The sequence below is a fragment of the Carcharodon carcharias genome (genome assembly GCF_017639515.1).
Source record: "Carcharodon carcharias isolate sCarCar2 chromosome 24 unlocalized genomic scaffold, sCarCar2.pri SUPER_24_unloc_1, whole genome shotgun sequence".
NCBI classification, from domain to species: Eukaryota; Metazoa; Chordata; class Chondrichthyes; order Lamniformes; family Lamnidae; genus Carcharodon; species Carcharodon carcharias.
The window spans coordinates 4,639,888-4,784,066 of record NW_024470584.1 but is presented as its reverse complement, the minus strand read 5'-3'; the positions used below and the strand labels follow the sequence as shown (position 1 = coordinate 4,784,066).

The following is a 144,179-nucleotide window of genomic DNA, read 5'->3' as shown; positions in this document are numbered from 1 at the left end:
AAGATAGAGGGAGACGTGACAGAGAGACAGACAGAGAGAGAGAGGGAGACATGACAGGGAGACAGAGATAGAGAGCGAGGGAGACATTACAGAGAGACAGATATAGAGAGAGAGAGAGACATGACAGAGAGAGATAGAGAGAGAGAGGGAGACGTGACAGAGAGACAGAGATAGAGAGAGAGAGAGACGTGACAGAGAGACAGAGATAGAGAAGGAGACGTGACAGAGAGAAAGAGATAGAGAGAGAGGTGTTCGTGTCAGACAGACAGTGAGAGAGAGAGAGGGAGACCTGACAATGATACAGAGATAGAGAGAGAGGGAGAGGGGACAGGGAAACAGCGAGAGAGAGAGAGGCAGACGTGACAGAGAGACAGAGATAGAGATAGAGGGAGAGGTGACAGAGAGACAGACATAGAGAGGGAGGGAGATTTGACAGAGAGACAGATAGAGAGAGAGGGAGACGTTATAGAGAGACAGAGATAGAGAGAGAGGGAGACATGATAAAGAGACAGAGATAGAGAGAGATTGAGCCGTGACAGACAGACAGCGATAGAGAGAGGGAGAGGTGACAGAGGGACAGAGATAGATAGAGAGGGAGACATGACAGAGAGACAGAGATAGAGAGAGAGAGACAGAGATAGAGAGAGATGGAGACATGTCAGAGAGACATAGATAGAGAGAGAGGGAGACATGACAGAGAGACAGAGATAGAGAGAGAGGGAGACGTGACAGAGAGACAGAGAGGGAGATGTAACAGGGAAACAGGGATAGAGAGAGAGGGAGTTGTGACAGAGACAGAGATAGAGAGAGAGTGAGATGTGACACAGAGACACATAAAGAGAGAGAGAGGGAGAGGTGACAGAGAGACTGATAAAGATAGAGGGAGACGTGACAGAGAGACAGACAGAGAGAGAGAGGGAGACATGACAGGGAGACAGAGATAGAGAGAGAGGGGGATGTGACAGAGAGAGAGAGATAGAGAGAGAGGGAGACGTGACAGAGAGACAGAGATAGAGAGAGAGGGAGACATTACAGAGAGACAGAGATAGAGAGAGAGGGAGACATGACAGAGAGACAGAGATAGAGAGAGAGGGAGACATTACAGAGAGACAGATATTGAGAGAGAGGGAGACGTGACAGAGAGACAGAGATAGAGAGAGAGGGAGATGTGACAGAGAGACACAAAGATAGAGAGAGGGGATCGTGTCAGAGAGACAGTGAGAGAGAGAGAGGGAGACGTGACGATGAGACAGAGATAGAGAGAGAGGGAGAGGTGACAGGGAAACAGGGATAGAGAGAGATGGAGACGTGACAGAGAGACAGAGAGAGAGAAGGAGACGTGATAAAGAGGCAGAGATAGAGAGAGAGGGAGACATGACAGAGAGACAGAGATAAAGAGTGGGGGAGACGTGACACAGGGACAGTGATAGAGAGAGAGGGAGATTTGACAGAGATAGAGAGAGAGGGAGACATGACAGTGAGACAGAGATAGAGAGAGAGGGAGACATTACAGTGAGACAGATATTGAGAGAGAAGGAGACGTTATAGAGAGACAGAGATAGAGAGAGGGGGTGACGTGACATAGGGACAGAGATAGAGAGAGAGGGAGACGTGATAGAGAGACAGAGGGAGAGAGGGAGGGAGACGTGACAGAGAGACAGATAGATAGAGAGAGGGGATCATGTCAGAGAGACAGTGAGAGAGAGAGAGTGGCAGATGTGACAATGAGACAGAGATAGAGAGCAAGGGAGAGGGGACAGGGAAACAGCGATAGAGAGAGAGGGAGACGTGACAGAGAGACAGAGATAGAGATAGAGGGAGACATGACAGAGAGACAGACATAGAGAGAGAGGGAGATTTGACAGAGAGACAGAGATAGAGAGAGAGGGAGACGTGTCAGAGAGAAAGAGACAGAGAAGGAGACGTGACAGAGAGACAGACATAGAGAGAAAAGGAGACGTTATAGAGAGACAGAGATAGAGAGAGAGGGAGATGTGACAGAGAGGCAGAGATAGAGAGAGATTGAGCCGTGACAGACAGAGCGATAGAGAGAGGGAGACGTGACAGAGGGACAGAGATAGAGAGAGAGGGAGACATGACAGAGAGACAGAGATAGAGAGAGAGAGAGAGAGAGATAGAGAGAGATGGAGACATGACAGAGAGACAGAGATAGAGAGAGAGAGAGACATGACAGAGACAGATAGAGAGAGGGAGACATGATAGAGACACAGAGATAGAGAGAGAAGGAGACGTGACAGAGAGACAGAGATAGAGAAGGAGTCGTGACAGAGGGACAGCGATAGAGAGAGAGGGAGACGTGAGAGACAGACAGAGATAGAGAGAGTGGGGATCGTGTCAGAGAGACAGAGAGAGAGAGAGGGAGACGTGTCAATGAGACAGAGATAGAGAGAGAGGAAGACGTGACAGGGAAACAGTGATAGAGAGAGAGGGAGACGTGACAGGGAAACAGGGATAGAGAGAGAGGGAGTTGTGATAGATAGACATAGATAAAAATAGAGGGAGATGTGACAGAGAGACAGACAGAGAGAGAGAGGGAGACATGACAGGGAGACAGAGATAGAGAGCGAGGGAGACATTACAGAGAGACAGATATTGAGAGAGAGGGAGACGTGACAGAGAGAGAGATAGAGAGAGAGAGGGAGACGTGACAGAGAGACAGAGATAGAGAGAGAGGGAGACGTTACAGAGAGACATAGATAGAGAGAGAGGGGGACGTGACAGAGAGACAGAGATAGAGAGGGAGACGTGACAAAGAGACAGAGATAGAGAGAGAGGGAGACGTGACAGAGAGACAGAGATAGAGAGAGCGGGAGACATTACAGAGAGACAGAGATAGAGAGAGAGGGAGACGTGACAGAGAGAGAGATAGAGAGAGAGAGGGAGACGTGACAGAGAGACAGAGATAGAGAGAGAGGGAGACGTTACAGAGAGACATAGATAGAGAGAGAGGGGGACGTGACAGAGAGACAGAGATAGAGAGGGAGACGTGACAGAGAGACAGAGATAGAGAGAGAGGGAGACGTGACAGAGAGACAGAGAGGGAGATGTAACAGGGAAACAGGGATAGAGAGAGAGGGAGTTGTGACAGAGACAGAGATAGAGAGAGAGTGAGATGTGACACAGAGACAGATAAAGAGAGAGAGGGAGAGGTGACAGAGAGAATGATAAAGATAGAGGGAGACGTGACAGAGAGACAGACAGAGAGAGAGAGGGAGACATGACAGGGAGACAGATATAGATAGAGAGGGGGATGTGACAGAGAGACAGAGATAGAGAGAGAGGGAGATATTACAGAGAGACAGAGATAGAGAGAGAGGGAGACATGACAGAGAGACAGAGATAGAGAGAGAGGGAGTCATTACAGAGAGCCAGATATTGAGAGAGAGGGAGACGTTATAGAGAGACAGAGGTAGAGAGAGAGGGAGACGTGACAGAGAGACAGAGATAGAGAGGGAGGGAGAAGTGACAGAGAGATACATAGATAGAGAGAGGGGATCGTGTCAGAGAGACAGTGAGAGAGAGAGAGGGAGACGTGACAATGAGACAGAGATAGAGAGAGAGGGAGAGGTGACAGGGAAACAGGGATACAGAGAGATGGAGACGTGACAGAGAGTCAGAGATAGAGATAGAGGGAGACATGACAGACAGACAGACATAGAGAGAGAGGTAGATTTGACAGAGAGACAGAGATAGAGAGAGAGAGAGAGAGAGACGTGACAGAGAGAGATAGAGAGAGAGAGGGAGACGTGATAGAGAGAAAGAGATAGAGAGAGAGAGACGTGACAGAGAGACAGAGATAGAGAAGGAGACGTGACAGAGAGACAGAGATAGAGAGAGAGGGGTTCGTGTCAGACAGACAGTGAGAGAGAGAGAGGGAGACGTGACAATGAGACAGAGACAGAGAGAGAGGGAGAGGTGACAGGGAAACAGCGAGAGAGAGAGAGGCAGACGTGACAGAGAGACAGAGATAGAGATAGAGGGAGAGCTGACAGAGAGACAGACATAGAGAGAGAGGGAGATTTGACAAGAGACAGATAGAGAGAGAGGGAGACGTTATAGAGAGACAGAGATAGAGAGAGAGGGAGACATGACAAAGAGACAGAGATAGAGAGAGATTGAGCCGTGACAGACAGACAGCGATAGAGAGAGTGAGACGTGACAGAGGGACAGAGATAGATAGAGAGGGAGACATGACAGAGAGACAGAGATAGAGAGAGATAGCCAGAGATAGAGAGAGATGGAGACATGTCAGAGAGACAGAGATAGAGAGAGAGAGAGACATGACAGAGAGAGAAAGAGAGAGAGAGGGAGACGTGACAGAGAGACAGAGATAGAGAGAGAGGGAGACATGACAGAGAGACAGAGATAGAGAGGGAGACGTGACAGAGAGACAGAGAGGGAGATTTAACAGGGAAACAGGGATAGAGAGAGAGGGAGTTGTGACAGAGACAGAGATAGAGAGAGAGTGAGATTGACACAGAGACAGATAAAGAGAGAGAGGGAGAGGTGACAGAGAGACTGATAAAGATAGAGGGAGACGTGACAGAGAGACAGACAGAGAGAGAGAGGGAGACATGACAGGGAGACAGATATAGATAGAGAGGGGGATGTGACAGAGAGAGAGAGATAGAGAGAGAGGGAGACGTGACAGAGAGACAGAGATAGATAGTGAGTGAGACATGACAGGGTGACAGAGATAGAGAGAGAGGGAGACATTACAGAGAGACAGATATTGAGAGAGAGGGAGACGTTATAGAGAGACAGAGATAGAGAGAGAGGGGGCCGTGATAGAGAGACACATAGATAGAGAGAGGGGATCGTGTCAGAGAGACAGTGAGAGAGAGAGGGAGACGTGACGATGAGACAGAGATAGAGAGAGAGGGAGAGGTGACAGGGAAACAGGGATAGAGAGAGATGGAGACGTGACAGAGAGACAGAGATAGAGATAGAGGGAGACATGACAGAGAGACAGACATAGAGAGAGAGGGAGATTTGACAGAGAGACAGAGATAGAGAGACAGAGAGAGAGACGTGACAGAGAGAGATAGAGAGAGAGAGGGAGACGTGACAGAGAGACAGAGATAGAGAGAGAGAGGCAGACGTGACAGAGAGACAGAGATAGAGAAGGAGACGTGACAGAGAGACAGAGACAGAGAGAGAGGGGTTCGTGTCAGACAGACAGTGAGAGAAAGAGTGGGAGACGTGACAATGAGACAGTGATAGAGAGAGAGGGAGAGGGGACAGGGAAACAGCGAGAGAGAGAGAGGCAGACGTGACAGAGACAGAGATAGAGATAGAGGGAGAGGTGACAGAGAGACAGACATAGAGAGAGAGGGAGATTTGACAGAGAGACAGATAGAGAGAGAGGGAGACGTTATAGAGAGACAGAGGTAGAGAGAGAGGGAGACATGATAAAGAGACAGAGATAGAGAGAGAGGGAGACATGATAAAGAGACAGAGATAGAGAGAGATTGAGCCGTGACAGACAGCGATAGAGAGAGGGAGACGTGACAGAGGGACAGAGATAGATAGAGAGGGAGACATGACAGAGAGACAGAGATAGAGAGAGAGAGACAGAGATAGAGAGAGATGGAGACATGTCAGAGAGACATAGATAGAGAGAGAGGGAGACATGACAGAGAGACAGTGATAGAGAGACAGGGAGACGTGACAGAGAGACAGAGAGGGAGATGTAACAGGGAAACAGGGATAGAGAGAGAGGGAGTTGTGACAGAGACAGAGATAGAGAGAGACTGAGATGTGACACAGAGACACATAAAGAGAGAGAGGGAGAGGTGACAGAGAGACTGATAAAGATAGAGGGAGACGTGACAGAGAGACAGACAGAGAGAGAGAGGGAGACATGACAGGGTGACAGAGATAGAGAGAGAGGGGGATGTGACAGAGAGAGAGAGATAGAGAGAGAGGGAGACGTTATAGAGAGACAGAGGTAGAGAGAGAGGGAGACGTGACAGAGAGACAGAGGTAGAGAGAGAGGGAGACGTGACAGAGAGACACATAGATAGAGAGAGGGGATCGTGTCAGAGAGACAGTGAGAGAGAGAGAGGGAGACGTGACGATGAGACAGAGATAGAGAGAGAGGGAGAGGTGACAGGGAAACAGGGATAGAGAGAGATGGAGACGTGACAGAGAAACAGAGATAGAGATAGAGGGAGACATGACAGACAGACAGACATAGAGAGAGAGGGAGATTTGACAGAGAGACGGAGATAGAGAGAGAGAGATAGAGACGTGACAGAGATAGATAGAGAGAGAGGGAGACGTGACAGAGAGACAGAGATAGAGAGAGAGAGAGACGTGACAGAGAGACAGAGATAGAGAATTAGACTTGACAGAGAGACAGAGATAGAGAGAGAGGGGTTCGTGTCAGACAGACAGAGAGAGAGAGAGGGAGACCTGACAATGAGACAGTGATAGAGAGAGAGAGAGAGGGGACAGGGAAACAGCGAGAGAAAGAGAGGCAGACGTGACAGAGAGACAGAGATAGTGCTAGAGGGAGAGGTGACAGAGAGACAGACATAGAGAGAGAGGGAGATTTGACAGAGAGACAGATAGAGAGAGAGGGAGACGTTATAGAGAGACAGAGATAGAGAGAGAGGGAGACGTGTCAGAGAGACAGAGATAGAGAGAGAGGGAGACATGATAAAGAGACAGAGATAGAGAGAGATTGAGCCGTGACAGACAGACAGCGATAGAGAGAGGGAGACGTGACAGAGGGACAGAGATAAAAAGAGAGTGAGACATGACAGAGAGACAGAGATAGAGAGAGAGAGACAGAGATAGAGAGAGATGGAGACATGTCAGAGAGACAGAGATAGAGAGAGAGAGAGACATGACAGAGAGAGATAGAGAGAGAGAGGGAGACGTGACAGAGAGACAGAGATAGAGAGAGAGGGAGACGTGACAGAGAGACAGAGATAGAGAAGGAGACGTGATAAAGAGACAGAGATAGAGAGAGAGGGAGACGTGACAGAGAGACAGAGATAAAGAGTGGGGGAGACGTGACACAGGGACAGTGATAGAGAGAGAGGGGGATATGACAGAGATAGAGAGAGAGGGAGAGGTGACAGAGAGACAGATATAGAGAGAGATGGGGATGTGACAGAGAGACAGATATAGATAGAGAGGGGGACGTGACAGAGAGAGAGAGATAGAGAGCGAGGGAGACGTGATAGAGAGACAGAGGTGGAGAGAGAGGGAGACAGGACAGGGAGTCAGAGATAGAGAGAGATAGAGAGGTGACAGAGAGACAGAGGTAGAGAGAGAGGGAGACAGGACAGGGAGACAGAGATAGAGAGAGAGGGAGAGGTGACAGAGAGACAGAGGTAGAGAGAGAGGGCGACATGACAGACAGACAGAGATAGATAGGGAGGGAAACGTGACAGAGAGACAGAGATAGATAGGGAGGGAAACGTGACAGAGGGAGAGAGAGATCGAGAGGGAGATGTGACAGAGAGAGGGAGAGAGAGAGGGAGACGTGACAGAGAGAGAGATATAGAGAGAGAGGGAGACATGACAGGGAGACAGAGATAGAGAGAGAGGGAGACATTACAGAGAGACAGTGATAGAGAGGGAGACGTGACAGAGAGACAGAGATAGAGATAGAAGGAGAGGTGACAGAGAGACAGACATAGAGAGAGAGGGAGATTTGACAGAGAGACAGATAGAGAGAGAGGGAGACGTTATAGAGAGACAGAGATAGAGAGAGAGGGAGACATGATAAAGAGACAGAGATAGAGAGAGATTGAGCCGTGACAGACAGACAGCGATAGAGAGAGAGAGACAGAGATAGAGAGAGATGGAGACATGTCAGAGAGACAGAGATAGAGAGAGAGAGAGACATGACAGAGAGAGATAGAGAGAGAGAGGGAGACGTGACAGAGAGACAGAGATAGAGAGAGAGGGAGAGACGTGACAGAGAGACAGAGATAGAGAGAGAGGGAGACGTGACAGAGAGACAGAGATAGAGAAGGAGACGTGATAAAGAGACAGAGATAGAGAGAGAGGGAGACGTGACAGAGAGACAGAGATAGAGAGAGAGGGAGAGACGTGACAGAGAGACAGAGATAGAGAGAGAGGGAGACGTGACAGAGAGACAGAGATAGAGAAGGAGACGTGATAAAGAGACAGAGATAGAGAGAGAGGGAGACGTGACAGAGAGACAGAGATAAAGAGTGGGGGAGACGTGACACAGGGACAGTGATAGAGAGAGAGGGAGATTTGACAGAGATATAGAGAGAGGGAGACATGACAGGGAGACAGAGATAGAGAGAGAGGGAGACATTACTGAGAGACAGAGATAGAGAGAGAGGGAGACGTGACAGAGAGACAGAGATAGAGAAGGAGACGTGACAGAGAGACAGAGATAGAGAGAGAGGGGTTCGTGTCAGACAGACAGTGAGAGAGAGAGAGGGAGACCTGACAATGATACAGAGATAGAGAGAGAGGGAGAGGGGACAGGGAAACAGCGAGAGAGAGAGAGGCAGATGTGACAGAGAGACAGAGATAGAGAAGGAGACGTGACAGAGAGACAGAGATAGAGAGAGAGGGGTTCGTGTCAGACAGACAGTGAGAGAGAGAGAGGGGGACCTGACAATGATACAGAGATAGAGAGAGAGGGAGAGGGGACAGGGAAACAGCGAGAGAGAGAGAGGCAGACGTGACAGAGAGACAGAGATAGAGATAGAGGGAGAGGTGACAGAGAGACAGACATAGAGAGGGAGGGAGTTTTGACAGAGAGACAGATAGAGAGAGAGGGAGACGTTATAGAGAGACAGAGATAGAGAGAGAGGGAGACATGACAGAGAGACAGAGATAGAGAGAGATTGAGCCGTGAAAGACAGACAGCGATAGAGAGAGGGAGAAGTGACAGAGGGACAGAGATAGATAGAGAGGGAGACATGACAGAGAGACAGAGATAGAGAGAGAGAGACAGAGATAGAGAGAGATGGAGACATGACAGAGAGAGATAGAGAGAGAGAGGGAGACGTGAAAGAGAGACAGAGATGGAGAGAGAGGGAGACGTGACAGAGAGACAGAGATAGAGAAGGAGACGTGATAAAGAGACAGAGATAGAGAGAGAGGGAGACGTGACAGAGAGACAGAGATAAAGAGTTTGAGAGACGTGACACAGGGACAGTGATAGAGAGAGAGGGAGATTTCACAGAGATAGAGAGAGAGGGAGAGGTGACAGAGAGACAGATATAGAGAGAGATGGGGATGTGACAGAGAGACAGATATAGACAGAGAGGGGGACGTGACAGAGAGAGAGAGATAGAGAGAGAGGGAGACGTGATAGAGAGACAGAGGTGGAGAGAGAGGGAGACAGGACAGGGAGACAGAGATAGAGAGAGAGGGCGACATGACAGAGAGACAGAGATAGATAGGGAGGGAAACGTGATACAGGGAGAGAGAGATCGAGAGGGAGATGTGACAGAGAGAGGGAGAGAGAGAGGGTTACGTGACAGAGAGAGAGATATAGAGAGAGAGGGAGACATGACAGGGAGACAGAGATAGAGAGAGAGGGAGACATTACAGAGAAGCAGATATTGAGAGAGGGGGAGGCGTGACATAGGGACAGAGATAGAGAGAGAGGGATACGTGATAGAGAGACAGAGGTAGAGAGAGAGGGAGACATGACAGAGAGACAGAGATAGGGAGAGAGGGAGACGTGACAGAGAGAGATAGAGAGAGAGGGAGACATGACATAGAGACAGAGATAGAAATAGAGGGAGACGTGACAGAGAGACAGAGATAGCGAGGGAGACTTGACAGAGAGACAGAGATAGAAAGAGAGGGAGACGTGACACAGAGACAAATAAAGAGAGAGAGGGTGAGGTGACAGAGAGACAGAGATAAAGATAGAGGGAGACGTGACAGAGAGAGAGATAGAGAGAGAGAGGGAGACGTGACAGAGAGACAGAGATAGAGAGAGAGGGAGACGTTACAGAGAGACATAGATAGAGAGAGAGGGGGACGTGACAGAGAGACAGAGATAGAGAGGAAGACGTGACAGAGAGACAGAGATAGAGAGAGAGGGAGACGTGACAGAGAGACAGAGAGGGAGATGTAACAGGGAAACAGGGATAGAGAGAGAGGGAGTTGTGACAGAGACAGAGATAGAGAGAGAGTCAGATGTGACACAGAGACAGATAAAGAGAGAGAGGGAGAGGTGATAGAGAGACTGAGATAAAGATAGAGGGAGACGTGACAGAGAGACAGACAGAGAGAGAGAGGGAGACATGACAGGGAGACAGATATAGATAGAGAGGGAGACGTGACAGAGAGACAGAGATAGAGAGAGAGGGAGACATTACAGAGAGACAGAGATAGAGAGAGAGGGAGACATGACAGGGAGACAGAGATAGAGAGAGAGGGAGACATTACAGAGAGACAGATATTGAGAGAGAGGGAGACGTTATAGAGAGACAGAGGTAGAGAGAGAGGGAGACGTGACAGAGAGACAGAGATAGAGAGGGAGGGAGACGTGACAGAGAGACACATAGGTAGAGAGAGGGGATCGTGTCAGAGAGACAGTGAGAGAGAGAGAGGGAGACGTGACAGTGAGACAGAGATAGAGAGAGAGGGAGAGGTGACAGGGAAACAGGGATAGAGAGAGATGGAGACGTGACAGAGAGACAGAGATAGAGATAGAGGGAGACGTGACAGAGAGACAGAGATAGAGATAGAGGGAGACATGACAGACAGACAGACATAGAGAGAGAGGGAGATTTGACAGAGAGACAGAGATAGAGAGAGAGAGAGACGTGACAGAGAGAGATAGAGAGAGAGAGGGAGACGTGACAGAGAGAAAGAGATAGAGAGAGAGAGAGACGTGACAGAGAGACAGAGATAGAGAAGGAGACGTGACAGAGAGACAGAGATAGAGAGAGAGGGGTTCGTGTCAGACAGACAGTGAGAGACAGAGAGGGAGACGTGACAATGAGACAGAGATAGAGAGAGAGGGAGAGGGGACAGGGAAACAGCGAGAGAGAGAGAGGCAGACTTGATAGAGAGACAGAGATAGAGATAGAGGGAGAGGTGACAGAGAGACAGACAAAGAGAGAGAGGGAGATTTGACAGAGAGACAGATAGAGAGAGAGGGAGATGTGACAAAGAGACAGAGATAGAGAGAGATTGAGCCGTGACAGACAGACAGCGATCGAGAGAGGGAGACGTGACAGAGGGACAGAGATAGATAGAGAGGGAGAAATGACAGAGAGACAGAGATAGAGAGAGATGGAGACATGACATAGAGAGAGAGATAGAGAGAGAGAGGGAGACGTGACAGAGAGACAGAGATAGCGAGGGAGACTTGACAGAGAGACAGAGATAGAAAGAGAGGGAGACGTGACACAGAGACAGAGATAGAGAGAGAGGGAGACGTGACAGAGAGACAGAGATAAAGAGTTTGAGAGACGTGACAGAGAGAGAGATAGAGAGAGAGAGGGAGATTTCACAGAGATAGAGAGAGAGGGAGAGGTGACAGAGAGACATAGATAGAGAGAGATGGGGATGTGACAGAGAGACAGAGATAGAGAGGAAGACGTGACAGAGAGACAGAGATAGAGGGAGAGGGAGACGTGACAGAGAGACAGAGAGGGAGATGTAACAGGGAAACAGGGATAGAGAGAGAGGGAGTTGTGACAGAGACAGAGATAGAGAGAGAGTGAGATGTGACACAGAGACAGATAAAGAGAGAGAGGGAGAGGTGATAGAGAGACTGAGATAAAGATAGAGGGAGACGTGACAGAGAGACAGACAGAGAGAGAGAGGGAGACATGACAGGGAGACAGATATAGATAGAGAGGGAGACGTGACAGAGAGACAGAGATAGAGAGAGAGGGAGACATGACAGGGAGACAGAGATAGAGAGAGAGGGAGACATTACAGAGAGACAGATATTGAGAGAGAGGGAGACGTTATAGAGAGACAGAGGTAGAGAGAGAGGGAGACGTGACAGAGAGAAAGAGATAGAGAGGGAGGGAGACGTGACAGAGAGACACATAGGTAGAGAGAGGGGATCGTGTCAGAGAGACAGTGAGAGAGAGAGAGGGAGACGTGACAGTGAGACAGAGATAGAGAGAGAGGGAGAGGTGACAGGGAAACAGGGATAGATAGAGATGGAGACGTGACAGAGAGACAGAGATAGAGATAGAGGGAGACGTGACAGAGAGACAGAGATAGAGATAGAGGGAGACATGACAGACAGACAGACATAGAGAGAGAGGGAGATTTGACAGAGAGACAGAAATAGAGAGAGAGAGAGACGTGACAGAGAGAGATAGAGAGAGAGAGGGAGACGTGACAGGGAGAAAGAGATAGAGAGAGAGAGAGACGTGACAGAGAGACAGAGATAGAGAAGGAGACGTGACAGAGAGACAGAGATAGAGAGAGAGGGGTTCGTGTCAGACAGACAGTGAGAGACAGAGAGGGAGACGTGACAATGAGACAGAGATAGAGAGAGAGGGAGAGGGGACAGGGAAACAGCGAGAGAGAGAGAGGCAGACGTGACAGAGAGACAGAGATAGAGATAGAGGGAGAGGTGACAGAGAGACAGACAAAGAGAGAGAGGGAGATTTGACAGAGAGACAGATAGAGAGAGAGGGAGATGTGACAAAGAGACAGAGATAGAGAGAGATTGAGCCGTGACAGACAGACAGCGATCGAGAGAGGGAGACGTGACAGAGGGACAGAGATAGATAGAGAGGGAGACATGACAGAGAGACAGAGATAGAGAGAGAGAGACAGAGATAGAGAGAGATGGAGACATGTCAGAGAGACAGAGATAGAGAGAGAGAGAGACATGACAGAGAGAGATAGAGAGAGAGAGGGAGACGTGACAGAGAGACAGAGATAGAGAGAGAGGGAGACGTGACAGAGAGACAGAGATAGAGAGAGAGAGAGACATGACAGAGAAAGATAGAGAGAGAGAGGGAGACGTGACAGAGAGACAGAGATAGAGAGAGAGGGAGACGTGACAGAGAGACAGAGATAGAGAAGGAGACGTGATAAAGAGACAGAGATAGAGAGAGAGGGAGACGTGACAGAGAGACAGAGATAAAGAGTGGGGGAGACGTGACACAGGGACAGTGATAGAGAGAGAGGGAGATTTGACAGAGATAGAGAGAGAGGGAGAGGTGACAGAGAGACAGATATAGAGAGAGATGGGGATGTGACAGAGAGACAGATATAGATAGAGAGGGGGACGTGACAAAGAGAGAGAGATAGAGAGAGAGGGAGACGTGATAGAGAGACAGAGGTGGAGATAGAGGGAGACAGGACAGGGAGACAGAGATAGAGAGAGAGGGAGAGGTGTCAGAGAGGCAGAGGTAGAGAGAGAGGGCGACATGACAGACAGACAGAGATAGATAGGGAGGGAAACGTGACAGAGGGAGAGAGAGATCGAGAGGGAGATGTGACAGAGAGAGGGAGAGAGAGAGGGAGACGTGACAGAGAGAGAGATATAGAGAGAGAGGGAGACATGACAGGGAGACAGAGATAGAGAGAGAGGGAGACATTACAGAGAGACAGAGATAGAGAGGGAGACGTGACAGAGAGAGAGATATAGAGAGAGAAGGAGACGTGACAGAGAGACAGAGATAGAGAGAGAAGGAGACGTGACAGAGATAGAGAAGGAGTCATGAGAGAGAGACAGCGATAGGGAGAGAGGGAGACGTGAGAGACAGACAGAGATAGAGAGAGTGGGGATCGTGTCAGAGAGACAGAGAGAGAGAGAGGGAGATGTGACAATGAGACAGAGATAGAGAGAGAGGGAGACGTGACAGGGAAACAGGGATAGAGAGAGAGGGACACGTGACAGGGAAACAGGGATAGACAGAGAGGGAGTTGTGACAGAGAGACAGAGATAAAGATAGAGGGAGACGTGACAGAGAGACAGACAGAGAGAGAGAGGGAGACATGACAGGGAGACAGAGATAGAGAGCGAGGGAGACATTACAGAGAGACAGATATTGAGAGAGAGGGAGACGTGACAGAGAGATAGAGAGAGAGAGGGAGACGTGACAGAGAGACAGAAATAGAGAGAGAGGGAGACGTTACAGAGAGACATAGATAGAGAGAGAGGGGGACGTGACAGAGAGACAGAGATAGAGAGAGAGGGAGACGTGACAGAGAGACAGATATAGATAGAAAGCGAGACGAGACAGAGAGACAGAGATAGAGAGAGAGGGAGACATTACAGAGAGACAGAGATAGAGAGAGATTGAGCCGTGACAGACAGACAGCGATAGAGAGAGGGAGACGTGACAGAGGGACAGAGTTAGATAGAGAGGGAGACATGACAGAGAGAGATAGAGAGAGAGAGGGAGACGTGACAGAGAGACAGAGATAGAGAAGGAGACGTGATAAAGAGACAGAGATAGAGAGAGAGGGAGACGTGACAGAGAGACAGAGATAAATACTGGGGGAGACATGACAGAGAGGCAGAGATAGAGAGGGAGACGTGACAGAGAGACAGAGATAGAGAGAGAGGGAGACGTGACAGAGAGACAGAGATAAAGAGTGGGGGAGACGTGACACAGGGACAGTGATAAAGAGAGAGGGAGATTTGACCGAGAGACAGAGATAGAGAGAGAGGGAGAGGTGACAGAGAGCCAGATATAGAGAGAGATGGGGATGTGACAGAGAGACAGATATAGATAGAGAGGGGTCGTGACAGAGAGAGAGAGATAGAGAGAGAGGGAGACGTGATAGAGAGACAGAGGTGGAGAGAGAGGGAGACAGGACAGGGAGACAGAGATACAGAGAGAGGGCGAGGTGACAGAGAGACAGAGGTAGAGAGAGAGGGCGACATGACAGAGAGACAGAGATAGATAGGGAGGGAAACGTGACAGAGGGAGAGAGAGATCGACAGGGAGATGTGACAGAGAGAGGGAGAGAGAGAGGGAGACGTGACAGAGAGAGAGATATAGAGAGAGAGGGAGACATGACAGGGAGACAGAGATAGAGAGGGGGACGTGACAGAGAGACAGAGATAGAGAGGGAGACGTGACAGAGAGACAGAGATAGAGAGAGATGGAGACGTGACAGAGAGACAGAGATAGAGAGAGAGGGAGACATTACAGAGAGACAGAGATAGAGAGGGAGACGTGACAGAGAGAGAGATATAGAGAGAGAAGGAGACGTGACAGAGAGACAGAGATAGAGAGAGAAGGAGACGTGACAGAGATAGAGAAGGAGTCATGAGAGAGAGACAGCGATAGAGAGAGAGGGAGACGTGAGAGACAGACAGAGATAGAGAGAGTGGGGATCGTGTCAGAGAGACAGAGAGAGAGAGAGGGAGATGTGACAATGAGACAGAGATAGAGAGAGAGGGAGACGTGACAGGGAAACAGGGATAGAGAGAGAGGGACACGTGACAGGGAAACAGGGATAGACAGAGAGGGAGTTGTGACAGAGAGACAGAGATAAAGATAGAGGGAGACGTGACAGAGAGACAGACAGAGAGAGAGAGGGAGACATGACAGGGAGACAGAGATAGAGAGCGAGGGAGACATTACAGAGAGACAGATATTGAGAGAGAGGGAGACGTGACAGAGAGATAGAGAGAGAGAGGGAGACGTGACAGAGAGACAGAAATAGAGAGAGAGGGAGACGTTACAGAGAGACATAGATAGAGAGAGAGGGGGACGTGACAGAGAGACAGAGATAGAGAGAGAGGGAGACGTGACAGAGAGATAGATATAGATAGAAAGCGAGACGAGACAGAGAGACAGAGATAGAGAGAGAGGGAGACATTACAGAGAGACAGAGATAGAGAGAGATTGAGCCGTGACAGACAGACAGCGATAGAGAGAGGGAGACGTGACAGAGGGACAGAGTTAGATAGAGAGGGAGACATGACAGAGAGAGATAGAGAGAGAGAGGGAGACGTGACAGAGAGACAGAGATAGAGAAGGAGACGTGATAAAGAGACAGAGATAGAGAGAGAGGGAGACGTGACAGAGAGACAGAGATAAATACTGGGGGAGACATGACAGAGAGGCAGAGATAGAGAGGGAGACGTGACAGAGAGACAGAGATAGAGAGAGAGGGAGACGTGACAGAGAGACAGAGATAAAGAGTGGGGGAGACTTGACACAGGGACAGTGATAAAGAGAGAGGGAGATTTGACCGAGAGACAGAGATAGAGAGAGAGGGAGAGGTGACAGAGAGCCAGATATAGAGAGAGATGGGGATGTGACAGAGAGACAGATATAGATAGAGAGGGGTCGTGACAGAGAGAGAGAGATAGAGAGAGAGGGAGACGTGATAGAGAGACAGAGGTGGAGAGAGAGGGAGACAGGACAGGGAGACAGAGATACAGAGAGAGGGCGAGGTGACAGAGAGACAGAGGTAGAGAGAGAGGGCGACATGACAGAGAGACAGAGATAGATAGGGAGGGAAACGTGACAGAGGGAGAGAGAGATCGACAGGGAGATGTGACAGAGAGAGGGAGAGAGAGAGGGAGACGTGACAGAGAGAGAGATATAGAGAGAGAGGGAGACATGACAGGGAGACAGAGATAGAGAGGGGGACGTGACAGAGAGACAGAGATAGAGAGGGAGACGTGACAGAGAGACAGAGATAGAGAGAGATGGAGACGTGACAGAGAGACAGAGATAGAGAGAGAGGGAGACATTACAGAGAGACAGAGATAGAGAGGGAGACGTGACAGAGAGAGAGATATAGAGAGAGAAGGAGACGTGACAGAGAGACAGAGATAGAGAGAGAAGGAGACGTGACAGAGATAGAGAAGGAGTCATGAGAGAGAGACAGCGATAGAGAGAGAGGGAGACGTGAGAGACAGACAGAGATAGAGAGAGTGGGGATCGTGTCAGAGAGACAGAGAGAGAGAGAGGGAGATGTGACAATGAGACAGAGATAGAGAGAGAGGGAGACGTGACAGGGAAACAGGGATAGAGAGAGAGGGACACGTGACAGGGAAACAGGGATAGACAGAGAGGGAGTTGTGACAGAGAGACAGAGATAAAGATAGAGGGAGACGTGACAGAGAGACAGACAGAGAGAGAGAGGGAGACATGACAGGGAGACAGAGATAGAGAGCGAGGGAGACATTACAGAGAGACAGATATTGAGAGAGAGGGAGACGTGACAGAGAGATAGAGAGAGAGAGGGAGACGTGACAGAGAGACAGAAATAGAGAGAGAGGGAGACGTTACAGAGAGACATAGATAGAGAGAGAGGGGGACGTGACAGAGAGACAGAGATAGAGAGAGAGGGAGACGTGACAGAGAGACAGATATAGATAGAAAGCGAGACGAGACAGAGAGACAGAGATAGAGAGAGAGGGAGACATTACAGAGAGACAGAGATAGAGAGAGATTGAGCCATGACAGACAGACAGCGATAGAGAGAGGGAGACGTGACAGAGGGACAGAGTTAGATAGAGAGGGAGACATGACAGAGAGAGATAGAGAGAGAGAGGGAGACGTGACAGAGAGACAGAGATAGAGAAGGAGACGTGATAAAGAGACAGAGATAGAGAGAGAGGGAGACGTGACAGAGAGACAGAGATAAATACTGGGGGAGACATGACAGAGAGGCAGAGATAGAGAGGGAGACGTGACAGAGAGACAGAGATAGAGAGAGAGGGAGACATGACAGAGAGACAGAGATAAAGAGTGGGGGAGACGTGACACAGGGACAGTGATAAAGAGAGAGGGAGATTTGACCGAGAGACAGAGATAGAGAGAGAGGGAGAGGTGACAGAGAGCCAGATATAGAGAGAGATGGGGATGTGACAGAGAGACAGATATAGATAGAGAGGGGTCGTGACAGAGAGAGAGAGATAGAGAGAGAGGGAGACGTGATAGAGAGACAGAGGTGGAGAGAGAGGGAGACAGGACAGGGAGACAGAGATACAGAGAGAGGGCGAGGTGACAGAGAGACAGAGGTAGAGAGAGAGGGCGACATGACAGAGAGACAGAGATAGATAGGGAGGGAAACGTGACAGAGGGAGAGAGAGATCGACAGGGAGATGTGACAGAGAGAGGGAGAGAGAGAGGGAGACGTGACAGAGAGAGAGATATAGAGAGAGAGGGAGACATGACAGGGAGACAGAGATAGAGAGGGGGACGTGACAGAGAGACAGAGATAGAGAGGGAGACGTGACAGAGAGACAGAGATAGAGAGAGATGGAGACGTGACAGAGAGACAGAGATAGAGAGAGAGGGAGATTTGACAGAGAGACAGAGATAGAGAGAGAGGGAGACATGACAAAGAGACAGAGATAGAGAGAGATTGAGCCATGACAGACAGACAGCGATAGAGAGAGGGAGAAGTGACAGAGGGACAGAGATAGAGAAGGAGACGTGATAAAGAAACAGAGATAGAGAGAGAGGGGGACGTGACAGAGAGACAGAGATAAAGAGGGAGACGTGACAGAGAGACAGAGAGGGAGATTTAACAGGGAAACAGGGATAGAGAGAGAGGGAGTTGTGACAGAGACAGAGATAGAGAGAGAGTGAGATGTGACACAGAGACACATAAAGAGAGAGAGGGAGAGGTGACAGGGAGACTGATAAAGATAGAGGGAGACGTGACAGAGAGACAGACAGAGACAGAGAGGGAGACATGACAGGGAGACAGACATAGATAGAGAGTGGGATGTGACAGAGAGAGATAGAGAGAGAGGGAGACATGACAAAGAGACAGAGATAGAGAGAGATTGAGCCATGACAGACAGACAGCGATAGAGAGAGGGAGACGTGACAGAGGGACAGAGATAGATAGAGAGGGAGACATGACAGAGAGACAGAGATAGAGAGAGAGAGACAGAGATAGAGAGAGATGGAGACAGGTCAGAGAGACAGAGATAGAGAGAGAGAGAGACATGACAGAGAGAGATAGAGAGAGGGAGACGTGACAGAGAGACAGAGATAGAGAGAGAGGGAGACGTGACAGAGAGACAGAGATAGAGAAGGGGACGTGATAAAGAAACAGAGATAGAGAGAGAGGGGGACGTGACAGAGAGACAGAGATAAAGAGGGAGACGTGACAGAGAGACAGAGAGGGAGATTTAACAGGGAAACAGGGATAGAGAGAGAGGGAGTTGTGACAGAGACAGAGATAGAGAGAGAGTGAGATGTGACACAGAGACAGATAAAGAGAGAGAGGGAGAGGTGACAGAGAGACAGAGAGAGAGAGAGAGGGAGACATGACAAGGAGACAGATATAGATAGAGAGGGGGATGTGACAGAGAGAGATAGAGAGAGAGGGAGACGTGACAGAGAGACAGAGATAGAGAGAGAGGGAGACATTACAGAGAGACAGATATTGAGAGAGAGGGAGACGTTATAGAGAGACAGAGGCAGAGAGAGAGGGAGACGTGACAGAGAGACAGAGATAGAGAGGGAGGGAGACGTGACAGAGAGACACATAGATAGAGAGAGGGGATCATGTCAGAGAGACAGTGAGAGAGAGAGAGGGAGACGTGACGATGAGACAGAGATAGAGAGAGAGGGAGAGGTGACAGGGAAACAGGGATAGAGAGAGATGGAGACGTGACAGAGAGACAGAGGTAGAGATAGAGGGAGACATGACCGACAGACAGACATAGAGAGAGAGGGAGATTTGACAGAGAGACAGAGATAGAGAGAGAGGGAGACATTACAGAGAGACAGATATTGAGAGAGAGGGAGACGTTATAGAGAGACAGAGGCAGAGAGAGAGGGAGACGTGACAGAGAGACAGAGATAGAGAGGGAGGGAGACGTGACAGAGAGACACATAGATAGAGAGAGGGGATCATGTCAGAGAGACAGTGAGAGAGAGAGAGGGAGACGTGACGATGAGACAGAGATAGAGAGAGAGGGAGAGGTGACACGGAAACAGCGAGAGAGAGAGAGGCAGACGTGACAGAGAGACAGAGATACAGATAGAGGGAGAGGTGACAGAGAGACAGACAGAGAGATAGAGGGAGACATGACAATGAGACAGAGATAGAGTGAGAGGGAGAGGTGACAGGGAAACAGCGAGAGAGAGAGAGGCAGACGTGACAGAGAGACAGAGATAGAGATAGAGGGAGAGGTGACAGAGAGACAGACATAGAGAGGGAGGGAGATTTGACAGAGAGACAGATAGAGAGAGAGGGAGACGTTATAGAGAGACAGAGATAGAGAGAGAGGGAGACATGACAAATAGACAGAGATAGAGAGAGATTGAGCCGTGACAGACAGACAGCGATAGAGAGAGGGAGACGTGACAGAGGGACAGAGATAGATAGAGAGGGAGACATGACAGAGAGACAGAGATAGAGAGAGAGAGACAGAGATAGAGAGAGATGGAGACATGTCAGAGAGACAGAGATAGAGAGAGAGAGAGACATGACAGAGAGAGATAGAGAGAGAGAGGGAGACGTGACAGAGAGACAGAGATAGAGAGAAAGGGAGACGTGACAGAGAAACAGAGATAGAGAAGGAGACGTGATAAAGAGACAGAGATAGAGAGAGAGTGAGACGTGACAGAGAGACAGAGATAGAGAGGGAGACGTGACAGAGAGACAGAGAGGGAGATTTAACAGGGAAACAGGGATAGAGAGAGAGGGAGTTGTGACAGAGACAGAGATAGAGAGAGAGTGAGATGTGACACAGAGACAGATAAAGAGAGAGAGGGAGAGGTGACAGAGAGACTGATAAAGATAGAGGGAGACGTGACAGAGAGACAGACAGAGAGAGAGACGGAGACATGACAAGGAGACAGATATAGATAGAGAGGGGGATGTGACAGAGAGAGATAGAGAGAGAGGGAGACATTACAGAGAGACAGAGATAGAGAGAGAGGGAGACATGACAGAGAGACAGAGATAGAGAGAGAGGGAGACATTACAGAGAGACAGATATTGAGAGAGAGGGAGACGTTATAGAGAGACAGAGGTAGAGAGAGAGGGAGATGTGACAGAGAGACAGAGATAGAGAGGGAGGGAGACGTGACAGAGAGACACATAGATAGAGAGAGGGGATCGTGTCAGAGAGACAGTGAGAGAGATAGAGGGAGACGTGACGATGAGACAGAGATAGAGAGAGAGGGAGAGGCGACCGGGAAACAGGGATAGAGAGAGATGGAGACGTGAAAGAGAGACAGAGATAGAGATAGAGGGAGACATGACAGAGAGACAGACATAGAGAGAGAGGGAGATTTGACAGAGAGACAGAGATAGAGAGAGAGAGAGACGTGACAGAGAGAGATAGAGAGAGAGAGGGAGACGTGACAGAGAGAAAGAGATAGAGAGAGAGAGACGTGACAGAGAGACAGAGATAGAGAAGGAGACGTGACAGAGAGACAGAGATAGAGAGAGAGGGGTTCGTGTCAGACAGACAGTGAGAGAGAGAGAGGGAGACATGACAATGAGACAGAGATAGAGAGAGAGGGAGAGGTGACAGGGAAACAGCGAGAGAGAGAGAGGCAGACGTGACAGAGAGACAGAGATAGAGATAGAGGGAGAGGTGACAGAGAGACAGACATAGAGAGGGAGGGAGATTTGACAGAGACAGATAGAGAGAGAGGGAGACGTTATAGAGAGACAGAGATAGAGAGAGAGGGAGACATGACAAAGAGACAGAGATAGAGATAGATTGATCCGTGACAGACAGACAGCGATAGAGAGAGGGAGACGTGAGAGAGGGACAGAGATAGATAGAGAGGGAGACATGACAGAGAGACAGAGATAGAGAGAGAGAGACAGAGATAGAGAGAGATGGAGACATGTCAGAGAGACAGAGATAGAGAGAGAGAGAGACATGACAGAGAGAGATAGAGAGAGAGAGGGAGACGTGACAGAGAGACAGAGATAGAGAGAGAGAGAAAGAGATAGAGATGGAGACATGTCAGAGAGACAGAGATAGAGAGAGAGAGAGACATGACAGAGAGAGATAGAGAGAGAGAGGGAGACGTGACAGAGAGACAGAGATAGAGAGAGAGGGAGACGTGACAGAGAGACAGAGATAGAGAGAGAGGGAGACGTGACAGAGAGACAGAGATAAAGAGTGGGGGAGACGTGACACAGGGACAGTGATAGAGAGAGAGGGAGATTTGACAGAGATAGAGAGAGAGGGAGAGGTGACAGAGAGACAGATATAGAGAGAGATGGGGATGTGACAGAGAGACAGATATAGATAGAGAGGGGGACGTGACAGAGAGAGAGAGATATAGAGAGAGGGAGACGTGATAGAGAGACAGAGGTGGAGAGAGAGGGAGACAGGACAGGGAGACAGAGATAGAGAGAGAGGGCGAGGTGACAGAGAGACAGAGGTAGAGAGAGAGGGCGACATGACAGACAGACAGAGATAGATAGGGAGGGAAACGTGACAGAGGGAGAGAGAGATAGAGAGGGAGATGTGACAGAGAGAGGGAGAGAGAGAGGGAGACGTGACAGAGAGAGAGATATAGAGAGAGAGGGAGACATGACAGAGAGAGAGATATAGAGAGAGAGGGAGACATGACAGGGAGACAGAGATAGAGAGAGAGGGGGACGTGACAGAGAGACAGAGATAGAAAGAGAGGGGGACGTGACAGAGAGACAGAGATTGAGAGAGGGGGAGACGTGACATAGGGACAGAGATAGAGAGAGAGGGAGACATGATAGAGAGACAGAGGTAGAGAGAGAGGGAGACATGACTGAGAGACAGAGATTGATAGGGAAGGAGACGTGACAGAGAGAGACGTAGATAGAGAGAGAGGGAGACGTGACAGAGAGACAGCGATAGAGAGAGGGAGACATGACAGAGAGACAGAGATAGGGAGAGAGGGAGACGTGACAGAGAGAGAGAGATAGAGAGGGAGGGAGACATGACATAGAGACAGAGATAGAGATAGAGGGAGACGTGACAGAGAGACAGAGATAGAGAGAGAGAGAGACGTGACAGAGAGACAGAGATAGAGAGAGAGGGAGACATGACAGAGAGACAGAGATAGCGAGGGAGACTTGACAGAGAGACAGAGATAGAGAGAGAGGGAGATGTAACAGAGGAACAGGGATAGAGAGAGAGTGTGTTGTGACAGAGGCAGAGATAGAGAGAGAGGGAGACGTGACACAGAGACAAATAAAGAGAGAGAGGGTGAGGTGACAGAAAGACAGAGATAAAGATAGAGGGAGACGTGACAGAGAGACAGACAGAGAGAGAGAGAGGGAGACATGACAGAGAGACAGAGATAGAGAGAGAGGGAGACGTGACAGAGAAAGATCGAGAGGGAGAGGTGACAGAGAGACAGAGATAGAGAGGGAGGGGACGAGACTGAGAGAGAGAGATAGAGAGAGAGAGAGAAGTGACAGAGAGATAGAGAGAGAGGGAGACGTTATAGAGAGACAGAGATAGAGAGAGGGAGAGACGTGACAGAGAGACAGAGATAGAGAGATACGGAGACGTGTCACGGAGACAGACTTTGAGAGAGAGGGAGATGTGACAGTGAGACAGAGATAGAGAGTGAGGGAGACATGACAGAGAGACAGAAATAGAGATAGAGGGAGACGTGATAGAGAGACAGAGGTAGAGAGAGAGGGAGACGTGACAGAGAAAGATCGAGAGGGAGACGTGACAGAGAGACAGAGATTGAGAGAGAGGGGACGAGACAGAGAGAGAGAGATAGAGAGAGTGGGAGAAGTGACAGAGAGATAGAGAGAGAGGGAGACGTTATAGAGAGACAGAGATAGAGAGATGCAGAGACGTGACAGAGAGACAGAGATAGAGAGAGAGGGAGACGTGACAGGGAGACAGAGATAGAGGGAGAAGTGACAGAGAGAGAGATAAAGATAGAGGGAGATGTGACAGAGATACAGAGATAGAGAGAGAGGGAGACGTGACAGAGAGACAGAGATAGAGAGATAGGGAGACGTGACAGAGAGACAGAGATAGAGAGAGAGATGGAGACATGACAGAGAGACAGAGATAGAGAGAGAGTGGGATGTGACAGAGAGAGAGAGAGAGGGAGACATGACAGAGAGACAGAGATAGAGAGAGAGGGAGACGTGACAGAGAGACAGAGATAGAGAGAGAGGGGGATGTGACAGAGAGAGAGAGAGAGGGAGACATGACAGAGAGACAGAGATAGATAGGGAGGGAAACGTATCAGAGAAAGATCGAGAGGGAGACGTGATAGAGAGACAGAGGTAGAGAGAGAGGGAGTCATGACAGAGAGATAGAGATAGAGAGGGAGGGAGACGTGACAGAGAAAGATCGAGAGGGAGACGTGACAGAGAGACAGAGATTGAGAGAGAGGGGACGAGACAGAGAGAGAGAGATAGAGAGAGTGGGAGAAGTGACAGAGAGATAGAGAGAGAGGGAGACGTTATAGAGAGACAGAGATAGAGAGAGGGAGAGGTGACAGAGAGACAGAGAAAAGGAGAGAGGGGGACGTGACAGCGAGAGAGAGAGAGAGGGAGACATGACAGAGAGACAGAGATTGAGAGAGAGGGAGACATGACAGAGAGACAGAGATAGAGAGAGAGGGGGACGTGACAGCGAGAGAGAGAGAGAGGGAGACATTACAGAGAGACAGAGATAGATAGGGAGGGAGACGTATCAGAGAAAGATCGAGAGGGAGACGTGACAGAGAGACAGAGATTGAGAGAGAGGGAGAGGTGACAGATAGAGATAGAGAGAGAGGGGACGAGACAGAGATAGAGAGATAGAGAGAGAGGGAGAAGTGACAGAGAGACAGAGAGAGAGGGAGACGTGACAGAGAGACAGAGATATAGAGAGGGAGAGACGTGACAGAGAGACAGAGATAGAGAGAGGGTGACGTGACAGAGAGACAAAGATAGAGAGAGGGAGACATGACAGAGAGACAGAGATAGAGAGAGAGGGGACGAGACAGAGAGAGAGAGATAGAGAGAGAGGGAGACGTGACAGAGAGACAGAGATAGAGAGAGGGAGAGACGTGACAGAGAGACAGAGATAGAGAGAGGGAGAGACGTGACAGAGAGACAGAGATAGAGACGGAGATGTGTCAGGGACACAGACATTGAGAAAGAGTGAGACGTGACAGGGAGACAGAGATAAAGAGAGAGGGGGACGTGACAGCGAGAGTGAGAGAGTGGGAGACTTGACAGAGAGAGAGATAGAGAGAGATGGAGACGTGACAGGGAGACAGAGATAGAGGGAGAAGTGACAGAGAGACAGAGATAGAGAGAGAGGGAGACGTTACAGGGAGACAGAGATAGAGGGAGAAGTGACAGAGAGAGAGAGATAGAGATAGAGGGAGATGTGACAGAGATACAGAGAGAGGGAGACGTGACAGAGAGACAGAGATAGAGAGAGAGGGGGACGAGACAGAGAGAGAGAGATAAAGAGAGAGGTAGACATGACAGAGAGACAGAGATAGAGAGAGAGGGAGACGTGATAGAGAGACAGAGGTAGAGAGAGAGGGAGACATGACAGAGAGATAGAGAGAGAGGGAGACGTTATAGAGAGACAGAGATAGAGAGATGGAGAGACGTGACAGAGAGACAGAGATAGAGAGAGAGGGTGACGTGACAGTGAGACAGAGATAGAGAGATGGAGAGACGTGACAGAGAGACAGAGATAGAGAGAGAGGGTGACGTCACAGTGAGACAGAGATACAGAGAGAGGGAGACATGACAGAGAGACAGAGATAGAGAGAGAGGGAGACGTGACAGGGAGACAGAGATAGAGGGAGAAGTGACAGAGAGAGAGAGATAAAGATAGAGGGAGATGTGACAGAGATACAGAGAGAGGGAGACGTGACAGAGAGACAGAGATAGAGAGAGGGAGATGTGACAGATATACAGAGAGAGGGAGACGTGACAGAGACAGAGATAGAGAGAAAGGGAGACGTGACAGAGAGACAGAGAGAGGGAGACCTGACAGAGAGACAGAGATAGAGAGAGTGTGAGACTTGACAGAGAGAGAGATAGATTGTGAGACGTGACAGAGAGACAGAGATAGAGAGAGTGGGAGACTTGACAGAGAGACAGAGATAGAGAGAGATGGAGACGTGACAGGGAGACAGAGATAGAGGGAGAAGTGACAGAGAGACAGAGATAGAGAGAGAGGGAGACGTGACAGAGAGACAGAAATAGAGAGAGTGTGAGACGTGACAGAGAGACAGAGATAGAGAGAGAGGGAGACGTGACAGAGAGACAGAGATAGAGAGAGTGTGAGACGTGACAGAGAGACAGAGATAGAGAGAGTGTGAGACGTGACAGAGAGACAGAGATAGAGAGAGATGGAGACGTGACAGGGAGACAGAGATAGAGGGAGAAGTGACAGAGAGACAGAGATAGAGAGAGAGGGAGACGTGACAGAGAGACAGAGATAGAGAGAGAGGGAGACGTGACAGAGAGACAGAGATAGAGAGAGTGGGAGACTTGACAGAGAGACAGAGATAGAGAGAGATGGAGACGTGACAGGGAGACAGAGATAGAGGGAGAAGTGACAGAGAGACAGAGATAGAGAGAGAGGGAGACGTGACAGAGAGACAGAAATAGAGAGAGTGTGAGACGTGACAGAGAGACAGAGATAGAGAGAGAGGGAGACGTGACAGAGAGACAGAGATAGAGAGAGTGTGAGACGTGACAGAGAGACAGAGATAGAGAGAGTGTGAGACGTGACAGAGAGACAGAGATAGAGAGAGATGGAGACGTGACAGGGAGACAGAGATAGAGGGAGAAGTGACAGAGAGACAGAGATAGAGAGAGAGGGAGACGTGACAGAGAGACAGAGATAGAGAGAGAGGGAGACGTGACAGAGAGACAGAGATAGAGAGAGTGTGAGACGTGACAGAGAGACAGAGATAGAGAGAGTGTGAGACGTGACAGAGAGACAGAGATAGAGAGAGGGGGAGAAGTGACAGAGAGAGAAGGAGATCAGGGGTCCAGCACTGTCTCAGGACTGGGGTCACTGACCTCCCTCCTTCTCTCTTCTCTCAGGCACGGATTTGGGGGGCAAAAGAGCACGAGGACAAATTCGAGAAGGTAGGTGATTCCTTCACTTATCACCCTCCCCCTCCCCACTTCCCTCTTACACCCCCTCCTCTTCCCCATCTCATCCCACCTCCTGTCCTGTTCCCTCCTGCATCGACCCTCCAGTCTCCATCTCCCTCTCGCCTTCCCTTCCCGTATTCCCCGCTTCCTCCCCTCTCATCTCCTTCACTCCCCTCTCTTCTCCCCATTCCCTCCTCCTCCTCCCATTCCCTTCTTCCCATCTCCTTCTCCTCACCTCACCCTCACCTCTGCTCTCCCTTCCCTCAACTCTCCCCTCCTCTGCCCTCCCCTTCCCTCCCCTATCTCTGTTCCCTCTTCTCCGATTTCCCTTTCACTCATTCCCTTAATCCCTCTCCTCACCTCCCCTCTCTTTCCTCCCCTCTCACCTCCTCTCCCTCCTCCTCTCACCCCTCCCTCCTCTCTCCCCCCCCTCACTTTCCCCTCGCCCTCCCTCCGGACACTCCCTCAGCGTCACACACCCAGAAAGGAGGGTCTGGAGCTCCTGATACCAATCGTTGTGACTCCTGTCTCCTTCACAGAGTTGCGAGGAGGTCACTCAGGCGCTGCCGGAGGAGGGACACAGGGACCTGTCTCCGAGGTGGATGGATGAGGAGTAGGAGGAATCGGGGAGATGAGGGAGTGGGCGATGAGGAAGAGGAGAAGAATTTTCCGACAGCCTTGGGAACAACCTCAAAGAGTCGCAGCCGCCCATGGGCTATTTCCAGAGAGCCACCCACCATCATTACATCAGGAAAATCACAGGTCACCCAACCGTGCACAGCAAGATCCCAGCAGCAGCCAACGAGGGGGGCGTTCACTGCCAGTCTGTCCAGTGCCAAGATGGAGAATGAAAGGAATTTGGAGCAGGAAGTGGGATCCAGTATTCCGAGTGGGAATGTCCCACGTTCAGGATGAGAGCTCTCGGAATTTCCTGGAGGGATTCTCACCGGGATCTCCTCACAGACTGAATTTCACGGCTCTGAGTGACGTGGGGTTTAAGAGGGGTCTGTGCCCACCTGGGCCTTTCATTCAAATACAGGGGCTTCCCCAGGTTCTGGGGTGATTCAGCGGCTGAAACTCCAACCCCGCGGTCACTGTTACTGCCAGGATTAAACATTCTAGCACTTTCTCAGCTGGTGTCCCATCTTCCACCTTCGATAAACTCCAGCTCATCCAGAACTCTGCTGTCCCTGTGTCCCTAACTCACACTGAGTCCCATTCACTCATCACCCCCTCTGCTCCCTGATCGACATTGGCTCCTGATCCTATTATACAGGTCACTCATCTCCTGTCCAAATCCCCACTATGACCTCGTCCCCATCACTGTAACCTCCTCCAGCCCCGACAACCCTCCCTATCTCTGTAACCTCCTCCAGCCCATACAACCCTCCTTATCTCTGTAACCTCCTCCAGCCCATACAACCCTCCCTATCTCTGTAACCTCCTCCAGCCCCTACACCCCTCCCTATCTCTGTAACCTCCTCCAGCCCCTACAACCCTCCCTACCTCTGTAATCTCCTCCAACCCATACAACCCTCCCTATCTCTGTAACCTCCTCCAGCCCCTACAACCCTCCCTATCTCTGTAACGCCCTCCAGCCCTTACAACCCTCCCTATCTCTGTAACCTCCTCCAGCCCCACAACCCTCCCTATCTCTGTAACCTCCTCCAGCCCCTACAACCCTCCCTATCTCTGTAACCTCCTCCAGCCCATACAACCCTCCCTATCTCTGTAATCTCTTCCAGCCCCTACAACCCTCCCTATCTCTGTAACCTCCTCCAGCCCCACAACCCTCCCTATCTCTGTAACCTCCTCTGTCCCCTACAACCCTCCCTATCTCTGTAACCTCCTCCAGCCCTTACAACCCTCCCTATCTCTGTAACCTCCTCCAGCCCCTACACCCCTCCCTATCTCTGTAACCTCCTCCAGCCCCTACAACCCACCCTATCTCTGTAACCTCCTCCAGCCCCTACTAGCCTCCCTAACTCTGTAACCTCTTCCAGCCCCTACAACCCTCCCTATCTCCGTAACCTCCTCCAGCCCCTACAACCCTCCTTATCTCTGTAACCTCCCTCCCGCCCCTACAAGCCTCCCTATCTCTGTAACCTCCTCCAGCCCTACAACCCTCCCTATCTCTGTAACCTCCTCCCGCCACTACAACCCTCCCTATCTCTGTAAACTCCTCCATTCCCTACAACACTCCGAGATCTCTGCGCTCCTCCAATTCTGGCCTCTTGACCATTCCCCGATTCCCATCGCTCCACCATTGGCGGCTGTGCCTTCAGCTGCCTGGGGTCCTGAGTTCTGGAATTCCCTCATTAACCTTCTCCCCCTCTCGCTCTCTCTATCACTCTCCTCCTTGAAGATGCTCCTTAAAATCTATTCCTTGAGCCAAGCTTTGAATCACCTGTCCCTTGACATATCTTCTGTAGTTTGGTGTGAAATGCTGTTTAATAATTCAGCTGTGAATCATCTTTACTACATTAACAGTGTTGTATCATTGCTTCCTCTGTATGAGACAGGGACTGGATGGAGATGCTTTACTGATCAGGAGTTTCCATATTACCTCCAGCGTGTTCTGGGTTCACACCAATCTCTATATCCCTTTTTCTCTTTTTCACTCTGTCTCTCTCTCGCATTGACTCTGTCTCTCACTTTCTCCCTGTCTCTCTCTCTGTTTCTCTCTCCCATTGACCCTTTCTCTCTTTGACTGTCTCCGTCTCTGTATCTTTAAACTCTCTCTGTTAAGCCCCTGATCCACTCTATTAAGATCACTCTGTAATCTCTAGCTTGGAGCTAGAGGAAGAAATCTACAGTAACCCTCAAAGTGAAAGGCAGTTAGTCTTGTGGTACAAAGCAGTCAGCTCGAACAGTTAGCTGCGAAAGAGTTGTGAAGGAGCTGTGGGTGCAGACTGGGGTAAAAGCAGTCTCACCACCCAAAGTCAGGGCTAGAAGACAGTGGTCTCCTCACAGAGAGATAAGCCTCTGGAAGCCCAAGTGCCAAAGTTGAAAACGGAGAAGAAATCAAAGTGAATTCTGAAGAGCTGTGGCATACATTTGAGCTGTTCCCAGAATAAGTGAATCAATATTCAGGATTTTGTGAGATATCTTATTGGGAACTAAATACTGGATTCACCAAATGCGTGATTATAAAAGGCATCGTGTTATGTGTGTAGTACGTGCTTTCTTTAAGTTCATTTTAACACAATAAAATTTGTTTGGTTTTAAAAAGTGAAACCATGTGGTGCAGTTTCTTTCAGTTCATTACTGGGTGTTGAGGTTTCTCTTTAAACACTGTCAGTCCTTCCTGGGATTGTAGCAATGTGCAATGTTTAACAGATATTACAGACAGATTTCCTGTGCCATTGCTCCTGGTTACTGTGCTGTTGGACATTAGATAAGACTAGGCACCTCACACTATGCACGGTGTTATGGGTATTACTGACAGATTTGCTCTGGCATTGCTCCTGGTTACTGTGATGTTGGACATTAGATCAGATTAGGAATCTTACACTGTGCAATAGGCTCTGGGTATTACTGACAGATGTCCTGTGGCATTGCTCCTGGTTGATGTGAAAAGGAGCTGTTCAGGAGATACTTTACTGATACTGAATTAAACATTTATCTGCCCAATATCACAGCTTATGATAGTGAAATCCACGATTACAATTGAGAATCCAATACTCTGTTTGTTATATAATGAAATGGTCTATCTTGTTCCCCGGTGATTTTCTAATCTCCCATTGGAAGTTGCTCAAGTCTCTGGCTTGGAATCAGTGAGGAGTTGGATATTTTTAGAGAGATAAATGAGAGAATAGTGCACAATTTAACAAATTGTTTTTTTAAATATTTCTTGTGCTAATTGCTGTAGGAATAAATAAGGATTAAATTTGCTTTTGTTAGGGTTATTCCCATCCTTCAAATAACAGAGAAGTGACAGTGATACATTTGGTATTAACCACATTTGTTAATATTTTAATAAAATGACATAAAATCATAATAATTAAGAACAATCAGCTTGAAAATACATCCAAAGCAGTTTGTGTAGTCATTGTGTATAAACAATTCTCCGGGGGATCAGGAGTGATTGGCTCTCTCGGTTGTTAATGAAGGGAAGTTGATCCTTACTTGGTAACCCAGTTGGACAGTGTGTTAGAAACAAGCACACATTGTCCTGTCCATACAGAGTTGGGTGTTCCTGTCCATCAGAGAGCTGGACATACACAGCTATTGGGGTCTATCCTGATCATTGTCCTATTCCATTGTCTAAACTTTCATCCCACTCCAATATTCCCTGCATTTCACCCTCATTAAAAGGAGAGGGTTTTCCAGCACACGGTTTCAACCTACACTGATCCAATCACGTGGGTTCACCTGATTTTATTACTCATTCATGAGCTCTGGGCATCGCTGGCTGGGCCAGAATTTGTTCCCATCCCTAATTGCCCCTTGGGAATGTGGTGGTGAGCTGCCTTCTTGAGCCGCTGCAGTCCATGTGGTGTAGGTACATCCACAGCGCTGTTAGGGAGGGAGTTCCAGGATTTTGTCCGTGTGGTGTAGGTACATCCACAGTGCTGTTAGGGAGGGAGTTCCAGGATTTTGTCCATGTGGTGTAGGTACACCCACAGCGCTGTTAGGGAGGGAGTTCCAGGATTTTGTCCGTGTGGTGTAGGTACACCCACAGTGCTGTTAGGGAGGGAGTTCCAGGATTTGGACCCAGCGACAATGAAGGAATGGTGATAGATTTCCAAGTCAGGATGGTGAGAGACTTGGAGGGGAACTTCCAGGAGGTGGTGTTCCCATCTATCTATTGCCCCTGTCCTTCTAGATGGTAGTGGTCGTGGGTTTGGAAGGTGCTGCCTAAGGAGCCTTGGTGAATTCCTGCAGTGCATCTTGTAGATGGTACACACACTGCTGCTACTGTGCGTCGGTGGTGGAGGGATTGAATGTTGAAGGTGGTGAATGTGGTGTCAGTCAAGCAATTCGCTTTGTCCTGGAAGATGTTGAGCTTCTTCAGTACTGTTGGAGCTGTACTGATCCAGGCAAGAGTCAAACTCCTGACTTGTGCCTTATAGATGGTGGACTGGCTTTGGGGAGTCAGGAGGTGAGTTACTCTCCACAGGATTCCCAGCCTCTGACCTGCTCTTGTAGCCACAGTATTTATATGGCTGGTTCAGTTCAGTTTCTGGTCAATGGTAACCCCCAGGATGTTGATAGTGGGGGATTCAGTGATGGTGATGCCATTGGAAATCAAGGGGTGATGGTTGGATTTTCTCCTGTTGGAGATGGTCATTGCCTGACACTGTGTGGCACAAACGTTACTTGCATCTTGTCAGCCCAAGCCTGGATATTGTCCAGGTCTTGCTGCATTTGGACATGGACTGCTTCAGTATCTGAGGAGTCGTGAATGGTGCTGAACATTGTGCAATTATCAGCGAACATCCCCACTTCTGACCTTATGATGGAAGGAAGGTCATTGATGAAGCAGCTGAAGATGGTTGGGCCGAGGACACTAACCCTGAGGAACTCCTGCAGTGATGTCCTGGAGCTGAGATGACTGACCTCCAACAACCACAACCATCTTCCTTTGTGCTCTGTATGACTCCAACCAGTAGAGAGTTTTCCCCCTGATTCCCATTGACCCCAGTTTTGCTGGGGCTCCTTGAAGCCACACTCGGTCAAATGCTGCCTTGATGTCAAGGACAGTCACTCTCACCTCAACTCAGGAGTTCAGCTCTTTTGTCCATGTTTGAACCAAGGCTGTAATGAGGTCAGGAGCTGAGTGGCCCTGGCGGAACCCAAACTGGGCATCAGTGAGCAGGTTATTGCTAAGTAAGTGCTGCTTGATAGCTCTGTTGTTACCCCGTCCATGACTTTACTGATGATGGAGAGTAGACTGATGGGGCGGTAATTGACCGGGTTGGATTTGTGCTGCTTTTTGTGTACAGGACATACCTGGGCAATTTCCCACATAGCCGGGTAAGATGCCAGTGTTGTAGCTGTACTGGAACAGCTTAGCTAGGGGCATGGCAAGTTCTGGAGCACAAGTCTCCAGTACTATTGCTGGAATATTGTCAGGGCCCATAGCCTTTGCAGTATCCAGTGCCTTCAGCTGTTTCTTGATATCACGTGGAGTGAATCGAATTGGCTGAAGACTGGCATCTGTGATGCTGGGAACCTCCAGAGGAGGCCGAGATGGATCATCCACTCAGCACTTCTGGCTGAAGATTGTAGCAAATGCTTGATCCTTATCTTTTGCACTGATGTGCTGGGCTCCTCCATCATTGAGGATGGGGATGTTTGTGGAGCCTCCTCCTCCAGTGACTTGTTTAATTGTCCACCACCATTCACGAGGCAGTAAGCTCTGGATTACTTCCGGTGCCAGGCACTAGTGAATATAGAAATAGGAGGTTAGTCCAGATGAATCCGTGGCTGGAGAGACGGTGCAGGAGGGAGGGCTTTAGGTTTCTGGGACATTGGGACCATTTCTGGGGGCGGTGGGACCTGTACAAGGTGAAGGTTGTGCACTTGAACCAGAATGGGACCAATACCCATGCGGGGAGGTTCGCTCATGCTTTTGGGGAGGGTTTAACTAACTTGGCAGGGGGGTGGGATCCTGAGAGGAGGTTCAGCAGGAGGAGATGCACAGCCAACATTAGAAGAGAGTCTGAAGGCATAGAAATTATAGGCTAGCTAAGGCACAAGGGAGTTTGACAAGGTTGGATGGTATTTATTTTAATGCAAGGGCCTGACAAATAAGGCAGATGAGTTGAGGGCACAAATTAACACATGTAAGTATGAGGTCATTGCTGTCACAGAGACATGGTTGAGAGAGGGGCAGGATTGGCAGCTCAATATTCCAGGAGATAGGGAAGGAGGTAAAAGAGGAGGGGGTATCACAATATTGATCAAGGAATCAATAACAGCAGTAAAGAGGGAAGATATCTTCGAAAGCTCATCAAATGAAGCCATATGGGTAGAACTTAAAAACAAAAAAGGAGCAATCACATTGCTGGGATTGTACTATAGGCCCCCAAGCAGTCAGAGAGAAATAGAAGAGCAGATATGTAGGCACATTTCAGAGACGTGTAAAAATAATAAGTAGTGATAGTGGGGGATTTCAACTTACCCAAAATTAATTGGGTTATGCATAGTGTGATAGATTTAGAGGGAGCAAAATTCTTATAATACATCCAGGAGAGCTATTTAAGGCAGTACATAGAAGGACCTATCAGCGAGGGGGCCGTCCTGGTCTTAACTTTAGAGAATGTGGTAGAGGTATCAGTAGGGGAGCATTTTGCATATAGTGATCATAACTCAGTTAGATTCAAGGATGTTCTGGAAAAGGGCAAGGATGGGCCAGAAATCAGAGTTCAAAATTGGAGGAAGGCCGTTTTTAATAAGATCAGATATGATTTGGCCAAAGTGGCTATGATACAGATTGACCTCAAATTAGCTGCTCAGAGTAGTGGGACTCAATCAAGAAGGAAATAGGGAGGATACAGGGCCAACATATTCCAGTAAAGTCAAAGGGCAGGACCAACAAATCCAGGGAACCCTGGATGTCAAGGGATGTACAGGATTCAATAAAGAGAAAAAGGGAGGATTATGGCAGATACTGAAGTCTCAAAACAGCGGAAGCCCTAGAGGAGTATAGAATGTGTAGGGGGAGAACTTAAAAAGGAAAGTAGGAGAGCAAAAAGGGGTCATGAAATAAACACTGGCAGGTAAAATAAAGGAAAATCCAAAGTTATTTTACGTGCACAGTAAGAGTAAGAGGATAACTAGGGAAATAATAGGACCCATTAAGGCCCATAGTGGTAACATTTGTGTGGAACCAGAAGACATAGGTAGGGTTCTCCATGAACATTTTCTGTCGGTGTTTACAAGTGAGAGGGACGATGTGGGTATGGGAATCAGGCAGAATGGCTGTGATATAATGAAAGAAATTAGCACAGAAAGGGAGGAGGTTCTAAGTGGTCTGGCAGGCTTAAAAGTAAATAAATCTCCAGGCCCGGGTGAAATGTATCCCAGGCTGTTGAGTGAGGCAGGGGAGGAGATAGCAGGGACGCTGGCAATAATTTTCAATACCTTTCTGGCCACAGGAGAGCTGCCAGAGACTGGAGGACAGCCAATGTGGTCCTGTCATTCAAGAAGGGAGGAAGGGATAAACCAGGGAACTACAGGCCAGCCAGTCTAACCTCAGTGGTGGGGAAACTATTGGAAGCAATTGTGAGGGACAGAATTAATCTACACTTGGAGAGACAGGGATTAATCAAGGACAGTCAGCATGGTTTTGTTAAGGGGGGGTCACGTCTGTCCAATTTGAATGACTTTTTTGAAGAGGTGACCAGGTGTGTAGCTGAGGGCAATGCATTTGACATAGTCTACTTGGACGTCAGCAAGGCTTTTGATAAGGTCCCACATAGGAGACTGATAACAAAGGTAAGAACCCATGGGATCCAAGGCAATTTGGCAAATTGGATCCAGAATTGGCTGAGTGGCAGGAAGCAGAGGGTGATGGTCGAGGGGTGTTTTTGTGACTGGATGCCTGTGTCCAGTGGGGTTCCACAGGGATCGGTGTTGGGTCCCTTGCTGTTTGTGGTGTATATAACCGAGTTAGACTTGAATGTAGGAGGGTTGATCAGTAAGTTTGCAGATGACACGAAAATCGGTGGACTGGTAAATAGTGAGGGTAGCCTTAGATTACAGGAGGATATAGACGGGCTGGTCAGATGGGCTGATCAGTGGCAAATGGAATTTAATCCGGATAAGTGTGAGGTGATGCACTTGGGCAGGACAGACAAGGCACAGGAATACATGATGGACGGTAGAACCTTGGCAAGGACCGAGGATCAGAGGGACCTTGGTGTGCATGTCCACCGGTCTCTTACGGTAGTGGGACAGCTAGATAAGGTGATTAAGAAGGCAAATGGGATTTATTGGGATATATAGATAAATGGCCTTTATTAGCCGAGGCATAGAATATGACAGCAGGGAGGTTATGCTGGAACTGTATAAAACGCTGGTTAGGGCACAGCTAGAGTATTGTGTGCAGTTCTGGAATCCACATTATAGGAAGGATGTGATTGCACTAGAGAGAGAGCAGAGGAGACTGTGCAGTGGTCACTCCTACCGATACTGTCATGGACAGATGTATCTGTGACAGGCAGCTTGGTGAGGATGGGGTCAGGTATGTTTTTCCCTCTTGTTGGTTCCCTCACCACCTCCCACACACCCAGTCGAGCAGCTATGTCCTTTAGGACTCGGCCAGCTCGGTCAGTAGTGGAGCTACTGAGCCTCTCTTTGTGATGGACATTGAAGTCCCCACCCAGAGTACATTCTGCACCCTCGCCACCCTCAGTGCTTCCTCCAAGTGATGTTCAACATGGAGGAGCACTGATTCATCAGCTGAGGGAGGGTGGGACGTGGTCATCAGCAGGAGGTTTCCTTGCCCCATGTTTGACCTGATGCCATGAGACTTCATGGGGTGCGGAGTCGATGTTGAGGACTCCCAGGACAACTCCCTCCTGACTGTTTCCCACTGTGTCACCACCTCTGCTGGGCCTGTCCTGCTGGTGGGACAGGACATACCCAGGGATGGTGATGCTGGTGTCTGGGACATTATCTGTAAGGTATGATTCTGTGAGGATGACTATGTCAGGCTGTTGCTTGACTAGTCTGTGAGACAGCTCTCCCAATTTCAGCACTAGCCCCCAGATGTTAGTAAGGAGGACTTTGCAGGGTCGACAGGGCTGAGTTTGCCGTTGTGGTTTCCGGTGTCTGGGTCGATGGTGGGTGGTGCATCCGGTTTGATTCCTTTATAGAGGCTTCATAGCGGTTTGATACAACTAAGTGGCCTTGCTAGGACATTTCGGAGAGCAGGTAAGAGTCACCCACCTGGCTGTGGGGCTGGAGTCACATGTAGGCCAGACCGGGTAAGGAGGGCAGATTCCCTTCCCTAAAGGAGATTTGTGGAGCAGGTATGTTAACCTGACAACAGACAATGGTTTTATGGTCAGCATTAGACTCACTTTAATTCCAAATTTGTATTAATTGAATTTAAATTCACCAGCTGCAGGGGTGGGATTTGATCCCAAGTCCCCACAGCATGAGCCTGGGCCTCTGGATTTCTAGTCCAGTGACAATACCATTCAATTTCTGCCTTTAACATTCTGAAGGGTTTTGACTGGGTAAAAACTGAGGCTGTCTCCCCCAGCCGGGGAGTTTGGAACATGGTAACCCCGCCTCAAACGACAGGATCGTCTCGGACTGAGATGAGACATTTTGTCACTCAGAGGGTTGTGAATCTTTGGAATTCTCTGTGCCAGGGGGTTGTGGATACTCCACTCTTGGTTATATTTAAGGCTGAGACAGACAGATTTTTGTTCGCTCAGGGAATGAAGGGATATGGCGAGTGTGTGGATAATAGATTTGAGGTTGAAATTGACCACACTGAATGGTGAAGCAAGCTTGAGAGACCATGTGGTCTCTGCCTGTTCCTCTTTCTTATCTATGTTCTTCGATACCTATTAAAACTAAATATAAAAATATATCCACGTTCTACTGTCTTTCTGTCTTAAACAAACATTTCATTACTATATACAGAGACCTGCCTGACTTATCCCTTCAGAGTTAGAGAGGCGATAATGGAGAGAGTGTCAAAGGCAAATCCTAAGGGATTATCAAACAAGTAAAACAATAGGTCACACAGGTGAGCTGGGCTGAATGGCATCTATTCTGGCACAGCTGATGGGAAATGCTGAGTTGTTCAAATCCCACAGAGAAACCTGAGACAAACGCCACAACTATTTTTGCAATTTGTATGTTGTGAGATGTGGGCTTTGAATTCAGTAGTAATAAGGCCACTGAGTCTCTCAGCTTTTATTACAAAACTAAATTAAACAGTTAGTAACAAGAAAAATGATTTTTAAGCACATACGTATGTCTACAAATTACTCCTATAATAACTTCTAAATCCCTGAATTAATCTGAGTCCCAGTTACACTTTCATTCAGGAAACAGTAACACACACACATTTTAAAATACCCAGGCAAAGAATGATGATACCCTGAACAATCCAATTCAAAGTGAGTTTTCTTAACTTCAATCCGTTGTAGATAGCAACTTGAGGCACAGATGCTGAAGGCTTTTCACACTTGTTAGATCTTAAAATGCCTCCCTTACACACAGCCCTCTCTCCTTTATACATATTTTCCCCTGTGAATGCAAATTCCCATTGTTTCACTATGTCTTTGGACTTTACCGCCCTGATCATAAAAAATTATCACAGTACCAATTTTACCAAAAATCTTTGGGAAAAATAAACACACTGTTCCTGAACTTCACCTGGCTAGGTGATACATTTCACCCCTCCTTTGAAAACAATCTAGTCTGATTTATTTAAAAATGCAAATACCCTTTTAACACCTTACATCCTAAACTTCCCCCATGTTTACTTACTTAACATTTACAACCTAGCTTATCTTTTGATACATCTTCAGACCAGCCGCCTCTAATCCACATTAAGCCTCACACACACAGACACAGACACACATACACACACACAGACACAGACACACATACACAGACACATATATTTTAGAATTAATTCACATTACATTATATGTCTATCTTCCTGAGAAATCTTTTATGTTGTCAGGCTGAAACCCAACCATAGCCTCCCTTCCTGCCGACCCAGGCTGTGTTCACTGCAGACAGTGCAGGCTAGGCAGTGATCTCAGCCTCTCCTGGTTTGAACTGGGTTCGAATTTAATCACATTTTGCATCCAGTGGTTCAGGGATTGGGACTCCAGTGTTCCTGATCATATCATAGACTGTGGATGGTAACTCAGGGCTCTCCACCTGCTTTGGAAGCTACAGAAAGAGCAGAAATGTCTTTTAGAAAGAAATTCAGATTTTTTTAAAATTCATTCACAGGATCTGGGTTTCGCTGGCCGGGCCCAGCATTTATTACCCATCCTTAATTGCCCCTTGAGAAGGTGGTGATGAGCTGCCTTCTTGAGCCGCTGCAGTCCATGTGGTGTAGGTACACCCACAGCGCTGTTAGGGAGGGAGTTCCAGGATTTTGTCCGTGTGGTGTAGGTACACCCACAGTGCTGTTAGGGAGGGAGTTCCAGGATTTTGTCCATGTGGTGTAGGTACACCCACAGCGCTGTTAGGGAGGGAGTTCCAGGATTTTGTCCGTGTGGTGTAAGTACACCCAGAGTGCTGTTAGGGAGGGAATTCCAGAATTTGGACCCAGCGACAGTGAAGGAACGGCCGATATATTTCCAAGTCAGGATGGTGAGTGACTTGGAGGAGAACTTCCAGGAGGTGGTGTTCCCATCTATCTGCTGCCCTTGTCCTTCTAGATGGTAGTGGTTGTGGGTTTGGAAGGTGCTGTTGAAGGGGCCTTGGTGAATTCCTGCAGTGCATCTTGTAGATGGTACACACACTGCTGCTACTGTGTGTCGATGGTGGAGGGAGTGAATGTTTGTGGAAGGGGTATCAATCAACCGGCTGCTATATCCTGGACGGTATCGAGCTTCTTGAGTGTTGTGGGAGCTGCATTCATCCAGGCAAGTGGGGAGTATCCATCCCACTCCTGACTTGTGCCTTGTAGATGGTGGACAGGCTTTGGGGAGTCAGGAGGTGAGTTACTCTCCGCAGGATTCCCAGCCTCTGACCTGCTCTTGTAGCCACAGTATTTATATGGCTGGTCCCAGTTCAGTTTCTGGTCAATGGTAACCCCCAGGATGTTGATAGTGGGGGATTCAGTGATGGGAATGTCAATGAACAACACTCAGTGCAGGTAAGTGAGGGTGTTTGACCGAGTGACAGTGAAGAAACAATCAATAGACTTTGCGATCGGGGTGGTGTGTGTGTCTGAGAGAAATTTGGGAGGGGGCTGAGAGTTTCCAGTGTTCCCATGTACCCTCTGCACTCACCACTCGAAGTGTTGGAGGTTATTTAGACAAGTGAGGCAGCTGTTGTTCTCAGTGGAACCTTGGGATCTTGCTGTGCATGTATGTGTGGGGCTCAGTCCAGCAGGTGGGGTACGGATGAGGGGAATGTCAGGACATTGAGTGGGGATCACTGATGCAGTGAATATTAAGCCTATGAGGGTGAAACGTGTTTCCTGTTCCCCTTTACCATCTCATTTCCTTCAGGAGAAGGGCGATTCTCTCGCACTCTCTTCACTGGGGGCTGCACCTGAGCATAAACGGTCTGTGGCTCGCCCTTCGAATCCTGTGTGTCTCTTTGCTCTTTCGAAGCTTTGAAAGGGAAGAATAGACACCGGTGAGTGACATGGCTGTTTGTCAATGGAACCTCACTATATGTGGGGTCTGTTCACAGTCCCCCCTCTCCCCATAACCCACCCTCACTCTCCCGGGGGAGAATCTCTCTGCTACAGTTAGATACCCCTTGATGCCCTAGGACACTTTACTCACCTCCATCTTCAGACTAGCTATTCCACTGCACGAGCCTTCACTCCCTCACCTTCTGTTCTGCATGCAGGTTGTTTCTGTATGATTATTATCAGGAGCAGGAACCCCAGGCTGAGTTCCAGCCCATTCTGCACCCAGCGCCTTTCCTCTAATCCAAGAGAGGCTCCAGAGGCCCATTTCAACCTCACCTGGCCCAATGAGTGGGATCATAGATATTTCAGTGATGACCCCAGAGGGAGAGAGGGAGATGGATTGGTCATCCTGAGCCCAAGTACGTGCGTATGTGTGTGTGTGTGAACCTATGTTTGTATGTGTGTGTGAGCATTTGTGTGTGCGTGTGTGAGCATGTGTGTGTTTTTGTGTGAGTATGTGTGTGTGAGCAGGTGTGTGTGTGTGAGTATGTGCGTGTGAACAGGTGTGTGCGTGTGTGTGTGAGCATGTGTGTGTTTGTGTGTGAGTATGTGTGTGTGAGCAGGTGTGTGTGAGCATGTGTGTGTTTGTGTGTGAGTATGTGTGTGTTTGTGTGTGAGTATGTGTGTGTGAGCAGGTGTGTGTGAGCATGTGTGTGTTTGTGTGTGAGTATGTGTGTGTGAGCAGGTGTGTGTGAGCATGTGTGTGTGTGTGTGTGTGAGTATGTGTGAGAGAGCAGGTGTGTGCGTGTGTGAGTATGTGTGTGTGAGCAGGTGTGTGCGTGTGTGTGTGAGCATGTGTGTGTTTGTGTGTGAGTATGTGTGTGTGAGCAGGTGTGTGTGAGCATGTGTGTGTTTGTGTGTGAGTATTTGTGAGAGAGCAGGTCTGTGTTTGTGAGTATGTGTGTGTGAGCATGTGTGTGTTTGTGTGTGTTTGTGTGTGAGTATGTGTGTGTGAGCAGGTGTGTGTGAGCATGTGTGTTTGTGTGTGTGAGTATGTGTGTGTGAGCATGTGTGTGTTTGTTTTTATGTGTGTGAGTATGTGTGTGAGAGCATGTGTGTGTGAGCATGTGTGTTTGTGTGTATGTGTGTGTTTGTGTGTATGTGTGTGTGAGCAGGTGTGTGTATGTGTGTGAGTATGTGTGTGTGAGCACGTGTGTATGTGTATGTGTGTGTTTGTGTGTGAGTATGTGTGTGTGAGCAGGTGTGTGAGCATGTATGTGTTTGTGCGTGAGTATGTGTGTGTTTGTGTGTATGTGTATGTGTGAGTTTGTGCGTGAGTATGTGTGTGTTTGTGTGTATGTGTGTGTATGTGTGAGTTTGTGCGTGAGTATGTGTGTGTTTGTGTGTATGTGTGTGTATGTGTGAGTTTGTGTGTGAGTATGTGTGTGTTTGTGTGTATGTGTGTGTATGTGTGAGTTTGTGGGTGAGTATGTGTGTGTGTGTATGTGTATGTGTGAGTTTGTGTGTGAGTATGTGTGTGTTTGTGTGTATGTGTGTGTATGTGTGAGTTTGTGGGTGAGTATGTGTGTGTTTGTGTGTATGTGTGTGTGAGTGTGTGTGAGTTTGTGTGTGAGTATGTGTGTGTTTGTGTGTATGTGTGTGTGAGTATGTGTGAGTTTGTGTGTGAGTATGTGTGTGTTTGTGTGTATGTGTGAGTTTGTGCGTGAGTATGTGTGTGTTTGTGTGTATGTGTGTGTATGTGTGAGTTTGTGCGTGAGTATGTGTATGTTTGTGTGTATGTGTGTGTATGTGTGAGTTTGTGTGTGAGTATGTGTGTGTTTGTGTGTATGTGTGTGTATGTGTGAGTTTGTGTGTGAGTATGTGTGTGTTTGTTTGTATGTGTGTGTATGTGTGAGTTTGTGTGTGAGTATGTGTGTGTTTGTGTGTATGTGTGTGTATGTGTGAGTTTGTGTGTGAGTATGTGTGTGTTTGTGTGTTTGTGTGTGTGTGAGTATGTGTGAGTTTGTGTGTGAGTATGTGTGTGTTTGTGTGTATGTGTGTGTATGTGTGAGTTTGTGTGTGAGTATGTGTGTGTATGTGTGTGAGTATGTGTGTGTGAGCAGGTGTGTGAGCATGTGTGTGTTTGTGTGTGAGTATGTGTGTGTTTGTGTGTGTGTGAGTATGTGTGAGTTTGTGTGTGAGTATGTGTGTGTTTGTGTGTATGTGTGTGTATGTGTGTGTATGTGTGAGTTTGTGTGTGAGTATGTGTGTGTGAGTATGTGTGTGTGAGCATGTGTGTTTGTGTGTGTGAGTATGTGTGTGTGAGTATGTGTGTGTGAGCAAGTGTGAGAGAGCATGTGTATCAATATGCTTCAAATTACTACTGTTGCTCCCTAACTAACCCTCACCCCTTACCCCACACCCCCACCTCCTCAGGGTGGACACTGACATGTTTCCCCTTCCCCAGAATCAGGAATCCCACAGACAAAAGGATTGAGTTTCAGAATCCTACCTTTACCAAAACGCAACATTCCATTCTTGCCAGCTCGTCTGATGTAGAGATAGAGAAATACAGAGACCAATAGTAGGAAGAATATGATGAGTAGTACAACAGGCACAATGACAGATGAGAGTTTTGATGAATCTGCAACCAGAAGCAATAGACGTTTTCAAGAAATAGAAGCTTCATTCACACAGCATCAAAAGGTCTACACAGAACTAGGTCAATCACACTGTCACACAGTAACCCCTCTCCCCCAGCACCTTGTGTAACTGACTGCATCTCTACTCATGTTAATCCAGCTCCCTCACACTGTCACTCAGTAACCCCACTCCCCCAGCACCCTGTGTTACTGACTGTATCTCTACTGATGTTAATCCAGCTCCATCACACTGTCACTCAGTAACCCTCTCAACCAGCACCCTGTGTTACTCACTGTATCTCTACTGATGTTAATCCAGCTCCCTCACACTGTCACTCAGTAACCCCTCTCCCCAGCACCCTGTGTTACTGACTGTATCTCTACTGATGTTAATCCAGCTACCTCACACTGTCACTCAGTAACCCCTCTCCCCCCAGCACCCTGTGTTACTGACTGTATCTCTACTGATGTTAATCCAGCTCCCCCACACTGTCACTCAGTAACCACTCTCCCCAGCACCCTGTGTTACTGACTGTATCTCTACTGATGTTAATCCAGCTCCCTCACACTGTCACTCAGTAACCCTTCTCCCCAGCACCCTGTGTTACTGACAATATCTCTGCTGATGTTAACCAAACTCCCACACACTGTCACTCAGTAACCCCTCTCCCGCAGCACCCTGTGTTACTGACTGTATCTCTACTGATGTTAATCCAGCTCCCTCACACTGTCACTCAGTAACCCCTCTCCCCCAGTGCCCTGTGTTACTGACTGTATCTCTACTGATGTTAATCCAGCTCCCTCACACTGTCACTCGGTAATCCCTCTCTCCCCAGCACCCTGTGTTACTGACTGTATCTCTACTGACGTTAATCCAACTCCTTCACTCTGTCACTCAGTAACCCCTCTCCCCCAGTGCCCTGTGTTACTGACTGTGTCTCTACTGATGTAAATCCAGCTGCCCCACACTGTCTCTAAGTAACCTTCTCGCACAGCACCCTGTGTTACTGACTGTATCTCTACTGATGTTAAACCACCTCACTCACACTGTCACTCAGAAACCCCTCTCCATCCAGTGCCCTGTGTTACTGACTGTATCTCAACTGATGTTAATCCAGCTCCCTCACGCAGTCACTCAGTAACACCCACCCCCAGCACCCTGTGTTACAGACTGTTTACCTATTGATGTTAATCCACCTCCATCACACTGTCACTCAGTAACAAATATCCACCCTGCACCCTGTGTAACTGACTGTATTTTTACTGATATTGATCCAACTCCCTCACACTTTCACTCAGTATCCCCTCTCCCTCAGCACCGTGTGTTACTGACTGTATCTCTACTGATGTTAATCCAGCTCCCTCACACTCTCACTCAGTAAGCCCCCTCCCCCTGCAACCTGTGTTAATGGCTGTGTCTCCAGTGATGTTAATCCAGCTCCCTCACACAGTCACTCAGCAACACCTGACACCCAGCACCATGTATTACTGACTGTATCTCTACTGATGTTAATCCAGCTCACTCACACTGTCACTCAGTAACCACACTCCATCCAGCATTCCGTGTTAATGACTATATCTCTACAGATGTTAATCCAGCTCCATCACACTGTCTCGAAGTAACCATTCTTGTCCAGCACCCTACGTACCTGACTGTATAACTACGGATGTTAATCCAGCTCCCTCAATCAGCCACAGAGCAATCAGCGCCGTGTGTTACTGACTGTAAATCTACTGAGGTTTATCCAGCTCCCTCGCACTGTCACTCAGTAACAAATCTCCACCCTCCACCCTGTGTTACTGACTGTACCGCTTCTGATATTAATCCAGCTCCCTCGCACTGTCACTCAGTAACAAATCTCCACCCTCCACCCTGTGTTACTGACTGTATCACAACTGATGTTAATCCATCTCCCTCACACTGACACTCAGTAACCACTCTCCCCCAGCACCCTGTGTTACTGACTGTATCACAACTGATGTTAATCCATCTCCCTCACACTGACACTCAGTAACCCCTCCCCCGCAGTGCCCTGTGTTACTGACTGTATCTCTACTAATGTTAACCAAGCTCCCTCACACTGTCACTCAGTAACCCCTCTCCCCCAGCGCCCTGTGTTACTGACTGTATCTCTACTAATGTTAATCCAGGTCCCTCACACTGTCACTCAGTAACCCCTCACCCCCCAGCGCCCTGTGTTACTGACTGTATCTCTACTGATATTGATCCAGCTCCCTCACACTGTCACTCAGTAACCCTTCTCTCTCAGCACCCTGTTACTAACTGTACCTCTTCGGATATTAATCCAGCTCCCTCACACTGTCTCTCAGTAATCATTCTTTTCCCAAAAAACTGTTACGGACTGTATCTCTACTGATGTTAAGCAAGCGCTCTCACACCGTCACTCAGAAACCGCACTCCCCAAAACACTGTGCTGCTGACTGTATCTCTACTGATGTTAATCCAGCTCCCTCACGCTGTCACTCAGTAACCCCTCTCCACCAGTGCCCTGTGTTACTGACTGTATCTCTACTGATGTTAATCCGGCTCCCTCACACTGTCACTCAGTAACCCCTCTCCCCGCAGCACCCTGTGTTACTGACTGTATCGCTACTGATGTTAATACCGCTCACTCACACTGTCAATCAGTAACCCCTCTCTCCCCAGCGACCTGTGTTACTGACTGTATCTCTAACGATGTTAATCCAGCTCCCTCACACTGTCACTCAGTAACCCATCTCCCCCAGCACCCTGTGCTACTGACTGTATCTCTACTGATGTTAATCCAGCTCACTCACACTGTCACTCAGTAACCCCTCTCCCCCAGCACCCTGTGTTACTGACTGTAGCTCTACTGATGTTAATACCGCTCCCTCACACTGTCACTCAGTAACCCCTCTCCCCCAGCACCCTGTGTTACTGAGTGTATCGCTACTGATGCTAATCCCAATCCCTCACACTGTCACTCAGTAACCCCTCTCCGCCCAGTGCCTTGAGTTTCTGAGTGCAAATCTGCTGATGTTAAACCACCTCCCTCACACTATCACTCAGAAACCCCTCTCCCCCGAGTCCCCTGAGTTACTGACTGTATCTCTACTGATGCTAATCCAGCTCCCTCACACTGTCACTCAGTAACTACTCTCCCCCCAACACCCTAGGTTACTGACTGTATCTCTACTGATGTTAATCCAGCTCCCTCACACTGTCACTCAGGAACCCCTCTCTCCCGGCGCCCTGTGTTACTGACTGTATATCTACTGATGTTAATCCAGCTCCCTCACCCTGTCACTCAGTAACCCCTCTCCCCCCAGCGCCCTGTGTTACTGACTGTATCTCTACTGATGTTAATCCAGCTCCCTCACACTGTCACTCAGTAACCCCTCTCCACCAGCACCCTGTGTTACTGACTGTATCTCAAGTGATGTTAATCCAGCTCCCTCACACGGTCGCTCAGTAACCCCTCTCTCCCCAGCACCCTGTGTTACTGACTGTATCTCTACTGATGTTAATCCAGCTCCCTCACACGGTCACTCAGTAACCCCTCTCTCCCCAGCATCCTGTGTTACTGACTGTATCTCTACTGATGTTAATCCAGATCCCTCACACTGTCACTCAGTAACCCCTCTCCCCCCAGCACCCTGTGTTACTGACTGAATCTCTACTGATGTTAATCCAGCTCCCTCACACAGCCACTGAGTAACCCCTCTCCCCCCAACACCCTGTGTTACTGACTGTATCTCTACTGATGTTAATCCAGCTCCCTCACACTGTCACTCAGTAACCCCTCTCCTCCCAACACCCTGTGTTTCTGACTGTATCTCTACTGATGTTAATAAAGCTCCCTCACACTGTCACTCAGTAACCCCTCACCCCCCAGCGCCCTGTGTTACTGACTGTATCTCTACTGATGTTAATCCAGCTCCCTCACACTGTCACTCAGTAACCCGTCTCCCCCGAGTCTCCTGTGTTACTGACTGTATCTCTACTGATGTTAATCCAGCTCCCTCACACTGTCACTCAGTAACCCCTCTCCCCAGCACCCTGTGTTACTGACTGTATCTCTACTGATGTTAATCCAGCTCCCTCACACTGTCACTCAGTAACCCCTCACCCCCCAGCACCCTGTGTTACAGACTGTGTCTCTACTGATGTAAATCCATCTCACTCACACTGTCATTCAGTAATACCAAACCCCCAGCACCCAGTGTTTCTGATTGTATCTCTAATGATGTTAATCCAGCTCCCTCGCACTGTCACTCAGTAACCCCTCTCCCCCAGCACCCTGTGTTGCTGACTGTATCTCTACTGATGTTAATCCAGCTCCCTCACACTCTCACTCAGTAACCACTCTCCCCCCATTGCCCCGTGTTAATGACTGTATCCCGACTGATGTGAATCCATCTACCTCACACTGTCACTCAGTAAGCCCTCTCCCCACAGCACCCTGTGTTACTGACTGTATCTCTACTGATGTTAATGCAGACCCCTCACACTGACACCCAGTAACACCTGACCCCCAGCCCCATGTATTACTGACTGTATCTCTACTGATGTTAATCCAGCTCCATCACACTGTCTCGAAGTAACCATTCTCGTCCAGCACCCTACGTACCTGACTGTATAACTACGGATGTTAATCCAGCTCCCTCAATCAGCCACAGAGCAATCACACTCCCCCAGCGCCGTGTGTTACTGACTGTAAATCTACTGAGGTTTATCCAGCTCCCTCGCACTGTCACTCAGTAACAAATCTCCACCCTCCACCCTGTGTTACTGACTGTACCGCTTCTGATATTAATCCAGCTCCCTCAAACTGTCACTCAGTAACCCCTCTCCCCAGCACCCTGTGTTACTGACTGTATCTCTACTGATGTTAATCCCGCTCCCTCACACTGTCACTCAGTAACCCCTCTCTCCAGCACCCTGTGTTACTGACTGTATCACAACTGATGTTAATCCATCTCCCTCGCACTGTCACTCAGTAACCCCTCCCCCGCAGTGCCCTGTGTTACAGACTGTATCTGTACTGATGTTAATCCAGCTCCCTCACACTGTCGCTCAGTAACCCCTCACCCCCAGCACCCTGTGTTACTGACTGTATCTCTACTAATGTTAATACAGCTCCCTCACACTGTCACTCAGTAACCCCTCTCCCCCAGCGCCCTGTGTTACTGACTGTATCACAACTGATGTTAATCCAGCTCCCTCACACTGTCACTCAGTAACCCCTCTCCCCCAGCACCCTTTGTTACTGACTGTATCTCTACTAATGTTAATCCAGGTCCCTCACACTGTCACTCAGTAACCCCTCACCCCCCCAGCGCCCTGTGTTACTGACTGTATCTCTACTGATGTTAATCCAGCTCCCTCACACTGTCACTCAGTAACCCTTCTCCCTCAGCACCCTGTTACTAACTGTACCTCTTCGGATATTAATCCAGCTCCCTCACACTGTCTCTCAGTAATCACTCTCTTCCCAAAAAACTGTTACTGACTGTATCTCTACTGATGTTAATCAAGCGCTCTCACACCGTCAGTCAGAAACCGCACTCCCCCAAAACACTGTGCTGCTGACTGTATCTCTACTGATGTTAATCCAGCTCCCTCACACTGTCACTCAGTAACCCCTCTCCCCAGCACCCTGTGTTACTGACAATATCTCTACTGATGTTAATCCAGCTCCCTCACACTGTCACTCAGTAACCTCTCTCCCCAGCACCCTGTGTTACTGACAATATCTCTACTGATGTTAATCCAGCTCCCTCACACTGTCACTCAGTAACCACTCTCCCCCAGCATCCTGTGTTACTGACTGTATCTCTACTGATGTTAATCCAGCTCCCTCACGCTGTCACTCAGTAACCACTCTCCCCCAGTGCCCTGTGTTACTGACTGTATCTCTAATGATGTTAATCCAGCTCCCTCACACTGTCACTCGGTAATCCCTCTCTCCCCAGCACACTGTGTAACTGACAATATCTCTACTGATGTTAACCAAGCTCCCGCACACTGTCACTCAGTAACCCCTCTCTCCCCAGCACCCTGTGTTACTGACTGTATCTCTACTGATTTTAATCCAGCTGCCCCACACTGTCTCTAAGTAACCTTCTCGCACAGCACCCTGTGTTACTGACTGTATCTCTATTGATGTTATTACATCTCCCTCACACTGTCACTCAGTAACCCCTCTCCCCCCAACGCCCTGTGTTACTGATTGTATCTCTATTGATGTTATTACATCTCCCTCACACTGTCACTCAGTAACCCCTCTCCCCCCAACGCCCTGTGTTACTGACTGTATCTCTACTGATGTTAATCCAGCTCCCTCACACTGTCACTCAGTAACAAATCTCCACTCTGCACCTTGTGTAACTGACTGTATCTCTACTGATGTTAATCCGGCTCCCTCACACTGTCACTCAGTAACCCCTCTCCCCGCAGCACCCTGTATTACTGACTGTATCGCTACTGATGTTAATACCGCTCCCTCAAACTGTCACTCAGTAACCCCTCTCTCCCCAGCGACCTGTGTTACTGACTGTATCTCTAACGATGTTAATCCAGCTCCCTCACACTGTCACTCAGTAACCCATCTCCCCCAGCACTCTGTGTTACTGACTGTATCTCTACTGATGTTAATCCAGCTCACTCACACTGTCACTCAGTAACCCCTCTCCCCCAGCACCGTGTTACTGACTGTAGCTCTACTGATGTTAATACCGCTCCCTCACGCTGTCACTCAGTAACCCCTCTCCCCCAGCACCCTGTGTTACTGACTGTATCTCTACTGATGCTAATCCCGATCCCTCACACTGTCACTCAGTAACCCCTCTCCCCCCAGCACCCTGTGTTACTGACTGTATCTCTACTGATGTTAATCCAGCTCCCTCACACTGTCACTCAGAAACCCCTCTCCCCGAGTCCCCTGAGTTACTGACTGTATCTCTACTGATGCTAATCCAGCTCCATCACACTGTCACTCAGTAACTCCTCTCCCCCCAACACCCTGTGTTACTGACTGTATCTCTACTGATGTTAATCCAGCTCCCTCAAACTGTCACTCAGGAACCCCTCTCTCCCGGCGCCCTGTGTTACTGACTGTATCTCTACTGATGTTAATCCAGCTCCCTCACACTGTCACTCAGTAACCCCTCACCCCCAGCACCCTGTGTTACTGACTGTATCTCAAGTGATGTTAATCCAGCTCCCTCACACTGTCACTCAGTAAACCCTCTCCCCCCAGCACCCTGTGTTACTGACTGTATCTCTACTGATGTTAATCCAGCTCCCTCACACTGTCACTCAGTAACCCCTCTCTCCCCAGCGTCCTGTGTTATTGACTGTATCTCCACTGATGTTAATCCAGCTCCCTCACACTGTCACTCAGTAACCCCTCTCTCCCCAGCATCCTGTGTTACTGACTGTATCTCTACTGATGTTAATCCAGATCCCTCACACTGTCAATCAGTAACCCCTCTCCCCCCAACACCCTGTGTTACTGACTGTATCACTACTGATTTTAATAAAGCTCCCTCACACTGTCACTCAGTAACCCGTCTCCCCCGAGTCTCCTGTGTTACTGACTGTATCTCTACTGATGTTAATCCAGCTCACTGACACTGTCACTCAGTAACCCCTCTCCCCCCAGTGCCCTGTGTTACTGACTGTATCTCTACTGATGTTAATCCAGCTCCCTCACACTGTCACTCAGTAACCCCTCTCCCCCCAGCACCCTGTGTTACTGACTGTATCTCTACTAATGTTAATCCAGCTCCCTCACACTGTCACTCAGGAACCCCTCTCTCCCGGCGCCCTGTGTTACTGACTGTATCTCTACTGATGTTAATCCAGCTCCCTCACACTGTCACTCAGTAGCCCCTCTCCACCAGCACCCTGTGTTACTGACTGCATCTCAAGTGATGTTAATCCAGCTCCCTCATACTGTCACTCAGTAACCCCTCTCTCCCCAGCGTCCTGTGTTATTGACTGTATCTCTACTGATGTTAATCCAGCTCCCTCACACTGTCACTCAGTAACCTCTCTCTCCCCAGCATTCTGTGTTACTGACTGTATCTCTACTGATGTTAATCCGGCTCCCTCACACTGTCACTCAGTAACCCCTCTCCCCGCAGCACCCTGTATTACTGACTGTATCGCTACTGATGTTAATACCGCTCCCTCAAACTGTCACTCAGTAACCCCTCTCTCCCCAGCGACCTGTGTTACTGACTGTATCTCTAACGATGTTAATCCAGCTCCCTCACACTGTCACTCAGTAACCCATCTCCCCCAGCACTCTGTGTTACTGACTGTATCTCTACTGATGTTAATCCAGCTCACTCACACTGTCACTCAGTAACCCCTCTCCCCCAGCACCGTGTTACTGACTGTAGCTCTACTGATGTTAATACCGCTCCCTCACGCTGTCACTCAGTAACCCCTCTCCCCCAGCACCCTGTGTTACTGAGTGTATCTCTACTGATGCTAATCCCGATCCCTCACACTGTCACTCAGTAACCCCTCTCCCCCCAGCACCCTGTGTTACTGACTGTATCTCTACTGATGTTAATCCAGCTCCCTCACACTGTCACTCAGAAACCCCTCTCCCCGAGTCCCCTGAGTTACTGACTGTATCTCTACTGATGCTAATCCAGCTCCATCACACTGTCACTCAGTAACTCCTCTCCCCCCAACACCCTGTGTTACTGACTGTATCTCTACTGATGTTAATCCAGCTCCCTCAAACTGTCACTCAGGAACCCCTCTCTCCCGGCGCCCTGTGTTACTGACTGTATCTCTACTGATGTTAATCCAGCTCCCTCACACTGTCACTCAGTAACCCCTCACCCCCAGCACCCTGTGTTACTGACTGTATCTCAAGTGATGTTAATCCAGCTCCCTCACACTGTCACTCAGTAAACCCTCTCCCCCCAGCACCCTGTGTTACTGACTGTATCTCTACTGATGTTAATCCAGCTCCCTCACACTGTCACTCAGTAACCCCTCTCTCCCCAGCGTCCTGTGTTATTGACTGTATCTCCACTGATGTTAATCCAGCTCCCTCACACTGTCACTCAGTAACCCCTCTCTCCCCAGCATCCTGTGTTACTGACTGTATCTCTACTGATGTTAATCCAGATCCCTCACACTGTCACTCAGTAACCCCTCTCCCCCCAACACCCTGTGTTACTGACTGTATCACTACTGATTTTAATAAAGCTCCCTCACACTGTCACTCAGTAACCCGTCTCCCCCGAGTCTCCTGTGTTACTGACTGTATCTCTACTGATGTTAATCCAGCTCACTGACACTGTCACTCAGTAACCCCTCTCCCCCCAGCACCCTGTGTTACTGACTGTATCTCTACTGATGTTAATCCAGGTCCCTCACACTGTCACTCAGTAACCCCTCTCCCCCAGCACCCTGTGTTACTGACTGTATCTCTACTGATGTTAATCCAGCTCCCTCACACTGTCACTCAGTAACCCCTCTCCCCCCAGCACCCTGTGTTACTGACTGTATCTCTACTAATGTTAATCCAGCTCCCTCACACTGTCACTCAGGAACCCCTCTCTCCCGGCGCCCTGTGTTACTGACTGTATCTCTACTGATGTTAATCCAGCTCCCTCACACTGTCACTCAGTAGCCCCTCTCCACCAGCACCCTGTGTTACTGACTGCATCTCAAGTGATGTTAATCCAGCTCCCTCATACTGTCACTCAGTAACCCCTCTCTCCCCAGCGTCCTGTGTTATTGACTGTATCTCTACTGATGTTAATCCAGCTCCCTCACACTGTCACTCAGTAACCTCTCTCTCCCCAGCATTCTGTGTTACTGACTGTATCTCTACTGATGTTAATCCAGATCCCTCACACTGTCACTCAGTAACCCATCTCCCCCCAGCACCCCGTGTTACTGACTGAATCTCTACTGATGTTAATCCAGATCCCTCACACAGCCACTGAGTAACCCCTCTCCCCCCAGCACCCTGTGTTTCTGACTGTATCACTACTGATGTTAATCCAGATCCCTCACACTGTCACTCAGTAACCCCTCTCCCCCCAACACCCTGTGTTACTGACTGTATCACTACTGATGTTAATAAAGCTCCCTCACACAGTCACTCAGTAACCCGTCTCCCCCGAGTCTCCTGTGTTACTGACTGTATCTCTACTGATGTTAATCCAGCTCCCTCACACGGTCACTCAGTAACCCCTCTCCCCCCAGTGCCCTGTGTTACTGACTGTATCTCTACTGATGTTAATCCAGCTCCCTCACACTGTCACTCAGTAAACTCTCAGCCCCAGCACTCTGTGTTACTGACCTGACTGTGTCTCTACTGATATAAATCCATCTCACTCACACTGTCATTCACTAACCCCTCAACCCCCAGCACCCAGTGTTTCTGATTGTATCTCTAATGATGTTAATCAAGCTCCCTCACACGGTCACTCAGTAACAAATATCCACCCTGCACCCGGTGTAACTGACTGTACCTCTTCTGATATTAATCCAGCTCCCTCACACTGTCACTCAGTAACCACTCTCCCCCCATTGCCCCGTGTTAATGACTGTCTCCCTACTGATGTTAATCCATCTCACTCACACTGTGATTCAGTAAGACCTATCTCCAAGCGCCCTGTATTACTGACTGTATCTCTACTGATGTTTATCCAGAACACTCACACTGTCACTCAGTAACCCCTGTCCCCCAGTGCCCTGTGTTACTGACTATATCTCAACTGATGTTAATCCAACTCCCTCACCCAGTCAGTCAGTAACCCCTCTCTCCCCAGCACCCTGTGTTACTGACTGTAACTCTACTGATGTTAATCCAGCTCCCTCACACTGCACTTAGTAACCCATGGCCCCCAGAGCACTGTGTTACTGACTATATCTCTACTGATATTAATCCAACTCATCCACACATTCACTCACTAACACGTCTCTCCCAGTAACCTGTGCTCCAGACTGTATATCTATTGATGTTAATCCCGCTCCCTCACACTGTCACTCAGTACCAAATCTCCGCCCTGAACCCTGTGTTACTGTCTGTATCTCTACTGATGTTAATCCAGATCCCTCACACAGTCACTCAGTAACCCATCTCTCCCCAGCACCCTGTGTTACAGACTGTATCTCTACTGATGTTAATTCGGCTCTCTCACACAGTCACTCAGTAACCCATCTCCTCCCAGCACCCAGTGTTACTGACTGTATCGCTACTGATGTTAATTCAGCTCCCTCACACTGCGCTTAGTAACCCATGGCCCCCAGAGCACTGTGTTACTGACTATATCTCTACTGATATTAATCCAGCTCATTCACACATTCACTCACTAACACGTCTCTCCCAGTAACCTGTGCTCCAGACTGTATATCTCCTGATGTTAATCCCGCTCACTCACACTGTCACTCAGTATCCCCTCTCCCCCAGCACCCTGTGTTACTGACGGTAACTCTACTAATGTTAATCCCGCTCCCTCACACTGTCACTCAGTACCAAATCTCCGCCCTGAACCCTGTGTTACTGTCTGTATCTCTACTGATGTTAATCCAGCTCCCTCACACTGTCACTCAGTAACCCCACTCCCCCAGCACCCTGTGTTACTGACTGTATCTCTACTGATGTTAATTCGGCTCTCTCACACAGTCACTCAGTAACCCCTCTCCCCCAGCACCCTGTGTTACTGACTGTATCTCTACTGATGTTAATTCGGCTCTCTCACACAGTCACTCAGTAACCCATCTCCTCCGAGCACCCAGTGTTACTGACAGTATCTCTACTGATGTTAATCCAGCTCCCTCACACTGTCACTCAGTAACCCCTCTCCCCCCAGCACCCTGTGTTACTGACTGTATCTCTACTGATGTTAATCCAGCTCCCTCACACTGTCACTCAGTAACCCCTCTCTCCCCAGCACCCTGTGTTACTGAGTATATCTCTACTGATGCTAATCCAGATCCCTCACACTGTCACTCAGTCAACGCTCTCCCCCAGCTCCCAGTGTTACTGACTGTATCTCTACTGATGTTAATCCAGATCCCTCACACTGTCACTCAGTAACCCCTCTCCCCCAGCACCCTGTGTTGCTGACTGTATCTCTACTGATGTTAATCCAGCTCCCTCACACTGTCACTCAGTAACCCCTCTCCCCCCAGCACCCTGTGTTACTGACTGTATCTCTACTGATGTTAATCCAGCTCCCTCACAATGTCACTCAGTAACCCCTCTCCCCCCAGCACCCTGTGTTACTGATTGTATCTCTACTGATGTTAATCCAGCTCCCTCACACTGTTACTCAGTAAGCCCTCTCCCTCAGCACCCTCTGTTACTGACTGTATCTCTACTGATGTTAATCCAGCTCCCTCACACTGTCACTCAGTAAGCCCTCTCCCCCAGCACCCTGTGTTACTGACTGTAACTCTACTGATGTTAATCCAGCTCCCTGACACTGCACCTAGTAACCCATGGCCCCCAGAGCACTGTGTTACTGACTATATCTCTACTGATATTAATCCAGCTCATTCACACATTCACTCACTAACACTTCTCACCCAGTAAACTGTGCTCCAGACTGTATATCTCCTGATGTTAATCCCGCCCCCTCACACTGTCACTCAGTACCAAATCTCCGCCCTGAACCCTGTGTTACTGTCTGTATCTCTACTGATGTTAATCCAGATCCCTCACACTGTCACTCAGTAACCCATCTCCCCCCAGCACCCTGTGTTACAGACTGTATCTCTACTGATGTTAATTCGGCTCTCTCACACAGTCACTCAGTAACCCATCTCCTCCCAGCACCCAGTGTTACTGACAGTATCTCTACTGATGTTAATCCAGCTCCCTCACACTGTCACTCAGTAACCCCACTCCCCCAGCACTCTGTGTTACTGACTGTATCTCTACTGATGTTAATCCAGCTCCCTCACACTGTCACTCAGTCAACGCTCTCCCCCAGCTCCCAGTGTTACTGACTGTATCTCTACTGATGTTAATCCAGATCCCTCACACTGTCACTCAGTAACCCCTCTCCCCCCAGCACCCTGTGTTACTGACTGTATCTCTACTGATGTTAATCCAGCTCCCTCACGCTGTCACTCAGTAACCCCTCTCCCCCCAGCACCCGGTGTTACTGACTGTATCTCTACTGATGTTAATCCAGCTCCCTCACAATGTCACTCAGTAACCCCTCTCCCCCCAGCACCCTGTGTTACTGACTGTATCTCTACTGATGTTAATCCAGCTCCCTCACACTGTTACTCAGTAAGCCCTCTCCCCCAGCAACCTCTGTTACTGACTGTATCTCTACTGATGTTAATCCAGCTCACTCACAATGTCACTCAGTAACCCCTCTCCCCCAGCGACCTGTGTTACTGACTATATCTCAACTGATGTTAATCCAACTCCCTCACCCAGTCACTCAGTAACCCCTCTCTCCCCAGCACCCTGTGTTACTGACTGTAACTCTACTGATGTTAATCCAGGTCCCTCACACTGACACTCAGTAACCCCTCTCTCCCCAGCGCCCTGTGTTACTGACTGTAACTCTACTGATGTTAATTCGGCTCTCTCACACAGTCACTCAGTAACCCATCTCCTCCCAGCACCCAGTGTTAGTGACAGTATCTCTACTGATGTTAATCCAGCTCGCTCACACTGTCACTCAGTAACACCTCTCACCCAGCACACTGTGTTACTGACTGTATCTCTACTGATGTTAATCCAGGTCCCTCACACTGACACTCAGTAACCCCTCTCTCCCCAGCGCCCTGTGTTACTGACTGTAACTCTACTGATGTTAATCCAGCTCCCTCACACTGCACTTAGTAACACATGGCCCCAAGAGCACTGTGTTACTGACTATATCTCTACTGATATTAATCCAGCTCATTCACATATTCACTCACTAACACGTCTCTCCCAGTAACCTGTGCTCCAGACTGTATATCTCCTGATGTTAATCCCGCTCCCTCACACTGTCACTCAGTACCAAATCTCCGCACTGAACCCTGTGTCACTGTCTGTATCTCTACTGATGTTAATCCAGATCCCTCACACTGTCACTCAGTAACCCATTTCCCCCCAGCACCCTGTGTTACAGACTGTATCTCTACTGATGTTAATTCGGCTCTCTCACACAGTCACTCAGTAACCCATCTCCTCCCAGCACCCAGTGTTACTGACTGTATCTCTACTGATGTTAATCCATCTCCCTCACACTGTCACTCAGTCAACGCTCTCCCCCAGCTCCCAGTGTTACTGACTGTATCTCTACTGATGTTAATCCAGATCCCTCACACTGTCACTCAGTAACGCTTCTCCCCCCAGCACCCTGTGTTGCTGACTGTATCTCTACTGATGTTAATCCAGCTCCCTCACACTGTCACTCAGTTACCCCTCTCCCCCCAGCACCCTGTGTTACTGACTGTATCTCTACTGATGTTAATCCAGCTCCCTCACAATGTCACTCAGTAACCCCTCTCCCCCCATCTCCCTGTGTTACTGACTGTATCTCTACTGATGTTAATCAAGATCCCTGACACAGTCACTCAGTAACCCATCTCCTCCCAGCACCCAGTGTTACTGACTGTATCTCTACTGATGTTAATCCAGCTCCCTCACACTGTCACTCAGTAACCCATTTCCACCAGCACCCTGTGTTACAGACTGGATCTCTACTGATGTTAATCCAGCTCCCTCACAGTGACACTCAGGAATCCCTCTCCCACCAGCACCCTGTGTTACTGACTGTATCTCTACTGATGTTAATCCAGCTCCCTCACACTGTCACTCAGTAACCCCTCTCCCTCAGCACCCTGTGTTACTGACTGTATCTCTACTGATGTTAATCCAACTCCCTCACACTGTCACTCAGTAACCCCAATCCCCCAGCACCCTGTGTTAATGACTGTATCACTACTGATGTTAATCCAGCTCCCTCACACAGTTACTCAGTAAAACCTCTCCCTCCAGCACCCTGTGTTAATGAATGTATCTCTACTGATGTTAATCCAGCTCCCTCACGCTGTCACACAGTAACCCCTCTCAACCAGCACCCTGTGTTATTGACTTTATCTCTAATGATATTAATCCAGCTCCCTCACACTATCACACAGATACCCTCTCCCCAGCTCCCTGTGTTTCTGACTGGAACTCGAATGATGTTAATCCAGCTCCCACAAATTTTCAATCAGTAAAGCCTCATCCCCCACCACTCTGTGTTACTGACTGTATCTATATTGATGTTAATCCAGCTGCCTGACATGAATCACTCAGTAACTCCTCTCCGCCCAATGCCCTGTGTTACTGACTGAATCTCTACTGATGTTAATACAGCTCCCTCACACTGTCACTCAGTAACCCCTCTCTCCCCAGCACCCTGTGTTACTGACTGTAACTCTACTGATGTTAATCCAGCTCCCTCACACTGCACTTAGTAACACATGGCCCCCAGAGCACTGTGTTACTGACTATATCTCCACTGATATTAATCCAGCTCATTCACACATTCACTCATTAACACTTCTCTCCCAGTAACCTGTGCTCCAGACTGTATATCTCCTGTTGTTAATCCCGCTCCCTCACACTGTCACTCAGTACCAAATCTCCGCCCTGAACCCTGTGTTACTGTCTGTATCTCTCCTGATGTTAAACCAGACCCCTCACATTGTCACTCAGTAACCCCTCACCCCAGCACCCTGTGTTACTGACTGTATCTCTACTGATGTTAATCCAGATCCCTCACACAGTCACTCAGTAACGCATCTCCCCCCAGCACCCTGTGTTACAGACTGTATCTCTACTGATGTTATTCCAGCTCTCTCACACAGTCACTCAGTAACCCATCTCCTCCCAGCACCCAGTGTTACTGACAGTATCTCTACTGATGTTAATCCAGCTCCCTCACACTGTCACTCAGTAACCCCTCTCCCCCAGCACTCTGTGTTACTGACTGTATCTCTACTGATGTTAATCCAGCTGCCTCACAATGTCACTCAGTAACCCCTCTCCCCCCAGCACCCTGTATTACTGACTGTATCTCTACTGATGTTAATCCAGCTCCCTCACACTGTTACTCAGTAAGCCCTCTCCCCCAGCACCCTCTGTTACTGACTGTATCTCTACTGATGTTATTCCAGCTCTCTCACACAGTCACTCAGTAACCCATCTCCTCCCAGCACCCAGTGTTACTGACAGTATCTCTACTGATGTTAATCCAGCTCCCTCACACTGTCACTCAGTAACCCCTCTCCCCCAGCACTCTGTGTTACTGACTGTATCTCTACTGATGTTAATCCAGCTGCCTCACAATGTCACTCAGTAACCCCTCTCCCCCCAGCACCCTGTATTACTGACTGTATCTCTACTGATGTTAATCCAGCTCCCTCACACTGTTACTCAGTAAGCCCTCTCCCCCAGCACCCTCTGTTACTGACTGTATCTCTACTGATGTTAATCCAGCTCCCTCACACTGTCACTCAGTAACCCCTCTTTCCCCAGCACCCTGTGTTACTGACTGTAACTCTACTGATGTTAATCCAGCTCCCTCACACTGCACTTAGTAACCCATGGCCCCCAGAGCACTGTGTTACTGACTATATCTCCATTGATATTAATCCAACTCATTCACACATTCACTCACTAACACGTCTCTCCCAGTAACCTGTGCTCCAGACTGTATATCTATTGATGTTAATCCCGCTCCCTCACACTGTCACTCAGTACCAAATCTCCGCCCTGAACCCTGTGTTACTGTCTGTATCTCTACTGATGTTAATCCAGATCCCTCAAACAGTCACTCAGTAACCCATCTCCCCCCAGCACCCTTTGTTACAGACTGTATCTCTACTGATGTTAATTCGGCTCTCTCACACAGTCACTCAGTAACCCATCTCCTCCCAGCACCCAGTGTTACTGACTGTATCTCTACTGATGTTAATCCAGCTCCCTCACACTGTCACTCAGTAACCCCTCTCTCCCCAGCACCCTGTGTTACTGACTGTATCTCTACTGATGTTAATCCAGCTCCCTCACACTGTCACTCAGTAACCCCTCTCTCCCCAGCACCCTGTGTTACTGACTGTATCTCTACTGATGTTAATTCAGCTCCCTCACACTGCACTTAGTAACCCATGGCCCCCAGAGCACTGTGTTACTGACTATATCTCTACTGATATTAATCCAGCTCATTCACACATTCACTCACTAACACGTCTCTCCCAGTAACCTGTGCTCCAGACTGTATATTTGCTGATGTTAATCCCGCTCACTCACACTGTCACTCAGTATCCCCTCTCCCCCAGCACCCTGTGTTACAGACTGTATCTCTACTGATGTTAATTCGGCTCTCCCACACAGTCACTCAGTAACCCATCTCCTCCCAGCACCCTGTGTTACTGACTGTATCTATATTGATGTTAATCCAGCTGCCTGACATGAATCACTCAGTAACTCCTCTCCGCCCAATGCCCTGTGTTACTGACTGAAACTCTACTGATGTTAATACAGCTCCCTCACACGGTCACTCAGTAACCTCTCTCCCCCAGCAAACTGTGTTACTGACTGTATCTCTACTGATGTTAATCCAGCTCCCTCACACTGTCACTCAGTAACCCCTCTCCCCCAGCACCCAGTGTTACTGACTGTATCTCTACTGATGTTAATCCAGCTCCCTCACACTGTCACTCAGTAACCCCTCTCCCCCAGCACCCTGTGTTACTGACTGTATCTCTACTGATGTTAATCCAGCTCTCTCACACTGTTACTCATTAACCATCTCCCCAAGCACCCTGTGTTACTGACTGTATCTCTACTGATATTAATCCAGCTCCCTCACACTGTAACTCAGTAATCCCTCTACCCACAACAAACTGGGTTACTGACAGTATATCTACAGATATTAATCCAGCTCCCTCACGCTGTCACTCAGTGACCCTTTTCCCCCAGCACCCTGTGTTACTGACTGTATCACAACTGATGTTAATCCAGCTGACTCACACAGTCACTCAGTAACCCCCCTCTCCCCCATCACCCTGTGTTACTGACTGTATCTCTACTGATGTTAATCCAGCTCCCACACACTGTCGCTCAGTACCCCATTTCCCCAAGCACCATTTGTTACTGACAGTATCTCTACTGATGTTAAACCAGCTCCCTCATACAGTCACTTAATAACCCCTCTCCCCCAGCACCCTGTGTTACTGACTGTATCTCTACTGATGTTAATCCAGCACCCTCGCACTGTCACTCAGTAACCCCTCTCCCCCCAGTACCCTGTGTTACTGACTGTATCTCTACTGATGTTAATCCAGCTCCCTCACACAGTCACTCAGTAACCCCTCTCTCCCCAGCACCCTGTGTTACTGACTGTATCTCTTCTGATGTTAATCCAGCTCCCACACATTGTCACTCAGTACCAAATCACCGCCCTGCACCCTGTGTTACTGACTGTATCTTCACTAATATTGATCCAGCTCCCTCACACTGTCACTCAGTAACACCTCTCCCCCCAGCACCCTCTGTTACTGACTGTATCTCTACTGATGTTAATCCAGCTCACTCACACTGTCACTCAGTAACCCCTCTCCCCCCAGCACCCTGTGTTACTGACTGTATCTCTACTGATGTTAATCCAGCTCCCTCACACTGTCACTCAGTAAACCCTCTCCCCCAGCACACTGTGTTACGGACTGTATCTCTACTGATGTTAATCCAGCTCCCACACACTGTCACTCAGGAAGCCCTCTCTCCCAGCACCCTGTGTTACTGACTATCTCTACTGATGTTAATCCAGCTCGATCACCTTGTCACTCAGTAACCCCTCTCCCCCAGCACCCTGTGTTATTGACTGTATCTCTACTGATGTTAATCCAGCTCCCTCACACTGTCACTCAGTAACCCCTCTCCCCCAGCACCCTGTGTTATTGACTGTATCTCTACTGATGTTAATCCAGCTCCCTCACACTGTCACTCAGTAAACCCTCTGCCCACAACAAACTGTGTTACTTATAGTATATCTACTGATATTAATCCAGCTCTCTCACGCTGTCACACAGTAACCCCTCTCAACCAGCACCCTGAGTTATTAACTGTATCTCTAATGATATTAATCCAGCTCCCTCACACTGTCACTCAGTAACCCCTCTCCCCCCAGCACCCTCTGTTACTGACTGTATCTCTACTGATGTTAATCCAGCCCCCTCAAGCTGTCACACAGTAACCCCTCTCAACCAGCACCCTGTGTTATTGACTTTATCTCTAATGATATTAATACAGCTCCCTCACACTATCACACAGTAACCCCTCTCCCCAGCTCCCTCTGTTACTAACTGGAACTCGAATGATGTTAGTCCAGCACTCCCAAATTTTCAATCAGTAAATCCGCATCCCCCACCACTCTGTATTACTCACTGTATCAAGATTGATGTTGATCCAGCTGCCTGACATGAATCACTCACTAACACCACTCTGCACAATGCCCTGTGTTACTGAATGTATCTCTACTGATGTTAATCCAGCTCCCTCACACTGTCACTCAGTAACCACTCTCCCCCAGCCCCCTGTGTTACCGACTGTATCTTTACTGATGTTAATCCAGCTCCCTCACACTGTCACTCAGTAACCCCTCTCCCCCCAGCACCCTGTGTTACTGACTGTATCTCTACTGATGTTAATCCAGCTCCCTCAAACGGTCACTCAGTAACCGCTCTCCGCCAGCAACCTGTGTTACTGACTGTATCTCTACTGATGTTAATCCAGCTCACTCACACTGCACTAAGTAACCCATGGCCCCAGAGCACTGTGTTACTGACTATATCTCTACTGATATTAATCCAACACATTCACACATTCACTCACTAACACTTCTCTCCCAGTAACCTGTGCTCCAGACTGTATATCTCCTGATGTTAATCCCGCTCATTCACACTGTCACTCAGTACCAATTCTCCGCGCTGAACCCTGTGTTACTGTCTGTATCTCTACTGATGTTAATCCAGATCCCTCACACAGTCACTCAGTAACCCATCTCCCCCCAGCACCTTGTGTTACTGACGGTATCTCTACTGATGTAAATTCGGCTCTCTCACACAGTGACTCAGTAACCCATCTCCCCCCAGCACCCATTGTTACTGACTGTATCTCTACAGATGTTAATTCAGCTCCCTCACACTGTCACTCAGTAACCCCTCTACCCCAGCACTCTGTGTTACTGACTTTATCTCTACTGATGTTAATCCAGCACCCTCACACTGTCACTCAGTAACCCCTCTCTCCACAGCACCCTGTGATACTAACTGTATCTCTACTGATGTTAATCCAGCTCCCTCAAACTGTCACTCAGTCAACATTCTCTCCCAGCTCCCAGTGTTACTGACTGTATCTCTACTGATGTTAATCCAGCACCCTCACACTGTCACTCAGTAACCCCTCTCCCCCAGCACCCTGTGTTACTGACTATATCGCTATTGAAGTTAATCCAGCTTCCTCACACTGTCACTCAGTAACCCCTCTCCCCCAGAACCCTGCGTTACTGACTACATCTTTACTGATGTTAACCACGCTCACTCACACTGTCACTCAGTACCAAATCTCCGCCCTGAACCCTGTGTTACTGCCTGTATCTCTATTGATGTTAATCCAGATCCCTCACACAGTCACTCAGTAACCCATCTCCCCCCAGCACCCTGTGTTATTGACAATATATCTACAGATATTAATCCAGCTCCCTCACGCTCTCAATCAGTAACCCATTTCCCCCAGCACCCTGTGTTCCTGACTGTATCACAACTGATGTTAATCCAGCTCCCTCACACTGTCACTCAGTAATCCCCCTCTCCCCCAGAACGCTGTGTTACTGACTGTATCTCTACTGATGTTAATCCAGCTCCCTCACACTGTCGCTCAGTACCCCATTTCCCCAAGCACCATTTGTTACTGACAGTATCTCTACTGATGTTAAACCAGCTCCCTCACACTGTCACTCAATAACCCCTCTCCCCCAGCACCCTGTGTTACTGACTGTATCTCTTCTGATGTTAATCCAGCTCCCACACATTGTCACTCAGTACCCCATCTCCAACAAATCCCTGTGTTACTAACTGCATCTCTACCGAGGTTAATCCAGCTCCCACACATTGTCACTCAGTACCCCATCTCCAACAAATAACTGTGTTACTAACTGCATCTCTACCGAGGTTAATCCAGTTCCCTCACACTGACACTCAGTAACCCCTCTCTCCCCAACACATAGTGTTACTGACTGTAACTCTACTGATGTTAATCCAGCTCCCTCACACTGCACTTAGTAACCCATGGCCCCCAGAGCACTGTGTTACTGACTGTATCTCTACTGATGTTAATTCAGCTCCCTCACACAGTCACTCAGTAACCCATCTCCTCCCAGCACCCAGTGTTACTGACTGTATCTCTACTGATGTTAATCCAGCTCCCTCACACAGTCACTCAGTAACCCATCTCCTCCCAGCACCCAGTGTAACAGACTGTATCTCTACTGATGTTAATTCGGCTCTCTCACACAGTCACTCAGTAAACCCGCTCCCCCCATCTCCCTGTGTTACTGACTGTATCTCTACTGATGTTAATCCAGCTCCCTCACACTGTCACTCAGTAAACCCGCTCCCCCCATCTCCCTGTGTTACTGACTGTATCTCTACTGATGTTAATCCAGCACCCTCACACTGTTACTCAGTAAGCCCTCTCCCCCAGCACCCTGTGTTACTGACTGTATCTCTAATGATGTTAATCCAGCACCCTCACACTGTTACTCAGTAAGCCCTCTCCCCCAGCACCCTCTGTTACTGACTGTATCTCTACTGATGTTAATCCAGCTCCCTCACACTGTCACTCAGCAACCCATTTCCCCCAGCACCCTGTGTTACTGACTGTATCTCTACTGATGTTAATCCAGCTCCCTCACACTGTCACTCAGTAACCCTCTCTCCCAGCACCCTGTGTTACTGACTGTATCTCTACTGATGTTAATCCAGCTCCCTCACCCAGTCACTCAGTAACCCCTCTCTCCCCAGCACCCTGGGTTACTGACTATATCTCTACTGATGTTAATCCAGCTCCCTCACACTGCACTTAGTAACCCAGGGCCCCCAGAGCACTGTGTTACTGACTCTATCTCTTCTGATATTAATCCAGCTCATTCACACATTCACTCACTAACACTTCTCTCCCATTAACCTGTGCTCCAGACTGTATATCTAATGATGTTAATCCCGCTCACTCACACTGTCACTCAGTACCAAATCTCCGCCCTGAACCCTGTTTTACTGTCTGTATCTCTACTGATGTTACTCCAGATTACTCACACAATCACTCAGTAACCCCTCTCCCCCCAGCACCCTGTGTTACTGACTGTATCTCTACTGATGTTAATTCGGCACTCTCACACAGTGACTCAGTAACCCATCTCCCCCAGCACCCTGTGTTACTGACTGTATCTCTACTGATGTTAATCCAGCTCCCTCACACTGTCACTCAGTAACCCATCTCCCCCCAGCACCCAGTGTTACTGACTGTATCTCTACTGATGTTAATCCAGATCCCTCACACAGTCACTCAGTAACCCATTTCCCCCCAGCACCCTGTGTTACAGACTGTATCTCTACTGATGTTAATTCGGCTCTCTCACACAGTCACTCAGTAACCCATCTCCTCCCAGCACCCAGTGTTACTGACTGTATCTCTACTGATGTTAATCCAGCTCCCTCACACTGTCACTCAGTAACCCATCTCCCCCAACACCCTCTGTTACTGACTGTATCTCTACTGATGTTAATCCAGCTCCCTCACACTTTCACTCAGTAACCCCTGTCCCCCAGCACCCTGTGTTACTGACTGTATCTCTACTGATGTTAATCCAGCTCCCTCACAGTGTCACTCAGTAACCCCTCTCCCCCCAGTACCCTGTGTTACTGACTATATCTCTACTGAAGTTAATCCAGCTTCCTCACACTGTCACTCAGTAACCCCACTACCCCAGAACCCTGTGTTACTGACTGTATCTCTACTGATGTTAATCCAGCTCGCTCACACTGTCACTCAGTAAACCCGCTCCCCCCATCTCCCTGTGTTACTGACTGTATCTCTACTGATGTTAATCCAGCTCCCTCACACTGTCACTCAGTAAACCCGCTCCCCCCATCTCCCAGTGTTACTGACTGTATCACTACTGATGTTAATCCAGCTCCCTCACACTGTTACTCAGGAAGCCCTCTCCCCCAGCACCCTCTGTTACTGACTGTATCTCTACTGATGTTAATCCAGCTCCCTCACACTGTCACTCAGCAACCCATTTCCCCCAGCACCCTGTGTTATTGACTGTATCTCGACTGATGTTAATCCAGCTCCCTCACCCAGTCACTCAGTAACCCCTCTCTCCCCAGCACCCTGTGTTACTGACTATATCTCTACTGATGTTAATCCAGCTCCCTCACACTGCACTTAGTAACCCAGGGCCCCCAGAGCACTGTGTTACTGACTCTATCTATTCTGATATTAATCCAGCTCATTCACACATTCACTCACTAACACTTCTCTCCCAGTAACCTGTGCTCCAGACTGTATATCTCCTGATGTTAATCCCGTTCACTCACACTGTCACTCAGTACCAAATCTCCGCCCTGAACCCTGTGTTACTGTCTGTATCTCTACTGATGTTACTCCAGATCCCTCACACAGTCACTCAGTAACCCCTCTCCCCCCAGCACCCTGTGTTACTGACTGTATCTCAACTGATGTTAATTCGGCACTCTCACACAGTCACTCAGTAACCCATCTCCCCCAGCACCCTGTGTTACTGACTGAATCTCTACTGATGTTAATCCAGATCCCTCAAACGGTCACTCAGTAACCCCTCTCCCCCAGAACCCTGTGTTACTGACTACATCTCTACTGATGTTAATCCCGCTCACTCACACTGTCACTCAGTACAAAATCTCCGTCCTGAACCCTGTGTTATTGCCTGTATCTCTACTGATGTTACTCCAGATCCCTCACACAGTCACTCAGTAACCCCTCTCCCCCCAGCACCCTGTGTTACTGACTGTATCTCAACTGATGTTAATTCGGCACTCTCACACAGTCACTCAGTAACCCATCTCCCCCAGCACCCTGTGTTACTGACTGAATCTCTACTGATGTTAATCCAGCTCCCTCACACTGTCACTCAGTAACCCATCTCCCCCCAGCACGCAGTGTTACTGACTGTATCTCTACTGATGTTAATCCAGCTCCCTCACACTGTCACTCAGTAACCCCTCACCCCCAGCTCCCTGTGTTACTGACTGTAACTCTACTGATGTTGATCCAGCTCCCTCACACTGTCACTCAGTCAACCCTCTCCCCCAGCTCCCAGTGTTACTGACTGTATCTCTACTGATGTTAATCCAGCTCCTTCACACTGTCACTCAGTAACCCCTCTCCCCCCAGCACCCTGTGTTACTGACTATATCACTACTGATGTTAATCCAGATCCCTCACACGGTCACTCAGTAACCCCTCTCCCCCCAGCACTCTGTGTTGCTGACTGTATCTCTACTGATGTTAATCCAGCTCCCCCCCACTGTCACTCAGTAACCCCTCTCCCCCAGCACCCTGTGTTAATGACTGTATCTCTACTGATGTTAATCCAGCTCCCTCACCCAGTCACTCAGCAACCCATTTCCCCCAGCTCCCAGTGTTACTGACTGTATCTCTACTGATGTTAATCCAGCTCCCTCACACTGTCACTCAGTAACCCCTCTCCCCCAGCACCCAGTGTTTCTGACTGTATCTCTACTGATGTTAATCCAGATCCCTCAAACGGTCACTCAGTAACCCCTCTCCCCCAGAACCCTGTGTTACTGACTACATCTCTACTGATGTTAATCCCGCTCACTCACACTGTCACTCAGTACCAAATCTCCGCCCTGAACCCTGTGTTATTGCCTGTATCTCTACTGATGTTAATCCAGATCCCTCACACAGTCACTCAGCAACCCATCTCCACCCAGCACCCTGTGTTACTGACAGTATATCTACAGATATTAATCCAGCTCCCTCACGCTGTCACTCAGTAACCCATTTCCCCCAGCACCCTGTGTTACTGACTGTATCTCTACTGATGTTAAACCAGCTCCCTCACACTGTCACTCAGTAACCACCCTCTCCCCCAGCACCCTGTGTTACTGACTGTACCTCTTCTGATGTTAATCCAGCTCCCACACATTGTCACTCAGTACCCCATCTCCAACAAATTCCTGTGTTACTAACTGCATCTCTACTCAGGTTAATCCAGCTCCCTCAAACTGTCACTCAGTACCAAATCTCCGCCCTGCCCCCTGTGTTACTGACTGTATCTTCACTAATATTGATCCAGCTCCCTCACACTGTCACTCAGTAACCCATCTCCCACCAGCACCCTGTGTTACTGACTGTATCTCTACTGATGTTAATCCAGCTCCCTCACACTGTCACTCAGCAACCCATTTCCCCCAGCACCCTGTGTTATTGACTGTATCTCGACTGATGTTAATCCAGCTCCCTCACCCAGTCACTCAGTAACCCCTCTCTCCCCAGCACCCTGTGTTACTGACTATATCTCTACTGATGTTAATCCAGCTCCCTCACACTGAACTTAGTAACCCAGGGCCCCCAGAGCACTGTGTTACTGACTCTATCTCTTCTGATATTAATCCAGCTCATTCACACATTCACTCACTAACACTTCTCTCCCATTAACCTGTGCTCCAGACTGTATATCTAATGATGTTAATCCCGCTCACTCACACTGTCACTCAGTACCAAATCTCCGCCCTGAACCCTGTGTTACTGTCTGTATCTCTACTGATGTTACTCCAGATTACTCACACAATCACTCAGTAACCCCTCTCCCCCCAGCACCCTGTGTTACTGACTGTATCTCTACTGATGTTAATTCGGCACTCTCACACAGTGACTCAGTAACCCATCTCCCCCAGCACCCTGTGTTACTGACTGTATCTCTACTGATGTTAATCCAGCTCCCTCACACTGTCACTCAGTAACCCATCTCCCCCCAGCACCCAGTGTTACTGACTGTATCTCTACTGATGTTAATCCAGATCCCTCACACAGTCACTCAGTAACCCATTTCCCCCCAGCACCCTGTGTTACAGACTGTATCTCTACTGATGTTAATTCGGCTCTCTCACACAGTCACTCAGTAACCCATCTCCTCCCAGCACCCAGTGTTACTGACTGTATCTCTACTGATGTTAATCCAGCTCCCTCACACTGTCACTCAGTAACCCATCTCCCCCAACACCCTCTGTTACTGACTGTATCTCTACTGATGTTAATCCAGCTCCCTCACACTTTAACTCAGTAACCCCTCTCCCCCCAGCACCCTGTGTAACAGACTGTATCTCTACTGATGTTAATTCGGCTCTCTCACACAGTCACTCAGTAACCCATCTCCTCCCAGCACCCAGTGTTACTGACTGTATCTCAACTGATGTTAATCCAGCTCCCTCACACTGTCACTCAGTAACCCCTGTCCCCCAGCACCCTGTGTTACTGACTGTATCTCTACTGATGTTAATCCAGCTCCCTCACAGTGTCACTCAGTAACCCCTCTCCCCCCAGTACCCTGTGTTACTGACTATATCTCTACTGAAGTTAATCCAGCTTCCTCACACTGTCACTCAGTAACCCCACTACCCCAGAACCCTGTGTTACTGACTGTATCTCTACTGATGTTAATCCAGCTCGCTCACACTGTCACTCAGTAAACCCGCTCCCCCCATCTCCCTGTGTTACTGACTGTATCTCTACTGATGTTAATCCAGCTCCCTCACACTGTCACTCAGTAAACCCGCTCCCCCCATCTCCCAGTGTTACTGACTGTATCACTACTGATGTTAATCCAGCTCCCTCACACTGTTACTCAGGAAGCCCTCTCCCCCAGCACCCTCTGTTACTGACTGTATCTCTACTGATGTTAATCCAGCTCCCTCACACTGTCACTCAGCAACCCATTTCCCCCAGCACCCTGTGTTATTGACTGTATCTCGACTGATGTTAATCCAGCTCCCTCACCCAGTCACTCAGTAACCCCTCTCTCCCCAGCGCCCCGTGTTACTGACTATATCTCTACTGATGTTAATCCAGCTCCCTCACACTGCACTTAGTAACCCAGGGCCCCCAGAGCACTGTGTTACTGACTCTATCTATTCTGATATTAATCCAGCTCATTCACACATTGACTCACTAACACTTCTCTCCCAGTAACCTGTGCTCCAGACTGTATATCTCCTGATGTTAATCCCGTTCACTCACACTGTCACTCAGTACCAAATCTCCGTCCTGAAACCTGTGTTATTGCCTGTATCTCTACTGATGTTACTCCAGATCCCTCACACAGTCACTCAGTAACCCCTCTCCCCCCAGCACCCTGTGTTACTGACTGTATCTCAACTGATGTTAATTCGGCACTCTCACACAGTCACTCAGTAACCCATCTCCCCCAGCACCCTGTGTTACTGACTGAATCTCTACTGATGTTGATCCAGCTCCCTCACACTGTCACTCAGTCAACCCTCTCCCCCAGCTCCCAGTGTTACTGACTGTATCTCTACTGATGTTAATCCAGCTCCTTCACACTGTCACTCAGTAACCCCTCTCCCCCCAGCACCCTGTGTTACTGACTGTATCACTACTGATGTTAATCCAGATCCCTCACACGGTCACTCAGTAACCCCTCTCCCCCCAGCACTCTGTGTTGCTGACTGTATCTCTACTGATGTTAATCCAGCTCCCCCCCACTGTCACTCAGTAACCCCTCTCCCCCAGCACCCTGTGTTAATGACTGTATCTCTACTGATGTTAATCCAGCTCCCTCACCCAGTCACTCAGCAACCCATTTCCCCCAGCTCCCAGTGTTACTGACTGTATCTCTACTGATGTTAATCCAGCTCCCTCACACTGTCACTCAGTAACCCCTCTCCCCCAGCACCCAGTGTTTCTGACTGTATCTCTACTGATGTTAATCCAGATCCCTCAAACGGTCACTCAGTAACCCCTCTCCCCCAGAACCCTGTGTTACTGACTACATCTCTACTGATGTTAATCCCGCTCACTCACACTGTCACTCAGTACCAAATCTCCGCCCTGAACCCTGTGTTATTGCCTGTATCTCTACTGATGTTAATCCAGATCCCTCACACAGTCACTCAGCAACCCATCTCCACCCAGCACCCTGTGTTACTGACAGTATATCTACAGATATTAATCCAGCTCCCTCACGCTGTCACTCAGTAACCCATTTCCCCCAGCACCCTGTGTTACTGACTGTATCTCTACTGATGTTAATCCAGCTCCCTCACACTGTCACTCAGTAACCACCCTCTCCCCCAGCACCCTGTGTTACTGACTGTATCTCTTCTGATGTTAATCCAGCTCCCACACATTGTCACTCGGTACCCCATCTCCAACAAATTCCTGTGTTACTAACTGCATCTCTACTCAGGTTAATCCAGCTCCCTCAAACTGTCACTCAGTACCAAATCTCCGCCCTGCCCCCTGTGTTACTGACTGTATCTTCACTAATATTGATCCAGCTCCCTCACACTGTCACTCAGTAACCCATCTCCCACCAGCACCCTGTGTTACTGACTGTATCTCTACTGATGTTAATCCAGCTCCCTCACATTGTCACTCAGCAACCCATTTCCCCCAGCACCCTGTGTTATTGACTGTATCTCGACTGATGTTAATCCAGCTCCCTCACCCAGTCACTCAGTAACCCCTCTCTCCCCAGCACCCTGTGTTACTGACTATATCTCTACTGATGTTAATCCAGCTCCCTCACACTGCACTTAGTAACCCAGGGCCCCCAGAGCACTGTGTTACTGACTCTATCTATTCTGATATTAATCCAGCTCATTCACACATTCACTCACTAACACTTCTCTCCCAGTAACCTGTGCTCCAGACTGTATATCTCCTGATGTTAATCCCGTTCACTCACACTGTCACTCAGTACCAAATCTCCGCCCTGAACCCTGTGTTACTGTCTGTATCTCTACTGATGTTACTCCAGATCCCTCACACAGTCACTCAGTAACCCCTCTCCCCCCAGCACCCTGTGTTACTGACTGTATCTCAACTGATGTTAATTCGGCACTCTCACACAGTCACTCAGTAACCCATCTCCCCCAGCACCCTGTGTTACTGACTGAATCTCTACTGATGTTAATCCAGCTCCCTCACACTGTCACTCAGTAAACCATCTCCCCCCAGCACGCAGTGTTACTGACTGTATCTCTACTGATGTTAATCCAGCTCCCTCACACTGTCACTCAGTAACCCCTCACCCCCAGCTCCCTGTGTTACTGACTGTAACTCTACTGATGTTGATCCAGCTTCCTCACACTGTCACTCAGTCAACCCTCTCCCCCAGCTCCCAGTGTTACTGACTGTATCTCTACTGATGTTAATCCAGCTCCTTCACACTGTCACTCATTAACCCCTCTCCCCCCAGCACCCTGTGTTACTGACTGTATCACTACTGATGTTAATCCAGATCCCTCACACGGTCACTCAGTAACCCCTCTCCCCCCAGCACTCTGTGTTGCTGACTGTATCTCTACTGATGTTAATCCAGCTCCCTCACCCAGTCACTCAGCAACCCATTTCCCCCAGCTCCCTGTGTTACTGACTGTATCACTACTGATGTTAATCCAGCTCCCTCACCCAGTCACTCAGCAACCCATTTCCCCCAGCTCCCAGTGTTACTGACTGTATCTCTACTGATGTTAATCCAGCTCCCTCACACTGTCACTCAGTAACCCCTCTCCCCCCAGAACCCTGTGTTACTGACTGTATCTCTACTGATGTTAATCCAGCTCCCTCACACTGTCACTCAGTAACCCCTCTCCCCCAGCACCCAGTGTTTCTGACTGTATCTCTACTGATGTTAATCCAGATCCCTCAAACGGTCACTCAGTAACCCCTCTCCCCCAGAACCCTGTGTTACTGACTACATCTCTACTGATGTTAATCCCGCTCACTCACACTGTCACTCAGTACCAAATCTCCGTCCTGAACCCTGTGTTATTGCCTGTATCTCTACTGATGTTACTCCAGATCCCTCACACAGTCACTCAGTAACCCCTCTCCCCCCAGCACCCTGTGTTACTGACTGTATCTCAACTGATGTTAATTCGGCACTCTCACACAGTCACTCAGTAACCCATCTCCCCCAGCACCCTGTGTTACTGACTGAATCTCTACTGATGTTAATCCAGCTCCCTCACACTGTCACTCAGTAACCCATCTCCCCCCAGCACGCAGTGTTACTGACTGTATCTCTACTGATGTTAATCCAGCTCCCTCACACTGTCACTCAGTAACCCCTCACCCCCAGCTCCCTGTGTTACTGACTGTAACTCTACTGATGTTGATCCAGCTCCCTCACACTGTCACTCAGTCAACCCTCTCCCCCAGCTCCCAGTGTTACTGACTGTATCTCTACTGATGTTAATCCAGCTCCTTCCCACTGTCACTCAGTAACCCCTCTCCCCCCAGCACCCTGTGTTACTGACTGTATCACTACTGATGTTAATCCAGATCCCTCACACGGTCACTCAGTAACCCCTCTCCCCCCAGCACTCTGTGTTGCTGACTGTATCTCTACTGATGTTAATCCAGCTCCCCCCCACTGTCACTCAGTAACCCCTCTCCCCCAGCACCCTGTGTTAATGACTGTATCTCTACTGATGTTAATCCAGCTCCCTCACCCAGTCACTCAGCAACCCATTTCCCCCAGCTCCCAGTGTTACTGACTGTATCTCTACTGATGTTAATCCAGCTCCCTCACACTGTCACTCAGTAACCCCTCTCCCCCAGCACCCAGTGTTTCTGACTGTATCTCTACTGATGTTAATCCAGATCCCTCAAACGGTCACTCAGTAACCCCTCTCCCCCAGAACCCTGTGTTACTGACTACATCTCTACTGATGTTAATCCCGCTCACTCACACTGTCACTCAGTACCAAATCTCCGCCCTGAACCCTGTGTTATTGCCTGTATCTCTACTGATGTTAATCCAGATCCCTCACACAGTCACTCAGCAACCCATCTCCACCCAGCACCCTGTGTTACTGACAGTATATCTACAGATATTAATCCAGCTCCCTCACGCTGTCACTCAGTAACCCATTTCCCCCAGCACCCTGTGTTACTGACTGTATCTCTACTGATGTTAATCCAGCTCCCTCACACTGTCACTCAGTAACCACCCTCTCCCCCAGCACCCTGTGTTACTGACTGTATCTCTTCTGATGTTAATCCAGCTCCCACACATTGTCACTCGGTACCCCATCTCCAACAAATTCCTGTGTTACTAACTGCATCTCTACTCAGGTTAATCCAGCTCCCTCACACTGTCACTCAGTACCAAATCTCCGCCCTGCCCCCTGTGTTACTGACTGTATCTTCACTAATATTGATCCAGCTCCCTCACACTGTCACTCAGTAACCCCTCTCCCCCAGCACACTGTGTTACGGACTGTATCTCTATTGATGTTAATCCAGCTCCCTCACACTGTCACTCAGTAACCCCTCTCCCCAGCACCCTGTGTTACTGACTGTATCTCTACTGATGTTAATCCAGCTCCCTCACACTGTCACTCAGTAACCCCTCTCCCCCAGCACCCAGTGTTTCTGACTGTATCTCTACTGATGTTAATCCAGATCCCTCAAACGGTCACTCAGTAACCCCTCTCCCCCAGAACCCTGTGTTACTGACTACATCTCTACTGATGTTAATCCCGCTCACTCACACTGTCACTCAGTACCAAATCTCCGCCCTGAACCCTGTGTTATTGCCTGTATCTCTACTGATGTTAATCCAGATCCCTCACACAGTCACTCAGCAACCCATCTCCACCCAGCACCCTGTGTTACTGACAGTATATCTACAGATATTAATCCAGCTCCCTCACGCTGTCACTCAGTAACCCATTTCCCCCAGCACCCTCTGTTACTGACTGTATCACAACTGATGTTAATCCAGCTCCCTCACACTGTCACTCAGTAACCCCCCTCTCCCCCAGAACCCTGTGTTACTGACTGTATCTCTTCTGATGCTAATCCAGCTCCCAAACATTGTCACTCAGTAGCCCATCTCCAACAAATTCCTGTGTTACTAACTGCATCTCTACTCAGGTTAATCCAGCTCCCTCACACTGTCACTCAGTACCAAATCTCCGCCCTGCCCCCTGTGTTACTGACTGTTTCTTCACTAATATTGATCCAGCTCCCTCACACTGTCACTCAGTAACCCCTCTCCCCCCAGCACCCTGTGTTACTGACTTTATCTCTACTGATGTTAATCCAGCTACCTCACACTGTCACTCAGTAACCCCTCTCTCCAGAGCACCCTATGTTACTGACTGTATCTCTACTGATGTTAATCCACATCCCTCACACGGTCACTCAGTAACCCCTCTCCCCCAGCACCCTGTGTTACTGACTGTATCTATATTGATGTTAATCCCGCTCCCGCACACTGTCACTCAGTAACCCCTCTCCCCCAGCGCCCTGAGTTACTGACTGTATCTCTACTGATGTTAATCCAGCTCCCTCACACTGTCACTCAGTAACCCCTCTCCCCCAGCACCCAGTGTTTCTAACTGTATCTCTACTGATGTTAATCCAGATCCCTCACACGTTCACTCAGTAACCCCTCTCCCCCAGAACCCTGTGTTACTGACTACATCTCTACTGATGTTAATCACGCTCACTCACACTGTCACTCAGTACCAAATCTCCGCCCTGAACCCTGTGTTACTGCCTGTATCTCTACTGATGTTAATCCAGATCCCTCACACAGTCACTCAGCAACCCATCTCCCCCCAGCACCCTGTGTTACTGACAGTATATCTACAGATATTAATCCAGCTCCCTCACGCTGTCACTCAGTAACCCATTTCCCCCAGCACCCTGTGTTACTGACTGTATCACGACTGATGTTAATCCAGCTCCCTCACACTGTCACTCAGTAACCCCCCTCTCCCCCAGAACCCTGTGTTACTGACTGTATCTCTTCTGATGTTAATCCAGCTCCCACACATTGTCACTCGGTACCCCATCTCCAACAAATCCCTGTGTTACTAACTGCATCTCTACTCAGGTTAATCCAGCTCCCTCACACTGTCACTCAGTACCAAATCTCCGCCCTGCCCCCTGTGTTACAGACTGTATCTTCACTAATATTGATCCAGCTCCCTCACACTGTCACTCAGTAAGCCCTCTCCCCCAGCACACTGTGTTACGGACTGTATCTCTACTGATGTTAATCCAGCTCCCTCAAACTGTCACTCAGTAACCCCTCTCTCCACAGCACCCTGTGTTACTGACTGTATCTCTAATGATGTTAATCCAGCTCCCTCAAACTGTCACTCAGTCAACATTCTCCCCCAGCACCCTGTGTTACTGACTGTATCTCTACTGATGTTAATCCAGATCCCTCACACGGTCATTCAGTAACCCCTCTCCCCCCAGCAACCTGTGTTACTGACTCTATCTCTACTGATGTTAATCCAGCTCCCCCACACTGTCACTCAGTAACCCCTCTCCCCAGCACCCTGTGTTACTGACTATATCGCTACTGAAGTTAATCCAGCTTCCTCACACTGTCACTCAGTAACCCCTCTCCCCCAGAACCCTGTGTTACTGACAACATCTCTAATGATGTTAATCACGCTCACTCACACTGTCACTCAGTACCAAATCTCCGCCCTGAACACTGTATTACTGCCTGTATCTCTATTGATGTTAATCCCGCTCCCTCACACTGTCACTCAGTAACCCCTGTCCCCCAGCGCGCTGTGTTACTGACTGTATCTCTACTGATGTTAATTCAGCTCCCTCACACTGTCACTCAGTAACCCCTCTCCCCCAGCACCCAGTGTTTCTGACTGTATCTCTACTGATGTTAATCCAGATCCCTCACACGGTCACTCAGTCACCCCTCTCCCCCAGAGCACTGTGTTACTGACTACATCTCTACTGATGTTAATCCCGCTCACTCACACTGTCACTCAGTACCAAATGTCCGCCCTGAACCCTGTGTTACTGCCTGTATCTCTACTGATGTTAATCCAGATCCCTCACACAGTCACTCAGAAATCCATCTCCCTCCAGCACCCTGTGTTACTGACAGTATATCTACAGATATTAATCCAGCTCCCTCACGCTGTCACTCAGTAACCCATTTCCCCCAGCACCCTGCGTTACTGACTGTATCACAACTGATGTTAATCCAGCTCCCACACATTGTCACTCAGTGCCCCATCTCCAACAAATCCCTGTGTTACTAACTGCATCTCTACTCAGGTTAATCCAGCTCCCTCACACTGTCACTCAGTACCAAATCTCCGCCCTACCCCCTGTGTTACTGACTGTAACTTCACTAATATTGATCCAGCTCCATCACACTGTCACTCAGTAACCCCTCTCCCCCAGCACACTGTGTTACGGACTGTATCTCTACTGATGTTAATCCAGCTCCCGCACACTGTCACTCAGTAACCCCTCTCCCCCAGCACTCTGTGTTACTGACTTTATCTCTACTGATGTTAATCCAGCTCCCTCACACTGTCACTCAGTAACCCCTCTCTCCACAGCACCCTATGTTACTGACTGTATCTCTAATGATGTTAATCCAGCTCCCTCAAACTGTCACTCAGTCAACATTCTCCCCCAGCACCCTGTGTTACTGACTGTATCTCTACTGATGTTAATCCAGATCCCTCACACGGTCACTGAGTAACCCCTCTCCCCCCAGCAACCTGTGTTACTGACTGTATCTCTACTGATGTTAATCCAGCTCCCCGACACTGTCACTCAGTAACCCCTCACCCCCAGAACCCTGTGTCACTGACTATATCGCTACTGAAGTTAATCCAGCTTCCTCACACTGTCACTCAGTAACCCCTCTCCCCCAGAACCCTGTGTTACTGACTACATCTCTACTGATGTTAATCCAGCTCCCTCACACTGTCGCTCAGTACCCCATTTCCCCAAGCACCATTTGTTACTGACAGTATCTCTACTGATGTTAAACCAGCTCCCTCACACTGTCACTCAATAACCCCTCTCCCCCAGCACTCTGTGTTACTGACTGTATCTCTTCTGATGTTAATCCAGCTCCCACACATTGTCACTCAGTACCCCATCTCCAACAAATCCCTGTGTTACTAACTGCATCTCTACCGAGGTTAATCCAGCTCCCTCACACTGTCACTCAGTACCAAATCTCCGCCCTGCACCCTGTGTTACTGAAAGTATCTTCACTAATATTGATCCAGCTCCCTCACACTGTCACTCAGTAACACCTCTCCCCCAGCACCCTCTGTTATTGACTGTATCTCTACTGATGTTAATCCAGCTCCCTCACACTGTCACTCAGTAACCCCTCTCGACCAGCACACTGTGTTACTGACTGTTTACCTATTGATGTTTATCCAGCTCCCTCACACGGTCACTCAGTAACCCCTCTCCCCCAGAGCACTGTGTTACTGACTGTATCTCTACTGATGTTAATCCAGCTCATTCACACATTCACTCATTAACACTTCTCTCCCAGTAACCTGTGCTCCAGACTGTATATCTCCTGATGTTAATCCCGCTCCCTCACACTGTCACTCAGTCCCAAATCTCCGCCCTGAACCCTGTGTTACTGTCTGTATCTCTACTGATGTTAATCCAGATCCCTCACACAGTCACTCAGTAAGTCATCTCCCCCCAGCACCCTGTGTTACTGACTGTATCTCTACTGATGTTAATTCGGCTCTCTCACACAGTCACTCAGTAACCCATCTCCTCCCAGCACCCAGTGTTACTGACTGTATCTCTACTGATGTTAATCCAGCTCCCTCACACTGTCACTCAGTAACCCCTCTCCCCCAGCACCCTGTGTTACTGACTATATCTCTACTGAAGTTAATCCAGCTCCCTCACACTGTCACTCAGTAAACCCGCTCCCCCCATCTCCCTGTGTTACCGACTGTATCTCTACTGATGTTAATCCAGATCCCTCACACTGTTACTCAGTAAGCCCTCTCCCCCAGCACCCTCTGTTACTGACTGTATCTCTACTGATGTTAATCCAGCTCCCTCACACTGTCACTCAGCAACCCATTTCCCCCAGCACCCTGTGTTACTGACTATATCTCTTCTGATATTAATCCAGCTCATTCACACATTCACTCACTAACACTTCTCTCCCATTAACCTGTGCTCCAGACTGTATATCTCCTGATGTTAATCCCGCTCACTCACACTGTCACTCAGTACCAAATCTCCGCCCTGAACCCTGTGTTACTGTCTGTATCTCTGCTGATGTTACTCCAGATCCCAGACACAGTCACTCAGTAACCCATCTCCCCCCAGCACCCTGTGTTACTGACTGTATCTCTACTGATGTTAATTCGGCACTCTAACACAGTCACTCAGTAACCCATCTCCCCCCAGCACCCAGTGTTACGGACTGTATCTCTACTGATGTTAATCCAGCTCCCTCACACTGTCACTCAGTAACCCCTCTCCCCCAGCACACTATGTTACTGACTGTATCTCTACTGATGTTAATCCAGCTCCCTCACACTGTCACTCAGTCAACCCTCTCCCCCAGCTCGCACTGTTACTGACTGTATCTCTACTGATGTTAATCCAGCTCCCTCACACTGTCACTCAGTAACCCCTCTCCCCCAGCTCGCAGTGTTACTGACTGTATCTCTACTGATGTTAATCCAGCTCCCTCACACTGTCACTCAGTAACCCCTCTCCCCCCAGCACCCTGTGTTACTGACTGTATCACCACTGATGTTAATCCAGATCCCTCACACGGTCAATCAGTAACCCCTCTCCCCCTAGCACCCTGTGTTACTGACTGAATCTCTACTGATGTTAATCCAGATCCCTCACACTGTCACTCAGTAACCCCTCTCCCCCCAGCGCCCTGTGTTACTGACTGTATCTCTACTGATGTTAATCCAGCTCCCTCACACTGTCACTCAGTAACCCCTCTCCCCCCAGCACCCTGTGCTACTGACTGTATCTCTACTGATGTTAATCCAACTCCCTCACACTGTCACTCAGTAAACCCGCTCCCCCCATCTCCCTGTGTTACTGACTGTATCTCTACTGATGTTAATCCAGCTCCCTCACAATGTTACTCAGTATGCCCTCCCCCCCAGCACCCTCTGTTACTGACTGTATCTCTCCTGATGTTAATCCAGCTCCCTCACACTGTCACTCAGTAACCCATTTCCCCCAGCACCCTGTGTTACTGACTGTATCTCTATTGATGTTAATCCAGCTCCCTCACACTGTCACTCAGTAACCCCTCTCCCCCAGCGCCCCGTGTTACTGACTATATCTCTACTGATGTTAATCCAGCTCCCTCACCCAGTCACTCAGTAACCCCTCTCTCCCCAGAACCCTGTGTTACTGATTGTATCTCTACTGATGTTAATCCAGCTCCCTCAAACTGCACTTAGTAACCCATGGCCCCCAGAGCACTGTGTTACTGACTATATCTCTACTGATATTAATCCAACTCATTCACACATTCACTCACTAACACTTCTCTCCCAGTAACCTGCGCTCCAGACTGTATATCTCCTGATGTTAATCCCGCTCACTCACACTGTCACTCAGTACCAAATCTCCGCACTGAACACTGTGTTACTGCCTGTATCTCTACTGATGTTAATCCAGATCCCTCACACAGTCACTCAGTAACCCATCTCCCCCCAGCACCCAGTGTTACTGACTGTATCTCTACTGATGTTAATCCAGCTCCCTCACACTGTCACTCAGTAACCCCTCTCCGCCAGCACTCCGTGTTACTGACTTTATCTCTACTGATATTAATCCTGCACCCTCACACTGTCACTCAGTAACCCCTCTCTCCCCAGCACCCTATGTTACTGACTGTATCTCTACTGATGTTAATCCAACTCCCTCACACTGTCACTCAGTAAACCCGCACCCCCCATCTCCCTGTGTTACTGACTGTATCTCTACTGATGTTAATCCAGCTCCCTCACAATGTTACTCAGTATGCCCTCCCCCCCAGCACCCTCTGTTACTGACTGTATCTCTCCTGATGTTAATCCAGCTCCCTCACACTGTCACTCAGTAACCCATTTCCCCCAGCACCCTGTGTTACTGACTGTATCTCTATTGATGTTAATCCGCTCCCTCACACTGTCACTCAGTAACCCCTCTCCCCCAGCGCCCCGTGTTACTGACTATATCTCTACTGATGTTAATCCAGCTCCCTCACCCAGTCACTCAGTAACCCCTCTCTCCCCAGCACCCTGTGTTACTGATTGTATCTCTACTGATGTTAATCCAGCTCCCTCAAACTGCACTTAGTAACCCATGGCCCCCAGAGCACTGTGTTACTGACTATATCTCTACTGATATTAATCCAACTCATTCACACATTCACTCACTAACACTTCTCTCCCAGTAACCTGCGCTCCAGACTGTATATCTCCTGATGTTAATCCCGCTCACTCACACTGTCACTCAGTACCAAATCTCCGCACTGAACACTGTGTTACTGCCTGTATCTCTACTGATGTTAATCCAGATCCCTCACACAGTCACTCAGTAACCCATCTCCCCCCAGCACCCAGTGTTACTGACTGTATCTCTACTGATGTTAATCCAGCTCCCTCACACTGTCACTCAGTAACCCCTCTCCGCCAGCACTCCGTGTTACTGACTTTATCTCTACTGATATTAATCCTGCACCCTCACACTGTCACTCAGTAACCCCTCTCTCCCCAGCACCCTATGTTACTGACTGTATCTCTACTGATGTTAATCCAGCTGCCTCACACTGTCACTCAGTCAACCCTCTCCCCCAGCTCCCAGTGTTACTGACTGTATCTCTACTGATGTTAATCCAGCTCCCTCACACTGTCACTCAGTAACCCCTCTCCCCCAGCACCCAGTGTTGCTGACTGTATCTTTACTGATGTTAATCCAGATCCCTCACACGGTCACTCAGTAACCCCTCTCCACCAGAACCCTGTGTTACTGACTACATCTCTACTGATGTTAATCCCGCTCACTCAAACTGTCACTCAGTACCAAATCTCCGCCCTGAACCCTGTGTTACTCCCTGTATCTCTACTGATGTTAATCCAGCTCCCTCACACTGTCACTCAGTAACCCCTCTCCCCCCAGCACCCTGTGTTACTGACTGTATCACAACTGATGTTAATCCAGCTCCCTCACACTGTCACTCAGTAACCCCCCTCTCCCCCAGAACCCTGTGTTACTGACTGTATCTCTTCTGATGTTAATCCAGCTCCCACACATTGTCACTCAGTACCCCATCTCCAACAAATCCCTGTGTTACTAACTGCATATCTACTCAGGTTAATCCAGCTCCCTCACACTGTCACTCAGTACCAAATCTCCGCCCTGCCCCCTGTGTTACTGACTGTATCTTCACTAATATTGATCCAGCTCCCTCACACTGTCACTCAGTAACCCATCTCCCACCAGCACCCTGTGTTACTGACTGTATCTCTACTGATGTTAATCCAGCTCCCTCACACTGTCACTCAGGAACCCCTCTCCCACCAGCACCCTGTGTTACTGACTGTATCTCGACTGATGTTAATCCAGCTCCCTCACACTGTCAAATAGTAACCCCTCTCCCCCAGCACCCTGTGTTACTGACTGTATGTCTTCTGATGTTAATCCAACTCCCTCACACTGTCACTCAGTAACGCGTCTCCCCCCAGTGCCCTGTGTTACTGACTGTATCTCTACTGATGTTAATCCAGCTCCCTCACACTGTCACTCAGTAACCCCTCTCCCCCAGCACCCTGTGTTAATGACGGTATCTCTACTGATGTTAATCTAGCTCCCTCACACTGTTACTCAGTACCAAATCTCCGCCCTGCACACTGTGTTACTGACTGTATCTCTACTGATGTTAATCCAGCTCCCTCACACTGTCACTCAGTAACCCATCTCACCCCAACACCCTGTGTTACTGACTGTATCTCTACTGATGTTAATCCAGCTCCCTCACACTGTCACTCAGTAACCCATTTCCCCCAGCACCCTGTGTTACTGACTGTATCTCTACTGATGTTAATCCAGCTCCCTCACACTGTCACTCAGGAACCACTCTCCCACCAGCACCCTGTGTTACTGACTGTATCTCCACTGATGTTAATCCAGCTCCCTCACACTGTCACTCAGTAACCCATCTCCCCCCAGTGCCCTGTGTTACTGAGTATATCTCTACTGAAGTTAATCCAGCTCCCTCACACGGTCACTCAGTAACCCCTCTCCCCCAGCACCTTGTGTTAATTACTGTATATCTACTGATGTTAATCCAGCTCCCTCACACTGTTACTCAGGAACCCCTCTCCCACCATCACCCTGTGTTACTGACTGTATCTCTACTGATGTTAATCCAGCTCCCTCACACTGTTACTCAGTAACCCCTCTCCCCCAGCACCCTCTGTTACTGACTTTATCTCTACTGATGTTAATCCAGCTCCCTCACACTGTCACTCAGTAACCCCTCTCTCCCCCAGTGCCCTGTGTTACTGACTGTATCTCTACTGATGTTAATCCAGCTGCCTCACACTGTCACTCAGTAACCCCTCTCCCCCAGCACCCTCTGTTACTGACAATATCTCTACTGATGTTAATCCAGCTCCCTCATACTGTCACTCAGTAACCCCTCTCTCCCCCAGTGCCCTGTGTTACTGACTATATCTGTTCTGATGTTAATCCAGCTCCCTCACGCTGTCACACAGTAACCCCTCTCCCCTGCTCCCTGTGTTTCTGACGGGAACTCGAATGATGTTAATCCAGCTCCCCCAAATTTTCAATCAGTAAAGCCTCATCCCCCACCACTCTGTGTTACTAACTGTATCTATATTGATGTTAATCCAGCTGCCTGACATGAATCACTCAGTAACTCCTCTCCGCCCAATGCCCTGTGTTACTGACTGAATCTCTACAGATGTTAATCCAGCTCCCTCACCTTGTCACTCAGTAACCCCTCTCCCCCAGCACACTATGTTACTGACTGTATCTCTACTGATGTTAATCCAGCTCCCTCACACTGTCACTCCGTAACCCCTCACCCCCAGCACCCTGTGTTACTGACTGTATCTCTACTGATGTTAATCCAGCTCCCTCACACTGTCACTCAGTAACCCCTCTCCCCCCAGCTCCCGGAGTTATTGACTGTATCTCTACTGATGTTAATCCAGCTCCCTCACACTGTCACTCAGTATCCACTCTATCCCAGCACCCTGTTTTACTGACTGTATCTCTACTGATGTTAATCCACTCCCTCACACTGTCACTCAGTAACCCCTCTCTCCCCCAGCACCCTGTGTTACTGACTGTATCTCTACTGATGTTAATCCAGCTACCTCACACTGTCACTCAGTAGCCCCTCTCCCCCAGCACCCTGTGTTACTGACTGTATCTCTGATGTTAATACAGCTCTCTCACACTGTCACTCATTAACACCTCTCCCCAAGCACCCTGTGTTACTGACTGTATCTCTACTGATATTAATCCAGCTCCCTCACACTGTAACTCAGTAATCCCTCTACCCCCAACAAACTGTGTTACTGACAGTATATCTACAGACATTAAACCAGCTCCCTCATGCTGTCACTCAGTAACCCATTTCCCCCAGCACCCTGTGTTACTGACTGTATCACAACTGATGTTAATCCAGCTCCCTCACACTGGCACTCAGTAACCCCTCTCCCCCCAGTGCCCTGTGCTACTGACTGTATCTCTTCTGATGTTAATCCAGCTCCCTCACACTGTCATTCAGTAACCCCTCTCCCCCAGAACCCTGTGTTACTGACTGTATCTCTACTGATGTTAATCCAGCTCCCTCACACTGTCACTCAATAACCCCTCTCCCCCAGCACCCTGTCTTACTGACTGTATCTCTTCTGATGTTAATCCAGCTCCCACACATTGTCACTCAGTACCCCAACTCCAACAAATCCCTGTGTTACTAACTGCATCTCTACCGAGGTTAATCCAGCTCCCTCACACTGTCACTCAGTACCAAATCTCCGCCCTGCACCCTGTGTTACTGACTGTATCTTCACTAATATTGATCCAGCTCCCTCACACTGTCACTCATTAACCCCTCTCCCCACAGCACCCTGTGTTACTGACTGTATCTCTACTGATGTTAATCCAGCTCCCTCACACTGTCACTCAGTAAACCCTCTACCCACAACAAACTGTGTTACTTACAGTATATCTACTGATATTAATCCAGAGCCCTCACGCTGTCACACAGTAACCCCTCTCAACCCGCACCTGTGTTATTGACTTTATCTCTAATGATATTAATCCAGCTCCCTCACACTGTCACTGAGTAAACCCTCTCCCCCCAGCACCCTGTGCTACTGACTCTATCTCTACTGATGTTAATCCAGCTCCCTCACGCTGTCACACAGTAACCCCTCTCAACCAGCACCCTGTGTTATTGACTTTAACTCTAATGATATTTATCCAGCTCCCTCACACTGTCACACAGTAACCGAATTCCCCAGCTCCCTGTGTTTCTAACTGGAACTCGAATGATGTTAATCCAGCTCTCCCAAATTTTCAATCAGTAAAGCCTCATCCCCCACCACTCTGTGTTACTCACTGTATCTATATTGATGTTGATCCAGCTGCCTGACATGAATCACTCAGTAACCCCTCTCCCCCAGCACCCTGTGTTACTGATTGTATATCTACTGATGTTAATCCAGCTCCCTCACACTGTCACTCAGTAACCCCTCTCCCCCAGCGCACTGTGTTACTGACTGTATCTCTACTGATGTTAATCCAGCTCCCTCACACTGTCACTCAGTAACCCCTCTCCCCCCAGCACCCTGTGTTACTGACTGTATCTCTACTGATGTTAATCCAGCTCCCTCACACTGTCACTCAGTAACCCCTCTCTCCCCAGCGCCCTGTGTAACTGACTGTATCTCTACTGATGTTAATCCAGCAATGTCACACTTTCACTCACTAATTCTTCGCTCCCAGTAGCCGGTGATCCAGACTGTATATCTCCTGATGTTAATCCAACTCCCTCACACTGTCACTCAGTAACCCCTCTCGCCCAGCACACTGTGTTACTGACTGTTTCTCTACTGATGTTAATCCAGCTCCCTCACACTGTCACTCAGTAACCCCTCACCCCCAGCACCCTCTGTTAATTACTATATCTCTACTGATGTTAATCCAGCTCCCTCACACTGTCACTCAGTAACCCCTCACCCCCAGCACCCTGTGTTACTGACTGTTTCTCTACTCATGTTAATCCAGCTCCCTCACACTGTCACTCAGTAACCCCTCTCCCCCCAGTGCCCTGTGTTATTGACTATAACTCTACTGATGTTAATCCAGCTCCCTCACACTGTCACTCAGTAACCCCTCACCCCCAGCACCCTGTGTTACTGACTGGTTCTCTACTCATGTTAATCCAGCTCCCTCACACTGTCACTCAGTAACCCCTCTCCCCCCAGTGCCCGGTGTTATTGACTATAACTCTTCTGATGTTAATCCAGCTCCCTCACGCTGTCACACAGTAACCCCTCTCAACCAGCACCCTGTGTTATTGACTTTATCCCTAATGATATTAATCCAGCTCCCTCACACTATCACACAGTATACCCTCTCCCCAGCTCCCTGTGTTTCTGACTGGAACTCGAATGATGTTAATCGAGCTCCCCCAAATTTTCAATCAGTGAAGCCTCATTCCCCCACCACTCTGTGTTACTGACTGTATCTATATTGATGTTAATCCAGCTGCCTGACATGAATCAATCAGTAACTCCTCTCCGCCCAATGTCCTGTGTTACTGACTGAATCTCTACTGATGTTCATCCAGCTCCCTCACACGGTCACTCAGTAACCCCTCTCCCCCAGCAACCTGTGTTACTGAATGAATCTCTACTGATGTTAATCCAGCTGCCTGACATGAATCAATCAGTAACTCCTCTCCGCCCAATGTCCTGTGTTACTGACTGAATCTCTACTGATGTTCATCCAGCTCCCTCACACGGTCACTCAGTAACCCCTCTCCCCCAGCACCCTGTGTTGCAGACTGTATCTCTACTGATGTTCATCCAGCTCCCTCACACGGTCACTCAGTAACCCCTCTCCCCCCAGCACCCTGTGTTACTGACTGTATCTCTACTGATGTTAATCCAGCTCCCTCACACTGTCACTCAGTAACCCCTCTCCCCCCAGCACCCTGTGTTACTGACTGTATCACCACTGATGTTAATCCAGATCCCTCACACGGTCACTCAGTAACCCCTCTCCCCCTAGCACCCTGTATTACTGACTGAATCTCTACTGATGTTAATCCAGATCCCTCACACTGTCACTCAGTAACCCCTCTCCCCCCAGCGCCCTGTGTTACTGACTGTATCTCTACTGATGTTAATCCAGCTCCCTCACACTGTCACTCAGTAACCCCTCTCCCCCCAGCACCCTGTGCTACTGACTGTATCTCTACTGATGTTAATCCAACTCCCTCACACTGTCACTCAGTAAACCCGCTCCCCCCATCTCCCTGTGTTACTGACTGTATCTCTACTGATGATAATCCAGCTCCCTCACAATGTTACTCAGTATGCCCTCCCCCCCAGCACCCTCTGTTACTGACTGTATCTCTCCTGATGTTAATCCAGCTCCCTCACACTGTCACTCAGTAACCCCTCTCCCCCAGCACCCTGTGTTACTGACTGTATCTCTATTGATGTTAATCCAGCTCCCTCACACTGTCACTCAGTAACCCCTCTCCCCCAGCGCCCCGTGTTACTGACTATATCTCTACTGATGTTAATCCAGCTCCCTCACCCAGTCACTCAGTAACCCCTCTCTCCCCAGCACCCTGTGTTACTGATTGTATCTCTACTGATGTTAATCCAGCTCCCTCAAACTGCACTTAGTAACCCATGGCCCCCAGAGCACTGTGTTACTGACTATATCTCTACTGATATTAATCCAACTCATTCACACATTCACTCACTAACACTTCTCTCCCAGTAACCTGCGCTCCAGACTGTATATCTCCTGATGTTAATCCCGCTCACTCACACTGTCACTCAGTACCAAATCTCCGCACTGAACCCTGTGTTACTGCCTGTATCTCTACTGATGTTAATCCAGATCCCTCACACTGTCACTCAGTAACCCCTCTCCGCCAGCACTCCGTGTTACTGACTTTATCTCTACTGATATTAATCCTGCACCCTCACACTGTCACTCAGTAACCCCTCTCTCCCCAGCACCCTATGTTACTGACTGTATCTCTACTGATGTTAATCCAGCTGCCTCACACTGTCACTCAGTCAACCCTCTCCCCCAGCTCCCAGTGTTACTGACTGTATCTCTACTGATGTTAATCCAGCTCCCTCACACTGTCACTCAGTAACCCCTCTCCCCCAGCACCCAGTGTTGCTGACTGTATCTTTACTGATGTTAATCCAGATCCCTCACACGGTCACTCAGTAACCCCTCTCCCCCAGAACCCTGTGTTACTGACTACATCTCTACTGATGTTAATCCCGCTCACTCAAACTGTCACTCAGTACCAAATCTCCGCCCTGAACCCTGTGTTACTCCCTGTATCTCTACTGATGTTAATCCAGCTCCCTCACACTGTCACTCAGTAACCCCTCTCCCCCCAGCACCCTGTGTTACTGACTGTTTCTCTACTGATGTTAATCCAGCTCCCTCACACTGTCACTCAGTAACCCCTCACCCCCAGCACCCTCTGTTAATTACTATATCTCTACTGATGTTAATCCAGCTCCCTCACACTGTCACTCAGTAACCCCTCACCCCCAGCACCCTGTGTTACTGACTGTTTCTCTACTCATGTTAATCCAGCTCCCTCACACTGTCACTCAGTAACCCCTCTCCCCCCAGTGCCCTGTGTTATTGACTATAACTCTACTGATGTTAATCCAGCTCCCTCACACTGTCACTCAGTAACCCCTCACCCCCAGCACCCTGTGTTACTGACTGGTTCTCTACTCATGTTAATCCAGCTCCCTCACACTGTCACTCAGTAACCCCTCTCCCCCCAGTGCCCTGTGTTATTGACTATAACTCTTCTGATGTTAATCCAGCTCCCTCACGCTGTCACACAGTAACCCCTCTCAACCAGCACCCTGTGTTATTGACTTTATCCCTAATGATATTAATCCAGCTCCCTCACACTATCACACAGTATACCCTCTCCCCAGCTCCCTGTGTTTCTGACTGGAACTCGAATGATGTTAATCGAGCTCCCCCAAATTTTCAATCAGTGAAGCCTCATTCCCCCACCACTCTGTGTTACTGACTGTATCTATATTGATGTTAATCCAGCTGCCTGACATGAATCAATCAGTAACTCCTCTCCGCCCAATGTCCTGTGTTACTGACTGAATCTCTACTGATGTTCATCCAGCTCCCTCACACGGTCACTCAGTAACCCCTCTCCCCCAGCAACCTGTGTTGCTGACTGTATCTCTACTGATGTTAATCCAGCTCCCTCACACTGTCACTCAGTAACCCCTCTCCCCCAGCACCCTGTGTTGCAGACTGTATCTCTACTGATGTTCATCCAGCTCCCTCACACGGTCACTCAGTAACCCCTCTCCCCCCAGCACCCTGTGTTACTGACTGTATCTCTACTGATGTTAATCCAGCTCCCTCACACTGTCACTCAGTTACCCCTCTCCCCCCAGCACCCTGTGTTACTGACTGTATCACCACTGATGTTAATCCAGATCCCTCACACGGTCACGCAGTAACCCCTCTCCCCCTAGCACCCTGTATTACTGACTGAATCTCTACTGATGTTAATCCAGATCCCTCACACTGTCACTCAGTAACCCCTCTCCCCCCAGCGCCCTGTGTTACTGACTGTATCTCTACTGATGTTAATCCAGCTCCCTCACACTGTCACTCAGTAACCCCTCTCCCCCCAGCACCCTGTGCTACTGACTGTATCTCTACTGATGTTAATCCAACTCCCTCACACTGTCACTCAGTAAACCCGCTCCCCCCATCTCCCTGTGTTACTGACTGTATCTCTACTGATGATAATCCAGCTCCCTCACAATGTTACTCAGTATGCCCTCCCCCCCAGCACCCTCTGTTACTGACTGTATCTCTCCTGATGTTAATCCAGCTCCCTCACACTGTCACTCAGTAACCCCTCTCCCCCAGCACCCTGTGTTACTGACTGTATCTCTATTGATGTTAATCCAGCTCCCTCACACTGTCACTCAGTAACCCCTCTCCCCCAGCGCCCCGTGTTACTGACTATATCTCTACTGATGTTAATCCAGCTCCCTCACCCAGTCACTCAGTAACCCCTCTCTCCCCAGCACCCTGTGTTACTGATTGTATCTCTACTGATGTTAATCCAGCTCCCTCAAACTGCACTTAGTAACCCATGGCCCCCAGAGCACTGTGTTACTGACTATATCTCTACTGATATTAATCCAACTCATTCACACATTCACTCACTAACACTTCTCTCCCAGTAACCTGCGCTCCAGACTGTATATCTCCTGATGTTAATCCCGCTCACTCACACTGTCACTCAGTACCAAATCTCCGCACTGAACCCTGTGTTACTGCCTGTATCTCTACTGATGTTAATCCAGATCCCTCACACTGTCACTCAGTAACCCCTCTCCGCCAGCACTCCGTGTTACTGACTTTATCTCTACTGATATTAATCCTGCACCCTCACACTGTCACTCAGTAACCCCTCTCTCCCCAGCACCCTATGTTACTGACTGTATCTCTACTGATGTTAATCCAGCTCCCTCACACTGTCACTCAGTCAACCCTCTCCCCCAGCTCCCACTGTTACTGACTGTATCTCTACTGATGTTAATCCAGCTCCCTCACACTGTCACTCAGTAACCCCTCTCCCCCAGCACCCAGTGTTGCTGACTGTATCTTTACTGATGTTAATCCAGATCCCTCACACGGTCACTCAGTAACCCCTCTCCCCCAGAACCCTGTGTTACTGACTACATCTCTACTGATGTTAATCCCGCTCACTCAAACTGTCACTCAGTACCAAATCTCCGCCCTGAACCCTGTGTTACTCCCTGTATCTCTACTGATGTTAATCCAGCTCCCTCACACTGTCACTCAGTAACCCCTCTCCCCCCAGCACCCTGTGTTACTGACTGTATCACAACTGATGTTAATCCAGCTCCCTCACACTGTCACTCAGTAACCCCCCTCTCCCCCAGAACCCTGTGTTACTGACTGTATCTCTTCTGATGTTAATCCAGCTCCCACACATTGTCACTCAGTACCCCATCTCCAACAAATCCCTGTGTTACTAACTGCATATCTACTCAGGTTAATCCAGCTCCCTCACACTGTCACTCAGTATCAAATCTCCGCCCTGCCCCCTGTGTTACTGACTGTATCTTCACTAATATTGATCCAGCTCCCTCACACTGTCACTCAGTAACCCATCTCCCACCAGCACCCTGTGTTACTGACTGTATCTCTACTGATGTTAATCCAGCTCCCTCACACTGTCACTCAGGAACCCCTCTCCCACCAGCACCCTGTGTTACTGACTGTATCTCGACTGATGTTAATCCAGCTCCCTCACACTGTCAAATAGTAACCCCTCTCCCCCAGCACCCTGTGTTACTGACTGTATGTCTTCTGATGTTAATCCAACTCCCTCACACTGTCACTCAGTAACGCGTCTCCCCCCAGTGCCCTGTGTTACTGACTGTATCTCTACTGATGTTAATCCAGCTCCCTCACACTGTCACTCAGTAACCCCTCTCCCCCAGCACCCTGTGTTAATGACGGTATTTCTACTGATGTTAATCTAGCTCCCTCACACTGTTACTCAGTACCAAATCTCCGCCCTGCACACTGTGTTACTGACTGTATCTCTACTGATGTTAATCCAGCTCCCTCACACTGTCACTCAGTAACCCATCTCCCCCCAACACCCTGTGTTACTGACTGTATCTCCACTGATGTTAATCCAGCTCCCTCACACTGTCACTCAGTAACCCCTCTCCCCCCAGTGCCCTGTGTTACTGATTATATCTCTACTGAAGTTAATCCAGCTCCCTCACACGGTCACTCAGTAACCCCTCTCCCCCAGCACCTTGTGTTAATTACTGTATATCTACTGATGTTAATCCAGCTCCCTCACACTGTTACTCAGGAACCCCTCTCCCACCATCACCCTGTGTTACTGACTGTATCTCTACTGATGTTAATCCAGCTCCCTCACACTGTTACTCAGTAACCCCTCTCCCCCAGCACCCTCTGTTACTGACTTTATCTCTACTGATGTTAATCCAGCTCCCTCACACTGTCACTCAGTAACCCCTCTCTCCCCCAGTGCCCTGTGTTACTGACTGTATCTCTACTGATGTTAATCCAGCTGCCTCACACTGTCACTCAGTAACCCCTCTCCCCCAGCACCCTCTGTTACTGACAATATCTCTACTGATGTTAATCCAGCTCCCTCATACTGTCACTCAGTAACCCCTCTCTCCCCCAGTGCCCTGTGTTACTGACTATATCTGTTCTGATGTTAATCCAGCTCCCTCACGCTGTCACACAGTAACCCCTCTCCCCTGCTCCCTGTGTTTCTGACGGGAACTCGAATGATGTTAATCCAGCTCCCCCAAATTTTCAATCAGTAAAGCCTCATCCCCCACCACTCTGTGTTACTCACTGTATCTATATTGATGTTAATCCAGCTGCCTGACATGAATCACTCAGTAACTCCCCTCCGCCCAATGCCCTGTGTTACTGACTGAATCTCTACAGATGTTAATCCAGCTCCCTCACCTTGTCACTCAGTAACCCCTCACCCCCAGCACCCTGTGTTACTGACTGTATCTCTACTGATGTTAATCCAGCTCCCTCACACTGTCACTCAGTAACCCCTCTCCCCCCAGCTCCCGGTGTTATTGACTGTATCTCTACTGATGTTAATCCAGCTCCCTCACACTGTCACTCAGTATCCACTCTATCCCAGCACCCTGTTTTACTGACTGTATCTCTACTGATGTTAATCCAGCTCCCTCACACTGTCACTCAGTAACCCCTCTCTCCCCCAGCACCCTGTGTTACTGACTGTATCTCTACTGATGTTAATCCAGCTCCCTCACACTGTCACTCAGTAATCACTCTCCCCCCCAGCACCCTGTGTGACTGACTGTATCTCTACTGATGTTAATCCAGCTACCTCACACTGTCACTCAGTAGCCCCTCTCCCCCAGCAACCTGTGTTACTGACTGTATCTCGACTCATGTTAATACCGCTCTCTCACACAGTCACTCAGCAACCCCCTCCCCCAACACCCTGCGTTAGAGAATGTTTACCTACTGACGTTAATCCAGCTCCCTCACCTTGTCACTCAGTAACCCCTCTCTCCCCAGCACCCTGTGTTACTGACTGTATCTCTGATGTTAATACAGCTCTCTCACACTGTCACTCATTAACACCTCTCCCCAAGCACCCTGTGTTACTGACTGTATCTCTACTGATATTAATCCAGCTCCCTCACACTGTAACTCAGTAATCCCTCTACCCCCAACAAACTGTGTTACTGACAATATATCTACTGACATTAAACCAGCTCCCTCATGCTGTCACTCAGTAACCCATTTCCCCCAGCACCCTGTGTTACTGACTGTATCACAACTGATGTTAATCCAGCTCCCTCACACTGGCACTCAGTAACCCCTCTCCCCCCAGTGCCCTGTGCTACTGACTGTATCTTTACTGATGTTAATCCAGATCCCTCACACGGTCACTCAGTAACCCCTCTCCCCCAGAACCCTGTGTTACTGACTACATCTCTACTGATGTTAATCCCGCTCACTCAAACTGTCACTCAGTACCAAATCTCCGCCCTGAACCCTGTGTTACTCCCTGTATCTCTACTGATGTTAATCCAGCTCCCTCACACTGTCACTCAGTAACCCCTCTCCCCCCAGCACCCTGTGTTACTGACTGTATCACAACTGATGTTAATCCAGCTCCCTCACACTGTCACTCAGTAACCCCCCTCTCCCCCAGAACCCTGTGTTACTGACTGTATCTCTTCTGATGTTAATCCAGCTCCCACACATTGTCACTCAGTACCCCATCTCCAACAAATCCCTGTGTTACTAACTGCATATCTACTCAGGTTAATCCAGCTCCCTCACACTGTCACTCAGTATCAAATCTCCGCCCTGCCCCCTGTGTTACTGACTGTATCTTCACTAATATTGATCCAGCTCCCTCACACTGTCACTCAGTAACCCATCTCCCACCAGCACCCTGTGTTACTGACTGTATCTCTACTGATGTTAATCCAGCTCCCTCACACTGTCACTCAGGAACCCCTCTCCCACCAGCACCCTGTGTTACTGACTGTATCTCGACTGATGTTAATCCAGCTCCCTCACACTGTCAAATAGTAACCCCTCTCCCCCAGCACCCTGTGTTACTGACTGTATGTCTTCTGATGTTAATCCAACTCCCTCACACTGTCACTCAGTAACGCGTCTCCCCCCAGTGCCCTGTGTTACTGACTGTATCTCTACTGATGTTAATCCAGCTCCCTCACACTGTCACTCAGTAACCCCTCTCCCCCAGCACCCTGTGTTAATGACGGTATTTCTACTGATGTTAATCTAGCTCCCTCACACTGTTACTCAGTACCAAATCTCCGCCCTGCACACTGTGTTACTGACTGTATCTCTACTGATGTTAATCCAGCTCCCTCACACTGTCACTCAGTAACCCATCTCCCCCCAACACCCTGTGTTACTGACTGTATCTCCACTGATGTTAATCCAGCTCCCTCACACTGTCACTCAGTAACCCCTCTCCCCCCAGTGCCCTGTGTTACTGATTATATCTCTACTGAAGTTAATCCAGCTCCCTCACACGGTCACTCAGTAACCCCTCTCCCCCAGCACCTTGTGTTAATTACTGTATATCTACTGATGTTAATCCAGCTCCCTCACACTGTTACTCAGGAACCCCTCTCCCACCATCACCCTGTGTTACTGACTGTATCTCTACTGATGTTAATCCAGCTCCCTCACACTGTTACTCAGTAACCCCTCTCCCCCAGCACCCTCTGTTACTGACTTTATCTCTACTGATGTTAATCCAGCTCCCTCATACTGTCACTCAGTAACCCCTCTCTCCCCCAGTGCCCTGTGTTACTGACTATATCTGTTCTGATGTTAATCCAGCTCCCTCACGCTGTCACACAGTAACCCCTCTCCCCTGCTCCCTGTGTTTCTGACGGGAACTCGAATGATGTTAATCCAGCTCCCCCAAATTTTCAATCAGTAAAGCCTCATCCCCCACCACTCTGTGTTACTCACTGTATCTATATTGATGTTAATCCAGCTGCCTGACATGAATCACTCAGTAACTCCCCTCCGCCCAATGCCCTGTGTTACTGACTGAATCTCTACAGATGTTAATCCAGCTCCCTCACCTTGTCACTCAGTAACCCCTCACCCCCAGCACCCTGTGTTACTGACTGTATCTCTACTGATGTTAATCCAGCTCCCTCACACTGTCACTCAGTAACCCCTCTCCCCCCAGCTCCCGGTGTTATTGACTGTATCTCTACTGATGTTAATCCAGCTCCCTCACACTGTCACTCAGTATCCACTCTATCCCAGCACCCTGTTTTACTGACTGTATCTCTACTGATGTTAATCCAGCTCCCTCACACTGTCACTCAGTAACCCCTCTCTCCCCCAGCACCCTGTGTTACTGACTGTATCTCTACTGATGTTAATCCAGCTCCCTCACACTGTCACTCAGTAATCACTCTCCCCCCCAGCACCCTGTGTGACTGACTGTATCTCTACTGATGTTAATCCAGCTACCTCACACTGTCACTCAGTAGCCCCTCTCCCCCAGCAACCTGTGTTACTGACTGTATCTCGACTCATGTTAATACCGCTCTCTCACACAGTCACTCAGCAACCCCCTCCCCCAACACCCTGCGTTAGAGAATGTTTACCTACTGACGTTAATCCAGCTCCCTCACCTTGTCACTCAGTAACCCCTCTCTCCCCAGCACCCTGTGTTACTGACTGTATCTCTGATGTTAATACAGCTCTCTCACACTGTCACTCATTAACACCTCTCCCCAAGCACCCTGTGTTACTGACTGTATCTCTACTGATATTAATCCAGCTCCCTCACACTGTAACTCAGTAATCCCTCTACCCCCAACAAACTGTGTTACTGACAATATATCTACTGACATTAAACCAGCTCCCTCATGCTGTCACTCAGTAACCCATTTCCCCCAGCACCCTGTGTTACTGACTGTATCACAACTGATGTTAATCCAGCTCCCTCACACTGGCACTCAGTAACCCCTCTCCCCCCAGTGCCCTGTGCTACTGACTGTATCTCTTCTGATGTTAATCCAGCTCCCTCACACTGTCATTCAGTAACCCCTCTCCCCCAGAACCCTGTGTTACTGACTGTATCTCTACTGATGTTAATCCAGCTCCCTCACACTGTCACTCAATAACCCCTCTCCCCCAGCACCCTGTCTTACTGACTGTATCTCTTCTGATGTTAATCCAGCTCCCACACATTGTCACTCAGTACCCCAACTCCAACAAATCCCTGTGTTACTAACTGCATCTCTACCGAGGTTAATCCAGCTCCCTCACACTGTCACTCAGTACCAAATCTCCACCCTGCACCCTGTGTTACTGACTGTATCTTCACTAATATTGATCCAGCTCCCTCACACTGTCACTCATTAACCCCTCTCCCCACAGCACCCTGTGTTACTGACTGTATCTCTACTGATGTTAATCCAGCTCCCTCACACTGTCACTCAGTAAACCCTCTACCCACAACAAACTGTGTTACTTACAGTATATCTACTGATATTAATCCAGAGCCCTCACGCTGTCACACAGTAACCCCTCTCAACCCGCACCTGTGTTATTGACTTTATCTCTAATGATATTAATCCAGCTCCCTCACACTGTCACTGAGTAACCCCTCTCCCCCCAGCACCCTGTGCTACTGACTCTATCTCTACTGATGTTAATCCAGCTCCCTCACGCTGTCACACAGTAACCCCTCTCAACCAGCACCCTGTGTTATTGACTTTAACTCTAATGATATTTATCCAGCTCCCTCACACTGTCACACAGTAACCGAATTCCCCAGCTCCCTGTGTTTCTAACTGGAACTCGAATGATGTTAATCCAGCTCTCCCAAATTTTCAATCAGTAAAGCCTCATCCCCCACCACTCTGTGTTACTCACTGTATCTATATTGATGTTGATCCAGCTGCCTGACATGAATCACTCAGTAACCCCTCTCCCCCAGCACCCTGTGTTACTGATTGTATATCTACTGATGTTAATCCAGCTCCCTCACACTGTCACTCAGTAACCCCTCTCCCCCAGCACCCTGTGTTACTGACTGTATCTCTACTAATGTTAATCCAAATCCCTCACACTGTCACTCAGTAACCCCTCTCCCCCCAGCACCCTGTGCAACTGACTGTATCTCTACTGATGTTAATCCAGCAATGTCACACTTTCACTCACTAATTCTTCGCTCCCAGTAGCCGGTGATCCAGACTGTATATCTCCTGATGTTAATCCAACTCCCTCACACTGTCACTCAGTAACCCCTCTCGCCCAGCACACTGTGTTACTAACTGTTTCTCTACTGATGTTAATCCAGCTCCCTCACACTGTCACTCAGTAACCCCTCTCCCCCAGCACCCTGTGTTACTGACTGTATCTCTACTGATGTTAATCCAGCTCCCTCACACTGTCACTCAGTAACCCCTCTCCCCCAGCACCCTGTGTTACTGATTGTATATCTACTGATGTTAATCCAGCTCCCTCACACTGTCACTCAGTAACCCCTCTCCCCCAGCACCCTGTGTTACTGACTGTATCTCTACTAATGTTAATCCAGCTCCCTCACACTGTCACTCAGTAACCCCTCTCCCCCCAGCACCCTGTGTAACTGACTGTATCTCTACTGATGTTAATCCAGCAATGTCACACTTTCACTCACTAATTCTTCGCTCCCAGTAGCCGGTGATCCAGACTGTATATCTCCTGATGTTAATCCAACTCCCTCACACTGTCACTCAGTAACCCCTCTCGCCCAGCACACTGTGTTACTGACTGTTTCTCTACTGATGTTAATCCAGCTCCCTCACACTGTCACTCAGTAACCCCTCTCCCCCAGCACCCTGTGTTACTGACTGTATCTCTACTGATGTTAATCCAGCTCCCTCACACTGTCACTCAGTAACCCCTCTCCCCCCAGCACCCTGTGTTACTGACTGTATCTCTACTGATGTTAATCCAGCTCCCTCACACTGTCATTCAGTAACCCCTCTCCCCCCAGCTCCCTGTGTTACTGACTCTATCTCTGCTGATGTTAATCCAGCTCCCTCACACTGTCACTCAGTATCCACTCTCTCCCAGCACCCTGTGTTACTGACTGTATCTCTGCTGATGTTAATCCAGCTCCCACACACTGTCACTCAGTATCCACTCTCTCCCAGCACCCTGTGTTACTGACTGTATCTCTGCTGATGTTAATCCAGCTCCCACACACTGTCACTCAGTAACCCCTCTCCCCCAGCACCCTGTGTTGCTGACTGTATCTCTACTGATGTTAATCCAGCTCCCTCACACTGTCACTCAGTAACCCCTCTCCCCCCAGTGCCCTGTGTTACTGAGTATATCTCTACTGAAGTTAATGCAGCTCCCTCACACTGTCACTCAGTAACCCCTCTCCCCCAGCACCCTGTGTTAAAGACGGTATCTCTACTGATGTTAATCCAGCTCCCTCACACTGTTACTCAGTACCAAATCTCCGCCCTGCACACTGTGTTACTGACTGTATCTCTACTGATGTTAATCCAGCTCCCTCACACTGTTACTCAGTAAGCCCACTCCCCCAGCACCCTCTGCTACTGACTGTATCTCTACTGATGTTAATCTAGCTCCCCCACACTGTCACTCAGTAACCCATTTCCCCCAGCACCCTGTGTTACTGACTGTATCTCTACTGATGTTAATCAGCTCCCTCACACTGTCACTCAGGAACCCCTCTCCCACCATCACCCTGTGTTACTGACTGTATCTCTACTGATGTTAATCCAGCTCCCTCACACTGTCACTCAGTAACCCCTCTCCCCCAGCACCCTGTGCTACTGACTGTATCTCTACTGATGTTAATACAGCTCCCTCACACTGTCACTCAGTAACCCCTCACCCCCCAGTGCCATGTCTTACTGACTGTATCTCTACTGATGTTAATCCAGCTCCCTCACACTGTCACTCAGTAACCCCTCTCCCCCCAGCACCATGTGTTACTGACTGTATCTCTACTGATGTTAATCCAGCTCCCTCACACTGTCACTCAGTAACCCCTCTCCCCCCAGTGCCCTGTGTTACTGACTGTATCTCTACTGATGTTAATCCAGCTCCCTCACACTGTCACTCAGGAACCCCTCTCCCAACAGCACCGTGTGTTACTGACTGTATCTCTACTGATGTTCATCCAGCTCCCTCACACTGCACTTAGTAACCCCACACCCCCAGCGCCCTGTGTTACTGACTGTATCTCTTCTGATATTAATCCAGCTCATTCACACATTCACTCACTAACACTTCTCTCCCATTAACCTGTGCTCCAGACTGTATATCTCCTGATGTTAATCCCGGTCACTCACACTGTCACTCAGTACCAAATCTCCGCCCTGAACCCTGTGTTACTGTCTGTATCTCTGCTGATGTTACTCCAGATCCCAGACACAGTCACTCAGTAACCCATCTCCCCCCAGCACCCTGTGTTACTGACTGTATCTCTACTGATGTTAATTCGGCACTCTCACACAGTCACTCAGTAACCCATCTCCCCCAGCACCCTGTGTTACTGACTGTATCTCTACTGATGTTAATTCAGCTCCCTCACACTGTCACTCAGTAACCCCTCTCCCCCAGCACACTATGTTACTGACTGTATCTCTACTGATGTTAATCCAGCTCCCTCACACTGTCACTCAGTCAACACTCTCCCCAAGCTCGCAGTGTTACTGACTGTATGTCTACTGATGTTAATCCAGCTCCCTCACACTGTCACTCAGTAAACCCTCTCCCCCCAGCACCCTGTGTTACTGACTGTATCACCACTGATGGTAATCCAGATCCCTCACACGGTCACTCAGTAACCCCTCTCCCCCTAGCACCCTGTGTTACTGACAGAATCTCTACTGATGTTAATCCAGATCCCTCACACTGTCACTCAGTAACCCCTCTCCCCCCAGCGCCCTGTGTTACTGACTGTATCTCTACTGATGTTAATCCAGCTCCCTCACACTGTCACTCAGTAACCCCTCTCCCCCCAGCACCCTGTGCTACTGACTGTATCTCTACTGATGTTAATCCAACTCCCTCACACTGTCACTCAGTAAACCCGCTCCCCCCATCTCCCTGTGTTACTGACTGTATCTCTACTGATGTTAATCCAGCTCCCTCACAATGTTACTCAGTATGCCCTCCCCCCCAGCACCCTCTGTTACTGACTGTATCTCTCCTGATGTTAATCCAGCTCCCTCACACTGTCACTCAGTAACCCATTTCCCCCAGCACCCTGTGTTACTGACTGTATCTCTATTGATGTTAATCCAGCTCCCTCACACTGTCACTCAGTAACCCCTCTCCCCCAGCGCCCCGTGTTACTGACTATATCTCTACTGATGTTAATCCAACTCCCTCAAACTGCACTTAGTAACCCATGGCCCCCAGAGCACTGTGTTACTGACTATATCTCTACTGATATTAATCCAACTCATTCACACATTCACTCACTAACACTTCTCTCCCAGTAACCTGCGCTCCAGACTGTATATCTCCTGATGTTAATCCCGCTCACTCACACTGTCACTCAGTACCAAATCTCCGCACTGAACCCTGTGTTACTGCCTGTATCTCTACTGATGTTAATCCAGATCCCTCACACAGTCACTCAGTAACCCATCTCCCCCCAGCACCCAGTGTTACTGACTGTATCTCTACTGATGTTAATCCAGATCCCTCACACTGTCACTCAGTAACCCCTCTCCGCCAGCACTCCGTGTTACTGACTTTATCTCTACTGATATTAATCCTGCACCCTCACACTGTCACTCAGTAACCCCTCTCTCCCCAGCACCCTATGTTACTGACTGTATCTCTACTGATGTTAATCCAGCTGCCTCACACTGTCACTCAGTCAACCCTCTCCCCCAGCTCCCAGTGTTACTGACTGTATCTCTACTGATGTTAATCCAGCTCCCTCACACTGTCACTCAGTAACCCCTCTCCCCCAGCACCCAGTGTTGCTGACTGTATCTTTACTGATGTTAATCCAGATCCCTCACACGGTCACTCAGTAACCCCTCTCCCCCAGAACCCTGTGTTACTGACTACATCTCTACTGATGTTAATCCCGCTCACTCAAACTGTCACTCAGTACCAAATCTCCGCCCTGAACCCTGTGTTACTCCCTGTATCTCTACTGATGTTAATCCAGCTCCCTCACACTGTCACTCAGTAACCCCTCTCCCCCCAGCACCCTGTGTTACTGACTGTATCACAACTGATGTTAATCCAGCTCCCTCACACTGTCACTCAGTAACCCCCCTCTCCCCCAGAACCCTGTGTTACTGACTGTATCTCTTCTGATGTTAATCCAGCTCCCACACATTGTCACTCAGTACCCCATCTCCAACAAATCCCTGTGTTACTAACTGCATATCTACTCAGGTTAATCCAGCTCCCTCACACTGTCACTCAGTACCAAATCTCCGCCCTGCCCCCTGTGTTACTGACTGTATCTTCACTAATATTGATCCAGCTCCCTCACACTGTCACTCAGTAAGCCATCTCCCACCAGCACCCTGTGTTACTGACTGTATCTCTACTGATGTTAATCCAGCTCCCTCACACTGTCACTCAGGAACCCCTCTCCCACCAGCACCCTGTGTTACTGACTGTATCTCGACTGATGTTAATCCAGCTCCCTCACACTGTCAAATAGTAACCCCTCTCCCCCAGCACCCTGTGTTACTGACTGTATGTCTTCTGATGTTAATCCAACTCCCTCACACTGTCACTCAGTAACGCGTCTCCCCCCAGTGCCCTGTGTTACTGACTGTATCTCTACTGATGTTAATCCAGCTCCCTCACACTGTCACTCAGTAACCCCTCTCCCCCAGCACCCTGTGTTAATGACGGTATCTCTACTGATGTTAATCTAGCTCCCTCACACTGTTACTGAGTACCAAATCTCCGCCCTGCACACTGTGTTACTGACTGTATCTCTACTGATGTTAATCCAGCTCCCTCACACTGTCACTCAGTAACCCATCTCCCCCCAAAACCCTGTGTTACTGACTGTATCTCTACTGATGTTAATCCAGCTCCCTCACACTGTCACTCAGTAACCCATTTCCCCCAGCACCCTGTGTTACTGACTGTATCTCTACTGATGTTAATCCAGCTCCCTCACACTGTCACTCAGGAACCCCTCTCCCACCAGCACCCTGTGTTACTGACTGTATCTCCACTGATGTTAATCCAGCTCCCTCACACTGTCACTCAGTAACCCCTCTCCCCCCAGTGCCCTGTGTTACTGAGTATATCTCTACTGAAGTTAATCCAGCTCCCTCACACGGTCACTCAGTAACCCCTCTCCCCCAGCACCTTGTGTTAATTACTGTATATCTACTGATGTTAATCCAGCTCCCTCACACTGTTACTCAGGAACCCCTCTCCCACCATCACCCTGTGTTACTGACTGTATCTCTACTGATGTTAATCCAGCTGCCTCACACTGTCACTCAGTAACCCCTCTCCCCCAGCACCCTGTGTTACTGACTATATCTGTTCTGATGTTAATCCAGCTCCCTCACGCTGTCACACAGTATCCCCTCTCCCCTGCTCCCTGTGTTTCTGACGGGAACTCGAATGATGTTAATCCAGCTCCCCCAAATTTTCAATCAGTAAAGCCTCATCCCCCAACACTCTGTGTTACTAACTGTATCTATATTGATGTTAATCCAGCTGCCTGACATGAATCACTCAGTAACTCCTCTCCGCCCAATGCCCTGTGTTACTGACTGAATCTCTACAGATGTTAATCCAGCTCCCTCACACTGTCACTCAGTAACCCCTCTCCCCCAGCACCCTATGATACTGACTGTATCTCTACTGATGTTAATCCAGCTCCCTCACACTGTCACTCAGTAACCCCTCTCCCCCCAGCTCCCGGTGTTATTGACTGTATCTCTACTGATGTTAATCCAGCTCCCTCACACTGTCACTCAGTATCCACTCTATCCCAGCACCCTGTTTTACTGACTGTATCTCTACTGATGTTAATCCAGCTCCCTCACACTGTCACTCAGTAACCCCTCTCTCCCCCAGCACCCTGTGTTACTGACTGTATCTCTACTGATGTTAATCCAGCTCCCTCACACTGTCACTCAGTAACCACTCTCCCCCCCAGCACCCTGTGTGACTGACTGTATCTCTACTGATGTTAATCCAGCTCCCACACACTGTCACTCAGTAACCCCTCTCCCCCCAACACCCTGTGTTACTGACTGTATCTCTACTGATGTTAATCCAGCTCCCTCACACTGTCACTCAGTAGCCCCTCTCCCCCAGCAACCTGTGTTACTGACTGTATCTCGACTCATGTTAATACCGCTCTCTCACACAGTCACTCAGCAACCCCCTCCCCCAACACCCTGCGTTAGAGAATGTTTACCTACTGACGTTAATCCAGCTCCCTCACCTTGTCACTCAGTAACCCCTCTCTCCCCAGCACCCTGTGTTACTGACTGTATCTCTGATGTTAATACAGCTCTCTCACACTGTCACTCATTAACACCTCTCCCCAAGCACCCTGTGTTACTGACTGTATCTCTACTGACATTAAACCAGCTCCCTCATGCTGTCACTCAGTAACCCATTTCCCCCAGCACCCTGTGTTACTGACTGTATCACAACTGATGTTAATCCAGCTCCCTCACACTGGCACTCAGTAACCCCTCTCCCCCCAGTGCCCTGTGCTACTGACTGTATCTCTTCTGATGTTAATCCAGCTCCCTCACACTGTCATTCAGTAACCCCTCTCCCCCAGAACCCTGTGTTACTGACTGTATCTCTACTGATGTTAATCCAGCTCCCTCACACTGTCACTCAATAACCCCTCTCCCCCAGCACCCTGTCTTACTGACTGTATCTCTTCTGATGTTAATCCAGCTCCCACACATTGTCACTCAGTACCCCAACTCCAACAAATCCCTGTGTTACTAACTGCATCTCTACCGAGGTTAATCCAGCTCCCTCACACTGTCACTCAGTACCAAATCTCCGCCCTGCACCCTGTGTTACTGACTGTATCTTCACTAATATTGATCCAGCTCCCTCACACTGTCACTCATTAACCCCTCTCCCCACAGCACCCTGTGTTACTGACTGTATCTCTACTGATGTTAATCCAGCTCCCTCACACTGTCACTCAGTAAACCCTCTACCCACAACAAACTGTGTTACTTACAGTATATCTACTGATATTAATCCAGAGCCCTCACGCTGTCACACAGTAACCCCTCTCAACCCGCACCTGTGTTATTGACTTTATCTCTAATGATATTAATCCAGCTCCCTCACACTGTCACTGAGTAACCCCGCTCCCCCCAGCACCCTGTGCTACTGACTCTATCTCTACTGATGTTAATCCAGCTCCCTCACGCTGTCACACAGTAACCCCTCTCAACCAGCACCCTGTGTTATTGACTTTAACTCTAATGATATTTATCCAGCTCCCTCACACTGTCACACAGTAACCGAATTCCCCAGCTCCCTGTGTTTCTAACTGGAACTCGAATGATGTTAATCCAGCTCTCCCAAATTTTCAATCAGTAAAGCCTCATCCCCCACCACTCTGTGTTACTCACTGTATCTATATTGATGTTGATCCAGCTGCCTGACATGAATCACTCAGTAACCCCTCTCCCCCAGCACCCTGTGTTACTGATTGTATATCTACTGATGTTAATCCAGCTCCCTCACACTGTCACTCAGTAACCCCTCTCCCCCAGCGCACTGTGTTACTGACTGTATCTCTACTGATGTTAATCCAGCTCCCTCACACTGTCACTCAGTAACCCCTCTCCCCCCAGCACCCTGTGTAACTGACTGTATCTCTACTGATGTTAATCCAGCAATGTCACACTTTCACTCACTAATTCTTCGCTCCCAGTAGCCGGTGATCCAGACTGTATATCTCCTGATGTTAATCCAACTCCCTCACACTGTCACTCAGTAACCCCTCTCGCCCAGCACACTGTGTTACTGACTGTTTCTCTACTGATGTTAATCCAGCTCCCTCACACTGTCACTCAGTAACCCCTCACCCCCAGCACCCTCTGTTACTTACTATATCTCTACTGATGTTAATCCAGCTCCCTCACACTGTCACTCAGTAACCCCTCACCCCCAGCACCCTGTGTTACGGACTGTTTCTCTACTCATGTTAATCCAGCTCCCTCACACTGTCACTCAGTAACCCCTCTCCCCCCAGTGCCCTGTGTTATTGACTATAACTCTACTGATGTTAATCCAGCTCCCTCACACTGTCACTCAGTAACCCCTCACCCCCAGCACCCTGTGTTACTGACTGTTTCTCTACTCATGTTAATCCAGCTCCCTCACACTGTCACTCAGTAACCCCTCTCCCCCCAGTGCCCTGTGTTATTGACTATATCTCTTCTGATGTTAATCCAGCTCCCTCACGCTGTCACACAGTAACCCCTCTCAACCAGCACCCTGTGTTATTGACTTTATCCCTAATGATATTAATCCAGCTCCCTCACACTATCACACAGTATCCCCTCTCCCCAGCTCCCTGTGTTTCTGACTGGAACTCGAATGATGTTAATCGAGCTCCCTCAAATTTTCAATCAGTGAAGCCTCATTCCCCCACCACTCTGTGTTACTGACTGTATCTATATTGATGTTAATCCAGCTGCCTGACATGAATCAATCAGTAACTCCTCTCCGCCCAATGTCCTGTGTTACTGACTGAATCTCTACTGATGTTCATCCAGCTCCCTCACACTGTCACTCAGTAACCCCTCTCCCCCAGCAACCTGTGTTACGGACTGTATCTCTACTGATGTTAATCCAGCTCCCTCACACTGTCACTCAGTAACCCCTCTCCCCCAGCACCCTGTGTTACTGACTGTATCTCTACTGATGTTAATCCAGCTCCCTCACACTGTCACTCAGTAACCCCTCTCCCCCCAGCACCCTGTGTTACTGACTGTATCTCTACTGATGTTAACCCAGCTCCCTCACACTGTCACTCAGTAACCTCTCTCCCCCCAGCACCCTGTGTTACTGACTGTATCTCTGCTGATGTTAATCCAGCTCCCACACACTGTCACTCAGTATCCACTCTCTCCCAGCACCCTGTGTTACTGACTGTATCTCTGCTGATGTTAATCCAGCTCCCACACACTGTCACTCAGTATCCACTCTCTCCCAGCACCCTGTGTTACTGACTGTATCTCTACTGATGTTAATCCAGCTCCCTCACACTGTCACTCAGTAACCCCTCTCCCCCAGCACCCTGTGTTGCTGACTGTATCTCTACTGATGTTAATCCAGCTCCCTCACACTGTCACTCAGTAACCCCTCTCCCCCCAGCACCATGTGTTACTGACTGTATCTCTACTGATGTTAATCCAGCTCCCTCACACTGTTACTCAGTAAGCCCACTCCCCCAGCACCCTCTGCTACTGACTGTATCTCTACTGATGTTAATCTAGCTCCCACACACTGTCACTCAGTAACCCATTTCCCCCAGCACCCTGTGTTACTGACTGTATCTCTACTGATGTTAATCCAGCTCCCTCACACTGTCACTCAGGAACCCCTCTCCCACCATCACCCTGTGTTACTGACTGTATCTCTACTGATGTTAATCCAGCTCCCTCACACTGTCACTCAGTAACCCCTCTCCCCCAGCACCCTGTGCTACTGACTGTATCTCTACTGATGTTAATACAGCTCCCTCACACTGTCACTCAGTAACCCCTCACCCCCCAGTGCCCTGTCTTACTGACTGTATCTCTACTGATGTTAATCCAGCTCCCTCACACTGTCACTCAGTAACCCCTCTCCCCCCAGCACCATGTGTTACTGACTGTATCTCTACTGATGTTAATCCAGCTCCCTCACACTGTCACTCAGTAACCCCTCTCCCCCCAGTGCCCTGTGTTACTGAGTATATCTCTACTGATGTTAATCCAGCTCCCTCACACTGTTACTCAGTACCAAATCTCCGCCCTGCACACTGTGTTACTGATTGTATCTCTACTGATGTTAATCCAGCTCCCTCATACTGTCACTCAGTAACCCATTTCGCCCTGTGCCCTGTGTTACTGACTGTATCTCTACTGATGTTAATCCAGCTCCCTCACACTGTCACTCAGGAACCCCTCTCCCAACAGCACCGTGTGTTACTGACTGTATCTCTACTGATGTTAATCCAGCTCCCTCACACTGTCACTCAGGAACCCCTCTCCCAACAGCACCGTGTGTTACTGACTGTATCTCTACTGATGTTAATCCAGCTCCCTCACACTGTCACTCAGTAAACCCTCACCCCCAGCACCCTGTGTTACTGACTGTATCTCTTCTGATGTTAATCCAGCTCCCTCACGCTGTCACACAGTAACCCCTCTCAACCAGCACCCTGTGTTATTGACTTTATCTCTAATGATATTAATCCAGCTCCCTCACACTATCACACAGTATCCCCTCTCCCCAGCTCCCTGTGTTTCTGACTGGAACTCGAATGATGTTAATCCAGCTCCCCCAAATTTTCAATCAGTAAAGCCTCATCCCCCACCACTCTGTGTTACTGACTGTATCTATATTGATGTTAATCCAGCTGCCTGACATGAATCAATCAGTAACTCCTCTCCGCCCAATGCCCTGTGTTACTGACTGAATCTCTACTGATGTTAATCCAGCTCCCTCACACTGTCACTCAGTAACCCCTCACCCCCAGCACCCTGTGTTACTGACTGTATCTCTACTGATGTTAATACCGCTCCCTCACACTGTCACTCAGTAACCCCACTCAACCAGCACCCTGTGTTACTGACTGTGTCTCTACTGATGTTAATCCAGCTCCCTCACACTGTCACTCAGTAACCCCTCTCCCCCCAGCTCCCTCTGTTACTGACTGTATCTCTACTGATGTTAATCCAGCTCCCTCACACTGTCACTCAGTATCCACTCTCTCCCAGCACCCTGTGTTACTGACTGTATCTCTACTGATGTTAATCCAGCTACCTCACACTGTCACTCAGTAACCCCTCTCCCCCAGCAACCTGTGTTACTGACTGTATCTCTACTATTGTTAATACCGCTCTCTCACACAGTCACTCAGCAACCCCCTCCCCCAACACCCTGCGTTAGAGAATGTTTACCTACTGACGTTAATCCAGCTCCCTCACCTTGTCACTCAGTAACCCCTCTCCTCCAGCACCCTGTGTTAATGAATGTATCTCTAATGATGTTAATTCAGCTCTCTCACACTGTCACTCATTAACCCCTCTCCCCAAGCACCCTGTGTTACTGACTGTATCTCTACTGACATTAATCCAGCTCCCTCATGCTGTCACTCAGTAACCCATTTCCCCCAGCACCCTGTGTTACTGACTGTATCACAACTGATGTTAATCCAGCTCCCTCACACTGTCACTCAATAACCCCTCTCCCCCAGCACCCTATGTTACTGATTGTATGTCTTCTGATGTTAATCCAGCTCCCTCACACTGTCACTCAGTACCCCATCTCCAACAAATCCCTGTGTTACTAATTGCATCTCTACCGAGGTTAATCCAGCTCCCTCACACTGTCACTCAGTACCAAATCTCCGCCCTGCACCCTGCGTTACTGACTGTATCTTCACTAATATTGATCCAGCTCCCTCACACTGTCACTCAGTAACCCCTCTCCCCATAGCACCCTGTGTTACTGACTGTATCTCTACTGATGTTAATCCAGATCCCTCACACTGTCACTCAGTAAACCCTCTACCCACAACAAACTGTGTTACTTACAGTATATCTACTGATATTAATCCAGCTCCCTCACGCTGTCACACAGTAACCCCTCTCAACCAGCACCCTGTGTTATTGACTTTATCTCTAATGATATTAATCCAGCTCCCTCACACTGTCACTCAGTAACCCCTCTCCCCCCAGCACCCTGTGCTACTGACTCTATCTCTACTGATGTTAATCCAGCTCCCTCACGCTGTCACACAGTAACCCCTCTCAACCAGCACCCTGTGTTATTGACTTTAACTATAATGATATTAATCCAGCTCCCTCACACTGTCACACAGTAACCGAATTCCCCAGCTCCCTGTGTCTCTAACTGGAACTCGAATGATGTTAATCCAGCTCTCCCAAATTTTCAATCAGTAAAGCCTCATCCCCCACCACTCTGTGTTACTCACTGTATCTATATTGATGTTGATCCAGCTGCCTGACATGAATCACTCAGTAACCCCTCTCTGCCCAATGCCCTGTGTTACTGACTGAATCTCTACTGAGGTTAATCCAGCACCCTCACACTGTCACTCAGTTACCCCTCTCCCCCAGCGCCCTGTGTTACTGACTGTATCTCTACTGATGTTAATCCAGCTCCCTCACACTGTCACTCAGTAACCCCTCTCCCCCCAGCACCCTGTGTTACTGACTTTATCTCGACTGATGTTAATCCAGCTCCCTCACACTGTCACCTAGTAACCCCTCTCCCCCCAGCACCCTGTGTTACTGACAGTATCTCTACTGATGTTAATCCAGCTCGCTCACACTGTCACTCAGTAACCTCTCTCCCCCAGCACCCTGTGTTACTGACTGTATCTCTACTGATGTTAATCCAGCTCCCTCACACTGTCACTAAGTAACCCCTCTCCCCCAACGCCCTGAGATACTGACTGCATCTCTACGAGGTTAATCCAGCTCCCTCACACTGTCACTTAGTAACCCCCTCCCCCAGCACCCTGTGTTACTGACTGTTTACCTATTGACGTTAATCCAGTACCCTCACACTGTCACTCCATAACCCCTCTCTCCCCAACACCCTGCGTTACTGACTATATCTCTTCTGATGTTAATCCATCTCCCTCACACTGTCACTCAGTAACCCCTCTCCCCCAGCACCCTGTGTTACTGACTGTATCTCTACTGATGTTAATCCAGATCCCTCACACTGTCACTCAGTAACCCCTCTCTCCCAGCACCCTGTGTTACTGACTGTATCTCTACTGAAGTTAATCCAGCTTCCTCACACTGTCACTCAGTAATCCCTCTTCCCCCAGTGCCCTGTGTTACTGACTGTATGTCTACTGATGTTAATCCAGCTCCCTCACACTGTCACTCACTAACCCTCTCTCCCCAGCACCCTGTGTTACTGACTGTATCTCTACTGATGTTAAACCACCTCCCTCACACTGTCACTCAGTAATCCCTCTTCCCCCAGTGCCCTGTGTTACTGACTGTATCTCTACTGATGTTAATCCAGCTGCCTCACACTGTCACTCAGTAACCCCTCTCCCCCCAGCACCCTGTGTTCCTGATTTACCCTACTGTTGTTAATTTAACATTGACTCCATGTCGACTCATTACCCCTCTCACTGCCCTAATGTACCCTCCCAAGAGACTTTCAGCACAAAGTAAAGCTCCGTCGACACTGTCCCGTCAAACACTCCCAGGACAGGTACAGCACGGGGTTAGATACAGTGTAAAGCTCCCTCTACACTGTCCCCATCAAACACTCCCAGGACAGGTACAGCACGGGGTTAGATACAGAGTAAATCTCCCTCTACACTGTCCCCATCAAACACTCCCAGGACAGGTACAGCACGGGGTTAGATACAGTGTAAAGCTCCCTCTACACTGTCCTCATCAAACACTCCCAGCACAGGTACAGCACGGGGTTAGAAACAGTGTAAATCTGCCTCTACACTGTCTCCATCAAACACTCCCAGGACAGGTACAGCTCAGCGTTAGATACAGAGTAAAGCTCCCTCTACACTGTCCTCATCAAACACTCCTAGGACAGGTACAGCACGGTTAGATACAGAGTAAATCTCCCTCTACACTGTCCCCATCAAACACTCCCAGGACAGGTACAGCACAGGGTTAGATACAGAGTAAATTTCTCTCTACACTGTCTTCATCAAACACTCCCAGGACAGGTAGAACACGGGGTAAGATAGAGAGTAAATCGCCCTCTACACTGTCTCCATCAAACACTCCCAGGACAGGTACAACGCAGCGTTAGATACAGAGCAAATCTCCCTCTACCCTGTCCCCATCAAACACTCCCAGGACAGGTACAGCACGGCTAGACACAGAGTAAATCTCCCTCTACACTGTCCCCATCAAACACTCCCAGGACAGGTACAGCACGGGGTTAGTTACAGAGTAAAGCTCCCTCTACAGTGACCCATCAAACGTTCCCAGGACAGGTACAGCATGGGGTTAGATACAGAGTAAATCTCCCTCTACACTGTCCCCATCAAACATTCCCAGGACAGGTACAGCACGGGGTTAGATACAGAGTAAATCTCCCTCTACACTGTCCCCATCAAACACTCCCAGGACAGGTACAACATTGGACTGTGTAATACCTGAATGCAGTTGTTTATTTCTCTCTCTGTGACACTCACCGTTTACAGTTATGTTACAGACGTCTCTCAGTGTGATCTGTGCAGTGTCCTCACTGACTGGGTTCCTGGCCTCACACCTGTACACACTGTCCTTGGGCTCCCCAGTGAAATAAAGCTGTAACTCCTCTCCGGTTTTGGAACGATGATGGGTGCTGTCGTTTCTCAATGCTTCACTTCCCCTCCACCATCCGAAGCTGACATGATTGCCTGTGTTCACTGAGCAGGTCAGGGTCATGTTGCAGTTCCTCCTGTTCTGATCAATCGTGATGCTTGTTCCTGTCACAGACTCTGACATTCGGATGGAAAGACAAAAGACACATGAGGAAGGAATGTCGGCCCTTGTGTGACCCCTCAATATCCGAACCCTCACGCTGCTTCAGACCCTCACTAACCAACTGTGATCCCGGCTCATTCCTCCATCCCCCATTTTAACAGCTCCCTCAGCCACTGAGTTCAAACAGGTCCCATGTGTGGATATAACGGGTGGATGTACATCACACAGAGTGTGACACACACTTTCACTCCAATCACAGACACTCAGTCACTCCCTGTTGTGAGAGGATACAGCAAGTCAGGGGGAGGTGATGATAGTACAGAGGTCTTGTTGCTGGATTAATCCAGGGACCCAGATTAATACTCTGGGACCTGGGCTAAAATCGCACCACGGCAGATGGTGGAATTTGAATTCAATAGTTAAAAGTCTAATGATGACCATGAAACCATTGTCGATTGTTATAAAAACGCATCTGGAATGAGGAATCTGCTGTCCTTACCTGGTCTGGCCTACAAGGGACTCCACTCCAGATCCAGGCCCACAGCAGTGTGGTTGACCCTTAACTAGGGATGGGATACCCGCATCCCATTGACGAATAAAAAAAAACAGGAAAAGACTTGGGGAGATGTGAACATTCTGCTGATGAAATGATGTAACATGATGGAGGGACAGAGATTTGGAGGGAGGTGAAGTTCCAACCTTGTGCAGATGTTCCAGTGTGTATATAGTAGCTGTAAATAACGAGTTAGGGTGCATGTACATCACATACTCATTCACTACAATCACTCATTCACTCCCTGTTGTAATGGTCTTTGGGTAATTAGACAAACCCCAAAGAATCCCATTGAAATAACAGAACTTCTCTCAGGGAATGTCCCTGTTTTGGGATTGTATCCTGGGAATTTTCTCTGGTTCACTGTCCTCGATGACTCTGGTCAGTGGTCCCTGTGTCCCTTATGGTCTGGAGTGTACCCGCTCTATCAGTTCTGTGTTCAGTTCAACTGTGTGGAGAGCCCAGGGTTATGATGAGAAATAGGTTTAAACTGGGACCTTTTGCACTGCTTCAGAATAAGAGTCTGATTGTGGGAAACGTGTATCAATTCCCCATCATTCAGAGAAATGAAATCGTCTGGATGAATGGACACCTCATTAAGAAATTACTTTCAATAACAATAAGTGAGGTGGGGTAGACTAGCATAGCGATCTTTCCATACGGACAGAGACATCTCTAAATGTACCTCTGCAGGTCAGTAAGACCATGAGCACCTCAAACTCAGCAGCGGAGTTTATTTGTGGAGGGGCCAGAAATGAAAATCAGAGAAATTAGGTTCAACCTTAATCAGTCTTGGGTTAGACCACATTTGGAGCACTGTGCAGAGTTCTGGTCTCCGCATCCCTCAGTTAGACTTGGAGCACTGTGCACAATTCTGGTCTCCATATCCCTCAGTTAGACCACACTTGGAGCACTGTGCACAGTTCTGGTCTCCGTATCCCTCGGTTAGACCACACTTGGAGCACTGTGCACAGTTCTGGTCTCCGTATCCCTCAGTTAGACCACACTTGGAGCACTGTGCACAGTTCCGGTCTCCGTATCCCTCGGTTAGACCACACTTGGAGCACTGTGCACAGTTCCGGTCTCCGTATCCCTCGGTTAGACCACACTTGGAGCACTGTGCACAGTTCCGGTCTCCGTATCCCTCGGTTAGACCACACCTGGAGCACTGTGCACAGTTCTGGTGTCCATATCCCTTGGTTAGACCACACTTGGATCACTGTGCACAGTTCCGGTCTCCGTATCCCTCGATTAGACCACACTTGGAGCACTGTGCACAGTTCCAGTCTCCGTATCCCTCGGTTAGACCACACTTGGAGTACTGTGCAGAGTGTTTGATAGGGTAAATATGCTGAGGGTAATTCCACTTGAAGGTGAGTCCAGGACTTTTGTTTAAATTGATCATGGGATGTGGGTGTTGCTGACTAGACCAGCATTTATTGCCCATCCCTAATTACCCTTGAGAAGGTGGTGGTTGTCTTGTTTTGTGTTTCAATGATGCACACAGGCTGTCGGTATCATTGCTGAGCTAACTCTATCCATAACACATTTTCCTAATGTAAACACATATCTACACTAACTGAATTCTATCGAGATAGATTCCAACATGTGCCCTCTGACCTTCCACTCCCAGTCAGGTGACCCCCCCTATCTAGTACTGAGTCTGTACGGTAACTAATACTGGAGACCATGGCCACAATCAACTATTATCATCACATTCCCCTCTTTTATAAAGAAAGCAAAATTTTATACAACTGAAAGACACAAAATCTCTTATCTATTCTTTCTCACTCTGTTTTGATCAGTCTATTTTGCATTTTACTCATCTCTGTAACTTTCCAGTTTTTCTGACAGTTCTCCCTCTGGATGTTCTGAATGGTGACAGGGGTGATTTTGAAGGACAAGGGGCCTTCTCCAGCTCTGTGTCTCTAACACCACTTGGATAGTTTTCAGGTCTCTCAGGCTTTGTCTGGTTATCTGTTGCTTCACTGCTGCGTTCTGGATTTTGATCTTCAGCTACATTTTCTGGTTCAGAGCAGGGTTGTATTTTATTTGTTTTCCGTAAGAATTTCCGGTTTCTCCTGTATTGTTGTCCGTTTGGAGTCTGCATTATGTAAGACCTTCGTTCTCCTGTGATTCCTGTGTCTCCAGCAGGATTCCAGATCCCTTCATGTTAAATCCTCACTGTCTGTCCCATGTTCAGGTCAGGCAGAGGTCAGGCACCTCGATCACGGTACAGTTTCTGCTTCTGCTGTCTCAGTTTGAGGTCCTGCATGCTCTAGCTCACTGGCTGTGGAAATAACAGTTGGGGCCCAGTCAGAAACTTAGTTCTTAGTCTTCTCTCCATCAGGAGCTGTGCTGGAGATGATCCAATGCTCTAGAATGGATTATCCCTGAACTCCAGGTTGGGGTCTCTTCCATCCACCTTTACCTTCTTCAACAGGTGATTTAAGGTCTGCATGTTACGCTCCACCATTCTGTTGGGCTGTGGATATTTGGGATTTGACATAGTGTGGCAAAACTCCCAGTCCTGTCCAAATTTGCAAAACTGAGTGGCTGAGAATTGTGGACAGTTATCTGAGGTGAGCACTTCAGGTATGCTGTGGTGAGAAGAAACAGATTTTAAATGATTTATTACAGTGATGCTCTTACAGGAGCACAGACTCAAAAAAATGTTGAGTAATAATCGAGTGCCAGTAGGTGCTCACTGCTGTCAAATGTGAACAAGTCCACTCCAGTTTCCTGCCAGGGTCTCTCTGGAACACTGTGTGGTTGAAGCGGTTCTTTTTGTTGTGACTTACTGTACTTTTGGCACACGGCACACACATTCCCCATTTCCCTGATTTCTGCTCCCATTTCAGGCCCATACATTACATCTTGAGCTCTCCTCCTGCTTGTTTCGGTGCTGAGGTGACTTTCATGTCTGTGCTGCAGCATTTCTTTCCTCGGTGTTGCAAGAATTATGATCTTTCCTCCCTGGAAAAGTATTCCTTCTGCTACATGACCTTCCTGACGAAGGTTCCAGTTCTCTTGTACAGCAGAAGTGGCTCCGGTCCGGTGTGTGGACCAGGCAGTTTACACAATCTGCTGCTGTATTCTCAGGATGGCCTCGTTCTTGGTCACTTCCCTGATCTTATCCAGTTCGGTCACAGCCACAGGGAAGTTCTTTGTCAGCAAGTGAACCTGTGCTTCCCTTTCTTTATCCTCTTCCTCCATGATGGGTAGGTCTGCACGTGACTGAGTGTCTCTGATTTACATCTCCTTGCCTGGTTTGTATTTAACTCTGACCTGGTACCTCTGCAGACACATTAGTCATCTCTGGATTCTTGGTGGTGCACAGTTCAGGGGCTTTTTAAGTGTAGCTTCCAAAGGCTGATGATCAGACTCTAGCTCCATGTCTGTGCCACAGACAAACTGGTGGAAGGCTTCTCGGCCAAACATAATTGCTAGCATTTCTTTCTCTATTTGGTACTTGCTGCTGCTGTGTTTCAATCATTGCCCGTGAAGCATTTGTCACTGGTGCCTCATTTTGCAAGAGGACAGCTCCCAGGCCAGACTTTGAAGTGTCCACTGAGACCTTGACCAGCTGAGTGAGGTTGTAAAACTGTAACACTGGCGCCTGGGTCAGTGTTCACTTCAGACTGCTCTAAGCTATCCTGGTGACATTTTCCCAGTGCCATTCCACAGCAGTTTATACAAGTTCTCTGAGAGGTGCTGACAGGTCTGACATGTTCAGAATGAATTTCCCAAGATTGGTCACCATTCCCAAAAACCTCTCCAAGTCTTTCTTACATTCTGGTGGGGGCACGTCCACAATTGTTTCCATTTTACTCGGGTCCAGCTTCAGTCCCTCACTTGTTAGCACTTGTCCCAAGTACTTGAATTCATGGAGACCTATTTTGCTCTGTTCCTTCTTCAACTTGAGGTTCCTTTCTCTCACTCTGGCCAGCACCTGCCTCAGTCTGGGGTGGTGTTATTATTGTGAGACTCCCCAGACCAGCACATTGTCGATATAGGTTTCCACACCCTCGAACCCTTCAAACAGCTGCTTCACTGTTCTGTGGAACACCTCCGGAGCTGAATTAATACCAAAAGGTAAGCATAATAACTCGTGTCGCCTGTACAGTGTGTTGAAGTTACAGAGATAGAAGCTGTGTTCATCCAGTGTGACCTGCCAGAATCCTGAATTCACATCCAAGACTGAATAGTATTTAACATCAGCGAGCTTACACATCATCTATTCCACTGTGGGCAGCTGGTAATGCTCTCTTTGTACTGCCTGCTTTAGGTCTCTGGGATCCAGACAGACTCGCAGGTTCCCATCTGATTTTCCGACAATTACAATGGGATTAACCCACTTTGTCCGTTCTTCAATTTTCTTGCTGAGGTGAAGATTCTCCATTCTGTCCAACTCTGCTTTCAGTCCCTCTCTCAGCGTTATTGCTATTTTCCCAGGGTGGGTGTATTTTGGGTGTCACAGTTTCATCAATCTTGATGGTGTGTTCTCCTTTTAGGCAGCCGATTCCCTGGAACACATCTTTACACTCGCTCAGGATGTGATCAGTGGTGACAGTCATTATTCCCCTGATTAGCTTCAGATTTTCACAAGCTTTGTCTCTGAGAATGGGTTTGACATCAGTTTTCACCACTATGGATGGGAGTGCTTGAGCCTGTTGTATTTGCTTCATTTTCTGTCTGTACTTAACTTCTGCTGTAACAAAAACGGAATTACCTGGAAAAACTCAGCAGGTCTGGCAGCATCGGCGGAGAAGAAAAGAGTTGACATTTCAAGTCCTCATGACCCTTCGACAGAACTTGAGTGAGTCCAAGAAAGAGTTGAACTATAAGCTGGTTTAAGGTGTGTGGGGGGGCGGGGGAGAGAGTGAGAGAGAGAAGTGGAGGGGATTGGTGTGGTTGTAGCGACAAACAAGCAGTGATAGAAGCAGATCATCAAAAAATGTCACTAACAAGAGAACAAAAGAACACATAGGTGTTAAAGCTTTTGATGTGATCTAAACGAATGTGCTAATTAAGAATGGATGGTAGGGCACTCAAGGTATAGCTCTAGTGGGGGTTTTTTTTAATAATGGAAATAGGTGGGAAAAGGAAAATCTTTATAATTTATTGGAAAAAAAAGGAAGGGGGAAACAGAAAGGGGGTGGGGATGGGGGAGGGTCCCCCATCCCCACCCCCTTTCTGTTTCCCCCTTCCTTTTCTTTTTTTTCCAATAAATTATATAGATTTTCCTTTTCCCACCTATTTCCATTATAAAAAAAAAATTTTTTTTTTTACATCTTTTATGCTCTCCCCACCCCCACTAGAGCTATACCTTGAGTGCCCTACCATCCATTCTTAATTTGCACATTCGTTTAGATAATATCACCAACTTTAACTTTAACACCTATGTGTTCTTTTGTACTATTGTTGTTGACATCTTTTGATGATCTGCTTCTATCACTGCTTGTTTGTCCCTACAACCACACCCCCCCCCCTCCACCTCTCTGTCTCTCTATCTCTCCGCCCCCCACACACCCACCTTAAACCAGCTTATATTTCAACTCTTTCTTGGACTCAAACTCAAGTTCTGTCGAAGGGTCATGAGGACTCGAAACGTCAACTCTTTTCTTCTCCGCCGATGCTGCCAGACCTGCTGAGTTTTTCCAGGTAATTCTGTTTTTGTTTTGGATTTCCAGCATCAGCAGTTTTTTTGTTTTTTGCCTTCTGCTGTAGTGTTTTCACCTGTATAAGGAGACAGTGTCACTGCTGTTTTAGTGAGCTGTTTCTCTTTGCTTATCTTACGATACAGGTTTATGGGATTGACATTTGCTTGTGCACTTGGGTCACGCTGGGAACTCACCATCATGTTGGCAATTTTTAAATCAAACTTCCATCGTCTCCTTTGGAATTTGTTCTTACTGCAACAACGAAAAGTTCACTTCAGTGTCTGTGTCAATCGTGTGCAGTTTCTTCAGTTTACACATCTTAGAGAAGTGATTTGGTTTATCACAGTCTTACACTGCTTCCCATAGGCTGGGAAACTGTGTGATAAATGCTTTGTTCCGCATCAGCTCCATTTAAATGTTTTAATAGCACTTTTGATCATTTTACATTCAGACTGTCCATTCCATCACTTAGGGGATCCAGAGACCCAAATGGTGGAATTTGAATTCAATAAAAATCTAGAATTAAAAGTCTAATGTTGACCATGGAACCATTGTGAATTGTTGTAAAAACCCCACCTGGTTAACTAATGTCCTCTAGGGAAGTAAATCTATCGTCCTTACCTGGTCCAGACTACGTGTGACTCCAGACAATGTGGTTGACTCTGAATTGGCCTAGCAAGGTGCTCAGATCTAACAAACCTCTACAACCACCATCGACCCAGACACCGGAAACAACAACGGCAAACTCAGCCCTGTCAACCCTGAAAAGTCCTCCTTACTAACATCTGGGGGCTAGTGCTGAAATTGGGAGAGCTGTCTCACAGACTAGTCAAGCAACAGCCTGACATAGTCATCCTCACGGAATCATACCTTACAGATAATGTCCCAGACACCAGCATCACCATCCCTGGGTATGTCCTGTCCCACCAGCAGGACAGGCCCAGCAGAGGTGGTGACACAGTGGTATACAGTCAGGAGGGAGTTGTCCTGGGAGTCCTCAACATCGACTCCACACCCCATGAAGTCTCATGGCATCAGGTCAAATATGGGGCAAGGAAACCTCCTGCTGATGACCACGTCCCACCCTCCCTCAGCTGATGAATCAGTGCTCCTCCATGTTGAACATCACTTGGAGGAAGCACTGAGGGTGGCGAGGGTGCAGAATGTACTCTGGGTGGGGACTTCAATGTCCATCACTAAGAGAGGCTCAGTAGCTCCACTACTGACCAAGCTGGCCGAGTCCTAAAGGACATAGCTGCTCGACTGGGTGTGTGGGAGGTGGTGAGGGAACCAACAAGAGGGAAGAACATACCTGACCCCATCCTCACCAAGCTGCCTGTCACAGATACATCTGTCCATGACAGTATCGGTAGGAGTGACCACCACACAGTCGTTGTGGAGACAAAGTCCCACCTTCACATTGAGGATACCCTCCATCGTGTTGTGTGACACTGCCACAGTGCTAAATGGGATAGATTTCAAACAGATCAGGTAACTCCAGACTGGGCATCCATGAGGTGCTGTGGGCCATCAGCAGCAGCAGAATTGTACTCGAGCACAATCTGTAACCTCATGGTCCAGCATATCCCCCACTCTACCATTACCATCAAGCCAAGGGGATCAACCCTGGTTCAGTGAAGAGTGCAGGAGGACATGCCAGGAGCAGCACCAGGCATACCTAAAAATGAGGTGGCATGTCTTCCTGCACCGTCCTGTTAGGGAGAGATAGTAATGACCACAATGTTTTTGAAATGTATTGTAAAATACGTGTGTGTATGTGTCTGTCTGTGTGTCTGTGCGTGTGTGCGTGTGTGTTTGTGTGTGTTTGTGTGTGTGTTTGTGTGCGTACGTGTGTGCGTGTGTGTGTGTGTGTGTTTGTGTGCGTGCGTGTGCGTGTGTATTAATTGAATTAAAAGCAGCTGGTCTGGGTGCTTTGAAGTATTTGAAGATAAGCTCAGTTTGAAATGTTAAGTAGTTAAACATGGGGGAAGTAGAATGTAAGGTGTAAAAGGATCTTTGCATTTTTAAATAGACTAGACTGGCTTGAATTCAAAAGAGGGAGTCAACCAGCAGAAGTTAAGAAAAAGGGTGTTAACATTTTCCCAAAGATTACTGGGAAAATTGGTTCTATAAATTTTTATAAGCAGAGAGGTAAAGTCCGAAGACAAAGAGAAACAATGGGAATTTGCATTCAAAGGGGAAAATATGTACAAAGGAGAGAAGGCTATGTGTAAAGGAAGATGGTCTAAGATCTAACTAGTGTGAAAATCCTTCAGCCTCTCAGCCTCTCTGTGCTGTCTATAAGGATCTGAAGCTGGGGGAGATGCCGGGCCAGGAGGTTACAGACTGTGGTTGTATAGAATCCTGCTGCTGAAAGGCAGTTCCCCTCTGGATGGAGAGCCGAGAACACAGGGTCCGAGTCTCAGGATAGGGAGGGGTCGGACATTTTGGACTGAGATGAGGGGAAATTTCTTCACTCAGAGGGCTGTGAATCTTTGGAGTTGTCTACCCCAGAGAGCAGTGGATGCTCAGTCTTTGAGTAGATTCAAGGCTGAGATGGATAGATTTACAGACACTGAGAGAATCTAGAGAGAGTGGGATCCAGGGGGAATGTGGATCCAAGGGCAGAGAGCAGCTGTGATGTTTTTGACTGATGGAACAGGTTTGTGGGGGTGAGTGAACTCGTCACTAATATTTCTGACATTCCAACATTCGGGAATTGTCGCCAGCCTGAGACAGCCACACCCCCTCTACCTGAACAGGAAATCCAGGACAGAAGCAATTTAAGAAATCAGGAAATATCTATCCCCAAACAGGAACGTGATAAATTTCAGCAAGAGGTGAAAGTCAGGTGTGTCAGATAGAATCTCACTCACCGTACACGTCCAGTTGTACCGTCTGTGAAGATTCCTTTCCTGAATCTAGAACAACAGAAACCTCATAGACCCCAGTGTCCTCTCTCTGTAACTCACTGATCTGCAGACTCAAATCCTCTGGATGAAGTTTAAATCGTTTCTTGAACTCCTCTGCTTCAAAATATTTAATGATCCCATTTGTCCATCTCACTATTCTGTATTTAGATGAAAGTCGCTTCCATTCAACCTCGTAAACCTTCGATCCGTGTGAGATCCCCATGGACAGGGAGACTGACTGACCCAGGGACCCATTCACTGGGAGTCGGGCAGCCTGAATCTGAACTGAAGGAACAAGAGGAGACAGTCAGTGTGTGTGCAACAAGACAGCTCAGTGACTGAAGGAAGAATTACACCTACAGCATGACACACAGTGACTGGAAAACAAGAATCAACAACCATCCCCATCAAACACTCCCAGGACAGGTACAGCACGGGGTTAGATACAGAGTAAATCTCCCTCTACACTGTCTCCATCAAACACTCACAGAATCACAGTGCAGAAGAGACCCTTTGGCCCATCGAGTCTGCACCGACACGTGAGAAACACCTGACCTACCTACCTTACCCCATTGACCAGCACTTGGCCCAGAGCCTTGAATGTTATGATGTGCCAAGTGCTCATCCAGGTACTTTTTAAAGGATGTGAGGCAACCCGCCTCCACCACCCTCCCAGGCAGCGCATTCCAGACCATCACCACCCTCTGGGAAAAAAGGTTTACCTTCACATCCCCCCTAAACCTCCTGCCCCTCACCTTGAACTTATGTCCCCTCGTGACTGACCCTTCAACTAAGGGGAACAGCTGTCCCCTATCCACCCTGTCCGTGCCCCTCATAATCTTGTACATCTCGAACAGGTCACCCCTCAGTCTTCTCTGCTCCAGCGAAAACAACCCAAGTCTATCCAACCTCTCTTCATAACTTAAATGTTTCATCCCAGGCAACATCCTGGTGAATCTCCTCTGCACCCCCTCCAGTGCATTCACATCCTTCCTATAATGTGGTGACCAGAACTGCACACAGTACTCCAGCTGTGGCCTCACCAAGGTTCTATACAACTTCACAATGACCTCCCTACTTTTGTAAGCTATGCCTCGATTGATAAAGGCAAGTGTCCCATGTGCCTTTTTCACCACCCCACTAATATGCCCCTCCGCCTTCAGAGATCTAAGGACACACATGCCAAGGTCCCTTTGTTCCTCAGAACTTCCTAGTGTCAATGCCGTTCATTGAATACTTCCTTGTCAAATTACTCCTTCCAAAGTGTATCACCTCACACTTTTCAGGGTTAAATTCCATCTGCCACTTAGCGGCCCATTTGACCATCCTGTCTATATCTTCCTGTAGCCCAAGACACTCAATCTCACTGTTAACCACCCGGCCAATCTTTGTGTCATCTGCAAACTTGCTAATCCTACCCCCCACATAGTCATGTATGTCATTTATATAAATGACAAATAATAGGGGACCCAGCACAGATCCCTGTGGTACACCACTGGACACTGGCTTCCAGTCACTGAAGCATCCTTCTGTCATCACCCTCTGTCTCCTATAACTAAGCCAATTTTGAATACACCTTCTTAAATTACCCTGTATCCCAAGTGCGTTGCCTTCTTTATAAGTCTGCCTGGGCAGGTACAGCACAGGGTTAGATACAGAGTAAAATGTTCCATACACTGATGAATCCTACACTCAAATTTGGAAAGCAGCATGTTCTACAATTTACGCATTGAACACAAAGAGCAACAGCCTGACATAGTCATCCTCACAGAATCATATCTAACAGATAATGTCCCAGACATTACCATCCCTGGGTATGTCCTGTCCCACCAGCAGGACAGGTCCAGCAGAGGTGGTGACACAGTGGTATACAGTCAGGAGGGAGTTGTCCTGGGAGTCCTCAACATCGACTCCACACCCCATGAAGTCTCATGGCATCAGGTCAAACATGGGCAAGGAAACCTCAAGTGATCCCACAACCAACGGATCAGAACTAAGCTCTGTAAGCCTCCAACATCCTCTCGAGAATGGTGGAAGACAATTAAACAACTCACTGGAGGAGGAGGCTCCACAAATATCCCCATCCTCAATGATGGAGGAGCCCAGCACATCAGTGCAAAAGATAAGGATGAAGCATTTGCTACAATCTTCAGCCAGAGGTGCCGAGTGGATGATCCATCTCAGCCTCCTCTGGAGGTTCCCAGCATCACAGATGCCAGTCTTCAGACAATTCGATTCACTCCACGTGATATTAAGAAACAGCTGAAGGCACTGGATACTGCAAAGGCTATGGGCCCTGACAATATTCCAGCAATAGTACTGAAGACTTGTGCTCCAGAATTTGCCGTGACCCTAGCCAAGCTGTTCCAGTACAGCTACAACACTGGCATCTTACCCGGCTATGTGGGAAATTGCCCAGGTATGTCCTATACACAAAAAGCAGCACAAATCCAACCCGGCCAATTACCGCCCCATCAGTCTACTCTCCATCATTAGTAAAGTCATGGACGGGGTAACAACAGAGCTATCAAGCAGCACTTACTCAGCAATAACCTGCTCACTGATGCCCAGTTTGGTTTCCGCCAGCACAAAAACAAAAACAGAATTACCTGCAAAAACTCAGCAGGTCTGGCAGCATCGGCGGAGAAGAAAAGAGTTGACGTTTCGAGTCCTCATGACCCTTCGACAGAACTTGAGTTCGAGTCCAAGAAAGAGTTGAAATATAAGCTGGTTTAAGGTGTGTGTGTGGGGGGCGGAGAGATAGAGAGACAAAGAGGTGGAGGGGGGGGGTGTGGTTGTAGGGACAAACAAGCAGTGATAGAAGCAGATCATCAAAAGATGTCAACAACAATAGTACAAAAGAACACATAGGTGTTAAAGTTAAAGTTGGTGATATTATCTAAACGAATGTGCAAATTAAGAATGGATGGTAGGGCACTCAAGGTATAGCTCTAGTGGGAGTGGGGAGAGCATAAAAGATGTAAAAAAAAAAAATTTTTTTTTTTATAATGGAAATAGGTGGGAAAAGGAAAATCTATATAATTTATTGGAAAAAAAGGAAAAGGAAGGGGGAAACAGAAAGGGGGTGGGGATGGGGGACCCTCCCCCATCCCCACCCACTTTCTGTTTCCCCTTTCCTTTTTTTTTCCAATAAATTATAAAGATTTTCCTTTTCTCACCTATTTCCATTATTAAAAAAAAACCCCACTAGAGCTATACCTTGAGTGCCCTACCATCCATTCTTAATTAGCACATTCGTTTAGATAATATCACCAACTTTAACTTTAACACCTATGTGTTCTTTTGTACTATTGTTGTTGACATCTTTTGATGATCTGCTTCTATCACTGCTTGTTTGTCCCTACAACCACACCCCCACTCCACTTCTCTCTCTCTCTCTCTCTCTCTCTCTCTGCGCCCCCCACACACACACCTTAAACCAGCTTATATTTCAACTCTTTCTTGGACACGAACTCAAGTTCTGTTGAAGGGTCATGAGGACTCGAAACGTCAACTCTTTTCTTCTCCTCCGATGCTGCCAGACCTGCTGAGTTTTTCCAGGTAATTCTGTTTTTGTTTTGGATTTCCAGCATCTGCAGTTTTTTTGTTTTTATCTTTGGGTTCCGCCAGGGCCACTCAGCTCCTGACCTCATTACAGCCTTGGTTCAAACATGGACAAAGAGCTGAACTCCAGAGGTGAGGTGAGAGTGACTGCCCTTGACATCAAGGCAGCATTTGACCGAGAGTGGCTTCAAGGAGTCCCAGCAAAACTGGGGTCAATGGGAATCAGGGGGAAAACTCTCCACTGGTTGGAGTCATGTCTAGCATAAAGGGAGATGGTCGTAGTTGTTGGAGGTCAGTCATCTCAGCTCCAGGACATTACTGCAGGAGCTCCTCAGGGTAGTGTCCTCGGCCCAACCATCTCCAGCTGCTTCATCAATGACCTTCCTTCCATCATAAGGTCAGAAGTGCGGATGTTGGCTGATGATTGCACAATGTTCAGCATCATTCACCACTCCTCAGATACTGAAGCAGTCCATGTCCAAATGCAGCAAGACCTGGACAATATCCAGGCTTGGGCTGACAAGCGGCAAGTAACATTCACACCACACAAGTGTCAGACAATGACCATCTCCAACAGGACAGAGTCTAACTGTCGCCCCTTGATGTCCAGATGCATTACCATCACTGAATCCCCCACTATCAACATCCTGGGGGTTACCATTGACCAGAAACTGAACTGGACCAGCCATATAAATACTGTGGCTACAAGAGCAGGTCAGAGGCTGGGAATCCTGCGGAGAGTAACTCACCTCCTGACTCCCCAAAGCCTGTCCACCATCTACAAGACACAAGTCAGGAGTGGGATGGGATACTCCCCACTTGCCTGGATGAGTGCAGCTCCCACAACACTCAAGAAGGTCAACACCATCCAGGACAAAGCAGCCCTGCTTGATCGGCCCCCCCATCCACAAGCATTCACTCCCTCCACCACCGACACACAGTAGCAGCAGTGTGTGTACCATCTACAAGATGCACTGCAGGAATTCACCAAGGCTCCTTCGACAGCACCTTCCAAACGCACGACCACTACCATCTAGAAGGACAAGGGCAGCAGATAGATGGGAACACCACCTCCTGGAAATTCCCCTCCAAGTCTCTCACCATCCTGACTTGGAAATATATCACCGTTCCTTCACTGTCGCTGGGTCCAAATCCTGGAACTCCCTCCCTAACAGCACTCTGGGTGTACCTACACCACATGGACAAAATCCTGGAACTCCCTCTCTAACAGCGCCGTGGGTGTACCTACACCACATGGACAAAATCCTGGAACTCCCTCCCTAACAGCACTGTGGGTGTACCTACACCACATGGACAAAATCCTGGAACTCCCTCCCTAACAGCGCTGTGGGTGTACATACACCACAGGGACAAAATCCTGGAACTCCCTCCCTAACAGCATTGTGGGTGTACCTACACCACAGGGACAAAATCCTGGAACGCCCTCCCTAACAGCGCCGTGGGTGTACCTACACCACAGGGACAAAATCCTGGAACGCCTTCCCTAACAGCGCTGTGGGTGTACCTACACCACAGGGACAAAATCCTGGAACGCCCTCCCTAACAGCATTTTGGGTGTACATACACCACAGGGACAAAATCCTGGAACTCCCTCCCTAACAGCATTGTGGGTTTACCTACACCACATGGTTCATGAAGGCAGCTCAACATCACCTCCTCAAGGGCAACTAAGGACTAGATACAGAGTAAGGCTCACAAGACACAGTCCCCATCAAACACTCCCAGGACAGGTACAGCACGGGGTTAGATACAGAGTAAATCTCCCTCTACACTATCCCCATCAAACACTCCCAGGACAGGTACAGCACGGGGTTAGATACAGAGTAAATCTCCCTCTACACTGTCCCCATCAAACACCCCCAGGACAGGTACAGCACGGGGTTAGATACAGAATAAATCTCCCTCTACACTGTCCCCATCAAACACTTCCAGGACAGGTACATCACAGGGTTAGATACAGAGTAAATTTCTTTCTACACAGTTCCCATAAAACACTTCCAGGACAGGTACATCACAGGGTTAGATACAGAGTAAACTTCTCTCTACACAGTTCCCATAAAACACACCCAGGACAGGTACAGCACGGGGTTAGATACAGAGTAAAACTCTCTCTACACAGTTCCAAACAAACACTCCAAAGACAGGTACAGCACGGGGTTAGATACAGAAAAAATCTTCCTCTACACTGTCCCCATCAAACACTCCAAGGACATGTACAGCACAGCGTTAGATACAAAGTAAATCCCCACCTAAACAGTCCCCATTGAACACTTAAAGGACAGGTACAACACGTGGTTAGACACAGTGTAAATCTCCCTCGACATTGTTAACATCAAACACTCACAGGACAGGTACAGCACGGGGTTAGATACAGAATAAAACTACCTATTCACGGTTCCCATCAAAAAGTCCGAGGACAGGTACAGCACAGGGTTGGATACAGAGTAAATCTCCCTCTACACTGTCGCCATGAACCACTCCCAGGACAGGTACAGCACGGGGTTAGATACAGAGTGAATCTCCCTCTACACTGTCGCCATCAACCACTCCCAGGATAGTTACAGCATGGGGTTAGATACAGAGTAAATCTCCCGCTCAACTGTTCCCATCAAACATTCCCAGGACAGGTACAGCATGGGGTTAGATAGAAAGGAAAGCTATCTGAACACTGCCCCCATCAAACACTCCCAAGACATGTACAACACAGGGTTAGATACACAGTAAAGCTCACTCTCTACTCTCCACATTAAAAACCCTCCCAGGACAGGTACAGCATAGGGTTAGGTACAGAGTAAATCTCCCTCTACAATGTCCCCATCAAACACTCCCAGGACAGCTACAGCACGGGGTTAGATGCAGAGTAAAGCTCCCTCTACACTGTTCCCATAAAACACACACAGGACAGGTACAGCACGGGGTTAAATACAGAGTAAATCTCCCTCTACAATGTCCCCATCAAACACTCCCAGGACAGGTACAGCACGGGGTTAGAGACAGAGTAAATCTCCCTCTACACGGTTCGCATCAAAAAGTCCGAGGACAGGTACAGCACAGGGATGGATACAGAGTAAATCTCCCTCTACACTGTCCCCATCAAACACTCCCTGGACAGGTACAGCACGGGGTTAGATACAGAGTAAATCTCCCTCTACACTGTTCCAAACAAACACTCCCAGGACAGGTACAGCACGGGGTTAGATACAGAGTAAAGCTCCCTCTACACTGTTCCCATCAAACACTCGCAGGACAGGTACAGCACAGGGTTAGATACAGAGTAAAACTCCCTCGACACTGTCCCGATCAAACACCCCCAGGAAAGGTAAAGTGCGGGGTTAGATACAAAGTAAAGTTCCCTGAACACTGTCTCCATCAAACACTCCCAGGACATGTAGAGCACGGGTTTAGATACAGAGTAAAACTCCCTCTACACTGTCCCGATCAAACACCCCCAGGACAGGTACAGCACGGGGTTAGATACAGAGTAAACCTCCCTCTACACTGTCCCCATCAAACACGACCAGGACAGGTACAGTATGGGGTTAGATACAGAGTAAAGCACCCGCTACACTGTCCCCATCAAACACTCCCAGGACAGGTACAGCACGGGCTAAGATAGAGGGTAAATCTCCCTCTACACTGTTCCAATCAAACATTCCCAGGAGAGGGGCAGCACAGGGTTAGTTACAGAGTTAATCTCAAACTACACTGTCCCCATCGAATACTCCCAAGACATATACAGCACAGGGTTAGATACACAGTAAAGCTCACTCTCTACTCTCCCCACTAAAAACCCTCCCAGGACAGGTACAGCATAGGGTGAGATACAGACTAAATCTCCCTCTGCGTTGTCCCCATCAAGCAATTCCAGGACAGGTACAGCACGTGGTTAGATACACTGTAAAGCTCCCTCGACCCTATTCCCACAAACACTCCCAGGACAGGTAGAGCACGGGGTTAGATACAGAGTAAATCTCAGAGATAAAAACAAAAAAACTGCGGATGCTGGAAATCCAAAACAAAAACAGAATTACCTGGAAAAACTCAGCAGGTCTGGCAGCATCGGCGGAGAAGAAAAGAGTTGACGTTTCGAGTCCTCATGACCCTTCGACAGAACTTGAGTTCGAGTCCAGGAAAGAGCTGAAATATAAGCTGGTTTAAGGTGTGTGTGTGGGGGGGCGGAGAGATAGAGAGACAGAGAGGTGGAGGGGGTTGGTGTGGTTGTAGCGACAAACAAGCAGTGATAGAAGCAGATCATCAAAAGATGTCAACAACAATAGTACAATAGAACACATAGGTGTTAAAGTTAAAGTTGGTGATATTATCTAAACGAATGTGCTAATTAAGAATGGATGGTAGGGCACTCAAGGTATAGCTCTAGTGGTTTTTTTTTTATTTTATATAATGGAAATAGGTGGGAAAAGGAAAATCTTTATAATTTATTGGGAAAAAAAAAGAAGGGGGAAACAGAAAGGGGGTGGGGATGGGGGAGGGGACTCACGACCTAAAGTTGTTGAATTCAATATTCAGTCCGGAAGGCTGTAAAGTCCCTAGTCGGAAGATGAGGTGTTGTTCCTCCAGGTTGCGTTGGGCTTCACTGGAACAATGCAGCAAGCCAAGGACAGACATGTGGGCAAGAGAGCAGGGTGGAGTGTTAAAATGGCAAGCGACAGGGAGGTTTGGGTCATTCTTGCGGACAGACCGCAGGTGTTCTGCAAAGCGGTCGCCCAGTTTACGTTTGGTCTCTCCAATGTAGAGGAGACCACATTGGGAGCAACGAATGCAGTAGACTAAGTTGGGGGAAATGCAAGTGAAATGCTGCTTCACTTGAAAGGAGTGTTTGGGTCCTTGGACGGTGAGGAGAGAGGAAGTGAAGGGGCAGGTGTTGCATCTTTTGCGTGGGCAAGGGGTTGTGCCATCGGAGGGGGTTGAGGAGTAGGGGGTGATGGAGGAGTGGACCAGGGTGTCCCGGAGGGAGCGATCCCTACGGAATGCCGATAAGGGGGGTGAAGGGAAGATGTGTTTGGTAGTGGCATCATGCTGGAGTTGGCGGAAATGGCGGAGGATGATCCTTTGAATGCGGAGGCTGGTGGGGTGATAAGTGAGGACAAGGGGGACCCTATCATGTTTCTGGGAGGGAGGAGAAGGAGTGAGGGCGGATGCGCGGGAGATGGGCCGGACACGGTTGAGGGCCCTGTCAACGACCGTGGGTGGAAAACCTCGGTTAAGGAAGAAGGAGGACATGTCAGAGGAACTGTTTTTGAATGTAGCATCATCAGAACAGATGCGACGGAGGCGAAGGAACTGAGAGAATGGGATGGAGTCCTTACAGGAAGTGGGGTGTGAGGAGCTGTAGTCGAGATAGCTGTGGGTGTCGGTGGGTTTGTAATGGATATTGGTGGACAGTCTATCACCAGAGATTGAGACAGAGAGGTCAAGGAAGGGAAGGGAAGTGTCAGAGATGGACCACGTGAAAATGATGGAGGGGTGGAGATTGGAAGCAAAATTAATAAATTTTTCCAAGTCCTGACGAGAGCATGAAGCAGCACCGAAATAATCATCGATGTACTGGAGAAAGAGTTGTGGAAGGGGGCCGGAGTAGGACTGTAACAAGGAATGTTCCACATACCCCATAAAGAGACAGGCATAGCTGGGGCCCATGCGGGTACCCATAGCCACACCTTTTATTTGGAGGAAGTGAGAGGAGTTGAAGGAGAAATTGTTCAGCGTGAGAACAAGTTCAGCCAGACGGAGGAGAGTAGTGGTGGATGGGGAAAGGAACTACTCTCACTACTCTCCTCACTACTCCCACTACTCTCCTCCGTCTGGCTGAACTTGTTCTCACGCTGAACAATTTCTCCTTCAACTCCTCTCACTTCCTCCAAATAAAAGGTGTGGCTATGGGTACCCGCATGGGCCCCAGCTATGCCTGTCTCTTTATGGGGTATGTGGAACATTCCTTGTTGCAGTCCTACTCCGGCCCCCTTCCACAACTCTTTCTCCGGTACATCGATGATTATTTCGGTGCTGCTTCATGCTCTCGTCAGGACTTGGAAAAATTTATTAATTTTGCTTCCAATCTCCACCCCTCCATCATTTTCACGTGGTCCATCTCTGACACTTCCCTTCCCTTCCTTGACCTCTCTGTCTCAATCTCTGGTGATAGACTGTCCACCAATATCCATTACAAACCCACCGACACCCACAGCTATCTCGACTACAGCTCCTCACACCCCACTTCCTGTAAGGACTCCATCCCATTCTCTCAGTTCCTTCGCCTCCGTCGCATCTGTTCCAATGATGCTACATTCAAAAACAGTTCCTCTGACATGTCCTCCTTCTTCCTTAACCGAGGTTTTCCACCCACGGTCGTTGACAGGGCCCTCAACCGTGTCCGGCCCATCTCCCGCGCATCCGCCCTCACTCCTTCTCCTCCCTCCCAGAAACATGATAGGGTCCCCCTTGTCCTCACTTATCACCCCACCAGCCTCCGCATTCAAAGGATCATCCTCCGCCATTTCCGCCAACTCCAGCATGATGCCACTACCAAACACATCTTCCCTTCACCCCCCTTATCGGCATTCCGTAGGGATCGCTCCCTCCGGGACACCCTGGTCCACTCCTCCATCACCCCCTACTCCTCAACCCCCTCCTATGGCACAACCCCTTGCCCACGCAAAAGATGCAACACCTGCCCCTTTACTTCCTCTCTCCTCACCGTCCAAGGACCCAAACACTCCTTTCAAGTGAAGCAGCATTTCACTTGCATTTCCCCCAACTTAGTCTACTGCATTCGTTGCTCCCAATGTGGTCTCCTCTACATTGGAGAGACCAAACGTAAACTGGGCGACCGCTTTGCAGAACACTTGCGGTCTGTCCGCAAGAATGACCCAAACCTCCCTGTCGCTTGCCATTTTAACACTCCACCCTGCTCTCTTGCCCACATGTCTGTCCTTGGCTTGCTGCATTGTTCCAGTGAAGCCCAACGCAAACTGGAGGAACAACACCTCATCTTCCGACTAGGGACTTTACAGCCTTCCGGACTGAATATTGAATTCAACAACTTTAGGTCGTGAGTCCCCTCCCCCATCCCCACCCCCTTTCTGTTTCCCCCTTCTTTTTTTTTTCCCAATAAATTATAAAGATTTTCCTTTTCCCACCTATTTCCATTATATAAAATAAAAAAAAAAACCCACTAGAGCTATACCTTGAGTGCCCTACCATCCATTCTTAATTAGCACATTCGTTTAGATAATATCACCAACTTTAACTTTAACACCTATGTGTTCTATTGTACTATTGTTGTTGACATCTTTTGATGATCTGCTTCTATCACTGCTTGTTTGTCGCTACAACCACACCAACCCCCTCCACCTCTCTGTCTCTCTATCTCTCCGCCCCCCCACACACACACCTTAAACCAGCTTATATTTCAGCTCTTTCCTGGACTCGAACTCAAGTTCTGTCGAAGGGTCATGAGGACTCGAAACGTCAACTCTTTTCTTCTCCGCCGATGCTGCCAGACCTGCTGAGTTTTTCCAGGTAATTCTGTTTTTGTTACAGAGTAAATCTCCCTCTACACTGTTCCCATCAAACAGTCCCAGGACAGGTACAGCACAGGGCTAGATTTAGAGTAAATCTCCCTCTACAATGTCCCCATCAAACACTCCCAGGACAGCTACAGCATGGGGTTAGATACAGAGTAAAGCTCCCTCTACACTGTCCCCATCAAACACTCCCAGGACAGGTACAGCACGGGGTTAGATACAGAGTAAAGCTCCCTCTTTACTGTCCGAATCAAACACTCCCAGGACAGGTACAGCACGGGGTTAGATACAGAGTAAATCTCCCTCTACACTGTCCGAATCAAACACTCCTAGGACAAATACAGCACGGGGTTAGATACAGAGTAAATCTCCCTCTACACTGTTCCCATCAAACACTCCCAGGACAGGTACAGCACGGGGTTAGATACAGAGTAAAACTCTCGCTACACTGTCCCCATCAAACACTCCCAGGACAGGTACAGCACGGGGTTAGATACAGAGTAAAACTCTCGCTACACTGTCCCCATCAAACACTCCCAAGACATGTACAGCACAGCGGTAGATACAGAGTAAATCCCCACCTAAACTGTCCCCATTAAACACTTAAAGGACAGGTACAGCACGTGATTAGATACAATGGAAAGCTCCCTCGACACTGTTCCCATCAAACACTCACAGGACAGGTACAGCACAGGGTTAGATACAGAATAAAACTAGCTCTACACGGCTCCCATCAAAAAGTCCCAGGACAGGTACAGCACAGGGTTGGATACAGAGTAAATCTCCCTCTACACTGTCCCCATCAAACACTCCCAGGACAGGTACAGAACAGGGTTAGATGCAGAGTAAATCTCCCTCTACACTGTCCCCATCAAACACTCCCAGGACAGGTACAGCACGGGGTTAGATACAGAGTAAAACTCCCTCTACACTGTCCCCATCAAACACTCCCAGGACAGGTACAGCACGGGGTTAGATACAGAGTAAATCTCCCTCTACACTGTCCCCATCAAACACTCCCAGGACAGGTACAGCACGGGGTTAGATACAGAGTAAATCTCCCTCTACACTGTCCCCATCAAACACTCCCAGGACAGGTACAGAACAGGGTTAGATACAGAGTAAAACTCCCTCTACACTGTCCCCATCAAACACTCCCAGGACAGGTACAGCACAGGGTTAGATACAGAGTAAATCTCCTTCTACACTGTCCACATCAAACACTCCCAGGACAGGTACAACACAGGGTTCGATACATAATTAAGCTCACTCTGTACTGTGCCCATTAAAAACCCTCCCAGGACAGGAACAGCACAGGGTTAGATACAGAGTAAATCTCCCTCTACACTGTCCCCATCAAACACTCCCAGGACAGGTACAGCACGGGGTTAAATGCAGAGTAAAGCTCCCTCTACACTGTTCCCACAAAACACACACAGAACAGGTACAGCACGGGGTTAGAGACAGAATAAATACCTCTCTATACTGTCCCCATCAAACACTCCCAGGACAGGTACAGTATGGGGTTAGATAGAGAGTAAAGCTCCCTCTACACTGTCCCAATCAAACACTCCCAGGACATGAACAGCACGGGGTTAGGTAGAAAGTAAATCTACCTCTACACAGTCCCCATCAAACACTCCCAGGACATGTACAACACGAAGTTAGATACAGAGTAAATCTCCACCTACACTGTCCACATCAAAAACTCCCAGGACAGGTACACCACGGGTTTAGATAAAGTGTAAAGTTCCCTCGACACTGTTCTCATCAAACACTCCCAGGACAGGTACAGCACGTGGTTAGATACAGATTAAATCTACCTCTACACTGTTCCCATCAAACACTCCCAGGACAGGTACAGCACGGGGTTAGATACAGAGTTAACACCTCTCTGCACTGTTCCCTTCAAACACCCCCAGGACAGGTACAGCACAGGTTAGATACAGAGTAAATCTCCCTCTACACCATCCCCATCAAACATGACCAGGACAGTTACAGTAAAGGGTTAGATACAGAGTAAAGTACGATCTATACTGCCCCCATCAAACACTCCCAGGACAGGTACAGCACAGGGTAAGATTTACAGTAAATCTCACGCTAAACTGTTCCCATCAAACACTCCCAGGGCTGGTACAGCACGGGGTTAGATACAGAGTAAATCTCCCTCTACACTGTGCCCATCAAGCACTCCCAGGACAGGTACAGCACGGGGTTAGATACAGAGTAAATCTCCCTCTACACTGTCCCCATCAAAAACACCCAGGACAGCTACAGTACGTGGGTTAGATATAGTGTAAAGCTCCCTCTACACTGCCCCCATCAAACACTCCCAGGATATGTACAGCACGACGTTAGATACAAGTAAATTTCCCTCTACAATATTCACATCAAACACCCCCAGGCCATGTACAACACAGGGTAAGAAACAGGGTAAATCTCCTTTTACAAAGTAACCATCAAACACTCCAAGGACAGGAACCCCACAGGTTTACATAGGGAGTAAGTCTCCCTCTACGCTGTCCCCATCAAGCACTACTACGACAGGTACAGCACGGGGTTAGATACAGCGTAAATCTGCCTCTACACTGTTTCCATCGAACATTCCCAGGACAGGTACAGCACAGGGTTAGATACAGTTAAAAGCTCCCGCTACACTGTCCCCATCAAACACTCCAAGGACAGTTAAAGCACGGAGTTAGATACAGAGTAAATCTCTCTCTACACTGTCCCAATCAAACACTCCCAGGGCATGTACAGCACGGGGTTAGATACAGAGTAAATCTCCCTCTACACTGTCCCCATCAAACACTCCAAGGACAGTTAAAGCACGGAGTTAGATACAGAGTAAATCTCTCTCTACACTGTCCCAATCAAACACTCCCAGGGCATGTACAGCACGGGGTTAGATACAGAGTAAAGATCCTTCAACACTGTCCCTTCAAACACTCCCAGGGCAGGTACAGCACGGGGTTATATACAGAGTAAAGGTCCGTCGAAACTGTCCCCATCAAACACTCCCAGGATAGGTACAGCACGGTGTTAGATACAGAGGAAATCTCCCTCTACACTGTCCCTTCAAACACTCCCAGGGCAGGTTCAGCACGGGGTTAGATACAGAGTAAAGGTCCCTCGAAACTGTCCACATCCAACACTCCCAGGACAGGGACAGAACGGGGTTAGATACAGAGGAAATCTCCCCATACACTCTCCCCATCAAACACTCCCAGGACAGGTACAGCATGGGGTTAGATACAGAGTGAATCTCCCTCTACACTGTCCCCATCAAACAGTCCCAGGACAGGTAGAGCACGGGGTTAGATACAAGAGTAAAGCTCCCTCTACACTGTCCACATCAAACACTCCCAGGACAGGTAGAGCATGGGGTTAGATACAGAGTAAAGCTCCCTCTACGCTGTCCCCAGCAAGCACTGCCAGGACACGTACAGCATGGGTTTAGATACAAAGTAAAGTTCCCTCTGCACTATCCCCATCAAACATGCCCAGGACAGGTACAGCACGGGGTTCGATGCAGAGTAAATCTCCCTATACACTGTCCCCATCGAACACTCCCAGGACAGGTACAGCACGAGGTTAGATACAGAGTAAAGCTCCTTCTATACTGTCCCCATCAAACACTCCCAGGACAGGTACAGCACAGGGTTAGATATAGAGTAAACCTCCTTCTACTCTGTCCCCATCAAACACTCCCAGAACAGGTACAACATGGGGTTAGACACAGAGTAAATCTCCCTCTACACTGTCCCCATCAAACACTCCCAGGACAGGTACAGCACGGCGTTAGATACAGAGTAAACCTCCCTCTACACTATCCCCATCAAACACTCCCAGGACAGGTGCAGCATGGGGTTAGATAGAGTGTAAAGCACCCTCGACACTGTCCCCATCAAGCACTCCCAGGATAGGTACAGCACGGGGTTAGATACAGAGTAAGTCTCCCTCTACACAGTACCCATCAAACACTCCCAGGACAGGTATAGTACGGCATTAGATACAGAGTAAAGCTCCCTCTACACTGGCTCCATCAAACACTCCCAGGACAGGTACAGCATGGGGTTAGATACAGAGTAACGCACCATCTACACTGTCCCCATCAAACACTCCCAGGACAGGTACAGCACAGGGTTAGATACAGAGTAAATCTCTCTCTACACTGTCCCCAACAAACACTCCCAGGACAGGTACAGAACGGGGTTAGATACAGAGTAAATCTCTCTCTACACTGTCCCCAACAAACACTCCCAGGACAGGTACAGCACGGGGTTAGATACAGAGTAAAACACCCTCTACACTGTCCCCATCAAACACTCCCAGGACAGGTACAGAACGGGGTTAGATACAGAGTAAATCTCTCTCTACACTGTCCCCAACAAACACTCCCAGGACAGGTACAGCATGGGGATAAACACAGGGTATGTATTTTCTGTTTGTCAGAAAGTCGTTTCATTTTCACCGCTGAACACAATCGAAGGGTTCAGAAATTGATGGATATTGTTAATTTTTGCTTGGAATTGACCAAATCGATCTGAAGCAAATCACGGTGCAGTGGTGGATCATAAATTTAAAACAAGAAATGATTAAATCTATCTGTAATGGAGGCTTCTGTTTTAAGCATTCAGCTGCAATGCAGGATGTGGTCGAGCCGTAGACATTTCTCGTAAAGGAGAAGTAGAGAATGACGCATTTTGTAAAGGGTGAGACAGAGCGAGAGAACGAGAGAAACAGGGTGAGACAAATGTAGTGAGGGTGTGGGGACAGAGAGAGTAAGAAACAGATATAAGGGCCAGAATGTCATAGTTCAGGGTTCGGCCTAGTAAAGTCAGGTCCTGAGGAAGCCGGGCTGAAGGGTCTTCGCGCCCAATACAAACATTCATGAGGGGCTCCCACTGCTCACTGCTTTTAAATTCTCACTGCATTAGAAAAAGGATCACTTACCAAAACGGAAAGCAGAGAGGGAGAGACAGAGCAGGGTGACATTTTGCCTCACGGTGAAATTAGACATTGTGCTGTTCGGCTGCAATGTAATGGCCAATGTCAGGAAGCAGAACGGGCGGAAGTGAAGACGTCAGCAACATGTTGAGTACGGAGCGTGAACAAATTGTGGTTAGCGGAAAATTTACAACAGCTTTTACAGGATGTGTACAGGGGGATGGGCCTGAGGGAGTAACTCCGAGAGCAGCAGCAGAATTGTATTCGAACACAATCTGTAACCTCATGGCCCAGCATATCCCCCACTCTACCATTACCATCAAGCCAAGGGGATCAACCCTGGTTCAGTGAAGAGTGCAGGAGGACATGCCAGGAGCAGCACCAGGCATACCTAAAAATGAGGTGCCAACCTGGTGAAGCTATAACACAGGACTACTTGCATGTCAAACAGCATAAGCAGCAAGTGATACAAGAGCAGGACAGAGGCTAGGAATAGTGTGATGAGGAATCCAGCTCCTGACTCCACAAAGCCTGTCCACCGATATATTTCCAAGTCAGAAGTGTGATGGGATACTCCCCACTTGCCTGGATGAGTGCAGCTCCCACAATACACAAGAAGCTCGACACCATCCAGGACAAAGCAGCCCCGCTTGATCGGCCGCGCATCCACAGACATTCACTCCCTCCACCACCGACGCACAGTAGCAGCAGTGTGTGTACCATCTACAAGATGCACTGCAGGAATTCACCAAGGCTCCTTCGACAGCACCTTCCAAACCCACGACCACTACCATCTAGAAGGACAAGGGTAGCAGATAGATGGGGAACACCACAACCTGGAAGTTCCCCTCCAAATATCTCACCATCCTGACTTGGAAATATATCACCGTTCCTTCACTGTTGCTGGGTCAAAATCCTGGAACTCCCTCCCTAACAGCACTGTGGGTGTACCTACACCACACGGACAAAATCCTGGAACTCCCTCCCTAACAGCACGGTGAGTGTACCTGCACCACAGGGACAAAATCCTGGAACTCCCTCCCTAACAGCGCTGTGGGTGTACCTACACCACAGGGACAAAATCCTGGAACTCCCTCAATAACAGCGCTGTGGGTGTACCTACACCACAGGGACAAAATCCTGGAACTCCCTCCCTAACAGCGCCATGGATGTACCTACACCACAGGGACAAAATCCTGGAAATCCCTCCCTAACAGCACTGTGGGTGTACCTACACCATAGGGACAAAACACTTGAACTCCCTCTCTAACAGCACTGTGGGTGTACCTACACCACAGGGACAAAATCCTGGAAATCCCTCTCTAACAGCACTGTGGGTGTACCTACACCACATGGACAAAATCCTGGAACTCCCTCGCTAACAGCGCTGTGGGTGTACCTACACCACATGGACAAAATCCTGGAACTCCCTCGCTAACAGCGCTGTGGGTGTACCTACACCACATGGACAAAATCCTGGAACTCCCTCCCTAACAGCACTGTGGGTGTACATACACCACATGGACAAAATCCTGGAACTCCCTCGCTAACAGCGCTGTGGGTGTACCTACACCACAGGGACAAAATCCTGGAACTCCCTCCCTAACAGCACTGTGGGTGTACCTACACCACACGGACAAAATCCTGGAACTCCCTCCCTAACAGCACTGTGGGTGTACCTACACCACACGGGGACAAAATCCTGGAACTCCCTCCCTAACAGCACTGTGGGTGTACCTACACCACAGGGACAAAATCCTGGAACTCCCTCCCTAACAGCGCTGTGGGTGTACCTACACCCAGGGACAAAACACTTGAACTCCCTCCCTAACAGCGCCATGGGTGTACCTACACCACAGGGACAAAATCCTGGAACTCCCTCAATAACAGCGCCGTGGGTGTACCTACACCATAGGGACAAAATCCTGGAACTCCCTCCCTAACAGCGCTGTGGGTGTACCTACACCACAGGGACAAAATCCTGGAACTCCCTCCCTAACAGCGCCATGGGTGTACCTACACCACAGGGACAAAATCCTGGAACTCCCTCCCTAACAGCGCCATGGGTGTACCTACACCATAGGGACAAAACACTTGAACTCCCTCTCTAACAGCACAGTGGGTGTACCTACACCACATGGACAAAATCCTGGAACTCCCTCCCTAACAGCACCGTGGGTGTACCTACACCACATGGACAAAATCCTGGAACTCCCTCCCTAACAGCACTGTGGGTGTACCTACACCACATGGACAAAATCCTGGAACTCCCTCGCTAACAGCACTGTGGGTGTACCTACACCACACGGACAAAATCCTGGAACTCCCTCGCTAACAGCGCTGTGGGTGTACCTACACCACACGGACAAAATCCTGGAACTCCCTCCCTAACGGCACAGTGGGTGTACCTACACCACACGGACAAAATCCTGGAACTCCCTCCCTAACAGCACTGTGGATGTACCTACACCACATGGACTGCAGCGGCTAAAGAAGGCAGCTCACCACCACCTTCTCAGGGGCAAAGAGGGATAGGCATGAAATGTTGGCCCAGACAGCGATGCCCACATCCCATTAATGAATCAATAAAACAAGAGAAAAGAGGGGAACAGAGCGATGGGACTGAGTGGGTCAATCAGATAGAGGGTACAGGGAGATGGGACTGAGGGGGTCACTCAGATAGAGGGTTACAGGGAGATGGGACTAAGGGGGTCACTCAGATAGAGGGGAACAGAGCGATGGGACTGAGGGGGTCACTCAGATAAAGGGGTACAGGGAGATGGGACTCAGGGGGTCACTCAGATAGAAGGGAACAGAGCGATGGGACTGAGGAGGTGACTCAGATGGAGGGGTATAGGGAGATGAGACTGAGGGGGTCACTCAGATAGAGGGGTACAGGGAGATGAGACTGAGGGGGTCACTCAGATAGAGGGGTACAGGGAGATGAGACTGAGGGGGTCACTCAGATAGAGGGGTATAGGGAGATGGGACTGAGGGTGTCACTCAGATAGAGGGGTACAGGGAGATGAGACTGAGGGGGTCACTCAGATAGAGGGGAATAGGGAGATGGGATTGAGGGTGTCACTCAGATGGAGGGGTACAGGGAGATGGGACTAAAGGGGTAACTCGGATAAAGGGGTACAAGAAGATGGGACTGAGGGGGTCACTCAGATAGAGGGGTACAGGGAGATGAGACTGAGGGTGTCACTCAGATAAGGGGCACAAGAGATGGGACTGAGGGGGTCACTCAGATAGAGGGGAATAGGGAGATGGTTCTGAGGGTGTCACTCAGATAGAGGGGCACAGGGAGATGGGACTAAAGGGGTCACTCGGATAAAGGGGTACAAGAACATGGGACTAGAGGTGTAATTCGGATAAAGGGGTACAAGAAGATGACACAGAGGGGGTCACTCAGATAGAGGGGTACAGCGAGATGGGACTGAGGGGGTCACTCAGATAGAGGGGTACAAGAAGATGACACAGAGGGGGTCACTCAGATAGAGGGGTACAGCGAGATGGGACTGAGGGGGTCACTCAGATAGAGGGGTATAGGGAGATGGGACTGAGGGGGTCACTCAGATAGAGGGGTATAGGGAGATGGGACTGAGGGGGTCACTCAGATAGAGGGGTATAGGGAGTTGGCACTGAGGGGGTCACTCAGATAGAGGGGTATAGGGAGATGGGACTGAGGGGGTCAATCAGATAGAGGGGTACAGGGAGATGGGACTGAGGGGGTCACTCAGATAGAGGGGTATAGGGAGATGGGACTGAGGGGGTCACTCAGATAGAGGGGTATAGGGAGATGGGACTGAGGGGGTCAATCAGATAGAGGGGTATAGGGAGATGGGACTGAGGGTGTCACTCAGATAGAGGGGTACAGGGAGATGGGACTGAGGGTGTCACTCAGATAGAGGGGTATAGGGAGATGGGACTGAAGGGTTCACTCAGATAGAGGGGTACAGGGAGATGGGACTAAAGCGGTCACTCGGATAAAGGGGTACAAGAAGATGGGACTGAGGGGGTCAACAAATAGAGGGTAAAAGAAGATGGGACTGAGGGGGTCAAACAGATAGAGGGGTACAGGGAGATGGGACTAAAGGCGTCACTCAAATGAAGGGGTACATGTGGTGTGACTCAGGGGGCCACTCAGATAAAGGGGCACAAGAAGACGGGACTAAAGCGGTCACTCAGATAGAGGGGTACAGGGAGATGGGACTGAGGGGGTCACTCAGAGAGAGGGGTTTTGGGAGATGGGACTGAGGGGGTCACTCAGATAGAGGGGAACCGGGAGAGGGGACTGAGGAGATCAATCAGATAGAGGGATACCGGGAGAGGGGACTGAGGGGGTCACTCAGATAGTGGGGTACAGGGAGATGGGACTGAGGGGGTCATTCAGAAAGAGGGTCACCGGGACAGGGGACTCAGGGGGACAACTCAGATAGAGGGATACCGGTAGATGGGACTGAGGGGGTCACTCAGATAGAGGGATACCGGGAGATGGGACTCAAGGGTTCACTCAGATAGAGGGGTATTGGGGGTTGGAACTGAGGGGGTGACTCAGATAGAGGGGTACCGGGAGAGGAGATTGAGGGGGTCACTCAGATAGAGGGGTCCCGGGAGATGGGACTGAGGGGGTCACTCAGATAGAAGGCCACAGGGAGATGGGACTAACGGGGTCACTCGGTTAAAGGGGAACAAGAAGATTGGACTGAGGGGGTCACTCAGATAGAGGGGTATATGTAGATGGGACTGAGGGGGTCACTCAGATAGAGGGGTCCCTGGAGATGGGACTGAGGGGGTCACTCAGATAGAGGGGTATTGGGAGATGGGACTGAGGGGGTCACTCAAATAGAGGGGTCCTGCGAGATGGTACTGAGGGGGGTCACTCAGATAGAGGGGTACAGGGAGATGGGACTGAGAGGGTCACTCAGATAGAGGGGTATTGGGAGATGGGACTGAGGGGGTCACTCAGATAGAGGGGTACAGGGAGATGGGACTGAGGGGGTCACTCAGATAGAGGTGTACAGGGAGCTGGGACTAATGGGGTCAATCGGATAAAGGGGTACAAGAAGATGGGACTGAGGGGGTCACTCAGATAGAGGGGTATTGGGAGATGGGACTGAGGGGGTCAATCAGATAGAGGGGTCCCGGGAGATGGGACTGAGGGGGTCACTCAGATAGAGGGGTACAGGGAGATGGGACTGAGGGGGTCACTCAGATAGAGGGATACCGGGAGAGGGGACTGAGGGGGTCACTCAGATAATGGGATATAGGCAGATGGGACTGAGGGGGTCAAACAGATAGATGGGTACAGGGAGATGGGACTGAGGGGGTTACTCAGATAGAGGGGTATAGGGAGATGGGACTGAGGGGGTCAAACAGATAGAGGGGTACAGGGAGATGGACTAAAGGCGTCACTCAAATAAAGGGCTACATGAGATGTGACTCAGGGGGTCACTCAGATAAAGGGGCACAGGAAGACGGGACTAAAGCGGTCACTCAGATAGTGGGGTTCAGGGAGATGGGACTGAGGGGGTCACTTAGATAGAGGGGTACCGGGAGAGGGGACTGAGGTGGTCACTCAGATAGAGGCGTACAGGGAGATGGGACTGAGAGGGTCACTCAGATAGAGGGGTCCCGGGAGAGGGGACTGTGGGGTTCACTCAGATAGAGGGATACAGGTAGAGGGGACTGAGGTGGTCACTCAGATAGAGGGGTACAGGGAGATGGGTCTGAGGGGGTCACTCAGATAGAGGGGTACAGGGAGATGGGACTGATGGGATCACTCAGATAGAGGGGCACAGGTAGATGGGACTAACGGGGTCACTCGGATAAAGGGGTACAAGAAGATGTGACTGAGGCGGTCACTCAGTTAGAGGGGTCCCGGGAGATGGGACTGAGGGGGTCACTCAGATAGAGGTGTACAGGGAGCTGGGACTAATGGGGTCAATCGGATAAAGGGGTACAAGAAGATGGGACTGAGGTGGTCACTCAGATAGAGGGGTCCCGGGAGATGGGACTGAGGGGGTCACTCAGATAGAGGGGTCCCGGGAGATGGGACTGCGGGGGTCACTCAGATAGAGGGGTATTGGGAGATGGGACGGAGGGGGTCACTCAGATAGAGGGGTATTGGGAGATGGGACTGAGGTGGTCACTCAGATAGAGGGGTCCCGGTAGATGGGACTGAGGGGGTCACTCAGGTAGAGGGGTACAAGAAGATGGGACTGAGGGGGTCACTCAGTTCGAGGGGTAAAGGGAGATGGGACTAAAGGGGTCATTCGCAAAAAGGGGTTCAAGAAGCTGGGACAGAGGGGGTCACTCAGATAGAGGGGTATAGGTAGATGAGACAAAAGGGGTCATTCAGATAAAGGGGTACAAGAAGATGGGACTGAGGGGGTCACTTAGATAGAGGGGCAAAGGGAGATGGGACTAAAGGGGTTATTCGGATAAAAGCCTACAAGAAGATGGGACTGAGAGGGTCACTCAGATAAAGGGGTATTGGGAGATGGGACTGAGGGGGTCACTCAGATAGAGGGGTACCGGGAGAGGGGACTGAGGGGGACACTCAGATAGAGGGGTACCGGGAGAGGGGACTGAGGGAGTTAATCAGATAAAGGGGAACAGGGAGATGGGACTGAGGGGGTCACTCAGAGAGAGGGGTACAGGGAGATGGGACAGATGGGATCACTCAGATAGAAGGGTATAGGGAGATGGGACTAATGGGGTCACTCGGACAAAGGGGTACAAGTAGATGGGACTGAGGTGGTCACTCAGATAGAGGGATACAGGGAGATGGGAATA

At 48.9% G+C, this 144,179-nt stretch overlaps 1 protein-coding gene across 2 annotated transcripts; it reads right to left on the bottom strand.

Moving 5' to 3' along the window:
• Positions 1–37,872: 37,872 nt before the first annotated feature.
• LOC121273491 (signaling lymphocytic activation molecule-like) lies at positions 37,873–137,538 on the bottom strand. Of its 2 annotated transcripts, XM_041180664.1 has the most exons (6): positions 137,385–137,538; positions 121,264–121,584; positions 111,898–112,185; positions 42,819–42,950; positions 40,159–40,280; positions 37,873–38,880 (listed from the first exon to the last, which is right to left on the bottom strand). In XM_041180664.1, exons 1-6 carry the CDS (start codon positions 137,449–137,451, stop codon positions 38,776–38,778), a joined length of 1,035 nt encoding a protein of 344 aa, XP_041036598.1. In that variant the 5' UTR covers positions 137,452–137,538; the 3' UTR covers positions 37,873–38,775. The 2 variants fall into 2 exon arrangements, with proteins under 2 accessions (XP_041036598.1, XP_041036599.1); XM_041180665.1 differs by lacking the exon at positions 40,159–40,280.
• Positions 137,539–144,179: the final 6,641 nt, after the last annotated feature.

Coding starts and splice junctions, on each gene's coding strand:
- LOC121273491 (XM_041180664.1), bottom strand. CDS start 137,451: ATGTCTAATTTCACCGTGAGGCAAAATGTCACCCTGCTCTGTCTCTCC. Junction 112,186..121,263: donor GGTACAACTGGACGTGTACG/GTGAGTGAGATT, acceptor TCCGAATGTCAG/AGTCTGTGACAGGAACAAGC. Junction 42,951..111,897: donor CTGTAACATAACTGTAAACG/GTGAGTGTCACA, acceptor TTCTGGTTGCAG/ATTCATCAAAACTCTCATCT.